This window comes from Bos javanicus, chromosome 6, assembly GCF_032452875.1.
Source record: "Bos javanicus breed banteng chromosome 6, ARS-OSU_banteng_1.0, whole genome shotgun sequence".
Taxonomy (NCBI): domain Eukaryota; kingdom Metazoa; phylum Chordata; class Mammalia; order Artiodactyla; family Bovidae; genus Bos; species Bos javanicus.
In genome coordinates, this window is record NC_083873.1 from 111,696,001 (window position 1) to 111,840,179 (window position 144,179).

The 144,179-nt window shown below is 44.9% G+C and overlaps 1 protein-coding gene and 2 long non-coding RNA genes across 5 annotated transcripts; all 3 read right to left on the reverse strand.

The window, feature by feature from the left end:
* Positions 1-1,220: 1,220 nt before the first annotated feature.
* Positions 1,221-63,293, reverse strand: TAPT1 (transmembrane anterior posterior transformation 1). Of its 3 annotated transcripts, XM_061420894.1 has the most exons (15): positions 61,660-63,292; positions 48,449-48,579; positions 33,608-33,726; positions 22,989-23,151; positions 20,106-20,241; positions 18,210-18,307; positions 17,955-18,024; positions 14,241-14,321; positions 12,807-12,916; positions 11,343-11,402; positions 10,739-10,807; positions 7,663-7,739; positions 5,572-5,732; positions 5,281-5,359; positions 4,936-5,184 (listed from the first exon to the last, which is right to left on the reverse strand). In XM_061420894.1, exons 1-14 carry the CDS (start codon positions 62,459-62,461, stop codon positions 5,316-5,318), a joined length of 2,121 nt encoding a protein of 706 aa, XP_061276878.1. In that variant the 5' UTR covers positions 62,462-63,292; the 3' UTR covers positions 4,936-5,184; positions 5,281-5,315. The 3 variants fall into 3 exon arrangements, with proteins under 3 accessions (XP_061276877.1, XP_061276880.1, XP_061276878.1); XM_061420893.1 differs by lacking the exons at positions 4,936-5,184; positions 5,281-5,359 and adding an exon at positions 1,221-3,422 and having other exon boundaries at positions 61,660-63,286; XM_061420896.1 differs by lacking the exons at positions 4,936-5,184; positions 5,281-5,359; positions 5,572-5,732 and adding an exon at positions 3,274-3,422 and having other exon boundaries at positions 61,660-63,293.
* Positions 63,294-107,759: 44,466 nt separating this feature from the next.
* LOC133249889 (uncharacterized) lies at positions 107,760-130,481 on the reverse strand. The gene is made up of 3 exons (XR_009737157.1): positions 130,080-130,481; positions 108,110-108,209; positions 107,760-107,925 (listed from the first exon to the last, which is right to left on the reverse strand). It is a non-coding gene; the product is annotated as an uncharacterized LOC133249889 (long non-coding RNA).
* Positions 126,823-128,151, reverse strand: LOC133249888 (uncharacterized). Its single transcript, XR_009737156.1, has 2 exons — positions 127,500-128,151; positions 126,823-127,389 (listed from the first exon to the last, which is right to left on the reverse strand). It is a non-coding gene; the product is annotated as an uncharacterized LOC133249888 (long non-coding RNA).
* Positions 130,482-144,179: the final 13,698 nt, after the last annotated feature.

Consider the following 144,179-nt stretch of genomic DNA (forward strand, 5'->3'; position numbering starts at 1 on the left):
TCTCACCCAGAATGAGATGAGCTGGGAGTCTGACCTCTGAGTAAGTGGGGTGTAGTCGTTTTATCTTTTCCCTTTTCCCGACAATCAATAGCAAATACCCAGTGTACTTTCAGAAGCACGTGTTTGGGAAGTGAGGTCTAACATCCACTCCTTTGATGTGAGGATCTCTATCAATAGGCCCTTTCAGATTTCCATGTGAATGTGAGTTCTAATGGGCCACCCAGGTGATGCTAGTGGTAAAGAACCAGCCTGCCCACGCAGGACTTAGGAGAGGCAGGTTCGATCCCTGGGTGGGAAAGATCCCTGGAGGGCATGGCAACCCACTGCAGAATCCTTGCCTGGAGTATCCCATGGACAGAGGAGCCTGGAGGGCTACAGTCCATAGGGTCGCAGAGAGTTGGACACGACTGATGTGACTTCACACAGCACAGGGGGCTGCAACGCAGACCCTCCCAGTTCAGTGGCTCAGAACCGAAAGCATGTTCAGTCTGCGCTGATTGATCCAAGTTAACGGGCAACTCTGCTTCCCAGAGGTATTCAGAGACCTGGGTTTTTTCCCCACCCCAGGCTCTGCCATCCAGCGAGCCCTGTGCCTTCACCTGCCTGGCTAGGGCGAAGGTACACCTCCGGGTTCCAGCTGGTGGGAAGCGGAGAGCTGGAGGAGACCCATGATGACACATACCCTTCAGCTTCCAGCTCCTGGTGAGAATTTGTCATTTGACCCCATGTATTCATAACAGCAAGAAGGGCCCGGGAAAGCAGTCCCCCTTGAAGCAGGCAGGTGCCCAGCTACAACTCTGCTTAGCCACAGAAGATGCTGGTGGACAACGAGCACTATTGAGCAGGTTCGATCCCAGGGTGGGAAAGATCCCCTGGAGAAGGAAATGGCAACCCACTCCAGTATTGTTGCCTGGGAAATCCCATGGACAGAGGAGTCTGGTGGGCTACAGTCCATGGGGTCGCAAGGAGTCAGACATGACTTAGCAGCTGAGCACACAACGCTGTTGAGTGACCAGGGATGGTAGGAACATTTCTGACGGAACACTTTCTAATTCTCTCTCTCTCCAAAGGTAAGAAATCAAATATTTTTCTCCCATTAAAACCAAAAGAGTAATTCAAATTAGACAGTCCTGTCACTTGTGAATTGGAAGGAAATTCTTACAGAGTGGGAAATTCACTCCACCAAATATAGCAGTCAATATAATTAAATTCAGTGGCCGTTTTAAAAAAAGATTATAAAATTGAATTTATTGAGTTTCACACAAGATGCACTTATAAAATTAGTACTGAATGCCATTTTAACAGAGGAAATGAACATCAGTCCAAACTCCCAATATATTCTGCAAAAAAAAAAACTTCCCAAAATGACAGCATAGTTACAGAATCATTCAAGCTGAACTGAAAGATATACCCACATCATATTTTTGTTCTGATCAGGACTTTGTTTGGCAAAGGTTTCCCCAAGCTATTTCCATTCCTCGTGGACACTATTCCTTATGGTGGTGAAGAGAAGGTGGAAAAACAATAACACAATAATAATTCTAATATGGGCCTTCACTGAAACATACACAAAGCAATTTCAAGTCTTTCATTTTTAACTTAAAGTACTTCCTAGTTTCCCAAAAGCATTTCTGTATTATTCCCTGTTTCTTTCTTATGTGAACAATCATCTTCAGATTCCTTTAGCTTTAATGCAACATTAAAATTTGTTTTTATTTTTCAGAGGAACGAGTCAAAGCATTAAAGCCTACTTTACGTTTCACCCAGGAGATAAGACAAATGAGCTAAAATTTACCTTCTGCCGTACCACATGCGGGGAATATCAGCACAAGAGCTGAACTTCAAATGAAAACATCAAACGAAGTTAACAGTTAATGACAACATCTGGACATTCTGAAATTAGACCCTGGAAAATCTTTATAAAAATGCAGAAAGGCTCCTCAAGATAAAATGTGGTGGAAAAGAACTTGTCCTGTGATGTGGGCCATAGACTGGTAATTAAACAGAAATGGAATCTTGATCTCAAACAAAACCAAGAAGCACCGTTTGGCTGCTCCCCACACAAGCCCCTGTCCACACTGAGACGGCCACCCGCACACCCCAAACGCCTCCTTTCCTTTTCCCCACACAGCCTGCCCACCTCCAGAGCACAGATCCGGGCCAGGTGTGGGCACACAGACAGAGAGACAGACGGGCAGACCAGTTCTTTCTAGGAGCCTGAGCAAGATGATGCCCCACCCACACAAGGCTGACTTTAAAACTGGGACTTGAAAAACCCAGTTAAGTGGATACCTTTGAATTTTGTCCTCTGATGGTTCCTCAGCCTGTTTAACACCAAACCTTTTTAACGGTAACAACTTAAGAAGCAATCAATTTGAAAGGGAAACCAGTTAACTCTACCTGAAAATGAATACTGCTCTGCTTTTCTCAGTATAAAAGTGCCTTTCTGTCGGGGAATTCCTATTTTATCCACTGCAACTACACAATACACAGCTCATGTTTGGCTGTGAAGAGTAAAGCTGAAAAACTAGGAAACATTTTCTGTGATGCAAACCTTCATTCATTCATATTTTTTAAATAAACTGGCTTAAGGGTTTGTTTTTCTTTCCCTCTATAAAATGCTACTATCCATCATGTCTCATTTAAGGTAGCTTTTTATTCTGATTAATTCAGATACATCTTCGAAGAGTATTCTGGTGGTAAGAACATTTATCTTAAGTTTAATTATCGTTATCTTTTTTTTTTTAATGCTTTGGCAGATGAAGTTTGAAAACTGTGGGAACAGAATGAGGCTGGAAATGGAGCATCGTGTGAGAACTCCACCGTCTCCAGCGCATCCCGACGCCAAGGAAGACTCGAGGTGGAATCCCACCCTCTGGAAGCACAGAGTGACGGAGCGGAGGGGGTGGTGGGGTCGCTCCCGCGGGCCCCAAGGTGACTCTGCGGCTTCTCCAAGCAGGAGGGACCCTTCCTGAGCCATCCATCTGTCCAAGGGCTCGAGGCTGGAGGTCACTGCTGGCTGCCTTGTGTGACCTGACTTTCAGCCAGACCACGTGACCAGAAGAAGGACACTAAGATTTGCTTTCCGTCAATAAGTTAAGTTCTTAAATAAATATTTAAGTGCCGTCTTCAGCATCTGTCCGTCCAGGGGGCACCACCTCTGGGGCCCCGGGACTGCGTCTTTGGCACCCGGAGCTCCGGAATTCAGTCAATTCGATTTCCACAAATTGTGAACCTGTCTACCTCTAACAGATCTTTCTTTGAGGACCTGTGTTTTAGTTCCGAGTTCTCCTGTGTTATGTCCTTCTCGTCGCCATCCGGGGTGGTCAGAAGCTGATCAGAGCTGCTCGTCACAAGCAGCGGGATCGCATTTTCTTTCTGATGAGTGGGCTGGCTGGTGACTGAGGCAGACAGGGTTTCTTCTGCGGAAAAACAGATCCGTTCAATCAGAAAAGGGTGTCCCGCCAGCCTACCATAACCACAAGCTTTCCGATACAGTGGGACTGAAAAAAAGGGTCGACTGTCCGTGCTTTCGGATAAAGCAAATCATAGCCTAATATTAACAGCATGCTGTATAAACCCTATAGCTTACAGTGAAACTCAAGAGGCTATACTATTTCCGTTTTCTCATCCAAGATTGTATATGACAGTGTAATGTGGACTATGGCCCACAAATGGCACTGTTAGCGGATGTGGGGAAAATCTGGACTCCTGTGTCGCAGCGTCTTCCCACACAAGCAGGCCCTAAGAAGACTGCTGCGGACCTGAACACTGACTCCCACCCAGGACAGCAGGGCTGAGCAGACTCGAGACCACTCCGCCTCTCGTGTGTGGTCACGGTAGTTAGAGTCGGCATTTTACCTCCAGGAAGTTCAGATCGGAGATTAAAAACACACCAATGAACAAAACCCCAACGGCCATGGGGATCCAGAGTCTGGGGGCCTGGACCCACCCCTCTCTGAATCGTACATGCAGCCCTTACCTGAGCAGCGTCATCGGGCTAAGAGTGACACCCCACAAATGGTGCCTGGGTAAGACGGAGGACTGGACGGGCGCGGACACACACAGGGCCACGATGGAGAAGGGCACGGCGCCGCGCTTGGCACCCCTCCGCCCTGTCGCAGCCCCACCTGCGGGCTCACTCCTGCCCCTTCATGGGCACACGCCGCGCTCGGGCACTGACCCGTGTCTCTGCTCTGCCGCCTCACTGTGGGCCCCCGCAGGTCCCGTTCCTGACGAGCTCCACCCGCACACCAGGTCCTACTCCTTCTCGCACTTTGGGATTCAGTTCAGGCCTCACCAGCTCCAGGAAGGACCCCCTCCTCCCGTCCCCTCTATGACCCCACTGCTCTCCGATCTGGATCAGCCTCTCTTGCTGTCTCCTCTGTCAGTCTGTGAGGTCCCCAAGCTTGATTTATTTACCTCTGTAGCTCCAGTGTCTCATATACCGCCTGGCACAGGCACGGAAGAGTAAATCGTTTAAACTGAAAGTCATCTGAATAAATACTCATGTGGACGTGGAACTGCCGTCCACTGACAACAATTAAGCCCCAGTCATTCTTGCAAATCTTCCAGGCCAGAAATCCTGGGACCATCCTTAAGTGCTCTCTCCAGGGCATGACCTCGCCAGCAAGCCCTGTGCTCCTGGTGATGCACCTGGAATCTGTTCTCCCGCCGTTCCCACAGTGACCTGTGCGCCGAGCTGGGCGTTTCCCCGCTGGCCTCCACTCCTGGGCTCACCTTCCCGAGTCTATTTCCCACAGAGACTGAGAGTGACCCTGTATCCCGGCCCCCCTCTCTCCAACGGCCCCTTCCCACGCGGCAGAAGCCGAGGCGCTCACGAGAGCCACAGGACCCTGGGCAGCCTCTTGCCACCCCACTCCCCCACCCAGTCCCTCTCCCCCGGGGTTGGGGCCCTCGGCCCCCCCTCGTCCCTCTCCCCTGGGGTCGGGGCCCTCAGCACCCTCCACCCCCGGTCCCTCTCCCCTGGGGTCAGGGCTCTCAGACCCCCCAGTCCCTCTCCCCTGGGGTCGGGGCCCTCTGGCCTCCTTGGCTGTTGCTGCCCCTGCCTGAAGCCTCTGCATGTGCAGCCTGCACCCCAGCCCCTCACAGCTGGGAAGCCCCACCCAGCGTGTCCTCCCGCAAGCCTGCTTCTCTCTCCCCGACGACACGGTGCGTATCCACCTGCTCTCCCCCTGCTTCTCTGTCCCCGACGACACGGTGCGTATCCACCTGCTTTCCCCCTGCTTCCCTCTCCCCGACGACACGGTGCGTACCCACCTGCTCTCCCCCTGACCATCTTGTCTGCAGCCCAGTTATCCCTGGACCCGCAAGGTACCAGGTGCCCAACGACCACCTACTGAACAAGGGACAAACAGAAAAGGCTCGGAGCTCTTCCCCAGGGGCGCCTGCGATGAGATCTCAGCATAAACGCTAGAAATCCACAGCTGAGCAAAGCAAAATCTGGTCTTTAAAGTGCTGCTCAACGGTGATTTTTTATCATGGAGAGTTCAGACAACTGGTTCTTTAGGTAATGATTCACAGAAGGGATAAACAGAGAGCCAAACCCACCTTGGGAGGATTTACACTTGTTTTGTGATTTACTGGACGGTTTGCCGGGAGCGCTGGCCGGGGGAGGGTTAAACAACTTATCTTCCATTTTGGCCTCCTTCACGTACTGGCAGGATTTCCCCAGCAGGACAATGCTGTTCAGGACTTTCAGGGAGATCAACCTAAAACCAGGAAGAAACCACCACGTGCTGCTGGGGTCCGTCTCTGCACATGGGGCCCAGCCACCCCCAGCTCGGCTGCTGAGAAGGGGAGATGAAGGGATGGAGGACCACCCGGGGGCCACAGGACCAGTTCCTCATGCAAACCCTGAGTTTCTGGACGCTTCTTTACCCCAGGGAAGCATTTTTGAAAAAACTCCTTGGTTTCATTATAAGAACAAATTATACTTAGAAGTCTTACCTGGTGCTAAATTGTCTAACATGTACTGTCTTACCACAAAACAAAGACATTTAGCAGACGCAGATGGAAACCAACAACAAAACTTAGAGCACCCCGCTGCAGTGCAGACCACACGACATCTGGAGTACGAACCTGCGGTCATCTGTGCTCGGAACAGATATCTATTCGCACCTCTCACTCTCCAGAAACCGGGTGTCCTTAAGAAGGTGGTGGGGGATTGGCACTTACAGCCGGAGCAGAGACTCTGGGGGCTGAGCGTGTGGGTTCAAGTCCTGACTCCACTGCTCAGGACTGTGTGGATCTCAGTGAATTTCCTAACGAGTTAATCCATAAAGGGGTGATTTCGGTAAGACACTTGGAACGCTGCTGCTGCTGCTGAGTCGCTTCAGTCGTATCCGACTCTGCGACGCCACAGACAGCAGCCCACCAGGCTCCCCCGTCCCTGGGATTCTCCAGGCAAGAACACTGGAGTGGGGTGCCACTGCCTTCTCTGCAGAACAGTGCTGGGCACACAGAAATGCCAACCAGTTCTGCTGTATGACCACCACTGCTGTAAATGACAATACATCCGGAACATTCTCCCGACCCACCGGTGCTCCTCAGTGAGCTGACCGTGACGGGATCACAAAACTTCACTGTGCTGCCATCATATAACAGAGCCCCCCAAAGCCTTCAATTTTGGGTTACTTAGGTTACTTCTAACATTCTGCTTCTATTATTACAGAAGTGGGATTTCTGGGCCAAAAGGTACATAATATTTTTAGGCATTTGAAATAAATTTGGTAAAAATTCTGAAAAAACAAAAACAGAAAACTCTTCACATTGATATGTGTGTGTGTGTGTGTGTGTGTGTGTGTGTGTGTACGCGCGCGCACGTGTGCTCAGTGGTATCTGACTCTTCGTGATCCCATGGACTGTAGCTTCTCTGTCCATGGGATTTCCCAGGTGAGAATACTAGAGTGGGTTGCCATTTCCTTCTTCAGGGGATCTTCCCAACCCAGGGATTGAACCCATTATTATCTCATGTATTACAGGCAGATTCTTTACTGTCTGACAAGGCCTAGAGTGTGCTTAATAATTAGTGTGGCAAACATAGTCGAAAAAAACATTTTTTAAAACACAGAACATTTGATTATAATGGCAAATTTTATCATAAAAGAAAACATGGGTGAAACTTAAGCCTTAAATAAGGAGGACTATAAGTAAGTGATTTCATTAAAAGATTAAAATACAATCTAAAGTGCCATCAATACTTCTGCCAGATAGCATATTTAATTTAGCCAGAATTTAACTGAGTCACAAATACATCTGGGGACACATGCTGTCAAGGGAGATCCCAGGACAGCTGTGACCTGGTTGCTGTTAACTTCTACCACATTGTGCACTTGTGTGTGTGTGTGTGTGTGTGTGTGTGTGTGTGTGTGAAGTCACTTCAGTCGTGTCCGACTCTGTGCGACCCTAAGGACTGTGGCCTGCCAGGTTCCTCTGTCCATGGGACTCTCCAGGCAAGAGCACTGCAGTGGCCCATGCCCTCCTCCAGGGGAATCTTCCCGACTCAGGGATCAAACCCGCATCACTTTACGTCTCCTGCATTGGCAGGCAGGTTCTTTACCACCAGCGCCACCTGGGAAGCCCTTTGCAGTTACACTTTACTGTATAGCCAAAAACATATTAAAGAACAGTTCATCTTACCCCAAATAGAAGAGGATGACGCAGGCATAAGACAGGATTCCTTGCACCTTAACTGAACTTGTCACCACTCTGATGAGCTAGCCAGAAACAAACCGAAACAACGAATCACATAAACAAAACACAACAGAGTTATCGGATAATATTTAAAAGAAGGTTTCTCCACGCCGACTTTAACACTCTGGGCACCTTCCTGTGGCCTCTGTCTAAACCCAAGAAAGCAGTTCTAGGACGTGTTGATTCACATCAGAACCTGGCTGCTTGTGGAACCTTTTATGGTAGATTTAGATTCTTTGGGCATATCTAAAATGCCCGCTAATGCCAAATTCAATGGCTGACTCTAAAGTCAGACACTGCACCCAGCTCGTGACTATCATGTTTGCCTGTACTTAACAGAGATGCAAATTAGTTAAGTTTAAAAATAAAAACTGTTGTGGAACACATAGACGGACTCATCTTGGTGCACGCGCCCGCACGGGGCTGGAAGCGCTTGGCGGCATCTCCCTCTTCCCTGCTCTTCCCGTCCTTTGTTCTCTGACTCCCTAAGAGCCCCGAGGACTTGCTGAGCGAGAGAGAAAGGGGAACCCTCAGGAGGTGTGTACTGTTTAACAAAACTAAATACTATCACGAAACTAATTACTTAAAGGCCAGAAAATTTCTCTTTTGGAGAGTTACGGCTGCTAAGTTGCTTCAGTCGTGTCTGACTCTTTGCACGCTATGGACTGTTGCCTGCTGGGCTCCTCTGTCCATGGGATTCTCCAGGCAAGAATACTGGAGTGGGCTGCCATGCCCTCCTCCAGGGGATCTTATATTTTCTTACTTATCTCACAAAAACATAAGAGTAACAGCACTATCTCTGGACATTTGCTGAATAAATCTGATGGGATCTGTCACTGAAAAGCATTTACACGTTATAGGTTCAGCTTAATGTACCCATATATTAGGGTACGTGGGGACTGCTACGTGAAAACAGAAAATCAGGGAAAATAACCAACCTTATCCAGTAACGTCATCCTCAAATGGAAGAGTCTCCATTAAATAAATAACACAAGAACATTTCAAATGATATTTTTAAAATGCTTTTAATAAAAGAGCAACTGGGAGGAGCTAGACAGAATGAACTGTCACATATATTTAATAAAACGTCTGTCTCAGTCTCTAACGGGGAAATGACCTGCCATCAAACATTTGTGACAGAAAGTAATATGGTTCTAGAATTTTGTTCAGAAATATGAAAAGCAAATGGAGCTTTCAATGACTTCGTTTTTACCCAGTATATTATTAGGTAACTTTAAGATACGTATGTCCCAAGTCTAATTTCCCTGAGACCTTAATATGATCTACTTTTCTTGGATATGAACTCATTCTAGGACTCAAAGTAACATTTACAAGGAAACACTGCTACTCTTGGCCTTAATGCAGGAATTGGCTTGGTTACCGAGGCCTCAGTTTATTCCTCAGGGGCCCTAGATTTCTGCCAAAGCTCTGCTGTCACTCTGGTGCTCAGTGAGAAAAACACTGCAGAAGAAAATCTCCCGGGTCTGCACGTAGCTCCATAATCCCCTTTGAAACTACAGGAGATTTCCCAGAAGTGTTCTGCTAATCAAGTATTAACTAAACTTAAATCTTCTAATATAACAACCATAAAGACTCACTTAAAAAATAAAGATTGATGAAAAATCTAAAGATATTAATTTTAAAAATTCATACTAATTATGATCAGAACTTTTTGGTAAATAAGTTACTAGACAAATTACTATTTGGCAAAGCAGGGCCACATTTTAATCCAGCCACTTAACTAATCCTTAAAAAAAAAAAAGCAGCCTAGGTTTATTCTCACACTGTATGTATCCTTTTTCCAGTTGCAGAAAACATAGGAAAAATCTTAAATTCTATTTTATCAATCTCTTAAACCATTAACAAATAATTTCACTCTTCAGAATTTTCTGTTTTTCCAAAATTCTAGGTGTTCCTTTCACTAAGCAAAAGAAAGCCATATTTGTACATAATAAAAACAAGGTACTAACACAACTGAAAACATTTAGAAGTGTTTATCTGGGGAGTCCTGCTGAAGTTTAAATAACATTAAATCTATTAATCATTCATCCTCTAAAAAAAAGTTAGGCAAGCTGGTAAAAAATACAGTTAGTATGACCAAAACGTCTTTATACATCTCTTCATTTCCATGAGACTTTGCGTCTTTGGAAAACTTCAGATGTCCTTCAATGAAAAGACAGCTGCATTTGTTTTGATGTGAGAAGTTAGCCAAAAAGGAATGCAACAAAATATAAGTGCAGCCAGCAAAATCTTCATAATTAACATTATTAAAGCCTTAATTAAATATTACAGTAACTATTTGCAAGGCTGTTCTGAGCAATTCATTAAAATAACAGAAGTTGATGACTAATATTTTTAATCGAGTTTCAGTGCCATTATTTAAAAATATATATGATATTTCCTGTGTATAACAGCAGAAAATTCCCTTGTAAAAACTTTGGAAAAAAATTTAAGAAGTAGTACTTATAATGAATACAGAATACTTTTTCATTTGAGCATACTGTATTTATTTAATCTATTTCATCTGTTGCCAAATTTTTACTACTATAAATGCTACTGCAGTGCATAACCTTTCCTATAAATCACCATTTGACTTTCATGACTGTTTTCTTAGGAGAAATTCCTAGAACTGGAATTACTTCATCAAAGCATAATACTGGTCACAGGGCTCTTTAGAAATGTTGGATCAACTTATACTTCCACCAATATGTGTTACAGTGGCCACTCAATGCCTATCACTAGGTATTTCCATTCAAAAAGAAAAATCACTGCCAAATGAATAAGCAAAAATGAATATTCTCATTGTTAGGAAAGCTATCATGTAAAATATGCCTTAACATCTTTTATCCATTAAATGGCTCAAAATCCAAAAGGGAAATATTATAATTTAAAACAAAATTTCCTTCTAAGTCATGGACCTTTAATTTTACTATCAAGTCATTTTAGAACAAACTGATTGATAATCCATTTATTTATATTCTTTAATGACGGTCATCTCATCATAAAAAGCGTATGGACTTACTAAAACAGCCAGTGGGAGTGGAATGAACCCCATTCTCCGGGCCACGGAGTCACTATAGTCAGTATACGCCTGGACAGAGATAAGAGAAAGGGATTTATGGGATTTAATAAGTAGTTAAAAAGCAGAATTCATCAGAAAAATCAGGTACAGGAATGCTGTCTGTGCTCACATGTAATGTTTCTTATTGTTATCTTAATTAAAATAATAAATGTTTCAAACTTAAAAAAAAAAAGTACAATTCACTCATCACCAGCAAATATTCTCAACAGGTGAGACTGTGAGTAAGAAGAGCCCCTAGTACCTATACTGAAATTTAGTAAAACAATGAAGTGATCTAAATGTTCATAAGAAGTTTAAAATACAAAGTTGCATAACTGTTACAATGCTGTAGAAATCGTACCCTATGTAATAAGTATTAGCATTATTTTTATTATTTTGTAAACATTTAGTGTCAAGAACAGAAATAAGGTAGTTTACCTAGCTTTCCCGTAATTAATATCCCATGCTACATTAAACTATTGTTCAAAAAATTATTAATTAATTAAACCATTGTTCAGTTCACTTCAGATTATGCCTTTTATATATATATATATATAATGCTTACATTTTTCTGTCGACTGCTAACAAGGTCAAAAGCAAGGCTGGCTCTATATTCACTGTAAACCTAAAGACAAGAATGAGGTATTAAGTAATACAGTGCAAATACAGAACATGGAAAGATTTACTTTGTAGATAAAATGTTCAATATCTAGCCAGGAAGGAGGTGCTAATAACCAAGTGACCTCTGGGTAGTTTTTCCCTATTTGTTCACCTACAATAAGAGTGAAAAAGAGCCTCAATTCCCCTTGATAGGTTCAAGGCCTTTTAAAGGTTTCCTTTAAAGAAGGATAAATATTTAATGATTATGGTTGTTGAGAGTTTAGACTTTTAGTTAGAGTGGCTATTTTAAGTAGTGCAAGGCACAGAAAATAATTCTGAAAATTTAAATTAAATGAACAGTTTTAAAAATTATTACTGTACGTCTAATGATAATGATGTCTTCTTAGAAGAGTGAATGCTAAGTATGATATTAAGCTGAGTTGGAGAACACAGTAGTCCTGAAAGCACTTGTAAACTGTCATTTCCACTACAAAACACTAAATATTTGAATCAAGGCTATTAGTTTTGACTTGCGCTGCTGAGAAAATGTCCCATGAAAAGGAAGCCAAGAGAGTAAAGGGTGAAATTGTCGTATCCGGCCTTTGCCAGAAACTGCGTGATCATATTTTATTCAAGGATATTAAAACATTCAGAAATGCCATAATCCCATCATCGATTGTAGCAGCTGCACTGCATTGCATTTTAAGTCTTTGCCTTTTAAAATATGACAATAAGCATGCACAACCCAAACCAAATTGAGATATTGGTGAATTACCATTCATTTTGGGCCTGGGGGAGGAATGAGCATTGCTCTTGAAAACTCGACTGGTGGGATGGCTCAGCGAGTAGGCCTCATTTTGTTTACATCAAGCCTACAGCCACATTTCTATTTTTGGAAATGCTACAAAATGCCTGGCTGTAACAAAGCAAATTGCTCAAAGTTCCAACAAATGTTTTCAGTAGAAAAATATACGGTGTTTGTCTTCTAGGACTTACCAAAAACCTATTAATAATCACAAGAGAAAAGAAAATCAACTTTAAAATATAAAATACTAAACAATCTAGTCAAAGATAGAAGTTTTGGTATCTAATGTTTTAAATAGGAACAATGTGACTTTTAAAAGTTTAACAAGACAGGTTATGATGGTATTAACAGTTTATAATGGTTTTAGTGACACCCTGATTTCAACTACTGATCAGTCTATACCTCTATCCAAAAGTACAGAAGCAGAACTATTTAATATTGAAAAAATGTACTTTTGGCAGCAAAATCATTTTTAGAAATTTAAAATTATAATTCTAACTTTAAAAATGTAGTTCTTTTCTACTGTATTCATAAATTCAGTAAATTTAACTTGCTATCCTACAACCTTATGATACTTAATCAGAAGTCAACACCAAACATTGAATTGCCTATTAAAATACATACATCTGCCGTGATGTCATTGAACTTTGTGATAAAAGCATGTTTTACAATATCCACAGCAATTTCTGATGCGACCACCATACAGACATCTGGAAATAACACCCAGAGGTGATCTATAAAGTAGGGGAGAAGAGAGACGATTACATCTCGTAATATGAACAGAATCCTAACATCCTATCACAGGCTACCAGAAGAAAGTGCACTCTCCATGGGGCAAAACTAGAGCATTTCCAACAAGTGATAATGGAGAGAGAAGCGGCATAGAATTAATTATCAGGAAGAGTCCTATCTTTTCAGGATGAAGGCTAAGTCATTCAACAAGTGCTTACTCCGTGCTGGGTACAGAGGAAGCCTTGAGGCGGGTGCCGGGGTTAGCGGAGCCCGGCTTCTCCCTGAAGCCAGGAGAGGCACAGGACGATGTGGGATGGTGAGTGAGGAAGCTCTGTCTAAGCCTCTGGTGCTGCCTCGGTGTGACAGTGGGTAACCAGGAGGACAAGGTGCTAAAGTCAACTGAACTGTTTTTCTCTCTTTCATCACTAAGATTCAACGATACTGATCCATCCTTTATTTCACCGTCATACAGAGGTAACCTGCCAAATTTGCTCATCTTTACCATGTTTATTAAAACGTGAACTCAGTACCAAGTGCCTGATTAACAAATGCAGACATCAGGATAACCTGCTTAGGCCTTGAAGGAGGATATACGAGGGCACAGAGCAGGAAGATCAGAAATGCTGGCAGGGACCAGCGGCAATCCCGGCCTGGGGCAGCTGGCTGCGGGTGGAGGGCACAGGGCTGGGGCTCCGCCTGCTGACCGGGAAGGAGGTCTCCGCCTGTCTTACGTGGTGCTGAGCTTTAGCCAGGGCACCTCGACCTCTTTCGACACTTAGCTCCGCCACTGACTGGCTACCTGACGCTGGAAATGGTCCATTAACAAGTTCCAGTTTCCTCGTCTGCGAGAGAGAAAAATGTCTACGCTGCAATGCTCAGCAGGGCCACTGGGTGCGTGGCTCCAGCGATGCTGCGTGGCCTGTGGGAACTGTGCGCGCTTAGCTGTGTCTGACTCTGCGACCCCACGGACTGTGGCCCACCAGGCTCCTCTGTCCATGGGATTCTCCAGGCAAGAACAATGGAGTGGGCTGCCATTTCCTACTCCGGGGATCTTCCCCACCCAGGAATTGAACCTGTGTCTCCTGCATTGGCAGGCAGGTTCTTTATCACTGGTTCCATGCTGGGCCAAAGACTACTGCGGGGGGTCTAGCTCCTACCACCCCATAGAGAGCACAGTCAACCCATCCTACATGTGAAGAGTGGACCAGCTAAAGCCTTCTGGAGTTTCCTGCACTTTCCTGCGTACTCATTTTATTCCATGGAAGAGAATGATTTTTCACTCAAGAGTAAAATTGAAAGGCACCATAATTGTTAAGACTTCCTTACCTGGATTCCAAGAAAACTGCTCCATGTTTCTCAGACATACTATTAGCAAAAGCACATAATTTGTGAATCGTTCCTTAATATCTGAAAAAAAGTTTAACATAAAAATAGTAGAGTGTATATAAATAATAATATTATAGTATGTATCCAAAATAATTTTCTTTTGAGTCAGAGTATGATGAAATTATATTACAGTGTTAATGTCTGTGAAATAACTATTGTATTTATAGGGTGGTGCTATACTGGCAAGCCATTTACTTCTTTCACCAATATAACCCTACAGAAATGCCAGTTCTCTACAAACTTCAAAAAATGTTCAAACCATCAATCTGGTCAGATGTAGTCAAATTCCTCCAGTGGTCTTTGGGGACATAAGGAAACTGTTTTTATTTTACAAAAGAAGAAAAAAATAGAAACAGAGAGTAAAATACAAGACTTTGGGTAACATAAAACCCCTGCTTCCCAGACTGCTTCCGATCTGGTAAATATTTCAGGTCTGGAACACAAGAACCAACCAGATGACTCCTTTAGCTAGCTAACAAAGCCAACAGCATTACTAAAGGAACTTAGGGGAATAAGATAAGCCAAAAATTAGGTTTCATGATGATATTCACATTAATTACTAAGTATTCTGAGCTTAGTCTGAATGAATTTAATAAAAGCAAAGAACTAAATTCCTGCTAAGGGCTAGTTAATACAGTTCACTTTTTAAGCTGTTATCTTCTTATCAGCATCTAAGATACTATGTAATCAGGAAATGGAATGAAATAAATCTGTCTGACTTGGGGTGAACTCTTACGTTAATTAAAAAGTGAAACTTCTACCAAAATGGGAATGTTTTCTCTTAATCGTTATTAAGGAACTTAAAAACACTGGTGATGAATGCTTTAAAAGTATTTTTGATATTCAAATTATTAATCTTCTTTTTCTAAGTTACCACTAACAGGGATATGCTTTAATATATTTACAATCACATTTTAAATGTGAAGTACTATTTTATTTCCAACAGTTATTAAAATGAATGCAGGTACACAGGCTTACGTTAAGAGACTTAAACAGAATCACCCTGCGCTGGAACCTTACTTCACACCAATGTAATGCCTGCAGGATCTTTCTGAATGTACAGTTCACAATGTCAGTGGGTTAAAAACCATATAAAACTCTTCATTTTAAGAACCCAAGTCAGAAAGGCCTAGATTCCATACTCAGCTGGGGCTTACACTGACATGAAGTGGAAGAAAGGACCAAAAGTTAAAAAGTTGGGTTTTATTAACTAAACTCTATTTCATGTGTCCTCAGACAAGTCCCCGAAAGAAAAGTGCCGTCAGGCAAAAAAATGAAAGGGATAAAGTTGCTCTAGTTTCCAAACCAGGTTTTTAACATTAAACTTGCGCAAGGTACTGAATTTGATCCCACCTACGTGGCATCTCTCTAGGAGAGATTTTTCTTTTTCTTGTGTGGGAATGGGCTTTACGGCTACCTTAGGTAAAGTTACTTTCTTGTAAAACTTGAAGCGAGATAGAAGGCGGCACAAGGCAGACCACACTGCACTGTAACATGAGCTACTCCACCTCTAACGAAAGGCAGGGCTTCTCATGGTGATTACCAACCATTTTAAGCTATAATATACTCTTGAATTCCTTCTACACTCACATGCATTGCTTGATCAATATGCCATTGTTTTCAGAGCTTTCTTAAAACTGAAATACTAAATTCCTAATCTTTCTAAGCTAAGACGTTATAATTCTGGGGACTTGTTTCTAAAAGAAAGGAAAGGGGACATTAATTATCTCAACATATTGGAGAATCCCAGGGATGGCGGAGCCTGGTGGGCTGCCATCTACAGGGTCGCACAGAGTCGGACACGACTGAAGCGACTTTGCAGCAGCAGTAGCAGCAGCATTGGTGATAAGGTTGAAAACTGTTCACAATCTCCTCCACACAATAAAGATTAAAAACTGTTAAAATGTTAAAAAGACTTGCATGCCTAGTTTACAGCTCTACAAAGAGTGCCTATTCAAATCAGGCTATTAAGTAATAAGGCTAAAAACAGCATGATTTCTGCTACAAGTGAAAAGTCTTATAGTTGCCTCCATAGAAGAAGAAATCCTATCTCAGCTTCCCTCCTGTCTCTCCCCTTCCTCTTCCATTTCAAATTCACAGAGCTTGGCAGCACACGTTTGAAAGAGCATCACTGCACAGAAAGACACAAGCTCATACTGCCTCTCAAAGCTTTGAAGTCGAAGGTTTTATCCCTGCTCCACAGAACGGCCGAAAGTTTCTCGTGAGTTCTTTTTATTCCCTGCCTATCAAATCTCCTGTAATTCCAAACGTTCCTCTGCTTCAATATAATCACGTGCCATTACTTGCCTTGCCTAACACAGAGGCAAAATTACACACGTGCGAAGTTTTAAATGTAGAATTTGATGGGTTCTGATGAACGCATAAGCTCTGCCACCACTCCCGTAACTAAAACACGAACAGTTCCATCATTGCAGTAAGTTCCTGCACACCCCCTCCTAGCCAATCCCCACCCCCATAAGCAATCACTGTTTGATTTCCATTATCATAAATTAATTTATGATCACAAACCTCATAAATATGAAATCACACAGCATGTACTTATTTATGTCTGGCCTCTCTTCACTCGGCATAAAGCTTTTGCGACTCCTCTATACAGTCGAAAACACAGCGGTTCTACCTGCTGAGCAGTGTTCGCAGTGCAGATACACTGGCATTTACGTGTCTGCTTTCCTCTGAACAGGAGGGTCTGGGTTGTTTCTAAGTTGGGGCTGTGAATAAGGTTGCCATAACCATTCTCGCACAAGTCCTCTCGTGAAACCATGTTCCTGCTGCTGGGCGACAGGGCAGGTGACCGTGCGGGGCTGGAGGAAGCCCCCTAAGGGGTCCCGGAGAGGCTGCAGCCTCTCACGCTGGCCCTCAGTGCAGCCGCTGGACCGGACATTCCGGTGGGCCTGGTGGCCTCTCCTTGGCTTTTTCACCCCCATTTGCCACCACGGTGCAGATGGCAACATGGTGAACGAGATAAACGACATCTTCACGAGAACAGTCTTGACTTTGCAGACTCCTATCCAGGGATCCGTGGGCCACACCTTGAGAACCAAGACACTGCTGTTCTGATTGTGAAAACTAGGTTAAGACGATGTTTCTGGGATAAATTTTGTGCGCTCACACTCTGTAGAATTAGGAAGGAGGCAGTAAGTCTAACTGAGAAAGCTGAGACCTAAGAGCCCATCTGAGGCTTTTCATCATAATTCTTCTCTCAGTGGCTAAGTGGGTCACCTTGAGCGAGTCAGATCATTTTCTCTGTATTTCAGTTTACACATCTGTAAAATGGAGTAATACCAGCAGCTTCCAAGAAATTTCTGAGTTAGGAAGATAAGACACTAACTAACTACGGGCATCTGCATAGCACCTTGTGCTAGAGTATGGTAAAGTGTGGCACCATACGCCACCATCGTGTGAAAGTATGGTAAAGTACTATGCAAATGTCTGTAATTACTGATTATATTAAACATCCTCAAGATCACGACAACCAAAATACAGAAAACATGGTAAAGATGTTGAGAGAGTTAAGAGAAAACACAGCTTTAAGTCAAGAGGAACAGTGGCCTGTTGGAAACGTGACATTAAGAGTTTCAAAATGACTTACGCAGTAACTGCTTAAAGCTTCAAGCAGAAGCTGATTGTACATACCGCTATTTGACATTTGAAAAAGATTGTTCTTTTCGAACTTCTTGAAGACACTTCCTTTAATTTCGACAAACTGAAAGAGAAAACACAAAAGTCATCTTTATTATTACCACAGTTTAAAAAAGTGACATGCTATATATTAAACTTCCCAGAGAATAAATAACAATTAAGGAAAAAAAACCATTTTCTCCCATCTAGAATACTGCTGTTAAAGTACCCATACAACCTCAAAAATGTAAAGTAGAATCTCATACTTACGTTATTGGACATCATGATAGTCAGCAGGGACTTGTTGTGTGAGTTAAAAGCCACGTTGAGGGTGGTTGCTTGAACCATTATAAGGATGGCGTGCAAAACTGGCAGTTAAGTGATGTCAAGGGAAAAACTGAATTCTGGTTCCAGTTTATATTTACAGTAATGTTAGTAAAATCTCAGAAGTTTAAAATGGGGAAAGATACGACTATGCTTTCTAAATCATGCCCTACATAAGTAGTTATCTTTGCAATTTCCCTAGTTGATACAAAGTTGATGGGATAAGAAACCTATGAAACAAACTACAGAACAAACAAAAGCAGAAACGATCCAGCCACTGAGACGGCGAGTTCTGGAGGACAGCCGTCTTGTTCTTTCTGGAGCTCTGGCATTTGGCACGATGCCTGGGCAACGGGATCTCAGAAAAGTTTATTACATAATGGAATACATTATGGTAAATCCTGAAAGAAGAGACTTAGATATATACATTCTAAAACAGAAAAGAACATAAAGTGAGACTCAGTCTGGAACTGGTTTCCTCTCTGGTTTTCATCGGGGGATGGGGAATGCAGGAGTCAGAAATGTCTGGTAATTAAGATTCTTCTTCAGATGCCAGTTCTGAAGACATTCATGAGCTGCAGAATTACATCGCCTGTGGAAGAGTTTAAATTCCATGGAAGAGCTTAAATGAGAACAGTAACTTTTTACTCCACTGTGTCTGAAACAATCTTTCACTCACCACAGACATTCTCCCCATACAGTCCCTTAACTTTCTGGATGTTAACCCAGTTCTTTTAAGCCTTGCTCTTTCAAAGACAGGACAAAACAAAAACCAGGCGACACATTCCTTTGAACCCGTCCTGCTCCCATATGAAACGAGTGTGAGTGTGCACATGCATGTAAACACACAGGCATGCAGGGTACACACACGTGTGCACACTGTGTTACATAGTAAAACACTTATTCTCCAAAAGAAAAGCTTTTCGATGGAGGTGAGGGAGGGGGAAAGAAAACCTCTAGAATTCCTCCCCAGCTAATTTCAAATTTTACTTCTAGATGAACTGTATACATTTTATTTTTCATTTATTTTTTATTGAAGAACTGCATACATTCTCAGCTGAAGGTTATAACAAAGAATTCATAGGTTTAAAGGCAGCTTTATAAAATTCTAATGTAAGTATGAAAAAGCTATATAGATCTATATAAATTTGAAGTATGTATAAATATAACTACCCCTTTATTCTAAAATCCTTCCTTATAACCAGTTTCTAGCAGTTTCAAGAGGCATGCACACATGAGACTCTTTAATTTACAGTTAGAGTTGACCCCTGAGCAACATGGGTGTGAACTGCATGGGTCCACTTACACACATGTGATTTTCAATAGTAAAATACTACAGTGTTAAATGGTCTGTTGTTGGCCGAACCCTCGGATACAGAGACTGGTTATAACTGGTACCCGGACTGCTGCTGCTGCTATTTGGTTGCTAAGTTGTGTCTGACTCTTTGCAACCCTATGGACTGTAGCCCGCCAGGCTCCTCTGTCCGTGGGATTTCCCAGGTAAGAGTACTGGAGTGGGGTGCCATTTCTGTCTCCAGGGGATCTTCCTGACACAGGGATCAGACCTGCATTTTCTTTGTCTCCTGCGCTGGTGGGTGGATTCTTTACCATTGAGCACCCAGAGAAGCCCCATACTTGGATTAGTCCCTGTGTTGTTCAAGGACTAAGCAGACTATTATAATCAATTTCTCAAAAGAAAGTAGACATTTCACGTTAATCTTTAGGATACACACACACGCACATACACACACACACGCACACACACCCCTCTCTAAGTCTGAGAAACAGCTAAGTGAACAGGATGATGTTAAATGTGCGTCTCCGAGCAGCCTGAAAGGATACAGACATAGAGGACCGCCATGAAGAAGTGGGGGGCCACCCCGATGTGGGCCCTCCTCCGCTCCTTGGGCTCTGTCGCTGTCCAGTACAGAGCGTCTAATATATCTTGCCCAAATGAGGAAAACAGGCGGTCTGCTACCTAAAGAGAAAAAGTAAGGGAACGCGTTTCTTACTATGCCATTGGTACATCTTATTAAAATTCAGAGGCAACGCGAACACCGGAGGGGATGAGCTCCAGAAGAGACAGGATCTTTGTTTACTTAATCGTTCACATTTCCTTATTCTCTGACACAAGTGGAGCGCCCAAGGGCTGTACTAACTGAACTAGAATTTGTCTAACTAGCCATGTGTGTAACTAGGAAAATCTTAGTCATAAAAATAAAACGGAGAGGACACATCAAAATCATAGTTCTTCTGGTTTTAAGTCTTTGAATTTAAATTCAGGACTCAAACTTTTAAGGACAAATATATGATTTGACCCATTCTCCTCATACCTAATATTGGTAAGTAACAATAGCTGTGATTTGTTTGAAGTTTATCATATAAGAATACAATAAGCAAATTTATTCCTGGAAGACATTTTCAAGTACTGATCTCCATGAATATAGTACAATAAAGAGAAGCACATAAAAAAGAAAAAAAGGAGGGCTATCATTCAGGATTCAGTTGGAATGTCACATTCTGAGACAGGACGTTCCTGGCCTATCCAACCTTTGGCTCCTGCGGTCTCTAAAGCATCACCCTGTTCCTCTTCATCATGGTATTTATCACTGCCTCTCTCCCACCTATGGAATATTAGCCCGGGGACTAGGCTTGTCCACCTGGGGCTCTTTGGGATCTCAGCATCCAGGAAGTGTTGATTAAACATTTGCCAAATGAAGAAATGATAGCTACCATTGAGGGAGCTCCCACCAGACGCCTGGCTTGTGCTAAGCTCCTTCTATTTTCTGTCTCCTGGAAACCTTGTGATTCTTCTAATGTCTCCATCTCACAGATGACAAGCTAAAGAGCAGTCACTCAGCAGTTGGGCGCATGTGCAGATAACCAGGACTGGAGGGCATTATCTCTAGACTAGAGCTTGGACTCTGCTTCACTGCGCTTCAACTATATCATCAACTATAGTCTACAGAGTGAATGAGTATTTAAACCACCGGGATCAGCAATTCATGGATCCTCCCGCTTGGCTACTTCCTGATAACAGCAACAGCAGCAGCCTGTGGGAGGCGTTGTGCAACAGGAGGCACCTATCTTAAGTTTTGCGGGGAGGAAGAAGCCTGGTCAGCTGCAATCCCCCCAGGGAGGAGGCAGTGGGACCTGACAAGGAGACCTACCCACATGGCCAGAGGGGACAGGAGGCCTGGGCTTTTCTTTGATGGGAGGGAGGGGAGCACAGGACGGCTACTCTGCTTCACAAACCCAGGCGAGCCCACTGCCGGCATCTCACCTGACCCGGCAAAGCAGGTGTGCGGCAATGAGCCTGCACCAGGAAGCTGGGGTGTGGTTCCAACTCATCTCAGTCGATGAATTTAGGAGCAACCAGGATGGCTAGAGTGCATGGTTTTGTGAAGAGATGGGAAGTCCCCACCTATCACACCCAGGCAGTGGCAGAGCAGAGCGGCCAGCAGTCCCACATAGCCCCACGTGTCCACCACGCGTCAGGAAAACCCACTGCAGACATGACTTTGCCCACAAAGGTCCATCTAGTCAAAGCTATGGTTTTTCCAGTAGTCACATATAGATGTGAGTGTTGGACTACAAAGAAAGCTGGATGCCAAAGAATTGATGCTTTTGAACTGTGGTGTTGGAGAAGACTCCTGAGAGTCCCTTGGACTGCAAGGAGATTCAGCCAGTCCATCCTAAAGGAGATCAGTCCTGAATGTTCATTGGAAGGACTGATGCTGAGGCTGAAACTCCAATACTCGGGCCACCTGATGAGAAGAACTGACTCACTGGAAAAGACTCTGATGCTGGGAAAGATTGAAGGCAGGAGAAGGGGATGACAGAGGATGAGATGGTTGGATGGCATCACCAACTTGATGGACTTGAGTTTGAGTAGGTGCCAGGAGTTGGTGATGGACAGGGAGGCGGAGGCCTGACATGCTGCAGTCCATGGGGTTGCAAAGAGTTGGACATGACTGAGCGACTAAACTGAACTGAACTGAATCTAAGAGACAGGGAGACCTTACTGGTGTCCCCAAAAAGTAGTACAGAAAAGTGCAAACTGAGTCTTAAAGGTTAATGATATAACTCAGGTTAGTTTACTATTTAAAAAAAAAACTTAAGATTCTGCCTATAAAGCAAAGTGGCTTTTTATTTTGCACTTTGTATAACTGTTTATTTTTTACATAAATGCAGATTTTTCACAGGATGACTACTTTAAAGTGTAGTGTACTTTGAAGACATATTGTATTAAAAGCGTTAAATACTTAGAGAAACTGGGAAATCGTTTACTTGTTCTGTGTGAAAATTTAAAAGCAATTTAAAATATAAATCTACTATAGCCAATAAACACATAATCCTAAAAATTTCTTCATAAGATTTAAAGTTCTAACAAAAAACACACATGGGTTTCCAATGAATCGGGAAAATACTCCCCTGTCATCTGACAGTTTACACTCTCAAGGGGGCACTGACTCCAAAATGTCTAGGTGGCTGGTCGCCCTCGTCCCCACTGGAGGACACATGATGCCCTGTGGACTGGCTGCCCCAGCGTGTCCTGGGCGCACAGGCACCATCTTGTTAGAGGGATTCTAAATCAGAATATGCGTTCTCACAAGGCCACCCCTGACGGTACGAAGCCGAGGCTGGAGGTGCCACTGGCAGAGCTGGCGGGAGGGTGTCCTGCGCGGGACGCTGTGTGCCGTGGGCCGGGCCTGCTGGACTCACCTCGAGCATGTTGTAGATGATGTACAGCTTGATGACCGACTGCCCCCGGATCAGGTGGTACATCATGGAGTAGTCCACATAGTGCATCATGCAGTAGCAGATGACCAAGATGACCCCCTTCAGGACGTCACACACCTGGGCGGGCTGAAGCACACGTCTGTCCCTGAAACAGATGAGCAGTAATGAAGAAGGTGAGGCTCGCCTTCCGCGCTCTTGAATAAATCATCTTTATGGGATAGGCAGTGGCAAACAAAGGGAACCGCAAACAAAAACTTCACGTTAACGAGCAAAGTTATGCTGACTACTCAACAGTAGCCAAGTCTCCTGCCCAGGTAGCGAATATAAAGATACTAGACCAGAATTACAATGAGAGGAAGTGGGAACCTTAATGAGTGACCACAGAGGGCAGGTGGCTGCTGGCCGAGCGCCCGGAAGCAATGGGTTTCCACAATGAGGACACAGGCCTCCCAGCTCATCAGGATCCCGGGACCCCACGGGCGCGGCCCTTCTGACGCAGGGATAGCGTTTTACGCTATTTTCCTTCATCAGTTCTTATAGACAGCACGGTGTTCCACTGCGTGGACGCATCATAATTTAACATAAGACCGACATTTTCCAGCCCTTTGCAGCTATAAACCATGATGTAATACGTCATACCTCGTAAGTGAACAACGTCTATAGGATAAAGCCTCAAAACTGGAACCTCGCGTTATTTACGTTCACCTGTCCTTCTGGTGATACCTGTGCTGCCCTCTGCAGGCGCTGCACCAATTTACACGTGCACCAGACGCCTGGAAGCTCACGTGTATCCATTCAGGGACACTGGCTAATGCCACTGGTGAGAAATTCAACCCAGTAGTTTCACTGTTGATTTCTCTCACTAGAACACTGACATCTTCTTTATGTATTTATCTATACTTTCTGTGAATTCTCTCCTCGTATCTTCTTCTTACTAGTTTGTAGGACGGTTGTTATATTACAAACATTAGCCCTCTGGAACATGAGTTGGAAATACAGTTGCCCCTTGAATAACATGGTTTGAACTGTACGGGTCCACTTATACGTGGATTTTTTTCAATCAATACGTACTTCAGCACTATGTGACCTGCGGTTGGTTGAGACCTGTGGTTGGTTGAGGAACCACAGACAGAGAGGAGTCCTGGACACAGAGGGACCGTGGACATGGCAGGCTGGCCAGTGCATGTGGGGCTGGTACCCCAACCCTCAGGGGCTCAAGTGCTGATGATGGTTTTTTTCCCTAATTAATGAGCAGAATCATTCTGTACTTCCGAGGTCAGAGTACAAAGAACTAAACCTAAATTGTGAATGGAAATGTATTCCTAAGATACAGGGAAAAAATACATTACAAAAGAAGAAATTAACATGTCTATCATGGCACGTAAAGTTCCTGTGACTGGAATGGAAAGGTACTTTCTCCCAGTCTACTGCAGGCCGACTCCTCAAGATGGAAAACGCTCAGCCCCCTGCCTTGGCAGCTTTTACATTCTGTGCAATCAACAGAAAACCCGAAGATCTGCATCAGGAGACGCAGAACCTCTTCACTTCCACTGCTGTGATGGCACTTTGGCTCCTACTAAAGGGTGGGCTCACTTTCGAAGGGCCGCCAGCATCCTGAGCTTTCACTTACTGGCTGTTCCTTGGCTACCTACTCCCTAAACTCCTGCTGAGCCCTGACACATTCAGATCAGGGGTGCTTTTCTTGCAAAGATCCTTGCTGGGTTCAGAAGGACAGGTAACCGCTGCCCAGAGCGCCGTGCCCGACCAACGCCCCGAAGAGGCAGACTCTGTGAAGACTGCGGCCAGGGAGGGCCAGCAGCGGATGACCCTGGGCTGAACCAACGAGCTTAGATGCAGAGATGGGTCAGGACGGTCCAGGTCACACCCCGGGGCCTTGAGACAAGCGCAAGAGACTGAGGGGAGTTCTTCTCTGCAGTGAAAGTTCAAATCTTGGGGAAAACTGCCTCCAGGACAAGGCTGATATATCTCTACCATCACTTCTCTGTCCCTTTCTGTCTCCAATGCTCTTCTCTCTCCCCGCAGACGCGGCCCTGTTTTTCCCCATGAAATCTGAAGTGAGCTATGTCTTAGTTCGGACACTGAGCCCAGAGCACAGAACTCTGCCAAGGGCTGTGCAACTCTCAAGGGAATTCACTGGCCCCTCCCCCCACGCCGAGATAAGTATTTGTCAAGAGCTGGAGGTAAACATTTCTAATGCAAACCATGAGAAAAGGAGACACGCGGACACTCTTGGGCCCCTGGACTGTCTGTCCGAGCGGCTGGGGCACAAATGAAGCATCAGCCAGGAGCGCCTGCCCGCGTCCCCGCAGAAGTGTGGGCACAGATGGGCACACACTGAAACGCACACATCGCCCGCGGCCTTCTGTTTAAGCGCTGGAGGCTGTGCTTTATGAATGAAAGAACATGACAGGAATGAAACGCAGGATGGCATTAGTGAATCTGCATTAAGTACCAAAAGGTTTTAGGTAACTAGTTAAAGCAGAAATCTGTAGAGCTTTTAGGATAGAATGGCATAACTGGTCTCAGCCAAAGTTCTTTAAGAGATGAAGGGACTTTTAACACATATATGTTCAGTTGTGTCTCTTTATAAGCATTTGCAACAATGGAACAATGAGTTAGTATATTCTCTAAGAAGGAACGGGCTTCCCTGGTGGCTCAGCTGCAAAGAGTCTGCCTGCAATGCAGGAAACCTGGGTTCGATCCCTGGGTCAGGCAGATCCCCTGGAGGAGGGCATGGCAACCCACTCCAGTATTCTTGCCTGGAGAATTCCATGAATGGAGGAGCCTGGTGGGCTACAGTACATGGGGTTGCAAAGAGTTGGACATGACTGAGTGACTGAACTGAATCAAGCATTGAAAAGCTATAACCTCAAATAATATAATACTCCACTGCTTAAACCAAGACGATACTAAGTTCAAAATCTAGCATAAACAACTCTAACTTAGCTTTCTGTTGCCCAGGATTAAACCCGGTCGGGAAAATGCAGAAGCACTGTGGAAACACGCCACAATCCCCAGGCCCTGTGTGGCAGGCCCCTCTAGGCACTTTGTACGTTCTCTCCTTCAGCTTCCACAGAAACCCTATGAGACCCTAAGAGGAAGGGACCATCACCACCCTAATCTCCCGAAGGGCATCAGGAACGTGCCTGCAGCTGCAGTTGGGATTAACAAGTGGCAGAGCCAGGATCTGACTCTTGGCCTCTGGCTCCAGAGGGCAATTTCTCACTCCTGCCTACTATTCTAGACATTTCTTTAAAAGAACTTTTTAAACTCACAGGAATCAGCAACTCAGCATGTTTGATCTTTCAGCATAATTTAATACTGTATAATTTATCACTGTACTGTCATCTCATTTGGAAAAATGACTATGCTAAATACCAAATATAGCTACAATTTTTGCTCTTTGTTTCTAAAAAGAAAGAGGGGAAAAAAAGGACTGTTTCCACTGGATCCGCTGCTTTCTGTGCACTCTCTGCTTTGGTGGAAATGTTCCATTGCGTACATCATAACTGGTTGCTATGGAGATGACTGATTTTAAAAATTAAAGAGATTTATTCAAATAAAAAATAAAAGAAGCAAAACTGTTCAGAAACAAAGGATCCTGCTATCATATAAATGTCCCTGCAAGTGAAAAAGGAAAGCTGCAAAAACTGAAGAAAAATAATTCTAAGGTGGCATCACAGCCTCTCTGAAGTAAGATCGAACCCAGAGTGAGTTCACCTGGTGAAAACAACCTGGGCCAGCTCCGGTCTCTGTTTCCTTCTCTGCAGGACACTTGTGGATGACCGGGTGATATGCGTTTCCAACTCCAGAGGAAGCTTATCCACCAGCCCTGCCGATCAGCTTTGAACTGGTTCCTGAGTAATGCTTTCAGGGTGAACCTCTTCCTTATAAATGCCTATTAAACAGCAGCTACTCACAATTCATTTTGCAAATGCTGAAAATCCCACACAAACACATAAACAAATGGAGGAAGCTGCTGGACAAAGTGAAAAACCTGCTAATCTAATTTATAGCTTGGCTATCAGTTATCACAAGACAAGTACTATTAACCAAGAAATTCAACAGAACCTAAAATCATTTAAAACTTTCAGGTTAAGCCACGCTTGCGGAAATTAAACTTTCTGCATTTCTAAATTTTATCTTTTGGTCATTCAAATACTTTCCCTGGATTTGCACATTTACCCAGTAAAGGACCCCGTTGCTTCAAGGGCACTCTTGGGGAACAGAATGATGGAGCAGACGAAGATGGTCAGTGGCAGGGTTTTCCTCACCCTGTGCAGCTCACTAAGGTGCTCAGCTCTCTAAGACTGAAGCGTGAGCTGACAAGTGAACAGGAAGACCAGGAAAGAGGTGGCAGAGCCCGTGACCACGAGACCAGGGTAACCTGTGCCTACTTCATGTTCAAATCGCTGTTCGAACATGCCAAGGCACCAGCGCGAGGCACTTCATCACAAAATACACAGGCTGGAGCTATCTTTCTTTCCCTCCTAACGCTTCTAGCTGCTCATGGTATGACTGAAAGAATGAAGAAATACAAAGAACTATTGGAAAAATGTGAAAAGTCAAAAATGGTGTCCATTTTTGAAAGAGAAGTCATTTTCTAATTTTAAAGTAAACTGCAATAAACTATTGAGATTAAGAGGTTTTCCTTACTTAGAAGACTGAAAATTGAACACCTTAAGTTTTTGCAACAGACAGTAGAAAAATTAATTACAAATGCTTAAACTGAATGACTAAAGTGTTTCTTGGGCTTTAAAATGATTACAAACTATACTAGGAAAAAAAGCACTGGCTTGATGAAGCTATGTTTGGTGCTTGGATGATGCAAAATAAAAACCGCTCACATCGAAGGAACTTAAGCTCAGGTGAAGGAACTGATGTGGCGTGGGGAGTGAAGGACTTGATGTCAAACCTAGACAACACGTGCAACTGAAGTTCATTTTATCAAGTGTTCTTCCCAGGTGAGGGGAGATTCTGCTCAACTCCTGCACAAATGTGGACAAAGCTGTCACCACAGCAGGATGAGGAGGCTCGCTCCTTCCGAGGCGCCCATCTCCGAGCAGTCATGTCTGTCTCTCAGTATAATCAATATCTGTTTGTACTGATGTCAATTTGGCCAAGAGAATAGAAGGAAAATCAGGGTTTACTCACCACGAGGAGTCCCTGTGACACCACATTCCACTCTACAAAGGAAGTGAGAGTGCTCCTCCCTTCGGTCTGATTTACGAGAGAGAAAGAGAGAGAGAACGTTGTAATGTCGCTGCGCTACTGAGCGCGCCAAGGTGAGGAGGAGGAGGGGACGGCACCTGAGGTGGGAAGACCCTCTGACGAGACCCTGCTCTCTACGAGCGAGCACGGAGGCCCTGCCGGGGAGGGGCAATGACGGCCGGCCCTGATTCCCGGAGAAGTGATGCGAGCATGACAGGGGTAGCACAAATCACTCAGGTCGAAATTAAGGCTTCTGTCTAAAAAGAGGAAAAACCTCATATGTGTGCATGTTCGTGTGTGAAGTTCATTTCAGGGAGAACTACCTTGGAGGAGGTAAGGCAGGGGGAGGAAACCCAACGGGTTAAGAAACGCTCGAGCATCTGAAATTCCTAATTCTTCAGATGAGAGAGATTTCTGTGGGGTAAATTACCACTGCCTCAAAAACAGAAAGGTACCTGAAGCTTCCAGTAAGAGATATGCTTAAAGCCAGGGGGAGAATCAGTAAAATTTACTCGCACGCATTTTACTTGCTCTAATAGTTAAAAGAAAAATACTCCAGCATTTACCTTAAACCTCACCTACACTCACTGCTGTCTAAAATATCACAGCAAAGTTTTCAAAACCAGCAGTTCTTGGCACCAGATAGTATCGTTTTTCTCTACAACTTTGCTCACCTTCTAACGCAAGCAAGACTGAGGGTTCTAAAACACAAGATGAAGTCACAGCTTGGAGGGGTAAAAAGGATTCATAAAAATGCCAGGTAAATTAGAAATACACATACAACTGTTATTATTTATTTATTCTATAAGTTCGGAAAAATAACACTGGATACCTCTTTAGCATAAAGCACATTATGCTACATTTAGCATAATGTAGCTACTGTAGAACAGTCTACTTTTCTAAAAACAAAATACTTTCATTCTTTCAAGAAACAAAGACATCTCATATAATAAACCAAAACTTAATTCTCATTTTCATCTCATCATTTAAAAAATTATCCTAATTCAAGAATTTTCTCAAATGTTTTTCCAAAATTATACTACCCTACCTGAGAAAGAGGGAAGAAATACATAAATCAATAGGCTTTTAGAGAACCTGCATGCATTTATTTTAACCTACAAGAAGGTATGTAAGGGCAAAGATTTTTCAAGATTGTTAATTCGTTAGCAATAATTTTCACCTAAGTGTTCTTGAAATTGCTAAGGGTGGGTGTAAACGTTTTATGGAAGCAGTGCACCCTTTGCAGATAACGTGCATACAACTACAGAGTCAAGAAAAATTACCCTGCCAACATCTCAAAATAAAAAAATATTTTCACAGGGTCGGAGGCTGGCAAAGTGCCCGCCAGCGGAGCAGCCACAATACAGGCCAGCCTCCTTAAGGGCTGCGGAGTGGCCTCAGAATGAATGAAAAGCAGCGAGTCAGCTTTGTGTCAGGGCCGATAAAACCTCCAAGCCAAACCCTGTGGCCAGTTTATGGAAGATTCAGAAGTGGGTTCAAAGAGTCCATTCTAAAGCAGAAAACCTGGAAGACTGTCAGCTTCCACAGACCCCACAAATGTGACTGCCAGATGTGACTGCACGTACAGGAGGTGAGAGCACCGATCCCATTTCTGAAAGGAGGGCCGTGCCAGCCCTCGGCCACTGTCGGACGCCAACAACATAGCACCAGGGCCTGCGAACTGCTGCTGTGTTCATGCCAGCATCTTAACCACTTTGACAAATATCCTTTCTCCTCCCTCCCCAACTCTTTGGGTATAATTTCTAAGAACTAAGAGACTAGGAAGACAATAACTTTGTTTGTTTGTTTTGGGCTGCAGCTAGAGGCAGGTGAGTTTTAGTTCCCTGACCAGGGATCAAACCTGTGCCCCGGCACTGGAAGCGTGGGATCTTAACCACTGGACTACCAGGAAGTCCCTAACTTTTTCTTTTTTTTTAACAGAAAGGAAACTAAAACACAGGAGTGTGAGAAAAAGGAAATAGAAAAAAATACAATTGACCTCTTTGCTGATCTTTTTCATTTCTTAACTCTTTGAAAAAATTAAGTCAGACTGAAGGAAAGAGCACTTTTTGCTTGCTGAAAAAGATGGAACATGATACAGCCACAGGAAAGAAAAATCAAATAATCCTGAACAGAATAGAATGTTGGAAGAAAAAGAAGGCAAAACTTGTCTGATTAATAATTTTCTAAAAGAGAAAATGTATTCATATACTCTTAAAATATCTGAAAGGTTTTAGACTTAGTATTAACAATAGTTTTGGTAATACAATTTTTTACATTATATTTTAAGTTTCAAATATTTCAAGTTAGGTGCTTTAAGAAAATAATGCTCAGAAGACTTTGCTTTCTAAATTGCTCAAAGAAAATATGGACTGCAGCCCATGTTACTGTCAGCCAAGTACTCCATTCTGATAAAGCACACTTAAGGCGCTGAGACAGGGAGGCAGGGTCTTCATATTCTGTATGATCTGCCTATACTCATGGAGTGCTTAGAAATGCTGACGTTCTGTTATACCATTTTAACTGTGCTTCACAGTATATACATATATATAAGTGACGGCATAAAATGTAATTTTTCAGAGGATCCAAACTGCAGAAGCAGCAAGACCCCTCTGCCCAGGAAAACTGCACGGCGCCTTGCAGCAGGGTGACAGGCTGCCCTCTAGTGTCGGCCTGGCTGCAAGAGAGTGAAAACAGAACAGACGTGAATCCTGCTTCAAAATGTCACTCAGATTAATTTAGATTAAAAAGTATTTTAGAGTAATATATGAAAGCTATCATCTTTATTTTATAGGCTAAAAAAAAAAATCTGAAAAGGTCTAGAAAAGGTTGGCTCCAGGGACCATCGACCCACTGAAGCCACCAGGAGCAGAGGGCTAAAGGCGTCCTGGCTCTCTCCAACAGCTCTCCCCGATTCCAGAACAAACACCAAAGGGCTTCTCTAGGTGACCTTGGAGCCTTGCTCCCCCAGGGGACACAGACACAGTCTAGATGCCTCTGCCGCAGCGAGAACTCGGCTCTTCAAATAAGAGCCGAGAAACAGAGGCCCTTGGGAACACGGCAAGTCCCCTTCGTCACTCATCCCGTGAATATCCACTGAGGGCTTGAGAGACCCCAGGAGCCCCTCCAGAAGGAAGGGGTCTTTAGGTCACACAGCCTTTGGACCCTTTGCCTCATCACGCCAACAGCCACACAGAACACGCTTAAAGACAGCTAGAGCAGGAACGTGCCTCACACTGCCGAGCTGAGAATAACTTAGAGGCAACCTGGCTCATGGAGCAGACATCAAGATCTATATATGGCATGAGGCAGCCTCACCTGGCTTTACCCAGCTTTCCATGTGTTCATCCTTGTTACACAATCACACATGAAGACTTCTGTTTAGTAATGTCTTACTAGATTTTTGTTTTTTTCTGCTCTTCTGAAAAGGTAACTGAAATAACCATGACTTTATTGAGCTCCCAAAGGTGATAAAGAAATAGGGATGGTATAGAAGGTGAGGCTTTGTGAATGTTACAGATGTCTTCCAAAAAGGTTTCCTGGTATGAATAAGGCCTTCTTAAAAATTCTTCCAAAAGCATAAAGCAAGTACTTGAATCACTTAAAGTTGATGGTAAATTCCTAAAAAAGATTTTCCCATTTGATTAATTGTACTTAATAAAATATAAAACATAATTCTTTCATTCTCGAAGCAGAGTAAGACAAGAGTATAAAGTGTTACATGTAACAACAATGTGATCTTAATCCTTGTAATTGTTTTATTCCATGCAATCTTGCAAAGGAGTTTTTACTCTTATCATAATATCATGATAAATAAATTCTTCTAATTTATATCAGAGGGATTTCTTCCTTACTAAAATGATTAAGGCTCATTTTCAAAAAGGCTGAATGTCATTCGGTACTTACTAAATACCAAGTACACACTCATTTACTAAAAGAGAAACTTCCAGGACTTTAGTCTTTGAAAAGAAAACAACCTATAATTCTGGATATATTGTATATTAAACTCAGTTTCTGTGGTTATTGATAATAATGTTATTAATTATACATTTAATATACCCATGGAAGAGTCACCTACTTCACAGCTATGTTTCACATATTATTATCCATTTCAGTATTCTGAAACTTTTCGGAATGAAATGTATTTAAAAAAGTGACGCAATGTTAGAAATGCAACTTGGGCAACTGTGCTAAGAACTGTAAAAATGTTACACAGAGGGACTACACAGAGTAGAGGCATGGAGATACAAGTACGGAGGAAAAACTGTAAAATCCAATCTCTAACCTCAAGACCAATAAAGCATCAAGATTCATGTAAGCTTTACGTTTTCATCTTCCTGTTCCTAGTTTTGGAAGAGAAGGAAGGAAGGAAACTAGTATCTGTTCCTGTCACTACACTGGGTATTCTTTTTACATCTCTCAATCTTTGCAGTAAGATACTGGCACTAAATACCCGCTTTCTGAGGACGGGGATACAGGCTGAAAGAAGTCAGGCAGTGGCTCACGAGTCATCAGCTCATCACTGCTAGGCCAGGCTGTCTGGTTCTTCCCACCAGGACAATGCCTTTCAGGGTTTTCCCCTCTCACAAATCAGAGGGAGACCGGTCTCACCTGTAAGCAGGTAAGGCTTGCCAGACCACAAAGACGGTGGCTCTCCAATGAGGTGGAGGAGCAGCCCGCAGGGGGAGTTCCGTAAGGGCTACTGATGCCACCCGCCCCTCCACTTCCCAGCCTAGAACCTGCTCCTCACTTTATACAGACGATGCCCAAGAGGCTCGGGACATGAAGAAAATAAAAGTACAGGCTGAGCCTGCACAGTGGCCATGTGGTCGGTCCTGACCCTCCACACTGGGCCCTTTCTATACTTCCCTGGTGGCTCAGATGGTAAACAATCTGCCTGCAACGCAGGAGATCTGGGTTCGATTCCTGGTTAGGAAGATCCCCTGGAGAAGGGGAAGGCTACCCACTCCAGTATTCTTGCCTGGAGAATTCCATGGACTGAAGAGCCTGGTAGGCTACAGTTCATAGGATTGCAAAGAGTTGGACACGACTGAGCAACTAAACACACACACACACACACACACACACACACACACACAATCTCCTGCATTATTAACATTTGTCGCCTAGCCAAAACAAAGTTCTTGTTCAGAACTATTTGGAAAAAAAAAAAGTACACATAAAAAGTAGAAATATTAAATAAGCATATTATATAATATTCACTACAAAGATAAACAGCATTAAGGGCCAAAGTATTAAAGAAACTTAATGAGTTATTCCTATTCTAAAAAAATCTATCCAAGTGATTATTAAGCACAAGTAGCAAAAATAATTTAAACCTTTACAATAGTTCATCATCTTAAACTTACCTTAGGCCATAGCAAGGCAGGGTGAAGAGCCTGAATAGGGCCAGGAAGACTCTGACAGGAAGCAGGGTGAACACATAGAGAAACGCATCCAGGCACAGAAAGATTCCAAAAACCATGAGCTGGATTTTAAAAGGAGAGAAGAACGTGAAAGACAAAATGCAAAATAAATGTTCTTTAAAATATTGTAGATGAAAATTTCAAACAATCAAGGAATTTCTAAACTTGGTAGAAAATTCATTTCTCATAACTTAGCTACAGGAATAACAAGTTAACAGTTCTCCTTGTGTACATGAGCCATATTCTAATGAAAAATTCCTTTTCAAAATGCAAGCTTGTAGTTCTTCTTCCGGAGCCTTTGGTTTATCATCTACACAAGTCAATTATTCAAAAGACAAGTCACCCTCAACCACAAGTATGCCACATCTGACATAGTAGCTCTCTGGGTACTTCCTCAAGCTGCAGAGATGTTATAGAAAACCTTTCAGATAAAACTTAAACTCTAAATTTAATGTAAAGAGATTATTGATTTTAATACAATTTTAGGTACACTTGAACTTGCTGTGCAAAGAAGTCATTATTCCTAACTGGAGGAGTAGCTGTTAATGTCTTCATCTCTTCTGCTTTCTCGTGTACTTGCCACATCCTTCCTATTTCGGGTGACACTGTACACTTTTATCTGTTACATTTAGGACCATATTTCATGCTCTCATCACTTCATGGCAAATAGAAGAGAAAAAGTGGAAGCAGTGGCAGATTTTATTTTCTTGGGCTGAAAAATCACTGCAGATCCTGACTACAGCCATGAAATTAAAAGAGGTTTGCCCCTTGGAAGAAAAGCTATGACAAACCTAGACAGTATATTAAAAAGCAGCGACTCTGCTGATAAAGGTCCATATAGTCAAAGCTGTGGTTTTTCCAGTAGTTATGTATGGATGTGAGAGTTGAACCATAAAGAAGCCTGACTGTTAAAGAACTTATGCTTTCAAATTGTGGTGCTGGAGAAGACTCTTGAGAGTCCCTTGGACTGCAAGGAGACCAAACCAGTCAAACCTAAAGAAAATCAACCCTGAACATTCATTGGAAGGACTGAAGCTGAAGCTCCAATACTTTGGCCACCTGATGAGAAAAGTGGACTCAATGGAAAAGACCCTGATGCTGAGGCAAAAGGAGAAGGGGGTGGCAGAGGATGAGATGTTTAGACAGCATCGCCGACTCAATGGACATGAGTCTGAGCAAACTCCAGGAGACAGTGGAGAACAGAGAAGCCTGGAGTGTTGCAGTCCACTAGGTCGCAAAGAGTTGGACACAAGCTAGCGACTGAAGAACACTATTTCACAGATGGAGGGTAGAATCTTGTGATGCCTTAGCAAATAGCCACACCCAGGCTGCTAACCTGTACTATTTCAAGAGGAGTGACTTTCTGTACATTTGACACACAGACATGGTATGATGTACACACCCTCACACACAACACTCCATGTATTCTTGGTCAATAAACTGACCTACAGAAATGTACTAAGTAGCTAACACCCACTGGAAGTTACTGGAAGAGCTGCATACCCTCCCCGCAATTTATATGCTGAAGGCCTGACCACAGGCCTCCCTCCCCACACCTCAGAATGTGACTGTATTTGGAGTGGGGGCTCTTTCAAGAGGCAATCAAGTTAAACTGGGGTCGTAAGGATGGCCCTTGTCCAGCGTGACTGGTGTGTCCCTGTAGGAGCTGTTAGGGTGCAGACACACCCAGGGAAGATGATACGACACGGAGCAGACGGAGTGCGCAAGCAAGGGGAGAGGCCTCAGAAGACACCAACGTGATGCCCCTTCCATCTTGGGTCTTCTGACCAGGCTGAAATCGTCTCTTAAAGAATCGGACTTTCTGTTGGAGAACAGTCATCCTTCTTAGGCTTAGAGAAACTTGTTTTAGTATTGCTTCTCATCTATGGCAAGCACCAGTAACAAACATCTAAGGGCCTTCCCATCGCATTTTAAATCAGCCCAGGAAGCAAAAATCCCCTGACCCTTGCACGCTCAGCACCCAGGGACCACTGGAGCTGTCGTGACGACAGATCACAACGTGAAAATGGAAGGAAGCAAGCAGCTGTGACCAGACACTTCAACGGGGGCCAGGAAAGCACCGCTACGCCTTGCAGGCTCAGAAAGGCAAACAAGTGAGTCCACTCCTGCGCCTACTGCTCAGGTGCTACGTTTCTTCACAAAGCACAGCATTCTTTTAAATCCTTTGCAAACGATAATGAGAAAATGTCCTTAAAAGGCAATAAACAAGACGTGATCCTGAGAACAGTTACCCCTGAGGGAGGGAGATGAATCCTGGGCGCCCTAATGGGCGCTGCGCTCCAGGGCGTCTGGTTTAATCTACCTGGTGACCCAGGTCTGGGTGTCTGTGCTAAGTGGACTCCCGTGTCCTTGGGCCTCTGGGCATGTGGCATTGAGTGCTGACTGCTTCATCCCTGTCAGCCTGCTCCGCACACCAGGAAGCCACAGTTTTGGTGGCTGGACTCTGGACCAGGGCCAAGTGTCGGAGTGCAGGAGCTGGCCTGTGCACTGCGGCTGTCTACCCCCCGGCCCCGCAGGTTTGAAGCCGTGTGAGCGCAGCAAAAGATCTCACGCCCAGTTTTTGCTAGGTATAGGAGGCAGCGTGCTTTGGCATCTTGATAAAATGTTGTAGACTGCTGTGGTTGCTTAGTCGCAGTTGTATCTGACTCTTTGCGACCCTATGGGCGGTAGCCCGCCAGGCTCCTCTGTCCGTGGGATTTCATAGGCAACAGTACTGGAGTGGGTTGCCATTTCCTTCTCCAGTGGATCTCCCCGACCCAGGGACTGAACCTCAGTCTTCACTGTAGGCAGATTCTTTACACCTGAGTCACCATGGAAGCCCACCTTGATAAAACAGACAAGTATTATGATTTACTTTTCACTGGGATCAAATAACCACAAAGCAGTCATGCAGTCTTAAGCAATAGCTGATGAAATTGTCCCTAAAATGTACAAGGTGTAACTACAAAGCAGAGAGACTGGTGTCATATGCCACCCGCTGTTTCCCTTCTCAGAAACAAAAATCTCCTTTAAATGTCACTTGAAAGGTCAAAATGAATACAGTGGTGTGGCTAAAATCAGAGGAGCACGATGCTGCTAGGATGCGCCTCTTTAGACCGTGGGTGAACACCCGTCCAGGCAGACGGTGGTCCCGTCACCGTGCGCCCGGGTCCCTGTCTCTCACTCGCCCCGCCCCCGTTTCTCTCCTGCTCCAGCTCCCTGCACCCCCACTTCACCCACCGTGTAGAAGGTGGTAAACTACATTTAAGTACGTGTAAGTCATAACTGTCTCTTGCCTTAGCTGTGTCTGAGCTTTACGGGGTGGTGGAGGGGGAGCCTTACAAATACGTCATCTCTCTGAACCAGCAATTATATGAATGAAAAAAAAAAGTGAAGTTGCTCAGTCGTGTCTGACTCTTTGCGACCCCATGGACTTGTAGCCTACCGGGGTCCTCTGTCCATGGGATTCTCCAGGCAAGAGTACTGGAGTGGGTTGCCATTTTCTTCTCCAGGGGATCTTCCCAACCCAGGGATCGAACCCAGGTCTTCTGCACTGCAGGCAGATTCTCTACCAGCTGAGCCACCAGGGAAGCCCAATTATATGAAATATAACAAAATGCAAAGACACCAAAGCATAATGAACATGCTTCAAAAAGAAATCCTACACTGCAGTTGCAGGCTTTTATCTCTTTTCCAGCTGGTGGATTTTCCCGGGGATGGATGACAAAATGCTATACGAGGTTTTGTGTGAAAACTTCCCAGGGCTGACTCAGGCTTTGATTTCTTCCTTCTCTCTTTTAACTAAGCATTCATTGCTCGCTCTAAGAGTCCCCTGCCTTTCTGTCTCACGGGAGATCTTGTGTGGAAGGGTTTCAGAAGCCTTTCGCAGGTACTGGGCAATAGGGCAGGGCGCTGGCCTCCATCCAGCCTCATCTCCACCTGGACCTCATCACCATGCCCCCAACTCTGCAGCAAGGTTTGGGGGCTCACCTGGTACCTGAGCGGCAGAGGCAGGGCCAGCCCCCCGCAGGTCTGCAGGAGACGTGGCTTTGAGACTGAAGCACTATTTCTACTAATGACACCTGCCACTCAGCCTCAGTCTCGCCACTGGATTTGGGCTTGTATGTTAAAAAAAAAAAAAAAAAGGATTTACCATTAAGTTTTTAACATCTGAACTCCAATGTGAAAACCAACCATGATTCTGTAACACTGGTCAACATCACCTGCTAGTGAAAAGTTCCACAACCAGCTCTTACCACACTCATTTTGAACCTACTGCTATTGCTCTTGATCATCTGAAAGATTAGTAGCCTCAAAACAAATAAAAACAAATCAAATGCTGGCCCCTCTCCATGGAGAGCAGAGCAAGGTTTCTTCACCTTTTAAAAATGTTTCCTTTTTTGACCAAAACCTCCTGCCTTCCTTTTAATGCCACTTGGAATTTCAAAATAAATAAAATGTTATGGCTACAATTAAAAGCAGCACAAGGATTTGGAAGATGTCTCTTTGAGCTGCAGAAACCACCTCTGGCAATTCTGTATCCATTCCCCCACAGCCCCCAAGCAGCGCCTGGAGCAGAGGCCGCTGCTATGGGGTGGGAGCCAGGAGGCAGGGGTCAAGCAGGAGGAGGGCTTTCTTTCCGCCCCTGGTCTCAGTGTGTGAGGTTCTGGGTCCACTCCTGCATCTTGCTCAGTCCTATACATGGGATACGAGGTCACTGGGGAGGGACCCCTTCCCCAGCGAATTCAAAGCTAAAGAGGAGGACTGCACAGTAAGGGCTGGATGAAGGATGTACTCTGGGTGCGCTGGGGACAAGATAAGGGCTGTGTGCGAGCTGGGGTGGGGACAGGGGCTGGGGAGTGGTCAGCAAAGCTCCCCCATGAGAGAGATGGGCACGAGCTGCTGCCAGGCACAGAAAGAAGGAAGCACCTTGATGAGAGCGCCTGAGTGCTCTCCGCTAGCTTCACAATGCCATCTCAGGACTGTCTCACTGACACAAAAGCGAAACAGCAGCTGCAACTACCTCTTCTTAACATACCCTCAACACTACAAAGCAACAAAAAGGCTTTACATGGTATTTTCATTCAGTTCCTATTTTGAAAGAAGTTTTTGATTTATTTTTCCTAAATGTTTATCACTTGTCTGACTGTCAAAAGAGCAGAACTGAGTTCCTCCACTAGCGAGATCAAATCTCCCTTCTCTGACTCTCTCCCTTGCTGCCACATCCTCTCCTTGTGGGCAAACTCATTCACAGGGTCATGGACTACCGGCCTCCTGAGATGACCGAGTCCAACCTCCTAATCTCAAACAAAGACAGTCAAAGCCAAAGCAATGCCTTGATCGGTGGACCTGAGATGAGAAGGTGAGGCTGTTCATCTCCACCCCAAGATCCCCTGTGCGGCACTAACCTCTCCTTTGCAACAGTAACATAGTCTATGCCCCAAAGACAACATTCTGTACCTACCGTCATACTTATCTCTTCAACCTGATGTGACCTAAGTAGTTACTATTTAAGACTAAGCAGTTGAATTCAATTTTCTATAAATAACGTACAAAGCATGGTAACAATGAAAAAGACTGTCAAAATGCACAGAATTGTAAGGCAAAGAAAAGTCAAAATTATGATTTCACCTTAGTTCTACATCTTAGGATAGGCAAAGCTATATAAATGTATGTTACCATAGAAAAGTAATTTTGATAAAAGTCTTCATAATAATCACCCCTACATCTGACATGTGTTTAACTTGAGGGATAGATGTCTTAAAGAAGTAAATTAATCAACTGGTTTGAACCTGAAGAGCACACACCTGGAGTGGTCTTGACCTCTCCCTGCTTCTTTCATTTCCAGTCCACGCTGAACATCGCTATGCTTCAGAAGCAGAGCTCTGGAGGGGGCAGATGACCCCTCATCACCCTCAATCTCTTTCTCCCTTTGCTGGAAAAGCCTAATCTACCCCAGCCCAGGCCCCGTGCAGCGGGGTGGCTGTGTGGCTCAGCCTGGCCCACAAGGCATCGGCGGAAGAAGGCACACTGGGCACCACTGGGGAAGCTTTTATTATGAAAGGGTCGGTGGAGAAGGTGGCGCTGCCCATCTTGTCTCTGACTGTAATGCAGATATAAGGTCGGAGGTGCAGCTGACATCTTTCTAGTGAAAGGCAGTAAGGGGACCAAGAGCCAATCTGCCAGTGATGGTGAAAGAGAAAGAGAAAAAGGACTTGAGTCCATGCTGGCCGCATGAATCCGCTGGAAACAGATCTCCTTGCTCTAGGCTTGTTAGAAGTTGTAAAAACCTTTTTGTTTAAGTCACTGTTAGGTATTCATGCTCACTCACTCACTCGTGTCCGACTCTTTACAACCCCAATGGATTGTAGCGCACCAGGGATTTCCCAGGCAAGAATACTGGAGTGGGTTGCCATTTCCTTCTCCAGGGGATCTTCCTGACCCAGGGATAGAACCCAGGCCTCTTCTCTGTGTCTCCCACATCAGTAGGTGGGTTCTTTACCATTGTGCCACCGGGAAGCCCATTCCGTTATATAATACACACAGCTAAAAGTATTCTAGAGGAGAAAGTTTTCGTTTCCTCCCGATGCCAGTCTAAACCCCTCAGCCTAACCTTCCGTCACCTGGTTCCAGCCCGTCCTTTCAGTGCGCCTGTCCTCTGTGTTCCTGACAACCTCCCAGCTCTGGGTCTCCTTAGCATACCTCACCCCTCACCTCCACATGGACTTCCCTGTGGCTCAGATGGTAAAGAATCTGCCTGCACTATGGGAGACCCAGGTTCAATCCCTGGGTCGGGAAGATGCCCTGGAGAAGAGAATGGCAACTCACTCCAGTATTCTTGCCTGGAGAATCCCATGGACAGAGGAGCCTGGTGGGCTACAGTCCATGGGGTCACAAAGAGTCGGAAAATATGGAGCGACTAACGCTAACCAACACCTCCACGTATGCCCTAAACTGTACAGAAGTGACCTCTTTTTCCTCATCACCTTGCCATTCCCTTCATTAGTCCCATGTTTATCTCTGTACTTCCCCACGGTAAAAGTGCCTGGAACCTAGCACTCAAATCAAAAACTGAGAAGATAACTGCATGAGGGCGGGTGGTTGGTTGTTCAGTCACTAAGTTGTGTCTGACTCTTTCTGACCCTGTGGACTGCAGCACACCAGGCCTCCCTGTCCATCACCAACACCCGGAGCTTGCTCAAACTCATGTCCATTGAGTCAGTGATGCCATCCAACCATCTCATCCTCTGTGGCCCCCTTCTCCTCCTGTCTTCAATCTTTCCCAGCGTCAGGGTCTTTTCCAATGAGCCAGCTCTTCAAATGAGGTGGCCAAAGTATTGGAGCTTCAGCATCAGTCCTTCCAATGAAGGGTTGATTTCCTTTAGGATGGACTGGTTTGATCCTGCTGTTCAAGGGACTCTTAAGAGTTTTCTCTAGCACTACAGTTCAAAAGAATCACTTCTTCGACGCTCAGTCTTCTTAATGGTTCAGTGCTTACATACATATATGGCTACTGGAAAATCAATAGCTTTGACTATATGGACCTTTGTCCACAAAGTGATGTCTTTGCTTTTAAATACACTGTCTAGGTTTGTCATAGCTTTTCTTCCAAAGAGCAAGCATTATCTCTGTGGCCATCAGCTAAACCCCCATGAAAGATATAAGCTTCACTTTCAGATAGCTTGACTGCAAGGAGAAAGGGAAGAAAACATTTTTCCTAAAGGTTCTTTCCGCCTGAAATCAGCAATCCAAGAGGCCAGGGGTCAGAAATCATGACCCTTCAGGGTTAGAAGAGCCCTTTATTAGCAAGTGAAGCAGTCTGGTTAGAAGTAGAGCTGGAGATCAAAGAGGGACACAGAGAACCTTGAAAACCAGTCCCCTCCCACCCACTCCCCGCTGGACTCAGCCCAGGTGACTGCCATCCCCACTGCAAACGAAACAGTCACTGCAGTGCAACCAGGGGACAAGAAATCTTTCAAACTTTTTCCTGTTCTCCCAGGCAGGGCATTCCAATTTGCTAAGTGAGACTTGTAAAGATTTTAAAACACTTACAGAAGGCTTTTGCGCTTGTTTAGTTGCTAAGTCATGTCCGACTCCTGTGAACCCATGGACTGTAGCCTGCCAGGCTCCTCTGTCTATGGGATTATCCAAGCAGGAGTACTGGGTGGGTTGCCATTTCCTTCTCCAGGGGATCTTCCCCGCCCAGGGATCCAACCTGGATTCTTTACCATTGAGCCATCTAGGAAGCCCACAGAAGGCTTACCATGTAATTGACATTCAGATGAGAACACTGAGGCATACAGAAACAGAAGTGAATTGGTCACGGCCTCATACTTGATAAACTGTGGAGCCAAGATTCAAATTCAGGCAGGCTGGCCTTCGAGTTCATGCCCTTCAACCACTTTGCTATCCTGGCTCTCAGTTCAGGATGCAGAGATACTGCAGTTTAGCTTCCTCCTTGTGTGGAAGAAAAAAATAGAGCTCCCCAGGTGGAGCATATGTGCAGTTAGTAGCAGATCCAGACAAGAACCCCTGGCGCATGTGGGAGCGTGGAGAAAGGACTGCAGAGGAAAAGAAAAAGTGTTGCCTCCGGTCAACAAATGCTCCAGAATTTTATATCCTTACGTCACATTGAGAAGTTCAGGCATAAAAATGTGCTAATAACTAGAAAAACTACTTTAAATATATAAGTAATTCATCTTTATTAAATGTCAAGTATAACATGTTAATCTACTGACAACATTACACAAAAAACCTGTCTTTTTTTTTTCTTTTTAACAACCACTAAACAGGTTCAGTTGGAGATGCTGAGTTGACCTTTCTCTTGACTTTAAAAGAATAAGCATTAATTACATGCTTTATAGTATCTGCAACCCCTGAAAACACAAAATGCTCTTTAATTATCAAGTTTCTCTTTCTGCAAAGGTTAGGTGGAAATACAGTAACAAGAACATTTTTTTAAAAATTAGTATGGCATTATATATTAAATAAACACAAAGGTAACCAATAAAAATAAGTTATATTACCACAAACGTCTTGACTGCCTCTCAACTCTCACGATAAATGCCTGAAGTGGGACCCCGTCCCCACATCAAATAAAGGCCTTAGGGACAGCAGAGTGAATTCACGCTGTTATGAGAGATATTTAAGCATGGAATTAAACTGAAATCTAAGTCTGCTTTCCTCTATGCTCCACTTAGTCTTAAGTTGATACAAAAGAAACTGTGGTTTTGGACTGTGAATTTTAGATTATGACTACGCTCAAACACATCTTTATTAATCAAAATAGGAACCATTACAATCCACACATTTTTGCCAACAAAAATGTTTGTTTATTCCCGTAGAATAAACATTCATGCTTCAGGATTCAACGGACTCTTGGAAGCCATCTTCTGCCTCCTGCTGGCTATGGCCGTGTTCTCCCTACAAAAAGCTGTCAGAATGCTCGAGGAAGTGGTAGTCGGCTGGCGAGAGATCAGGTGACTATGGCGAACGAGGCAGAACTCTGCAGCCCAATTCGTTCAACTTCGGAAGCCTTGGTTTTGCAACGTGTGCTTGGGCACTGTCGTGCAGAAGAACTGGGCCCGCTGTGCTGACCAGTGCTGACTGCGGGCATGGCAGTTTTCAGCGCATCTCATTCATTTGCTGAGCACACTTCTCAGATATAGTGGTTTTGCCAGGATTCAGGAAGCTGGAGTGGATCAGACTGGCAGGAGACCACCAGTGTCCAAGACCATTTGTTTTTTGATGCAAGTTTGGTTTGGGGAAGTGCTTTGGAGCTTCTTCTTGGTCTAGCCACTGAGCTGGTCATCACTGGTTGTATAAAATCCACTTTTCGTCACACATCACAATCCGATCGAGAAACGGTTCGTTGTTGTTGAAGAGAATGAGAGAAGACGACACTTCAAAACGATTTTATTTTGATTTTTCAGTCAGCTCATGAAGCAGCCACTTACCGAGCTTTTTCACCTTTCCAATTTGCTTCAAATGCTGAATGAATGTAGAATGGTTGACAATGAGTTCTTTGGCAACTTCTTATGTAGCTGTAAGAAAATCTGCCTTGATAATTGCTCTCAATTGGTTGTTGCTAACTTCCAACGGGCAGCCACTAAGCCCGTCATCTTCAAGGTTCTCACCTCCTTTCTAAAACTTCTTGAATTACCACTGCATTATATGTTCATTAGCAGTTCCTTGGCCAAATGCACTGCTGATGTTGTGAACTGTCTCTGCTGCTTTACGACCCACTTTGAATTTGAATAAAAATATTGCTCAAATTTGCTTTTTCTCTAATATCATTTTTATAGTCTTAAAATAAACGTAAAACAAACAGCAAGTAGTAAGTCATTAGGAAAAAAAAATAAATTGAGAAATGAGCCTTAAAATGGGGTATAACATAACCACATTTATATAAGAATGTACTCCAATATCAAAGAGCCAAAGCACAATTACTTTTGCACCAACCTAATAGAAGAAGAAACTTCTCTAAACTGAAAAAGATGATATTCTTTTGTATATTTTAAGCAGTAAAACACCTGAAGTATTGTTCTCAGAGACTAAATCGACATGTCCTAAATAGGCCTAAAACCAAAGCCTTTCTCGTGGGCAACAGGATTAGAACATAATGGCAACTGTGTGTGAGCGGTGTCCACCAAACTTTTCTCACGCTAATAACGTTTCAAACACGTACAAGTGAAACCGAAGTTTCCAAAAAAAAAACAACAAAACAAAACACTTACCCTGAGTACAAGCAATGAATGCAATGTGATACTTTTTCTATTCTTCAATTAAACAGAATAAATCCTCATTGATTACAACTTAGTGCATGGGTTATCCCACCTACTAGTGGCCCTACAACAGACCACAGGTTGAAAAACACTGGTTTATACTGAAGCCCCATCAAGACCTGCAGAGATTTTCCCAGAAGACAACTTAGAACTCACAATGACAAATATGAAATGCTTACAAGTTTCTGTGAGAAATCCACCCAGAAACTTGCTTGTGATTTCAATGCTGCATGGATCATAAGAAACTGTGGAAAATTCTGAAAGAGATGGGAATCCCAGATCACTTGACCTGCCTCTTGAGAAATTTGTATGCAGGTCAGGAAGCAACAGCTAGAACAGGACATGGAACAACAGACTGGTTCCAAATAGGAAAAGGAGTACATCAAGGCTGTATATTGTCACCCTGCTTATTTAACTTATATACAGAGTACATCATGAGAAATGCTGGACTGGAAGAAGCACAAGCTGGAATCAAGATTGCCGGGAGAAATATCAATTACCTCAGATATGCAGATGACACCACCCTTATGGCAGAAAGTGAAGAGGAACTCAAAAGCCTCTTGATGAAAGTGAAAGAATAGAGTGAAAAAGTTGGCTTAAAGCTCAACATTCAGAAAACGAAGATTATGGCATCTGGTTCCATCACTTCACGGGAAATAGATGGGGAAACAGTGGAAACAGTATCAGACTTTATTTTTCTGGGCTCCAAAATCACTGCAGATGGTGACTGCAGCCATGAAATTAAAAGACGCTTACTCCTTGGAAGGAAAGTTATGACCAACCTAGATAGCATATTCAAAAGCAGAAACATTACTTTGCCAACAAAGGTTCGTCTAGTTAAGGGTATGGTTTTTTCTGTGGTCATGTATGGATGTGAGAGTTGGACTGTGAAGAAGGCTGAGTGCCGAAGAATTGATGCTTTTGAACTGTGGTGTTGGAGCAGACTCTTGAGAGTCCCTTGGACTGCAAGGAGATCCAACCAGTCCATTCTAAAGGAGATCAGTCCTGAGTGTTCTTTGGAAGGACTGATGCTAAAGCTGAAACTCCAGTACTTTGGCCACCTCATGCAAAGAACTGACTCACTGGAAAAGACTCTGACGCTGGGAGGGATTGGGGGCACGAGGAGAAGGGGACGACAGAGGATGAGATGGCTGGATGGCATCACTGACTCAATGGACGTGAGTCTGAGTGAACTCCGGGAGATGGTGATGGACAGGGAGGCCTGGCGTGCTGCGATTCACGGGGTCGCAAAGAGTCGGACACGACTGGCGACTGAACTGAACTGAACTGAATGAAGAAAAGAACTGTGGTGCTGGAGAAGACTCTCGAGAGTCCCTTACTATAAGGAGATCAAACCAGTCAATCCTAACAGAAATTATCCTTGAATATTCACTGGAAGGACTGATGCTAAAGTTGAAGTTCCAAAACTTTGGCCACTAATATGAAGAGACAACTCATTGGAAAAGACCCTGATGCTGGGAAAGACTGAAGGCAAAAGAAGGGGGTGGCAGAAGATGAGACAGTTGGATGGCATCACCGACACAATGACCACGAATTTGAGCAAACTCTGGGAGAGAGGAGGACAGAGGAGCCTGGCGTGTTGCAGTCCATGGGGTCGCAGAAAGTTGGACACAACTTAGTGACTGAAAGACAACAGATGAGGAAAGAGCAGGATGGGGGTACTGAGCCTGCCTCTGATGAGGTGACAGTTATGGGGGGTTGCTGTCACTGTGAGTTATTTCTACCGCAGGTGGAGTGGTACAAGGGCTCAGAAGGACACCTCCTTAGTTGAAGTCCATAAAGTCTGCCTGTGGACAGTGGACACGACCCTCTGGGCTCGCCCAGAGCAAAGAGGGAGGCCAGCAGCTCAGACAGGCGGTGGACGAGCATCCAGGCTGCAGAGAGAAGGCAGGCCCCCGGCAGGGTTAGCTGCAGCAGCTTTCCACTTCTAGCCCATGGCTGATCACGGCAGAAAAAAGCGAGCTTTGAAAAGCAGGTTCAGGTGTTTTAAGAAAGACACAAGAATTACTGTAAATAAAAAGCAGAAGAAATGTCACCCGCCAGGTTCCTCCTTAAAGCTACTCTAATACACAAAACAAGGGAGCTGCTGCCCTCGGGAGGAGGGCTGCACCGCTGCCCCCCGCTCCGCACCACAAACACCTCCCTTACCTCCAGGCCTTGGCTCCAGCACAGAGCCCTAGAGAAAAGCAGTGACACGGGAACAGCCACGCGTGTTTGAGGACCCTGGCCAAAGGCACCAAACGCCTGCTGGTTCCTCCACTGTCTAACCTCACCCCAATACAGAACCCCCCAAAGCTCTCGCATGCAATCTGCCACCAAAAACCCAAGAAAACAAGGTCTGTCAACCCACCTCTTCACAAGCGACCCTCCTCCTTCTACCATACGGATGGATGGTTAGAAATAAACAAACCTCGGCCAAACTGCCCGTGCCCTCCCTTCTCACTGTCTACCGCTCCTCCTGTTGTTACAGCCCACGGAGAAAGCACACCAACTAAACCCTTCCATACCAACTCTAAGAGAAACTGTGATTCCAGGGAAGTGACTCGAACATCAAAAGTTCCGTTTCTAAAAATGTATGAAAACATGTTTTAGCATAGATAAAGCTGAATTATTGCTTAACTCTTTCCTTCTTATAAGAAACTTCCATGGATGTACAAGTTGGACCATAAAGAAAGCAGAGCGCTGAAGAACTGGTATTTTTGAACTGTAGTGTTGGAGAAGACTTGAGAGTCCCTTGGACTTCAAGGAGATCAAACCAGGCAATCCTAAAGGAAATCAGCACTGAATATTCACTGGAAGGACTGATGCTGAAGCTCCAATACTTTGGCCACCTGATGCGAACAACTCCTTAGAAAAGGCCCTGATACTGGGAAAGACTGAAGGCAGGAGGAGAAGGGGATGACAGAGGATGAGATGGTGGGTGGCATCACCGACTCGACGGACATGAGTTTGAGCAAGCTCTGGGAATTGGTGATGGACAGGGAAGCCTAGCAGCTGCAGCCCCTGGGGTTGCAAAGAATCAGACACAACTGAGCGACTGAACTGAACTGAAAGCTGAATTATCGCTTAACTCTTTCCTTCTTATAAGAAATTTCCAGATGGTTCAGACTCATCAACTCTGTGAATGCAGAGGAAAAGGGCAGCCTTGGCTTTGTATCTGATCAGACCTGGTGGCCTAGAACACATCAAGGGAGCACGAAGACATCAAGGGATCACCACACGGAAGGATCGGTGCTGTTGTTATGTGTTTATTCCCCACTGAAATGCTTTCTGTGTTGAAGGTGAAAGAGACTATCTAATTTTCTTTGAAGAAACTGTCCTTTACATTTTTAAAAATGAGGGCTTTCTGAGAAACTGACACCTTAACAAAGGGGGAAATTAAATAATTTATATCGTGCTGAATGGGAAAAAAAAAAACTGATTCTAGGAAAAACAAACTGAAGAGAACTAGAAGGATAAGAAAAGAGTAATTCCTTGAAGAAAGTTATCTGGATGGGACAGAAATGGGAACTATTGCTTGTACTGTTTAGTCGCCAGGAGTGTCCAGCTTGTCTGTGGTCCCATGGACGGGGAGCCTGGTGGGCAAGGGCTCCTCACTCTGCAGGATTCTCCAGCCAAGAAGACTCGGAGTGAGTACCTATTTCCTCCTCCAGGGGATCTTCCTGACCCAGGAATAAAACCCATGACTCCTGCATTGGAGGCAGATTCTTTACCACTGAGCCACCAGGGAGGACTCAAATGGGAATTCAGCAAGTTTAATAAATAGCGAAGTTACAGATCACTGGATCTGACACTGAAAAATGCACTTTTTAAAGACTCTCCCTATCTGGGAATTCCTATTCCACCTAATTATTCATGATCACATTATTCCCAATATTTAAAAAATTCCACTCAAGCGGTTCAAATTGTTTTTAATAGAATTAACATGTTGACATAATTTTCAAAATGATGGCAAGTAATTAAAAAAAAATAACAGTACCTTTTCCAATTCCCTTGGTATTCGCATACACGTGTACACTCTTTCTCTTCTTTCTGTATACTTGGCCTCATTATGTTCAAGGAAGTACCCTCTGGTTAGTTCAGCGCTGAGGAACCTGAATAGTGAAAGCTCTACAAGAAAAAAAAAGACAAAACAAAAAGAACAGCATTTATCAAGCGACTTCCAAGGCTAGCTGGCGCCCCAGGTAACACAGACGTAAAACAAGGTTATAAAACAAAGTATCTACGTTTCGGTGCCCAGAACTGAACTACACATAAGCCATCAGCGGAGAGTGAGAAAACTGCTGTTTTTGTGTGATATAAACCGAAAATGTCAGGGGAATATACCAGGGGCCATTGCTATAAGCCAGAATATAAGTCAGAAGTTCTCTGAGAGTCTAGTGAGGGGTCTTAGGTGATAGAGGGCCTGGGCTGACGCAGAGTAGAAGGCAGGGGAAAAGATACTAACAGAGACACACGCACACACACACACAGAGTGGGTACCAAGTGCACACAAAACGGAGACACACACACGCACACACACAAGCTGAGTCACCCGAGAGGCACTCCTCCAGTCCAGGAGTGAGCTGGGCGGAAGAACACACTCGACACTGGAACAAATCCTTCCTTCTTCTTTAGCCTCAGAGATGCTGCCAGTGTCTAAATAACACCATTTCCCCAGGTGAAGCCTTCCCAACACGATGGTAACTGTGAGTCACACAAGACAGAACCTCAACCCCATCTGAAGACCGCACTCCCCGTGGACCTGTCCACCTGTTTTCCGTTCCTCTGATGCAAATTCACCCTCCGTTGTCTCATCTCAGCTGAGCAAAGAAAGGCTGGAGGAGGCTGAACGCTTTCCACTGGGATGTATCTGGCAGACCTGGGATGGCAAGTAAGGTTGTTACCTGCTCCCGATGTTTCCACCGTGTGGGCCACGCTTCCCGGCAGCCCACCACCTGGTCGACCTCTTGGCCCCCGGCCTCAGATCCTCCCTTCCTCCTTCACTCTCTAGGAGGCCGTCCTCTCTTCCCGGACTCAGGACACCAAGGGTTGCAAAGCGTCCTCTCTGCTCTGAGCTGGCCTCTTGCTCCTTCCCAAACCCCATGTTGGTGTTCCCTCCCACAGATGACAAAGCAGGAAGGTCGATTTCACTCACAAGCGTCCTCCTGCGGAGTTCTGTCTTATGTGACGCTAGGATTTAAAGGCTGCGGGGGTGGGGAAGTGTACAGTCCTAAACACTCTGGAAGAGTCTCTAGGAAGACTCAGAAGTGGACTTACTACCTCCCAGTGGGCCTAAAACAGCTGACTTCCTCCAGCACTGGGACAGACAGCGAGTTCCTTGAACATCAGGTGAAGTGGCTTGCTTATGTGCAGAAGTCAGAGTCCCACCCACCCCCAAATTACAGATTTCTTTAAATACAAGATTCATAATCGACTTGGAGAGTCAGTGGTACCATGAAAGCCACCTGGAAACTGAAAGAGGTGGAGAACCCGACCAGGGCCTACTGCAGCTGGGCAGAGAGGCAGGTCAGGCTGCACAGTGACCACGGGCATGGTGCTCTCAGGACACCTCGGCTGAAGCCACGGACACAAGGTGTGGGCTCCGCCGTGTGCGCCTCAAGGCAACCGCATCCGGACGGAGTGACACTTCTGGCTCGGAACTTTCTAACACGTTGGTGGCTGGCTAGATCCAGCACAAGATCTACGGCCTGAAGGAGAGGGGAAAAAAGAGTGTTTTGTGCTGTAAACAAGGACAGCTAAAACCGAAGAGAAAGACCAAACAGTTAAGACTTGAACACAGTTCGGTTTTCCAACTGGACAGAAGAGAGACGCTTTCATTAGTGAATATCTATAAATATCAATTCTTTCAAGTGAATGAATGCTGGGAAGCAACGGGACATTCAGGAAGCAGAAGAAACTGTGCTGGCACAAACTGGCACTGACGCCAGCGAGCAGGGTCACGAGCCCCGAAGGGCGCATCACCAGACTCCCTGGTCTTCCTCCACCTGATCCTGAAGGGCTTGCGGGTTTGGTTGGGTGCTCTTGCTTCTTATGATAGGCTTTCCAGGTGGCAAGGGGTCAGGAATCTGCCTGTTAATGCAGGTAGACGCCAGAGACAAGGGTTCGATCCCTGGGTGGGGAAGATCCCCTGGAGGAGGGCATGGCAACCCGCTCCTGTCCTCTTGCCTGGAGAATCCCATGGACAGACGAGCCCGGCGGGCCACAGCCCGTGGGGCCGCAAAGAGTCGAATATGACTGAGGACTTCACACACACGCACACACATGCAACACAGCAGGGCCACAGTAAAATTCCGGCCACCCTGTAAGGCCATATTGTTTCATGTGTCACCAGGTGTCTTTTCTTCATTCTTCTTATCTTTCTTCCCTACACATTCTCTGCTGGGGCGGTCTAAGGTCAAAACCATCACCTCAATCCTGACGCTGCCACAGCTTCCGCTTTTGACTCCTGAGCCTGGACTACTTCCCACTGCCTGTGGGCAATTCCACCTAGAATTTCCAAAGGCACCTTTAGCCGGCAAACTGCAATCCACCCTTCCCCCATTAATCCCCACTACTGCAGCCCCATCGTTAGTTCCGGGCTCACCAGTGACAAGGCTCCAGGCCGGCAGCTGGGGGCCGATTCTGACCATCCCCCCCCCCCCCCGCCCCCACCCCGTCCCCTTTCCAAGCCCTGATGACTCCTCCTCAAAACGTTTATAAACTTGCCCTCTTGTTCCGAACTCCGTCTGCAGGTGGTCCTCCCGGCTCTCTCCAGGTTACTGTGGAGGCTGACCAGCGCCCGCCTTCCGCTCCTCGCTCCCCTAGGCCCCACCTGGCCTGGCCCGGGTCGGCACACACACAGGCTGGCGGCAGAAACCCTCCGGGGCTCGTGGCACCTCCAAGCGAGGTCAACACCCTGGCAGAGGGGACAGCAGAGCCCTGCCAACTCAGCCCAGTTTATCTTTCTTTCCCGCCGCGCAGCATGCCTGCCTCCCCTGAACGTCAAGGTCGCTGTTCTCTAGTTACAACACGTCTCACCGCGGGCAAACGCTGTGTGTAGGCTCCCTCTGTCCACTCATGTGAGCACACAGGTGAGCCTCTATGGGCGAGGGACGCGCGGAGTCACCTGCTCCAGGAAGACTCCCCGGGTTTTCCCCTGGAGCCCGGGTACACACACACTCCTCCGGTGTTCTTTCCCTCTGCATCCTCGGGACACAGCGCTAAAGAGGGCTCAGCCGATGCTCCCTGAACGAATGAGTGGCTCAGAGGAGAGGAAGGCAGTCACAGAGGAGGGTGTGGTGGAGAGCAAGAATCGGAAATAAGAGGCGGCGGAAGCAGAGCGCGGCAGCTTCTCGAGCACAGTGCCCGGGACTGGGGCAGGTGTGTTCTGAGATGCGGGCGCTCTCAGCAGGGAAGAGCTCTGGAGCATCTGGTCAGTGAGCATCCAAAGGACGGTCCCCGACAGGCACCTGCACTCCGCCCCAGGGGCACAGCCAGTAAGGGCCCGGCACATCGTCCACACACAGTAAGGGCAGGGAAGGGAGCTGGGGGGCGTGAGCTAGTATCTCGGTGTGTGAAGGATTAGATAAACAGGCTGTCACACGAGTGTATCTTTTGAAAAGCAAATTAAACCGAAAGGCTGGGATGAGCTGTCCGTGTGGTCAGGCCGCTCAAGACGGCTGTCCTCTTGCTCTCTGTCCATCGGCTGACCGACCAGGGCCTGCTTCACTGTGTCCCTGGCGCAGGGCTGAACTTCCGGCAGAGCTGCCCCCGGCCCTAGTCTGTACTGGTCAAACGGCGGGGAGGGGCGTGGCCCTCGGCTGGTTTCCCTGGTAACCAAAGAGCTCCCCCCCCCACCTTCTCCCTGGCAGCCCCCCTCTCCCACCCTCATCCCTTTCAAACCACAGAGGTCTCTCTGTTGCCGAGTCCCGGCTCTTCCTTCGGTCCTGAACCTGGGCTAGCTCAGGCCAGGTGGGCCCGCGGGCTGCAGCCCGACCCTGTACCTTGCTTATTTAGAAAGTCATCCTCCGGGCCGGTGTCCTCCCTGGGCCCACAGAAGACGGAGCCTCCTCCACAGCGAGGGTTTTGCCCTGGTCCAGAGGAGGGCACAGGGAGAGCCGTCAGATGAGGGCGGATCCGCGCCGGTTCTGTCCCCACTGGTCCTGGGACCCCGCTCCACCCACAGATCTCAACGTCACAGAAGAGGGAAACCGAGGCTTGGAGCGGTTTTACAACACCTGTCACCTGCTTGTCATTCACAAAGGATGTTCCAGCGACTGTGTATGAAAGGGTGTGAAGACCGCAAATCATGACACGCTGTCTGGAACTACTTACTGGTAACTTCACATGGTCACAGCACTAGCCAATCCGCGTTTGGTGGTCACCTAACCTTTACTGCTACGGCTGCAACCCTGTTTCCAAGGATAAAAGGGAACATGTCTAACAAGCACATTTAACGAACTACATAACCTAAGGAACTTTCCTTAAACGAGTTTTAAAAAATTATAAAATATAAACCTATGAGGGTGTTTTAACTCTATTATAAATGTGAAGAAGTACTGTATCAGGATTCTACCTCTAGAAATGCAAGGATTTCAGTTGTAAATACCAATTTTGATTCTCCAATGGAAATTTTAACAGTAAACACAAGCATTAAAGGATAAAACATGTTTTGAGTACACAGTTCTCATAACCACGAGACAGGCTTTATCATCATGCCCATTTTATAGATGAAGAAACTGAGGCACAGAGAAGTGAAGGAGGCCTCCAAGGTCACAGAAGAAGCGTACAGTACAGCCAGCATTTAAATCAAGCAGTCCATCCCTAAAGCCTGTACCTTCTGGCACTAGATCATTCTATCATTGTCTTTAGTGCTTTTGTAAACAGGCCACTGTGTTCTGGAAAACTGGGAACCACCCCCCGACACCATCTCTGTGCTCCCAGCACCCTGGGTTTACTTCTGTGATGTTACACTGTTTACTAAGCAGCTCCCCTGCCAGCCCTTAAACTTTCTGAAACAAAGCACCATGTATCCGGATCTTCCCCAAGTCCAGCCCCCAATGAGTTGAGTCTAAGGGTAAGGTTTACCTATCATTAACACCATACTAGTGGGTTGGAGCAAAAAAGGCAATGGCAACCCACTCCAGTGTTCTTGCCTGGAGAATCCCAGGGACGGGGGAGCCTGGTGGGCTGCTGTCTGTGGAGTCGCACAGAGTCCGACATGACTGAAGTGACAGCAGCAGCAGCAGCAATGGGTTGGAGAACAGTTTTAAAAGAAACATTAAAGCAATACTAAGCAAAACCAAGCTTCATGGGTGAGACAGATGGAAAGCTTTCCTACCTCCTCCTCCCCACACTCCTCCCTGTCCACCACACCCCTCCACCCCGCCACACTCCTCAAGGACTGGCCCTGCTTAAGGAATTAGGGTCCTCTGCTTCTCTGGTGGCTCAGACCTGCCTGCAATGCAGGAGACCTGGGTTCAATCCCTGGAGTGGGACGATCCCCTGGAGAAAGCAATGGCCACACACTCCAGCATTCTTGCCTGGAGAATTCCATGGACAGGGGAGCCTGGCACAGAGTCAGACACGACTGAGTGACTAACACAAATGTAACACCTGACTGAGGTGGCTTACAAAGGTGCTGCACACAGTACTTCATCAAACCCTCACCACAACTCTGAGAGCTAAAGGCACAGTTGACAGTGTTCACGTTTTTCAAATCAAGAATCTGAGGCTCATAGAGCTTCAGAGACTTGTCCAAAGTCACTGAAAAGCTAAGAGGCAAGTTGGGAATAGAACCCAGCACCAAAGAATTGATGCTTGCAAACTGCGGTGCTGGAGAAGACTCTACATAGAGTTCTTTGGACTGCAAGGAGATCAAACTAGTCAATCCTAAAGGAAATCCACCCTGAATATTCATTGGAAGGACTGATGCTGAAGCTCCAATACTTTGGCCAACTGATTCGACAAGCTGATTCATTGGCAAAGACCCTGATGCTGGAAAGACTGAAGGCAAAAGGAGAAGCAGACAGCAGAGGATGAGACAGTTAAGATAGTATCACCGACTCGATGGACATGAATGTGAGCAAACTCCAGGAGATGGTGAAGGACAGGGAACCATGGCGTGCTGCAGTCCCTGGAGCTGCAAACAGCTGGACACGGCTGAGCGACTGCACACACACACTCTCCCCCTGGATCGTAATTACCGTCCATCTCTCTGACGATCCTTCTAGAGAAGACGACCGAGCCCTGGCCTGGCTTCCATCTCCCAGGAGGAGCCTCTGATCCGCACTGCAGAAGGGGCTTCTGCTGCCCTGTGGCCCGAGCTCCTCAGGTACAATGCGGCAGTCCCGCTGCCGTCTGGTCCCCACCCCGCCGGCCCCCCAACCTTTTCCTGGTCACGGATACATTCTTGAATATACCTTCTACTTCTGTTCTGGAACCTTCCGCTCTGGAGCATAGCTGTGTTTCAGTGTTTCTGTTTGTTACTGCTATTGTTTTAAACACTGTTTTCTCCATTATACGGATGTACCTGAACTCACTTGTCCTGCAATTCTGGCAGGCTGCCTGGCTAATTATTCAGGAAGATGACTACTGCTCTTTGACTTCTGGCCGCCACTCTTCAAGAACTCAGCTGGTTCAGTGGACCAGAGCTCGCATGGACAGAGGAGCTGGCGGGCGGCAGTCCACAGGGGCGCAAAGAGCCGGACACGACTCGGGAACTGAGCACACACACAACGGGACCTGCGCTTTCTCCTGCGGCGGGGCTTCACGCCTTCTTAGCAAGAGTGACTTTCATTTGTTATGTCAAACATCTGTCTTTATAGTGTAAGTGCAAATTATTTTCCAAAATAAAATAACCCAATTGTTTTCTCAATACCGTTTGAGCTTTTCAGATGTCAACCAATTTTAGCTCATTTATCCAGTTCTCACCAACAAGAAATATTATTCAGTAAAATAGAAGTATTTCACTATTTAATAGAAATAGGAGCTTCTACACTCGAATAAGTGAGCCTTGCCAGTCATGAACATTTAACACTGGGAAAATAATATCAACCATAAACCTGAATCAGTTAGCCCAGATTGTTTTAATGAGCACGCGTCTACTGCAGAGTTGCTTGTGACCCACTACCCTAAACTGACAAAGACCGCAGGATGAACGGCTGCTTCCTCATGCCTGAGCAAAGACATGTTATGATTAATTATCTTCTGAGAGACAAATAAGAGCGCAGGGTAAAAAGTATTAATTTGAAGTAATGAGTAATCATAAATATATTTACATGTTCAGTAATATGTCCAAATATATCTTTCTTAAAATAGCATGGACCATTAAAAAATTGGAAAGTAATATTGGTTAACTGCTAGGACAATACTATGAAACATGCAAATCTCCATGATCTTAAATAATGTGATCCTTAATAGGCTTTACTAAAGTTACACTAAGATATTAGTTACAAGTTTATTACACAAATACAAAGGCATACCCTTGTACAAGGCCAACTAGGAATCAATGATAGCAATCTTGCTTTCCTAACTCAAATATGGTCAGGAAGCAACAGTTAGAACTGGACATGGAACAACAGACTGGTTCCAAATAGGAAAAGGAGTTCGTCAAGGCTGTATATTGTCATCCTGTTTATTTAACTTATATGCAGAGTACATCATGAGAAACGCTGGACTGGAAGAAACACAAGCTGGAATCAAGATTGCCGGGAGAAATATCAATTACCTCAGATACGCAGATGACACCACCCTTATGGCAGAAAGTGAAAAGGAACTCAAAAGCTTCTTGATGAAAGTGAAAGTGGAGAGTGACAAAGTGGGCTTAAAGCTCAACATTCAGAAAACGAAGATCATGGCATCCGGTCCCACCACTTCATGGGAAACAGATGGGGAAACAGTGGAAACAGTATCAGACTTTATTTTTCTGGGCTCCAAAATCACTGCAGATGGTGACTGCAGCCATGAAATTAAAAGACGCTTACTCCTTGGAAGGAAAGTTATGACCAACCTACATAGCATGTTCAAAAGCAGAGACATTACTTTGCCAACAAAGGTTCGTCTAGTCAAGGCTATGGTTTTTCCTGTGGTCATGTATGAATGTGACAGTTGGACTGTGAAGAAGGCTGAGCGCCGAAGAATTGATGCTTTTGAACTGTGGTGTTGGAGAAGACTCTTGAGAGTCCCTTGGACTGCAAGGAGATCCAACCAGTCCATTCTGAAGGAGATCAGCCCTGGGATTTCTCTGGAAGGAATGATGCTAAAGCTGAAACTCCAGTACTTTGGCCACCTCATGGGAAGAGTTAACTCATTGGAAAAGACTCTGATGCTGGGAGGGATTGGGGGCAGGAGGAGAAGGGGACGACAGAGGATGAGATGGCTGGATGGCATCACTGACTCGATGGACGTGAGTCTGAGTGAACTCCAGGAGTTGGTGATGGACAGGGAGGCCTGGCGTGCTGCGGTTCATGGGGTTGCAGAGTCGGACACGACTGAGCGACCGATCTGATCTGATCTGAAGCTGTCAAAGCTCTCAATCTACTTATAAATAACCTCTTTTGGGAAGTAAACAACAGAAAAGATATTCATAAATTTATAGATGGAAAAACAGATACAAAAAGAGTGGTGACTTTTTCCAAGGTTACAAGGTTACAAAGAACTAAAAATGGGAACAGAGTATCATTAACTTGACAGTCAATGATATAGTCTTTTCAAAGACCTCTTTCACGCAAACATTCCCCAAGATGGGCTGCAAATGAGCTTCTAGGACTGAATTTCGGAGGGCAAACCAGATGGAAGCTTAACATCTTTAAAAAGGTCAAGATATTGACCTGGGCAAAGATCATATCATTGCTTTTTAGTTTGCAAGTACTAGTTAAATAAAGCAGGTGAGAATTTTAAAAGAAAAGCAATCATTTGTCAGAAGAAAAGAAGCTAATTTTACATTATCTGTATCAGAGTTGTGGTCACTCCAGGTAATTTCTTAGGCAGTTTTACAACTGCCTAAGGATCAGTTCAGGGATCAAACCCCCGCCTTTGGCAGTGAAGGCGTAGAGTCCTAAAACCACTGGATCACTTTGTAGATGAGAAATTGATTTACTTTAGGGCATAATTTTCCAAATCACAGGCTTTAATCATCCATCAGGATAACTCTCGGGCCACAAGGATAACTATGCAACATATTTTATAGAGGATCAGTTCAGTTCAGTCGCTCAGTCGTGTCCGACTCAGGACTGGTTAAATGAAAATGTATTTTAACATATTAAATTTTCAGTTACACAACAGGACAGACATGGTGAATCTGAACCTTAGTCCCAGACGAAATCTTTTGTGGGAGCTGCTAAAAAGGCGTCAGTTGGTTTTTCTGGGCTTTAGTTTTCCTTGCTCTGTCCACTCTCTCATGGAGGTAAGCAAGAGGTCTAAAATGCAAAGAAAGTGAAGAGGAGCAAACGTGGTGGTAACAAGTTTAAGTTCCAGAAGTGAAGAGTCGCCATGGGAAAGGAACGAAATGGGCCCCATGGCACCGGGGCCATTTACAGTCAGAAACCTGGCTGTTCACCCATACCCTACTCCAAGTTCTTTTGTTTTATAAGCAACACCTGCTCCTACACATATTCCAATACCTGCATTACATAGTCACTGCTTCATCTTCACCAGTAGCTGCTGTGTTTATTCTACACCAGGTCTTCTATTGTTAAGTCTCCAGTTATTAGAGCCAACTTAAATACTTCGGATACTAAACCACTGCGTGGTGGAGTTATGAAACAGAGCCAAGTAGATTAGGCAAGCACAGAGTCTACAAAGCAATTCCACCACCGAAATAAGCCAAGAATGGATTGCCCAACGCTTAGTCCAAAGTTGACTCGCTAGACCTAGATTCCTAAACGGGAACATGGTTATACAGAAACTCTACCACTTAGAACTTCTGCAGAGCAGTGAGGTGGGGAACAAGCAGGGACACATAGCAACATGTGCTTTTTTTTGGCAGGGTGGAGGGGTGGGGGAGTGCTGGTGAGGCGGGTGGGAACCTCCTGACTGGCAGGATCTTAGTTCAGGGATCAAACCCACGCCTTTGGCAGTGAAGGCGTAGAGTCCTGAAACCACTGGATCACTAGGAAGTATCAGCAATATGTACTTATTATCTGGTCTTATAGCAAAAAGGACAATAGAAGTTGGTCATATTTTGTTTTAATTTTTAAATTTATTTTTATTGCAGTAAAATATACATAAATGTTACCATTTTAACTATTCTTAAGTGTACACATTAATACATATTTTTTAAGAAGAAGAAAAAAAGAAGAGATGAATCTGCAGTTTGTGATGACGAATACATCCAGAGTTCAAGACAGGGGACCATGTGAGTCAAGGCGGGTTAAATACACAGTGACCATCATGAGAGAGAACGAAACTGGGAGTGAGGCGTGAACTAGGCATTTCTAACCATGGTAGAGTTTAAGTACCAGACCTGAGAAAAGTCTCAGCCCACCACCAGGCTACTCACGACTCAGAGGGAATTCAGTGAATGAAATGATTACAAGAGTTTGAGGGAGAAAAACAAAGCTGACCCTTGATGTAGCTGTATATATACCAGCTAACGTACTTATACATTCTACAAACACATACATAAACACGGACAAGTACAAAATAAAACTAGGAACCTCAAACACTATGTTCTGAATTATTTTCCTTGGACTGATAGGGTGTGGCTAATTACCTAATCTGTATATTCATTTACAGGATCTTGGATGGTTAGGACAGGCCAACAAACATCTAATTTATACAAGTCCTACATTCCTTGGGAGAAATGATAAAGGAGACTTTGGAACTAACTGATGCTTTAGGCCACCAAGACACTAAAATTCTGACTTTCAAAAGGCAAGACAAAGGTTGCCCTGAATTGGCAGGAAAGGAGGGAAGACCAGAGTATCAGAGGCAGCGCCGGAATACAAAAAATGGACAAAGCAACACCTTTAGTGCAAGCATCCAGTCTTGGGAGACATCTGACTCAGGAAGAAATGCTGCTCACAGGACCCTAGGTGGTGCCACTCCAAGGCCCTCTGGCCCAGGGCAGCCCCTAGGGAAGAATTTTCTAAATTCTGGACGGGAGAGGAAGGAAAGGATGCTGAGCAGCGGAAGGGAGCGATGCTGGAGGGTCAGGGTGAATGCACTGGGCACTCGAGCAGGCCACGGCCTTTCAGAATGACTGCAAGGCTTCGAATCTCCAGTGAGAAGAGTCTGACCAGAACAGCATCAGTGTTAGGGAGTGGGTTCCGGCAGTGGCGAGAGCTGTGTGCCTACTAGAGAGGGACAGACACCTGGGAGAGAGGACAAGGGGCCCACGTGGAGGCCAAGACAGAACAACGCTGGCTGGTGACTCCAGCTGAGATCTCCTGGGACCCTCACCTAAGTCCTGATCCTCAAGGGCTGCCACACACATCTCACCTCCACTGAACGGATGGAACTGGGGAAACACTTAACTACCCCAACAACCAGAGCCGGAAGTGTGTCCCTGATAACGACTTGCCGCAACTCTGGGTTGAAAGTCCAGCTTCAAACATGTTAAGTAAACCACCCTCAGCAACCCATGATGAGGAAGAATGCATGGGCGGCATGAAGTCTGTAGAAGTCCACGGTCACAGGTATCCAGAGGGATGTTGGGCAGGGCTACGGAAATGGTGCTAAGGGTCCCAGCAACTGTGCTCATCAAAAGGCTCCTGACAACTTCATTTTTTGTGCGTGCAAGCAACATTTATAATGTTGGATTTCCTGAAACTCATAAATATTTCAAAAAATTACAATGAAACCTGGCCACATTGCTCTCTATTTGCACCAGAGTGCTTTTAATTTTCAAGTCCAAGTAAGTATACAGACAGCTGAGAGATTTAATCCTTTGTCTTACTCAGATCTGACCAATTACAGAAAGTAAACACTCTCCCAAGCAAAAGTTTAAAGTGACAACTTAACCAAACAGAGTTGAGAATTTTTAAGTGGTCCCATTGAGAAAGACAAAACAAGGCACAGTCTGTACTTAATTTTTCAAAGATAAAGATCTCTACAAAAGCTAACCTATGTCTAGCTCTGATAATTAGCAAATCAATCACCATCTCACTTGATCAGACCAAGTTAGCACTAAAGGACTTTCAAGTCTTCCATACACAAGTACAGCCAATGATGCAGTAAGCCTTAGGACTTAAACATTTATTAGCACGAACTGCAGGAATAACGGCTAATGCAGCTCCTACTGTGGAGCTGAAACAATTTGTAGTTGGAAGAAATTCAAAGGGAGTTATGGCTCCACTGATTTTCAAAACTCAGAATTACGCAGGAATTAAAATGCTACGATCACTCTACATTCACTGAAACATACACCTCAATGTCTTCCCTTCTTTCGAGCCTCATAACAGAACTGCAGTATGAATACAAAGGCAACTTTTAAAAACTTTCTGAACACAAGAATAAAATCCTACAGCTGAAAGAAACAATACTAAAACAACAGGCTTAAAAACCGGTCATTGAAAGGAGGATTCGCAAGTGCTGCCTTTTCTTTTCTTTTTTTTTAAAGTGGCTGAAGTTTCGGTTTAGGAAAAGTTCACAGGTAACATGTGCAGGAGCGCTAAATATTTATACCCTGGGCAGAAGAGCTGAAACTTCGCTGTCATTACCACCGCGTTATCTGCGGCAGAAGAACACATTATTTAGAGAGCAAGTTAACAGGTTCGGATGACTCAAGTTCGCTGAAAACAGAAGTCACCTTGGCACACAGATAATGAAATCCAGCCTCGCGCTGCTCAGTTTTGAGCTCCTCGAGCCGGGGGTGGGGGGTGAGATGCTCGCCAACGTTATCGAGGCGGGAGGACACCCCAGGCGCTCTGTTTCGTTTGTTTGTTTTAAAGAAAGACCTTCCAGAAGCAGCAGGAAAAGGGAGCGGGGACGAACGCCCCCGGCCGCTGCCCCCCTCTGTCCGTCTCTCGGACGCACCTGGCCGGGCGGGCGTTTTATCGCCCGGGGGCCTCGGCGCTGCCGGCGGCCCCGCCCGAGGAGCCTGTCAGCGGCCGCGGCGCCTCGGGAGCCGCGCCGGCTCCGCGCGCGCCCAGCCAAGCCCCGGCCGCCCCCGGACTCGCGGCCGGAGTCCCGCGCGGCGCCTCTCGCCGCCCTTCGCCGCCGCGGCCGCGGCCTAGCGCCGCCCGCCTCCCCGCCCGCCCTCCTCACCTGCGCGGCTGCGGCGCCGCTCCCGCCGCCGGTCGCTCTCGTAGAAGCCCAGCGTCTCCGTGTGCTGAGGCGCCGGCGGGGGCCCGTGACCGCCGCCGCCCAGCTGCTCCGCCTCAGCGCGGCCATCCCGCTCGGCGCCGTCCGCGCCGCCTTCTCTCGGGGCGGCCGCGTCGCCGACGCCCGCCATGTTCCGAGCACAGCAAACCGTCCCCACCGCCTCCCTCCAGGCGCCGGCCCGGCCTCCGCCTCCGGCCGGCCCCCTTCCCGCCTCGCCCCGCCCCTCAGCGGAGCCCGGGCCGCCGCCGCCGCCGCCGCCGCCGCCATCCGCGGCCCGCCGGCCGGCGCGCGCCATTGGCGTCAGCGGCGCGTGAGAGGAGGCGGCCGCCGCTGCCGCCGCCGCCACGGCCGCCGCCATCTTCTTCCTGCCGTCCCCGTGCCGCGCGCTGCTTTCCCGCGCCGCGCCGGGCTCCATGCCGCCGGGCCGCGCGGCCGGGGAGAGCGAGCGCCACCGGGGCTCGGGTCGGGGCCCCGGCGGGAGCAAGCCGAGCGCGGCGGCGGCGGCCGGAGGGTCGGCCGAGGAGCCCCGGGGCGGCGGCCGCTGCTGCTGCGCCCGCTGCCCGCCGTCTGCGAGGTGGCCGGCTGCTCGCCCGGGGCCCCTTTTGCAGGCTCGGTGCCCGGAGTGCGCCGGCGCCGCCGCCCGCCCGGTCTTGGCACCGCTGGCACGGCCGCGGCGCTGCGGCCCGGCCTCCAGATGATCCCCGACCCCCGCGGGTCGGCTCCTCTGGCTCCCGCTCTTCTGCATTGTTAGGCTCGCCCGTCAGCATCCCGGGCCTCTGGGGTTTTGTTGTTGTTGTTGTTGACAGTTTCCAAAGCACTTGGGCCAGAAGGTGCCCTGGAGATGCTGCCCAACAGGTGGGGGTGCGGAGCGGGGAGGGCACGGGCCCAGGGACTCCGCCCGAGGAGCCGGGTGCTGTCTACGTTTTTGCGTTTGTTTTTTCCGCGCCCGCGGACCTCCTAAGGCCGCCTCTCGGCGTTAGGGTTAGGATGCGGCTCTCGGCCGCCCTCGCTCATCCACCGGGGCGCCCCCTCTTTACTTGGGGTGACCGCCATAGGCAGCTCGGGCGTGTGTGACTCCGCAGCGAGCGGGGTGTCCAGCCGCCGCCGCTGGGAGTCAGGATGCTCCAGACTCCGGGAAGGGGCCGGCCGCTCCGTTTATGGGGGTGGGGGGTTTTGTGGCCGGTCAGTTTCTTGTCTGCCAACTAAAACCTGTGCCCCTGGGGGTTCCCTTTTGATGAAGGAAAACTGGAATTCTTCGCTTAAGGTTAAGTTGTCTGGAAGTTCCCTAGACCTCAACTGGAGAGCTAGATAGATAAATAGAAAAGTGAAGTCACTTAAGCCGTGTCCGACTCTTTGTGACCCCACGGACTACTGTAGGCCGCCGGGCTCCTCTGTCCATGGGATTCTCCAGGCAAGAATACTGGAGTGGGTTGCCATGCTCTTCTCCAGGGAATCTTCCCCACCCAGGGATGGAACCCGGGTCTCCTGCATTGCAGCCAGACGCTTTACCGTCTGAACCACCAGGGAAGCTCTGATAGATACAAGCGGGTTGTGAACAGAGCAAAAATCGACCTCGTGGTGGTTCATCAGAGACCTTGAGGGTTCTGTTGTCGCCAGAGGGTACCCACCTGGTTGCAGACTCAGTGGGCTGTTCTGGGCTCCATGCACAGAGGACAGCTGCCTCACAGATTTAAGAGCAGGTCGAGGGGTAGGGGGTGAGGGACCCAGCTGGACCAGGAAGGCCGGGTAGATGGGAACTGGCCCTCGGGCGCCAGTGAAAGGAGGAACTGATGTCTTTGGAACATCCTTATCCTTCAGAAAACGGAACTGTTGGGAGAATTACATTTCTAAACATCCCTGTGACCACGAAATTCTCTTGTTTTGGTTACATCTGTCAAAACTGAGTTAAATCAGTCAAAAACAAGTGCTCTGGTCAAATCTTCAGATTTATTTTGAAAATCAAAAGGTACTGAAAACTGTGTGGCCTCTGAGATTCCTTAAGACTCCAATTCTGTTATTCTCTGATTTTTGATAGAGTAAAACCATCCTGTTCTATTATTTACCGATTGTCCAGGAGGAAGGAAGCTTTTACTGCTTGTTGCTGTCAGTTCCCAATTCCTGTCTCACCAGGTTTACTGACTGATGGGCCCTGCTTTTAACTCCACAGGAACTGGAAGGGAAAGGATTGTAAAGTCTGTTTCCTAAGGCAGCCAGTTGTAGGAATGGATTTCTCTCTTGTTCTGTAAGGGCCTGAAGAAGACCAGGTGTTCTAAAGGCCGTCTTTGTCCTTTAAACTAGTCAGCAAAGGGAGGGAGTCCTGTGTCCAGGTCAGGTGTGAAGGTGTTTCAGCAGATGAACTAACCAGAAGCAGGAAAGCTGAAACTCTGATAACTTTTCACCAAGTGGATCTTTTTACTGGCGCTACATTATTTTCTCTGATGTTTTATGAAATTGCACCGTTTCAAACAAACCCATCTTGAAGTGGAACATGATAAAAAGCATTTTTGAGGGACTTCTGTGGTGGTTGTGCTTCCAATGCAAGGGGCTTGCATTCAATCCCTGATCTGGGAAATAAGATCCCACATGCTACTCAGCATGGCCAAAAAGGAAATACAAAGCATTTTTGAAATGAACATTAACTTTTTCAGTTAACACTATTCTTTCCTTGTCTAGGTATTGATAATTAGTCAAATATCTTATTGTACGTGAGAAGTTTATTTGTGTTCATTCAACCCATTGTCAGAATTTCAGAATCCAGGAAAAGGGTATTGTCAAATATGTATTGTGTATTATCAAAAAGGCAAGTTACACATAATCTTAAATAGTTATAGAGCATAGAAAACCAACAGTTCTCTGAGAACAATAAATAGAACTTAAAATACAATGTTTTCTTTATCAGTTGCAGAACAAAAGGTATACGCTTAGATTTATAATGCTACTGTTAGGAAATAATAGGAGTAGTTCAAAAAGATATGATAAACCCTCACCATTTAAGACACATCAAGAAGCATTTTGAGTTAAGGTATAAGTTAAAAGCAGGATTTGGTTGACAATAAGCTACAGGAATTGAATTTAAAACATTAATTCAACAATTAGATGGTATGCTGTTAACATGTCACTGTATTAACTGCTAGTGAAAGAAATAATTCATTGCTGGGTAATAGTTTCAATAGAGGAAAGTGATGGGCAAGAATGAGAAGCTGAGAATAGTCTTTACATATAAACAATATAGAAAGAAAACGATTCAAGGAGTGGAGAAACTTAAGGGATTTATACATTCAAATTATATTTTAATATGTACACATAAGTGATTATGTAAATTCAATCAAGAGCTTGTAAAGTGCTACACATATTCTTAATTAACTGTGTAGCCTTTACCTAATGGTGGTAATAGCTACCATGTAGCTGCTGTATTTTCAAAAGAGCAAAACACAAAATGTTTTTAAAAAGAATGAAAAGTGGGTGAGTAGTGTATACAGTTTAAAAAATAAATCACAACTTCATTTTTAATAAATGTTTAATAACTGATTTTATGACTATAGAAAATACATTGAACACATTGTATATGAACCATGGATTCAAGCTCCAGAAAATTTTCTTTTGAGTCTATAAACTCTGGTTCTTAGTATCTTTCACTAGTAAATGGGGCAATACCTACATAATAGTAGGAGTTAAAAGAACAAAACAAAAAAAGATTTTCCTTTTTATTCCTCCTTAGTGCTAACTTTGAATGCTTCCTTTTGTTTAAACTGAGTAGGAAGCAACTTACCTCTTGATAATATTTCTGGTATATTGCCCCTAAAATATGTTTGAAATTAGCTCCATATACTTTTCCCGAGTAACAAAAACATCACGTGTTTTGCTGACTTGAGAGGACCCTGAATCTGGAGAAGCCGGGACTTTAGCTCTCCCATCAGTCTTTTGACCTAAGGTGACACGTGACATCTCTGTGTTTCATTTTCTCCCTGTAGAGCATTACACCTGATTATCCTGGTGTCCTTTTGTAGAATTTTGTGATAAATCCTTCCTAACCCTTTGCAGATTCTTGGACCCCTGGATTGTAAAAAGCTAGATATTTGCCTACACTCTCAAGATTTGTAGAAAAGTATGAAATCCTTAGTTATAGAATTACTTTGTAATCAGGTCTAAAAGTTGAATGCAGGGATTTCAAATGCAGTAACTTTATTGATAGAGGCTTCCCTGGTGGCTCAGTGGGTAAAGAACCCACCTGCCAATGCAGGAGATGTGGGTTCCATCCCTGGGTCGGGAAAGATCCCCTGGAGAAGGAAATGGCTACCCACTCCAGTATTCTTGTCTGGAAAATCCCATGGACAGGGGAGTGTGGCAGGCCAAAGTTCATGGGGTCACAGAGTCGGACACGACTTAGAGATTGAGCATGCAGGCACACAACTTTGTTGATAGCACATCAAAGGTGTGTTATCTTTAATGTCCCTTCATGATGTAAGCATCAGTTCTTCATCCCTGTGTGTGAGAACTGATGGTTCCCACTGACCTGTCCAGTCCTAACCCCAGGACTTTTGTAAATTTCCTATACTGGACCTGTGCATACGTAAGTCTAAGAATACCGCTTGAAGGTGGCATTGAACAGCAACTGAAGAGGTACTGGGTTGGCCAAAAAGTTCGTTTGGGTTATAAACATCTTACGAAAAACCCAAACAAACTTTTTGGCCCAACCCAGTATTTGAGATGATTACTGCTGTAACATTCATTTTGGTAGTATAGATTCAACCACCAAATAGAGCACTGCTGCTAAGTCACTTCAGTCGTGTCCGACTCTGTGCGACCCCATAGACGGCAGCCCACAGGCTCCCCCGTCCATGGGATTCTCCAGGCAAGAACACTGGAGTGGGTTGCCATTTCCTTCTCCAATGCATAGAGTACAGTTGAAAAGAATTCTGCATTTCCCAATTGAAAATTGATTTCGGCAATACATGACTTCTGTTCTCTAAACCATAAATACCATGGATCTAATTCACAAAATGTAGTGCTGAAGTTAATTCATCTGCCATTTTCTTTCTGAGAAAAATGTATGAATTGATGTTTTTAAAAAATCCGAGCAGCTTTGCAACTGATGTTCTAAAGAAATAAAATATACTATGGGCCCCAGAGCAAGCCTTTGCAGTAAATTCATGTGAGTTTATTGAATCTCTGAGTTTCAGTAATAATATTTCCCTTCTTCAGTAATCATTTTTGGACTGACGCTTATGTTTTATCCTGTCTGGGCTTTACTCCATGAATTTCTAAAGAACTTCAACTCAGCTTGTTTCTGGAAGATGTAACACAAATTGAATGCTGTGCCTTTGATTCTAATGTACCTGGTACAACTTAACTAAAATGGTCATGAGCAAAATCTTATTTCTAAAAGCTTTTCTCTGGCACAAGAATATAGGACTCACACCATTTTAAACAGGACCTACTGAAAAATGTATTTTGTTACAAGAGATGCTTCATAAAAGATACTCTGTTCTGAAGACCTAAAAGTAGGTTCTGTTTATGTAATAAAAGTGTATGAGCATAAACCCATATTTTATTGGCTAATGAGACCTTTTATTCATGATCAGTTATAAGGTTTGTTTCATATGAAATTTTAAATTTCTGGAAAATTCTGAAATACTGATGGGAGAGACTATAGTGATGGCTTAGCAAACTGTGCAGTCCAGAGTTCTCTCTTTGAGGAGAAAAACATTGTTCATTTTTCATTATCCCGATTAAAAAAACAGATGTGTCGTGTTTAGAGTGGTTTTAATCATTTAGTCAGTTAATTAACAAGAATCCATTTGCAGACTGAACCGTTGATAACTGTCAAAATCCTTCATTAGGATTCTAGCTACCAAAGGTTTTAATTTTAGGAATCATGCAGCAGAGAAGATTTGATTTATCTCTTAGTTCATGTTGGTAGCCCTTTTGGATTTTGCCTTTCAGAATGTTTTTGTTTTTATTGTCCTGTTTCCATTATTCCCTGGTGGTGAGTTATTTATTGCTTCTTCTGGCCAGTTACCGAGTCGTAGTTGGTAGTCAGAAGACCTCCCATGCTCTTCAGGTCAATGTTTCTTTTAGTGTCTCTAGTTGAGCCCTCTTGGATCAGAGTAACTGAGCGCAGTTTCTCTTGACTTCATGCCCTTTTAAGTTCCCTTCGGCTGTGATCATGCAATCCTGCCCTTGTAATTAGTTTCCCTTCTGCTCATGAATCAGTATTTCCACTCTAATATTTTTTTCCATTTCTCCTCTTTGTTTCTGATATAGTTAGAAGTGAATGTACCCCTTGTTTCTTATTAACATCGATTATTTAAATTTTGCCTCTTCTTGTGCAAACCCAAGTATTTATCTCTTTTTGGTCTTTGATACCAAAATAATAGAGTTTCAAAATAATCCTTTTTTAAAAGGGTTTTTGCTATCCAGGCTTTAGAAATTTGTATGAGTTTAAGGCCTTGAATTTTCAAATTGCTTTTTTATAAGCATCTGTCGTAATCTCCTTTTCAATATTCTAAATTTACGTTTATATGTAAAATCCTTTTTTGGTTTCCGATATTTTTCTAATTTAGTATCAATTTCAAATACTGCACAACTTTTACCTCCTTATCTTCCATATGAACGCTTAATAAGTACCTTAGCTTAGGTGTACAGTTTCATGGAGAAAAACATTATTATAGCTAGTTCTTAAAAACAGCAATAAAAAGAAAACGTGTCTTGTGGCTTTACTTTCTTGGGCATTGAGCATTACTTTCTTGGGACAGTTTTATCCTCTTAATTATGCTTTGCCTAAGGTGATACTAATATTAATTCACATTGCCTTGTGCCTGTGCCCACCAGTGACAGATATATGCTGGGGTTACAAACGTGGCAGGGGTAATTCACACATAAATATCTGATTGCTAAGGAAACAAGCTAAATCAGATGTTGATCATTATTTATCATCTCTTGACTTTAACTCTGACCTTTTCTTAGCTCTGTAGTAACACAATATACAAATAAAAATTCATTTCTAGTCCTGCAAGCTATTTTTATTATTTTATTCAGTTTTAATATGTATCATTCTGGAGTTTATGATCTGACATGGTTAGCTAGATATGCTTTTTCTAGATATTGTTCAGTTTCATGCAATCTGAGTTTATTTTTACAAGCTTATTATTCTCTTTCATAGTTTCCAGTTTATCTTAGTGCAGACAATAAAATCATTCTTGTACTAAGTAATTACAGGTTCAAAAATAAGTTGATTCTGGTGAGTTTGGGCAACTTAATATTCACTCTAAATCTTCGGCCGTTTATTTCCTTCTTACATTGTAATAATGTTCCATAGAGAAAGCCTAATTGGTACGATATGGTCTCTTCACTGGTATTTTATAGACAATGTTCTGTTTTATAGAGAGTAGTATAATTGGCTTCTCCCTTGAAAGCAAATCATTTTCTTTGTATTTGTGGGGATTGTTAAGTTGTATTTTTAAAAACAATATATTAGGAGTGGTTTTCTTTTTTTCAGAATCTGTAATTTTTAAACTAAACTTTCAGATAGGCAGTGTCCGTTGATTCTTAAGGGACTTACGTAAACACACAGGTGGATTCATCCATGCAAGCATTTATTGCTAGCTAGCTGATGGTTTTCTCAAAACAATCTGTTTTGCTTCTGTACCAGAGTGGGTGGCATCTTTATTTGGAAGTAGACCTTACAAAGGCTTTCCTGATGGTTCAGATGGTAAAGAATCCGCCTGCAATGTGGGAGACCTGGGTTCAATCCCTGGATTGGGAAGATCCCTTGGAGGAGTGCATGGCAACCACTCTAGTATTCTCGCCTAGAGAATCCCCATGGACAGAGGAGCCTGGTAGGCTACAGTCCATGGGCTCACAAAGAGTTAGACATGACTGAATGACTAAGCACAGCACAGACTTTACAATCTGGCTTCCCCATTGGCTTCCCAGGTAAACAACCTGCCTGCAAATGCAGGAGACGTAAGAGACACAGGTTCGATCCCTGGGTTGGGACAATTCTCTGGAGGAGGGCTTAGCAACCCACTCCGGTATTCTTTTCTGGAGAATCCTATGGACAGAGGAGCCTGGCAGGCTGCAGTCCATAGCGTTGCAAAGGGTCAGACATGACTGAAGCGACTTAGTACAAGGATGGGACAAGATTCTACAATCTAACATCAAGTGATGGCAGTAGGCTGGAAAAGCTTCACTGAGTCTGAAGACATTACTAGTCCTTGGGATGAGCTCTGGGTCTTAACCTGATAGCAGAGGATGGGCTATATTTTCTTGAAGTTTCCTTTCAGTTTTAGACTTAGGAGGTTTTAAGTATGAATACTCTTGGGGGTATTTTAGGTTGAAGTTAAATGTCGACTTAGCATAAAGCTTGTAATGTTATTTTTCTTCTGATGAAGTCAAGTTCCCTATTCTAAATTATAATGCTTATCTTAAGTTGCTTACCTTTAATCCACAGACTTCAGCATTTCCTATCCAGCAAACATTCGTTGAGTGTGTTTGATGTCGGTTACTATACAGAACCCAAGAGTAACAAAGACAAATGACATGTATTTCCTGTCTGCAAGTAATTATATTGCAGTATGATAAGTATCAGGGCTTCCCTGATGGCTGAGCCACAGTGGCTCAGTAAGTAAAGAATCCTCTGCAATGCAGGGAACACTGGTTTGATCCCTGGGTCGGGAAGATCCCTTAGAGGAGGGTATGGCAACCCCCTCCAGTATTCTTGCCTGGAGAATCCCATGGACAGAGGAGCCTGTTGAGCTACAGACCATAGTGTTGCAAAGAGAAAAAAGGCTGAAGCAACTAAGCACACACACACACGTGGTAAGTATCACTGTAGAGGGATGACTGAAGTGCTGTGGTAGTTCAGAAGGGAGATGGAATAATTCCGCTGGGCGGGGGCGGGGGGTGGGTGGGGGTGGGGGTGGGCGGGGCAGGCAGGACAGTTTAGAAGCAAGTGGCTTTTGAACAGGTCTTGGAAGATGCCCTGGTGGCTCAGCTGGTAAAGAGTCTGCCTGCAATGCTGGAGACCCTAGTTCAACCTCTGGGTCAGGAAGATCTCCTGGAGAAGGAAACAGCAACCCACTCCAGTATTCTTGCCTGGCAAATCCCATGGATGGAGGAAACTGGTGGGCTACAGTCCAAAGGGTCGCAAAGAGTCGGACACGTTTGAGCGACTTCACTGGCAAGATGTGTCTGTCAGGTGGAAAACGGGGCAGAGGGAGGTGGCTAAAAAGGCCTTAACAGGGAGATGGAACAGTGTGGGCAGAGGGAGCAAGGCAGGAAGATGCAGGGTTTGAGTAGAGGTTCAAGACTGAGTTTGTTTCCAGAGCTAAACCAGGCTCCTCTGTCCATGGGATTCTCTAGGCAAGAGTAATGGAGTGGGTTGCCATTTCCTCTTTCAGGGGGTCCTCCCGACTCAGGGATCGAACCCGAGTCTCCTATATTGCAGGTGGATTCTTTACCACTGACCCATCGGGGCAGCCCCCCTTTACTATGTATTAAGTTTTATTCCGGGAAATAGTGGAGGACAGAGGAGCCTGGTGTGCTACAGTCCGTGGGATCGCAAACAGTGGGACTTGATTTAGCCCCTGAACAACAACAACAAGTCTTACTCTCAAAGTCCAAGTCTCATACCTGGTTAACTTTTCAGTTCAGTTCAGTCGCTCAGTCATGTCCAACTCTTTGCGACCCCATGAATTGCAACACACCAGGCCTCCCTGTCCATCACCAACTCCTGAAGTTCACTCAGACTCACGTCCATTGAGTCAGTGATGCCATCCAGCCATCTCATCTTCTGTCGTCCCCTTCTCCTCCTGCCCCCAATCCCTCCCAGCATCAGAGTCTTTTCCAATGAGTCAACTCTTCGAATGAGGTGGCCAAAGTACTGGAGTTTCAGCTTTAGCATCATTCCTTCCAAAGAAATCCCAGGGCTGATCTCCTTCAGAATGAACTGGTTGGATCTCCTTGCAGTCCAAGGGACTCTCAAGAGTCTTCTCCAACACCACAGTTCAAAAGCATCAATTCTTCGGCACTCAGCTTTCTTCACAGTCCATCTCTCATATCCATACATGAGCACAGGAAAAACCATAGCCTTGACTAGACGGACCTTTGTTAGCAAAGTAATGTCCCTGCTTTTCAATATGCTATCTAGGTTGGTCATAACTTTCCTTCCAAGGAGTAAGCGTCTTTTAATTTCCTGGCTGCAGTCACCATCTGTAGTGATTTTGGAGCCCCAAAAAATAAAGTCTGACACTGTTTCCACTGTTTCCCCATCTATTTCCCATGAACTGTTGGGACCAGATGCCATGATCTTTGTTTTCTGAATATTGAGTTTTACGCCAACTTTTTCACTCTTCTCTCTCACCTTCATCAAGAGGCTTTTTAGTTCCTCTTCACTTTCTGCCATAAGGGTGGTGTCATCTGCATATCTGAGATTATTGATATTTCTCCCGGCAATCTTAATTCCAGCTTGTGCTTCTTCTAGCCCAGCATTTCTCATGATGTACTCTGCATGTAAGTTAAATAAGCAGGGTGACAATATACAACCTCGATGTACTCCTTTTCCTATTTGGAACCAGTCTGTTCCATGTCCAGTTCTAACTGTTGCTTCCTGACCTGCATACAAATTTCTCAAGAGGCAGGTCAAGTGGTCTGGGATTCCCATCTCTTTCAGAATTTTCCACAGTTTATTGTGATCCACACAGTCAAAGGCTTTGGCATAGTCAATAAAGCAGAAATAGATATTTTTCTGGAACTCTCTTGCTTTTTCCATGATCCATCGGATGTTGGGAATTTGGTCTCTGGTTCCTCTGCATTTTCTAAAACCAGGTTGAACATCTGGAAGTTCACGGTTCATGTATTGCTGAAGCCTGAAGAATTTTGAGCATTACTTTACTAGCATGTGAAATGAGTGCAATTGTGTGGTATTTTGAGCATTTTTACTCTTGCCTGGAAAATCCCATGGATGGAGGAGCCTAGTGGGCTGTAGTCCATGGGGTCGCTAAGAGTCGGACACGACTGAGTGACTTCACTTTCACTTTTCACTTTCATGCATTGGAGAAGGAAATGGCAGCCCACTCCAGTATTCTTGCCTGGCGAATCCCAGGGACGGGGAGCCTGTTGGGCTGCCGTCTGTGGGGTCGCACAGAGTCGGACACGACTAAAGTGACTTAGCAGTTAGCAGTTTAGCATTTTTTGGCATTGCCTTTCTTTGGGATTGGAATGAAAACTGACCTTTTCCAGTCCTGTGGCCACTGCTGAGTTTTCCAAATTTGCTGGCATATTGAGTGCAGCACTTTCACAGCATCATCTTTCAGGATTTGAAATAGCTCCATTGGAATTCCATCACCTCCACTAGCTTTGTTCGTACTGAACAAATTCTTCACATTCCAGGATGTCTGGCTCTAGGTCAGTGATCACACCATCGTGATTATCTGGGTCGTGAAGATCTTTTTTGTACAGTTCTTCTGTGTGTTCTTGCCACCTCTTCTTAATATCTTCTGCTTCTGTTAGGCCCATACCATTTCTGTCTTTATCGAGCCCATCTTTGCATGAAATGTTCCTTTGGGATCTCTAATCTTCTTGAAGAGATCTCTGACATCTTTTTTTCTGAGGATTTATCTCAGTATGTTTACAGAACAAACATTTCTTAAAGATGTGTTTTGTTTTTTTTGGCTAGAAGGCAAAGGATTAGGTATTTGTCAGAGAATCACAGGGGCAATTTAATGATAAGCAATGTATTCTTTACATAGAGAATATTACATTTCACCTCCAAGCCCCAAATCTTTCAGTCTATTGAAAGAATAAAATGGGATGACAGCTTGGAGGTTGCTCTTTGGAACATTAAAGCTCTAGATTATTTTGAATAATTATAAATATCAGAAAGAACACTAGTAAATGTTATGTCTGAGTCTTACCCCTCTCCCCCCAACAGTTCTGGGGTGGGGTAAGAACCGTACGTCAACTTGGAATCAGGCTGTTTGGAGCCATTTAATTTAGACTCTTATTGTTTTAATATAAGCACTTTTCCTTTGGCAGGCAGTGTACAATTTTAATTAGCACTTAGAACACAGCAGAATAGGTTGACGAAGTACACGACACGAAGAAATGTGTTCATAACAGCCTGCCCGAGGACCCTGGCAGTGTCCAGGAAAGCGGCTTCCAGCATTGTGCCCGACACTTCTGAGAAATCACCTTCGCTGGCACTTACTCTTACACATTTAATCACTTCAGTATTTTGAAATGTCAAAATGCTGGCATTCAGTGCTTTGTCATCTAAACAACACTCGGAGGGCATATTAATTTCTTAAGCTTATTATGATGCAGCAACTGGTATATGAGAAAACTCATTTTCTACATCTGCCTAAGGATTTGCTTCCCAGCTTTGCCAGTCAAGCTCTTAGTCATCCTTTAAACCCTAGTTGGCATATCCCTCCTCCCAGTCTTTCCTAACCTCCCCTTTCCCCGTGGCCAGTCTGTTTCCTGTATGTACCCATTATCCACGCGCCTGCAACTGCATTGTTATTTATTTTTAATAATTTCACTTGCTTACTTGGCTGCGCTGGGTCCTTGTTGCTGCGCGGCCTGTCTCAAGTTTCGAGAGCTGGGGCTCAGTGATGGCTCTCTGCAGTTGTTGCTCGTGGGCTTCGCATGGCAGTGGCTTCTCTTGTGGAGCACGGGCTCTAAAGCACAGGCTCAGTAGTTGTGGCACACGGGTTCTGTGGTATGTGGAATCTTCCCGGACCAGGGATCGAACTCGTGTCTCCAACACTGGCAAGTGGATTCTTTACCACTGGGCCACCAGGGAAGCCCTACACTGTCATTTTTCAATGCATTGCTCTCCTGTTGACTCTCAACACCATATCTGTAGAAATTGTCTCCGTATCTATATTTTGTTTGCATCTAATTCAAAGACACTCAGTCAGTTCAGTCACTCAGTCGTGTCTGAATCTTTGTGACCCCTTGACTGCAGCACTCCAGGCTTCCCTGTCCATCACCAACTCCCGGAGCTTTCTCAAATTCACGTCCATCATGTCAGTGATGCCATCCAACCATCTCATACTCTGTCGTCCCCTTCTCCTCCAGCCTTCAATCTTTCCCAGCATCAGGATCTTTTCCAATGAGTCAGTTCTTTGCATCAGGTGGCCAAAGTATTGGAGCTTCAGCTTCAGCATCAGTCCTTCACATGTATAGTCAGGACTGATTTCCTTTAGGATGGACTGGTTGGATCTCCTTGCAGTCAAGGGACTGTCAAGAGTCTTCTGCAATACCACAGTTCAAAAGCATCAATTCTTTGGTGCTCAGCTTTCTTCAGAGTCCAACTCTAACATCCATACGTGACTACTAGAAAAACTGTAGCTTTGACTTAGACCTTTGTCGGCAAAGTAATGTCTCTGTTTTTTAATATGCTGTTTAGGTTGGTCATAGCTTTTCTTCCAATGAGCATGCATCTTTTGATTTCATGGCTGCAGTCACCATCTGTAGTGATTTTGGAGCCGAAGAAAAAGTCTCTCACTGTTTCCATTGTTTCTCCATCTATTTGCCATATGGGAAATAGTGATGGGACCATATGCCATGATCTTAGTTTTCTGAATGTTGAATTTTAAGCCAGCTTTTTCACTCCCCTCTTTCACTTTCAGAAAGTTCTTCTTCACTTTCTGCCATAAAGGTGGTGTCATCTGCATATCTGAGGTTATTGATATTTCTCCTGGCAATCTTGATTCCAGCTTGTGCTTCATCCAGCCCAGCATTTCTCATGATGTACTCTGCATATAAGTTAAATAAGCAGGGTGACAATATACAGCCTTGACGTACTCCTTTTCCTATTTGGAACCAGACCCAATTTGTAACAGAGACAGTACATGATAGAATAAAAAGAATGTACACTTTATGGTTAAACTGTTATAGGTTTAACCTTAACTGCTGTTTACTTTCCGTGGAAACTTGGACAAGTTGCCTGACTTCTTTGTGCTTCCTTCAATAAAGGTAGTAATGCCTGCTGTGCAGGATTGTTGTGAAGATTAAATATGATCCATCCTTCTGTTTGACAAACACATAGAGAGGGCTCCTATTACACATAGGCCACTGTACTCTGTACTAAGAATACAGTGGTGAATGAGGCATGATTCTCCCCCGAGAACTTTATGATTTATTGGACAAGAAAACAAGCAACTGGAATGTCATTCTTGAAGGACATGTAGGAATTCACAAGCACAGCGATTCTTGGGTTTGGATGAGGGCAGCTGGATTTGAGGTCTACGGGAATAACGTGAACTGCTCTTGCATCAGAGAGAAGATGGCAGGTCAGGACACAGAGACAGCCGTCATTGACCAGTGGATGCGGGGTTGAGGATGGAGATGTAGAAACCCATGAGGGCCCCTGCGTGCCAGGCACAAGGCAGAGGGAACCTGTGACGAATGTGTGATCAGATGAGAGATTCAGAAAGCTCTCCCTCTGTCCAGTGAGTGGGAGTGGTTTACCATAGTCTCAGAAACCAGGAGGACCAGTTAAGAGGCTGCCGCGCTCAAGTGCTGTGGCTTCCATAGCAGGAATCATAGTGGGGATCAGTGATGGGAACCCATTGAGGGACATTTAGGAGCAAGAAAGCTTTCCTGGCGGCTCAGATGGCAAAGCATCCGCCTGCAATTCGGGAGACCCAGGTTTGTTCCCTGGGTTAGGAAGATGCCCTGGAGAAGGAAATGGCAACCTGTTCCAGTACTCTTGCCTGGAGAATCTCGTGGACCGAGGAGCCTGGTTGGCTATAGTCCTTGGGGTTGCAAAGAGTCAGACACGACTGAGCAACTTCATTTTCCTTTCCTTTTCCTTTAGGAGCCAGAAAAAGCAGGATGTGATCAGATACGGTGAGAGGGCGGGGAGTGGAGTGAGGGAGAAGAAATGATGTGGGATGTAAGTGGGGGAGGAAAAGAGAGTCCTGTTTGGAAACTGTGGGGTTTGAAGTGCCCATGAGGGAGTGTGGGACATTTTTGACTTCATCGTTTTCAGCTCTTGTATATTTAGACCCTGCTGGGTTTTGTTCTGGAATGTAAACACCTCTGTTAGGATGATGTCAACACTGATGAATTCTGTGAATGCCATGGAGGCAATTTAATTCCTTGATCCACTTTCTCTGCAGCATATTACAACTGTTTCCACTGGTTTCTACTTTCATTTTCATCTTACCAATATTTCCATCAGGATAAAATCTTTCTCATGTCCCTTTCATAAGGAAGACATGACTTTTCAACCTCTTTTTCTTCATCACTGTCAAATTTTTATAGATCATAGTTTTTTCTATGGCAAGTTTCCTTTTAGGTCCACTTTTTTTTTTTTTTTTTTTTTACCATGCCAAATTTTTATATACATAAACTTTAATCAAATCTTTTTGATTTTTCATTAATCTATAAACTATATATATATATATTTTACCATTTGCTGATTTAGCTATTGCCCACAGTGCTTTGCTTTTTTTTTTTTTTTAACCTAACCCAATGTTTTCTGAAAAAAAAAAATTGTGGTTTTTAAATTTAGCAATGATATATGATCCTCAAGTCAGCTTTTCATCTGTCATAAATTTTTTTGCATCCCATTTTCCGTGCTCAGTCAGTCAGTCGTGTCTGACTCTTCACTCAGTCATGTCTGACTCTTCATGACCCCTCCATGGATTGTAGCCCACCAGGCTCCTCTGTCCATGAAATCTTCCAGGAAAGAATACTGGAGTGGGTTGTCATGTCACGCATCCCTGGGACCTTCCTGACCCAGATATCAAACTCAAGTTTCCTGTGTGTCCTGCATCAGAGGCAGATTCTTTACCATTGAGCTTCCTGGGAAATCTGTTTCATTTTGGCCCTTGTCAGCTTCATTTTGGTCCTTCAAATCAAACTGCCTTCTAATGATAGAATAAAAGTGGCCTATTTCAGCCCACTAATAGCCAAGGAGGGGTGTTCAGGAAATAGCATATGTATTTAGGTATGGCGATTTGGATAGAAATTGGGGTCAAATGTAGATTTGGGTGTCATTTGCGTTGGGTGTTGAGGACAAGGGGATGGGTGACATCTCCCAAGGAGGGTAGGCAGTATGATTGGAGAGCACCCAGGAAAAGTAGGAAGAGCACCAGCATTCCAGAAAGTTGGAGGAGCCGGAGGAGAGGTCCATGGAGGAGAGGCAGGAGGAAACCCAGCAGACGGCGTCACCACGGAAGGCTCGTCGAGGAAGAGCAGTGGTCAGTGACCAGGGCACCACAGAGGGCGTGCAGCAGGCACGTGAACCTGTCCTTTAGCGTGAGCAGCAGTGACACCTTCATTGTCACGAGCAGGAAACACAGCGGGGGGTGGGGGAGAGGGTGGGGGGGGAGAGTGGAGGGGGAGGGGGGTGGGGGGGGGGGGGGTGGGGGGTGGGGGGGGTGGGGACTCACAAGAGGAGTGAGAGTGAGAGTGGATTAAGTCCTCCAGCCAACCTAGCCTGCAAGAAGGCAAGCTTGTTTGCTTATGTGTTGATTGGTTTATTTATTTCCTTTTAACAAAAGAGAGATGGGTTTCCCCTGTGGCTCAGTGGTAAAGAATCTGTCTGCCAACCAGGAGACTTGAGTTCGATCAGTGGGTTGGGGAGATCCCCTGGAGAAGGAAATGGCACTCACTCCAGTATTCTTGCCTGGGAAAGCCCTTGAAGTCACAAAGGAGTCAGACATGACTTAGCGACTAAGCCAACAACAAACAGAAAAGAGGTTTGAGCATGGTTAACGGCCTGTGGGTTGGAGCAAGAGAATGAACATGCAGGAGAATTGGAAGAGGATCTCCAAGGACAGTTAAGGCCCCAGTCCTTTCCAGAGGGTGTGATCTGACATCAGTCTCGCTGCCTAAAGTTCTGTATCCAGTGAGTCAGCCACCCAGTGCCCCCAGAGATGTAACCATCATAAATCAATTGGCCTGTCTAGTTTGGTGTCCCAGTTAATATTGCAATGCCTTACTGGGCCTGGAGCTCTGCCTTCAACTGTCGCTGTTTGATTCACACTTAAAATCCTTAGCCAAGAGGGTTTTACCTCTTGTCTCTAAACCCACAGTGCTGTCATCTGCCTTGACCTGCTGTAGTGAATGTCCAGCTGCCACCTGGCTTTCCAGGTGATTCTAGTGGTAAAGACCCTACCTACCCAGGCAGGAGAAGTAAAAGACGCGGGTTTGATCCCTGAATCAGGACGATCCCCTGGGGGAGGAAATGGCAACCCACTCCAGTATTCTTGTCTGGAGAATCCCATGGACAGAGGAGCCTGGCGGGCTACAGTCCCATAGGGTCGCAAAGATTCGGACACGACTGAAGCAACTTAGCATGCACACACACATGTTTTGACACCCTTGCTTTCTAGTTCGAGAGCTGGCGTTTAGCACATCGACCTAGAACCGCTGCTCACGGGCATGGTGCTATGACCCTGCCCATCCCTGCTTCTCCCATTTGTTCTCAGACTGCACAATACTTGGGTTGCCTCACAAAAAAGGAGGCAGGAAGCAACACATATCTGCTGTGCATCCTCCAAGATCCCCCCAGCCCCCCCAGCCATCTCTTTGCTTCCTGCTTAGTAGGTGCTTACTTGCACCGAGCACTGTGGTGAACAGTGTGGTTAAAATATGAAAACACAGTGTTCTAGCCCTCTCAGAGCTCACGGTCCAGCAGGTGAGTTAGTTTGCAATAATGAGTGAGTGAGTCGCAATAATGTGTGAAAGTGGACGGGGTAAAAAGCCAGCAGAGACGTGTACACACATTCATGCTCAGTCGCTGAGTCTCGTCTGACTCTTCACCACTCTATGGGCTGTAGCCCACAAGGCTCCTCTGTCCATGGGGTTCTCCAGGCAAGAATAATGGAGTGGGTTGCCATTTCCTTCTCCTGGGAATCTTCCCGACGCAGGGATCAAACCCTCACCTCCTGCATTGGTAGACGGATTCTTTATCACTGAGCCACCTGGGAAGCATACACCAGTACATGGCCTTAATTATTATTATTTTTGTAGAATCTGTATCAATCTTGGGCTTTCCTGGTGGCTCAGTGATAAAGAATCCTCCTGCCAGTACAGGAGATGTGGATTCAATCCCTGGGTCAGGAAGATGCCCTGGAGAAGGAAATGGCAACCCACCCCAGTATTCTTGCCTGGAGAATCCCCTGGGCAGAGGAGCCTGGTGGGCTACAGTCCATGGGGTCACAAAAGAGTCAGACTAAGACTGAGCAACTAACAATAATAACAAATAGCAATCTTAGGAGAGCAGTTGAACATATGAAATTCACTCTTTTTTTTTTTTTTTTCAAACTTTAAACTTTTAATTTTGTATTGGGGTATAGCTCATTAACAATGTTTTGATAGTTTCAAGTAAACAGCAAAGGGATTCAGCCTTTCATATACGTGTATTCATTCTCCCCCCGCCCCCAACCTCCCTCCCATCCAGGCTGCCGCATGACATTGAATAGAGTTCCACATGCTATACAATAGGTCCTTGTTGGTTATCCATTTTAAATATAGCCGTGTGTACATGACCTTCCCAAACTCCTTAACTGTCCCTTCCCCCACCCAGCCCTGCAACCTAAGCTCCTTTTCTAAGTCTGTGAGCCTCTTTCTGTTTTGTGAGTTCACTTGTTTCACCGTTGATACACATGAAATGCACTCTTTCCCTCATGGTGTCATTTCACCTGCCAGTTCACACAGACCCAAAGGTTAACTTGGTATCAGGAAGTCGAACAGGTTTCAGGACTGTGATTACCTTCACGAAAGCTTGTCTCCTGTAGCAGCTGACACAGCTACCACCTTCAGGACTTCGAAGAACCCTCATTGTCTTTGCTTCCTTTGTATTTATAGCTAGCATCCCTCCCACCCTGTCCCCGTTCTGACCTTTCTTTGGTTTGTTTTTCTGCTGTTGTTTTGCCTTTAGGACAAAGTACAGGGCACTTCTGTTGGCTGTTCTTGAGTCAACTGTGTTTGTGTGACCTCCTTGGAATTTCGTTCTGAATTCAAGAAAGGTGGACCGAGCGATCATGAGTCCTCCCTGACAAGTTCTCTCAGCTTCTGCCTTTGCTTTGTGTTGCCCTCCCAACCCCACACAGATGCCGCTGCCTCTGGGTCTTAGCACAGACACCCGGTGTGGGGTGACCCCCTGGTGGGTCAGGACGGGGCTGGGTAAGCTCAAAGAAAATCAGAGACACCCTACTTTTGTTTCCCCGCACCAAGCCAGAGTTCCGCTTGTAGCGTGCATGTGTCTAATGAGGTTGGAAAGAATCAGAGGTACTGGGCGTATCTTTCATCCCCTAAATCAAAGTGTGCGATCAATCCTGCATGCAAGTGATCTGTGGGTTCTGGGTGAAGTCGCTCAGTCGTGTCTGACTCTTTACGACCCTGTGGACTGTAGCCCACCAGGCTCCTCCGTCCATGGGATTCTCCAGGCAAGAATACTGGAGTGGGTTGCCATTTCCTTCTCCAGGGGAACTTCCTGACCCAGGGATCGAACCCAGGTCTCCCGAAGTGCGGGCAGATGCTTTAACCTCTAAGCCACAATACTAACTCCAGACCCATGGGCTTTCATGGTGGCTCAGAAGGTAAAGCAATCTGTCTGTAGTGCGGGAGACCGGGGTTCAATCCCTGGGTCGGGAAGATGCCCTGGAGAAGGAAATGGCAACCCACTCCAGTACTCTTGCCTGGAAAATTCCATGGACAGAGGACCCTGGTAGGCTACAGTCCATGCGGTTGCAAAGAGTTGGACACAACTGAGCAACTTCACTTGCACTTCCAGACCCACGGTAGGTTGCTGGGAAGAGGAAACCCTAACCCCATCTCAGAGTGGTCTCTCTTCCTGACGTGTGTCTGAGTTCCTGACCTCCTTCCCTGCCAGAGAATGGGTGGGGCTGGGGCTGGGCAGTGTTCACCGCCTGTCTTTATAGTTGGGGCTCTGCACAGCCTTTTCACATGGCATGGGTCTCCCCACAAGGCCCCCCCTGCCTTCCCCTCCTCCTTCGCCACCCGCCCCCCTCCCCGCCGCTCCCCACCCGCCCCCACCCCCTGCCACTGTCTCCCTGCCTTGCTTGGAGCACAGGTTTCGGGCTGGGCTTTGCCTGGAGAGTCCTGGCCTCATGTTCAGTCCATTCCTGGCATATTAGCAGGATCCCCTCATTCTCAGGACCCTAGACATCATTTTCTCGCTCGTCTTCCCTCTTTCCTGGTGCAGTGGGTGGAGCAGTGAGTGCTGGACAGACAAGCATTTGAGGTCTACCCTCCCCATCTGCTCCCCAAGGCAGTGAAACCTACGGGCACCTCCCTGCTCTGATGGGGACATGGGAGCAGAGACCAAGGGTGGGACACACGTGGAGAAACAAAGACACAGTGCACTGTCTTCAGTTAAGGTCCTGTCCCACAAGCCCCAAATGCTGATAGCAGAGAGGGTCTCTTCTAAATATTTAGAAAAAAATGTTTCCGATTTAAAAACAATCTGGGGGAACAACAGAGTCCTGGCACTACGGAGGGGGAAGTCCCTGCGAGCCGGCGGAGGGGTGGGGTGGGGAGTGCTGTCGCGCTCCTGCCGCTCTGCCCTTCCGGCTCTCCTGCCACTTCCTCTGGGCCCCCTCCTCCTGAGCCCCGTGGCCCCCTGCTCCATGCAGCCCCGCCTGTCCCCGCCTGTGTCCTCCTCCCATCCTATAGACATCCTTGGAAAGCCCTTTGGAGAGGACCGGCGGGCCCCAGTCGGACCCCCACTTTGGGGGTTTTGTCCAGGGGGCCATACACCACGTTTTGACTTCTCCCTAGGGTTTACTTTCGTAAAATATCTCCTTTTAATTTCTGCAGGAGATTTTTTTTTTTACATTAAGTTTTACTCTTGGAACACAAGATTTGTGTGATTCCAAAGTCAAGAGGGGAGAGTCATCCTCAGGGCCCCATTGCCTTCCTCCTGTGCTCCGCACCCCTGTTGCCTCTGCAGTCTGCAGGTAACTCAGGCTGTGGCTGCAAGTAGCCTTCTACTATTTCTTTCTGCGAATATAAGAATATATATAGGAAACATGGCATATGACTTGCTGGGTTGCACCTTGCTTTTTTGCACATCATTTATCTCAGCTTCCATATTGGTACATATGCCATTGATCTCGTTTTTCTTCAAGGCTGAATACACAGGATTATGAGAATGTATCATAGTTTATGGGCTTCCCAGGTGGCTCAGTGGTAAAGAGAGGGCTCCTGCAATGCAGGAGACAGAGGATATGTGAGTTCCGTCCCTGGGATGGGAAGATCCCCTGGAGGAGGAAATGGCAACCCACTCCAGTACTCTTGCCTGGGAAATCTCATGGACAGAGGAGCCTGGCAGGCTATAGTCTTTAGAGTCGCAAAGAGTCGGACACAACTGAGCGACTGAACAGCAGCAGCAGTAACAACATCGCAGTTTATAAGTCCTCTATGGATGGAGGTTTGCATTGTGTCCCGTGCCCTGCTAGTATAAGTTATGACACAGTGAATAAATAGCCTTCGCCCTTTGTCAGTGAATTCCTTTAGGTAAAACCACTAGGAGTTAGTAGGCAGGAGGGAGGAATAGATGGAGAGGTAGAGAGAGAGATGCTTGATTGTTTTAAAAGATAGTGCTTGGGACTAGAACATCTTTGCAGAAGCTGACTTTCCAAAGCATTTTCTCTTCCCAGTGGCTTTTGTGTCTTGTGAGAGAACCCTGAGAACTACCCCAGTCCGTCCACAGGCACCGAATTAATGGGGGACCCTGATTTGTTTCCCCGTCATGGATCACAGCCTTCTTGTGGTCAGAGGGCTTGTGTAACTCAGTGAAGCTAGGAGCCATTCCGTGCAGGGCCACCCACGACGGAAGGGTCACGGTGGAGAGTTCTGACGAAACGTGGTCCACGGAAGGAGGGAACGGCAAACCACTCCAGGATTCTTGCCGTGAGAACCCCATGAACAGTATGAAAAGGCAAAAAGATAAGACTCTGGAAGATGAGCCCCCAGGTCGGAAGGGGTCCAATATGTTCCTTGGACAGCAAGGAAATCCAACCAGTCCATCCTAAAGGAAATCAACCCTGAATATTCATTGGAAGGACTGATGCTGAAGCTGAAGCTCCAGTACTTTGGTCACCTGATGCCAAGAACTGACTCATTGGAAAAGACCCTGATGCTGGGAAGGATTGAGGGCAGGGAGAGAAGAGGGCAACAGAAGGTGACATGGGTGGATGGCATCACCAACTCAGGGGACATGAATTTGAGCAAGCTCTAGGAGATAGTGAAGGACAGAGGGGCCTGGAGTGCGGCAGGCCATGGGGCGGCCAAGAGCCAGCTTCGACTTAGTCACTGAACAACAGCAACAACAACAACTGCTCTGTTTGAAGTTTGAATTTGTCCTTGAGGGTGGGACTGACGGTCATCTACTTAAGCAGGTCAGGGTTTCCGTGGTGCCGGGAAGCCTCCTCTCCAGCACATTCCCTGATTTTTCCTGACTCCTTCTACAGGAATAAGCCCGACATTTACGATCAGAGCTGTCCAGCCAGAGAGCACTTACTGGCCTCAGTGTGTTGATGGCATCTGTCCCAGTGTCCCAGGCACTTCCTTGAGAAGACGTTTCAGTAGAGCAAAGGTCAGAGCGAGTGTGACTGTGCCAGGTGGGAAGATGGGAGGTGGGGAGAGGAGTAAGACCCACAGTCCCTGCAACCTTCACATCTCAGGACCCACAATCCCTGCAGCCTTCACATCTCACTCACAGGTAGACTTTAACCCCTGATGCTGCTGTTCCCCATCTTATTAATTTGAATATCCTTGCCTTGGTTCACTGGAAACCTCAGTAATCTGTGCTGATCTCTGTCTCACTTCTTCACCCTGCAAATGTCATTTGTTTTGTCCCTTCTCTGTTCCCTGGTGGCTCAGATGGTAAAGAATCTGCCTGCAGTACAGGAGACCTGGGTTTGATGCTTGAATCGGGAAGATCCCCTGCAGAAGGGAATAGCAACCCTCTCCAGTATTCTTGCCTGGAGAATCCCATAGAGAGAGGAACCTGGCGGGCTACAGTTCATGGGGTTGCAAAGAGTTGGACCCAACTGAGCAACTAACACGTCCACACTTTTCTCTTCCAGTTCTTATTGCCCTAGACAGAACCTCAAACATTTCTCCCCTGGAGTCGAGCAGAAAAGCCTGCCGACTCTGGACCCAGAATCCCAGGTTTTTTGTTTGCTTTTGGCTCTGCAGAGCATCGTGTGGGATTTTAGTTCCCTAAGCAGGGATCGAACCCATGCCCCCTGCATGGGAAACTTGGAGTCTTAACCACTGGACACCAAGGAGGTCCTGACTCCCAGGTTGACATCACTGCTCCGTGCTTAGCAGCCTTGGCTCCCTGGACCGCTCACTTAGGCATCCGGGTCTCAGTTTCCTCCTGCCGTTTGAGATGCATGACAGGGTTTGTCACATTTAACCCCTGTGAGGATTAAGTGAAATAAAGTGTGGAAGATGCTCGGCACAGCACCTGGGATGTCCTAAGTACACGGTGAGCACTGGCGATCACTTCTAGAGCCTCCTGACAGACTTCGCTGCCTTCTCTGTTTCTCTCTAATCCGTTCCCCCCAGGCTGGGCAGACCACTTCCTGTGGCAACTGCTTGCACAATCCTGTGGACCTTCTCAAGCGGCTTCCAAGCCCTCTTCCTGGTCTCATCTCCTGCCACAGCCCTGCAGGACTCTCTGGAACTTCCCCTGCCACCTGCGGTCACCTCTCTGCCCCCCGGGACTCTCAGCTGGGCTTGCCTTCTTTCACCTTGCCTCCCTTGGCTAATCTCTGTGTCTCAGCCTTCAGGCACAGATCAGATGTCCTGAGCTCAGTGAACCCTTTGCCGACTTTCCCCTCCTCATCACTGTGTCATGTGGGCTGCTGTCTTTCCTGCAGTCTCCTGGCAACTTGTCAGTCCCTCTGATGTGGCTGCGGCAGGGAGAACACGTGTGCATCCCAGGCTACCCGGCCCCATGGAGGGGAAAACCGTGCCCTTCCTGTGCATTGCGGTGCCCACAGGATTTCCTGGGATCAGACCACCTTCCACCTTCGCTCACGCCATTCTGCATCCCTCTTCCCAGCAGTAGTCTCAGTCCCTACCGGAATGGAGGCAAGTATGCTTTATTCTGTGCGAAAAAGTGGTTGCCAAAGACAACAAGAAGAATGAGTCTGGTGAAGGGCAGATTTATAGGAGCTAAATAATCTGACCGCCACACCATCTTTATGCTTCTCTAGAACTTTTCTTTTTCAAGGACCTATTTATCTGTTCGTTAATTTGGCTGTGCTGGGTCTTGGTTGCTGCACACTGGATCTTCGATCTTTGTTGCAACACGCGGGATCTTTAGTTGTGGCAATATGGGGTCTGATTCCCTGACTAGGGGTCGAACCCGGGCCCCCTGCATTTGGAGTGCAGAATCTTACACATCACTGGACCACCAGAGAGGTCCTAGAAACTCCTTGATACAAGTGTCAAACTCTGGGAGGTTCCTATACCGAGGATTTGCTGGCCTCTCCTTCCTGAGCTCATCCGCTTCCTTGGAGGCAGTTAAGAGAAAACAAAATAAAAATCTCTGAAGCCATGAAAGTAGTTATGGTTTTGTCTCATCATCCTGCAGAAAGAAGAAGTTTCTCTACTCTGCACGGCTTCTTTCTGGGGATCCTTGGTTTAGCAACACAGCAAGGAACACACAGACCTGAGTCCTTGCGGGTCTGTGTTGGGTTCTCAGTCCCCTTCTGGAAAACGTTTGCTAAACCCAGCTGGGTTTGGCTGGGCCCTTAGAAGCACAGCCTGAGGCAGGGGGTGCTGTGACTGTGATATTTTGAGGGAGTGCTCCCCGCAGAAGGAGCGTAAGAAGACAAGAGTGGGGAAGGAGGAGGGGACCCCGCATGGACGTGGCCTGGGGGCTGACTTGGACCTGACCCTGTGGGGAGCTTCAGAGCATGCGCTGCATCACAGAGCTGGTCCCCTCTTCAGGCAAAGGGGCGGTGTTTCAGACCCTTGTGTTGGTCCGTCATTGTCCCTGTCTTCTCTGAAGAAGGGATGGTGGAAGCTGAACCTCCTGGATGATGTAGCTCTTTTTGGTTGGATGCCCACAGATTTTGCCCACGATCCTGGAGCAACAAAGTGGAAGGAGGAAGCTAAGAGGGCATACTGATGACTAGAAATATAACCTCACAGGCGCCTTGGAGACACTGACATGGGAGGTGCTAAGTGGGTGCAGATGGCACCTCCATGTGTATGCCTGTGCCAGGGTTTCCCAAGGCACCTGGTGTGTTTGTTGTTGTTCAGTCACTAAACGTGTCCAACACTTTGTGACCTCCTGGACTGCAACACACCAGGCTCCCCTGTCCTTCACCATCCCCCAGAGGTTGCTCTGACTCACGTCCATTGAGTTGGTAATGCTATCTAACCATCTCATCCTCTGCCACACCCTTCTCCTCCTGCCCTCAATCTTTCCCAACATCAGGGTCTTTCCCAATGGGTCAACTCTTCACATCAGGTGGCCAAAGTATTGCAGACTCATTGCAGCATCAGTCTTTCCAATGAATATTCAGGACTGATTTCCTTTAGGATGGACTAATTTGATTTCCTTGCTGTCCAAGGGACTCTCCAGTCTTCTCCAGCAACCACAATTTGAAAGCATCAATTCGTGTTTTGGGGCCCAGACAGTTCCATTAGGATACTGATAGGATGATGATCTTAGAAGATAGAGAACTTAGCAAAAGGGAAATATCAGCCATTCATTTTTTGATAATCCAGCGTCTGTTTAAAAGACCAGAGCTGTGCCATGCCTGTGTCTAGGTCTAAAAGCAATCGACTATGGCAGTGTGTTATGCTTTCTACTTAGTTTACCTAATTTATTTAGAAATTTTACCTGACTTTGTTGACTTTAACTCATATAAATGAGGCTGCTCCAAAAGACAAGTTCAGTTCAGTTCAGTCACTCAGTAGTGTCCGAGTCTTTGCAACCCCATGGACTGCAGCACACCAGGCCTCCCTGTCCAGCACCAACTCCCAGAGTTTACTCAAAATCATGTCCATTGAGTCCGTGAAGCCATCCAACCACCTCATCCTCTGTCGTCCCCTTCTCCTCCTTTCTTCAATCTTTCCCAGCATCAGGGTCTTTTCCAATGAGTCAGTTCTTCACATCAGGTGGCCAAAGTATTGGAGCCTCAGCTTCAACATCAGTCCTTCCAATGAATATTCAGGACTGGTTTTCTTTAGGATGGACTGGTTTGCTCTCCGTGCAGTCCAAGGGACTCTCAAGAGTCTTCTCCAACACCACAGTTCAAAAGCATCAGTTCTTCGGTGCTCAGCTTTCTTTATGGTCAGACTCTCATATCATACATGACTACTGGAAAAACCATAGCTTTGACTAGATGGACCTTTGTCGGCAAAGTGATGTCTCTGCTTTTTAATATGCTGTCTAGGTTGGTCACAGCTTTTCTTCCAAGGAGCAATCATCTTTTAATTTCATGGCTGCAGTCACCATCTGCAGCCCAAGAAAATAATCTGTCACTTTTTCCATTGTTTCTCCATTTATTTGCCATGAAGTGATGGAACCAGATGCCATGATCTTCCTTTTTTGACTGTTGGGTTTTAAGCCAGCTTTTTCACTCTCCTCTTTCACTTTCATCATGAGGCTCTTAAGTTCCTCTTTACTTTCTGCCATTAGGGTGGAGTCATGTGCATATCTGAGGTTATTGATATTTCTCCTGACAATCACTGCCCAAACCTTTTAAATTGACCTCTGAGACTTAAGACAAAAATGGGATAAGAGTCTATTATTTGGAGTAAAAGGAAACTATAATATGAAGAAAGACACAAAGCTTTATTAACCTCTCTCAATAATCTCAAACTGAATGGATGGAACGTGTGCCTGACTTTGGCAGCCTTGTTCCTGGTTAGATACCTCAGATGGCTCCAAACATGACTCCCAGAGATTGTAGCACTCCCGGTGTCCTGAAATAACTTCCTTGTCTGCTTCAACTTGTCCTTGTAAGAATAAATGAACTCAGAAAGCTGGTGGACTTGAAGACATAATTGTGTCCAACTCTGTATTTTTGTGTATCGAAGGGTCTTTAAAACGAACACAGCTTGCTAGTTGACTGTATGTCTGTGGGTCCTGCTGAAAGTTTTACTGATATCAGATGGTCCAGCATCATATCTCTAAAGTTTTTCCCATTAGGTTTTCAGTGGACAGTCCTGTCTCTGCAGTCACCATTTTCTAGACACCTGAGTAATGTCTTCTAAGAGGCAAGGTTATTCTTGGTGAAAGAGCTTGAACAGTTTGAAAACTGAGTTTGAAAATTTTGCCTTCCGAAGACTTACCTGATCCTAAGAACCGTGGCTATTGCCCTTTTCTGTGTGTGTGTGATTGAGAGCTATAGAGGCAGATGCTGTTGCAACAGCGCCTATTAATGGTCTGAGAAATCTGTAATTGCTAGCTTCTTTCCTTCTTTCTTTTAGAAGTCTTGGGCAGAATAAGTAATTAACAGTTGATTGAGACAGTCCATTCATTTTGTTTCTGGTTAATGTCAAGAAGGCTCTAATCTTAGTGCTATTGACTCCAGGAAATGATGTGTCAGACTACCTACAAAACTGCAATGATATTATTAAAAGATGCTTGCAGAAAAGTCACTTTCTAAGCAGAGATAATAAGACTTAAGATGTACGTGTCTGCTTATATCTATAATGAGTACCTGGTGTGCTGAAATTTTTTAGTTAAAGGTGAACACAGAAATTCACATAGGAGTTGCATCCTTTATATAAATGTAACAATTGAGGTATACCTTGACTTTGGGAAATGGCATACTAAGTAGCTTTAAAAAAAATCCTGTGATTTAGCCAAACTTTCCCTCATTTTTCAGACGTTTGGGGACGAAGTAGATGTATTTGCCTAAAGACCCCAAAAGACTTGTGAAAAGAGAAGAGGTGAGGTACCAAACCACTTCCACCAAAACTGGTTTTTTTGTTTTTTGTTTTTTTTTTGCTGGGCCAGGCCTTAGTTGTGGCATGCAGTATCTTTGATCCTCATTTCAGCATGAGGGATCTTCAGTTGCAGCAGGTGGGATCTAGTTCCCTGACCAGGGATCAAACCCAGGCTTCCAGCACTGGGAGTGTGGAGCCTTAGCCACTGGGCTACCATGTTGCTGTTCAGTTTCTAAGTCATGACCGACTCTTTGTGACCCCATGGACTGCAACACGCCAGGCTTCCCTGTCCATCACCATCTCCCGGAATTTGCTCAAATTCATGTCCATTGAGTCAGTGATGCCATCCAACCATCTCATCCTCTGTTGTCTCCTTCTCCTTTTACCTTCCATCTTTCTCAGCACCAGGGTCTTCTCCAGTGAGTCAACTCTTCACATCAGGTGGCCAAAGTGTTGGAGCTTCAGCTTCAGCATCAGTCCTGAACAGCATGAATATTCAGGGTTGATTTCCTTTAGGATTGACTGGCTTGATCTCCTTGCAGTCCAAGGGACTCTCAAGAGTCTTCTCCAACACCACAGTTTGAAAGCATCAGTTCTTCAGTGCTCAGCCTTTTTTAAGGTCCAACTCTCACATCCATTCATGCCTACTGGAAGCACCATAGCTTTGACTATATGGACTTTCGTCAGCAAAGTCCCCTAAATTTTAAAATTAGGGAAACCTGCTACAGTGGATGGTGGTGGTCCTGACCAAGGTGCTGAGACAGAAGAGGACACCTGAATTCCCCGAAGGGACGTTCCCCATGAGACAGAGCAGAGTCTGGCAGTGATTCGGGTGCCACAGGATAGTCCCAAGTCCAGGTGGGCAGCTTCTGCTGATCCACCACGAGCCTGAGTCCAGAAGATCCACAGGTGGGAGCCAGGAGACCAGCCATCTTGAATGGCTGATAAAGAGCTTAATTCTGGGTTAAAGAGTTCTAATCAAGGCGGTGGCCTGGTTTTGGTATTAAGGACTTCATTCCAGTGGCCGGTGTAGAGACTATACCTAAGAGGAACAAGAGTGGCATCTGGGAGGAGGTTGTTGTGGTCCAGGGAGAGGGAAGGGGCCAGAGACAGAAGGGAGAAATTCAAGTAGTAAGTGGTAAAGTGGTCATGTTGGTAACTGATGAATTCAACGGGAGCAGTTCTTAATTTGTTTGCTATTTGTGCCGTTCATTATTATTATAAATGGTGGGCATTTGGAATAAGTGGCCAATTATTCTTTTCCTGATTCCACTTGTTTCAGCTGTTGGTCGCTAAAAAGAAAATGATGACAATGGGCTTTGATTAGCGTCACTCATTTTCATAATGACCATGGTTATCATTCCCAGTTTCTTGAGCAGAGTCATCATTTTAATTTGCATAAGTGGCTTTTGGATATGCAAAGCCAATTAATTAAATGCTAGATATCAGTTGATACAGGAGAACAATTATCTTGATATGGCCATGATGTTAAAGAGAACAAATGTCTGACTGGAGGGTTTGCCAACATTTCCATTGAGTTAATTCTAGCTGCCAAAGATTGATGAGAGGAGAACACAAAGAGAAGAAGAAATGTAGATGGTCTTGGCCAAATGGTGTCTCTGCAGCTTAGAAGCATGGCGGGGGGGGGGTGATGTCATTTGTTTTTCTTTTTTTACCAAAAGTGTTTAAAATGACAAAACTAACACATTTTTGTTGTAAAACAATGACAACAACGACAATAACCTAAAATGATAAAATGGGGTATACAGTAGAAATGAGAAAACGTCCCCACCCCCCACAATGTCCTACTTTCTGGACCCGGTTAGTAACCACTCTTCATAGATTCTTGTCGACTTTTCCAGGTCGAAGGTGTCCTCAAAGAGATCCTAATCATTTTTCAGAATCGAGGACAGCACACGTGTCATCGAGGTAATCCTTGACCTATTCTGTTATCGGATGAAGTCCACTTGATGATTCAGTTCATAGCCTGCTGATTGGCTGAACGCTGGGATTGTTGTTGGCAGGAGATGCTGTGCTGTTGGGACAGCAGACAGCAGACAGAGAGACAGGACAGGAAGCCAGGGAAAAAGGGTCAATGAAGGTTGAATACAGATGGCCGCTGCCAGGCAGGAAACTAGGCCGAGCTCAGGATCAGAGGCTTGGAAGTCTCCCTTCTCCACCTTCACTTTCTCTCCCCAATCCTAGTCCCTCTAATGCCTGGCTGCTCTACATTATTCTCCCAAAGGTCACAGAGGGACATTTGGTCAGCACACTGAATGACATTCCCTCAAATGTCACCTTCCTTAACCTTGCTCAGTATATGGCATTTCCAACCACTGTCCCCTTCACGCATCTTCCCCTGTCCTTGTGAAAAGTTGTTGCTGAATGGAAAGATGCCGGGATTCTTGGCCTCCGGAGGAGAATAATTCAATCTGGGGCCAGAGATGAGGCTTGATCGCTCAGAGCTTTTGTGTAATAAAGTTTTATTAAAGCATAAAGGAGATAGAGAAAGCTTCTGACATAGGCATCAGAAGGGGGCAGAAAGAGTACCCCCCTGCTAGTCTTCAGCTGGATGTTATATAGTCACTGCTGCTGCTGCTGCTAAGTCACTTCAGTCGTGTCCAACTCTGTGTGACCCCATAGACGGCAGCCCACCAGGCTCCGCCGGCCCTGGGATTCTCCAGGCAAGAACACTGGAGCGGGTTGCCATTTCCTTCTCCAATGCATGAAAGTGAAAAGTGAAAGAGAAGTCGCTCAGTCATGTCCGACTCCTAGCAACCCCATGGACTGCAGCCTACCAGGCTCCTCCGTCCATGGGATTTTCCAGGCAAAAGTACTAGCAGTCTGTTAATGAAAGAAAGGAATGTCTTAAAACTCAGAATGGCACCAGGGCCCTCACCAATAAGATGTATTTTGGGATAATCTTGGCACTAAAAGGTTCATCCTGGGCCATAAAATGATTAACTTGAATCTTGAAGAAGGGCAGACCACCATACAAATAGTTTCATTTACATGGATTAGGGGAACAATATCTGAATATAACATACTGGTTTGTCAAGTAGGTTCTGAGCCAAGAGGCGGAACCGACTTGAAAACAGAGTCTGGGGTAAATGCATAGCACATTAGCATAGCTTAAGACAGACATTCCCATAAGGAAAAGGCATTGGTTATCTCTAGGTTTGAGAATAGTTAACTTCAGATGAAACCAGGTGTCATTATGGCAACATAGTATTTTAAGAGAAACCTCCTTTTAAATTTGTATAGAGAAGGAAAAAGTATCGCTAGTTTGTTTCCTCCTGCCGCTTAAGAGAGATAAAAATGTCTGACACTTGCAGGCTATTTCCTCCATTTGGAGACCCCTGGCCTTCCTGCCTGTTACCCTCTCACTTGGCTCCACTGATGATGTACCCTTTCAGTTCTTGACCATCCCTGACCTTTCTGGCCCCGATTTCCATCCTGACTCTGTTCCTCTCCCAGTCCTCAAGCTGTGGGCATTGCCTACAAACCATCCCTTTCCTGCTCCTCTTTTCTCTGCATTCCCTGTTTCTTGGACATTTAGTTCACATCTATGTCTTAAAGAGCCTCTTGATGAAGGTGAAAGAGGAGAGTGAAAAACTGGCTTAAAACTCAACATTCAGAAAACGAAGATCAAGGCATCTGGTCCCATCACTTCATGGCGAATAGATGGGGAAAAGATGGAAACAGTGACAGGCTTTATTTTCTTGGGCTCCAAAATCACTGCAGACAGTGGTTGCAGCCATGAAATTAAAAGATGCTTGCTCTGTGAAAGAAAGGTTATGACCAACTTAGACAGCATGTTAAAAATCAGAGACATTACTTTGCTGACAAAGGTCCATATAATCAAAGCTGTTGTTTTTCCAGCAGTCATGTATGGATGTGACAGTTGGACCCTAAAGAAGGTTGAACTTCTTTAGCTTGACCAAAGAACTGATGCTTTTGAACTGTGGTGTTGGAGAAGACTCTTGAGAGTCCCTTGGACACCAAGGAGGTCCAACCAGTCAGTCCTAAAAGAAATCAGTCCTGAATACTCATTGGAAGGACTGATGCTGAAGCTGAAGCTCCAATACTTTGACCACTTGATTCAAAGAGCCAACTCATTGGAAAAGACCCTGATTCTGGGTCTTGAGGGCGGGAGGAGAAGGGGACAATAGAGGATGAGATGGTTAGATGGCATCACTGACTCAATGGACTCATCTGCAAGCTCTGGGAGATGGTGAAGGACAGGGAAGCCTGGTGTGCTGCAGTCCGTGAGGTCACAAAGAGTTGGACAAGACTTAGTGACTGAACAACAAAAACAACAATAATGTCTTCAACAATGATCTCTGTGAGGGAGAGGCTGAAATATTACAGACATAGCTAGAAATGAAAGTAAGAGTCTGGCCCCAAACTTCTCTGGGGTCTGAGCTTCCATTTTCTGTTGCCCTCTAGACACGTCCTGTGTATATCTCAGACTCAGCACTTCTAAGACTAGGGTTGTCCTCTTCTCCACCTGGCAGACTCCTCAGCATGACCTAGAGGGGTCTTCATGATCTGTCCTCACCCACCTCTGTCCAATCTCTTCTCTTGCTGCCCTCACAGAAACACCCGGTTTCCCAGTCGTGTATAATAACCACAGATGCATGACCATGCCATGCAATCTTGTGCTTCAACACTCTTAACAATGTTCCCTCCACCTGAATAACCCTTCTTTCTATGCCTGGATTTCTCTTCTCCCAGACAACCCTTCTTCAACCTTCAGAACTTCCCTTGAGCATCACCTTTTCGAGGAAGGCTTCCTTGAATTCCTGGGTCCACTGCCCCTCTGTGGTTTCCTGTATCACCCCTGTTATGAAGTAGGAAACTCCTGTTATGAAACTTATCACATTACAGCCTGATTGGCTGTTTCCTCATTTGTGTTCCTGACAAGATGTGCGCCCTTTGAAGGGAAGGAAAATGTCTTTGATCTCTGCACCCCCAAGGCCTAGAGAAGTATTTAACATACAGTAAGTAGTTAATAAATGCTGGATGAGTACAAGAATCAGCGTCTCCCTCCTGGGTGATGGAAAAGCCATCTGATATTTAGATCTCTAACCCTGACATCTCCCTCAAGTCCAGAATCATGTCCTTCCTTTGCAACTTGTCCACTTGAATTTTCAGCAAGTTGATCAAAGAGAACAGGTTCAAAGCAAAGCCCTTGATTCCTTGGCCCACTAGTCTCCATCTGAGAAGGGAACAACTATTTACCCAACCACTCAGAGTGGAAAATTCAGAAGCATCCTAATTTCTCTCCTTTTCTTCCATACTACATCACATTGAATAAAACAGATCCTGGAAACCTTATCTAAACATATATTGGGGGAATCTGGCTGGTCCTTTGTCTTCTCTAAAAACATCACTTTAGGTCAAGCCATCATCATCTCTTGCCTGGACCCGTGTATTGTACCTTCTTGCTTGTCTTTGTATTTCTATTTTTGTTCCTCTACGAATCATTCTTTTGCCCAATGACCAGAAGTCCTTAGCCTGGACTTTGGCTCCCCTTTTAGCCTCCAGATCTCTGTCACTTCCACAGAAAGGACTCTGATCACACATCTTAAAAAGTACCTCCCTGATGCTCTCGCCCTCTGTACTCTCACCCTGACTTTTGTCTCTTTAATCCCATGACATTTTATATTTCTTTGTACATCTTCTGATGTAATCTTATCCCTGGTACAGATGCTCCCTAAGGGTAAGGTTCACCAAATTCTTCATTGCAGCCCAGAATCTGGAACAATTCCTGGCATTATAGTAAGAGCTAAATAAATATTTGACAGATGAATGACTTATTCTAGCTTGAAGGCTGTGAATCATTTTTGCCTCTTCACTCGCCTTCCTTCCTGTGTCAAGTCACCAAGTCCTTTAGCGTTTTCCTGGTGTTAATCCAATTAAGATTAACTGATGCAAATTGATTGACTTGCAGTGTGTCTACCATTGAGTGATTTACTTCCCACAATTGCTGTATCAACAGTAATAAATGATGGGGTAAGAACTTTGTAAACTCTAAAGCACCGCACACACATATCTTGTGCCTTCCATCACCCCCACCCACCTCAAGATGACACTAATTAACATTGCTTCCACTTGAGCCTCTCAGTTATCCTACTGCTTCCAAACTCTCCCCAGATAATATATTCCAAACTCTGCGGCTGACTTAATTTTCTTAAAGCATTGCTATAATTATGTTCCTCTCCTACTCAAAAACTTTGCCTGTCTTCCAATTTCTGACCAAAGAATATATACAAATCCTTGGCTTGTAACCAAGATTTTCCCCAACCCAAGTTCAGATGGCCCTTCCAGGGTCTCCCTCTGTTACCCACTGAAGCTCTTGATGTTCAAGTCCATCTAGACCACGCAGTTGTCCCTGAGGACAGCTGCCTTTCCCCCTCCCCTTCACTCATGGTCTCTCTCTGGCAGAAAAGCTTCCTGCACCCCTTCCCCTGAAAAATTCACACCTAGTAGGTTCAGAGCAAATGACCTCACGACAGTGCTATCCTCCCAGGGTTTTTCCACTTCCAAGTGAATGTTAATGGCATTTAGTTCTTCTTTTTGAGGGAGCACTCATCTCTCATCCAGCCTTTCCTTAAAGGAGGAAGGAAGGAAAAGGAGGCAAGGAATAATTTTAGTATCTCTCTCTTCTCTCTCCATCTTGATTGGGGAGGTAGAGAAAGTTGGACGTCTGTTTGTCCAAGCTTATCTGATTGCTTCCCCCAATCTTCCAAATGGGCCATATGACTGTCTCTCTGGGATCTGCCTTTCAACAACCAGCTTGCATTCGTGGCTCCTGCCTCTGTATGATAGACTTCGAAGATGGGTTTTCATCTTGCTGGATGTAGTGGCCTGCTCTTCTGAGGAGGAGGAGCCTACATTTGCTACAGGATGAGCTCCATGCTCCAACATAGCCTTCCTGAATTGTAAATTTAATGCTTTGGCCTCCATGCATTGGACCCTATTTCTTAATTGTTTCTGGACTCTGAGGAGGAAGAGCAATTAATTATCACCCTCCCTTAAACTCAAACATCAACCAGATGATCTTTTTTAATGTACTCTCCTATAGTACAGAATGTATAATATCTTATTCAGGATTTGTAACCTAAGATCAGAGGCATATAGAAAAGAGAGGCAATATTCTATACTGTTATTCTTCCTGAATCTCTTTAGACTTCAGGTTCATGGGCCAGGATTTATTGGCATGGAGGTTGTGATAGGCAAATAAAGCTGACACTAAGAAACAAAATTACAAATAAAATATGTATGATGAGAAATGGGAAGTGTCCTGTAGAAATTCTGGCTAAAATTCAAAGCTAGTTAAGATGTATGACAAATTCCCTGTGTTATAAAGATCAATGCTAGACACATTTCTGCAGGATTTACTGAGAGGTGAAGAAACCGATTCTTTGTCAGCTCCATCAACTCCATCAACCACCTTCAACTATTTAAGATAAAGCTAGACGATGCTTTAAGTGGGATTCTTAGGTATAAGAGCATTACAGTATTTTTCTGGTCTTCTCTCTGGGGTGAGAAAGGAGGGTTGTCCCTTTAAGCCAAATTAGAGTGGTCCTCAAGCAAAGCTAGAAAGGAGAAAAGTCTGCCAGGAGAGGACATTAACATCCCCCAACCATGAGACCGGGGTCTTCCCCTTGCCTGGGGGTCCTGAGGGTGGGAGGCTGATCAGAGCTGTCTGAGAGGGCAACTGAGCACTGAGGGCAGGAACGGCCATCCAGGACTTTAAGTGTGTGATAGAGACGCATGTCTGAGTGACCACAAAGAGGGCATTCAGTTGACAAGGTATGGATTATTTTATTAATCCTCAATGCAAACCTAAGCAGTGGTACTTTTATTCCCATTTTATAGATGAGAAAATAGAGACACGAAGAAGTTATTTACTCAGGATCATAGAATTAGCCTGGTGCTGACCAGTGTTGAAGAGCAGATCCTTGGCTTGATTTTGATACCTTCTATCTGTTCTTGGAGTTCCCTCATAGCTCAGTTGGTAAAGAATCTGCCTGCAATGCAGGAGACCTGGGTTCAATTCTTGGGTCAGGAAGATCCCCTGGAGAAGGAAATGGCAACCCACTCCAGTATTCTTGCCTGGAGAATCCCATGGACAGAGGAACCTGGCGGGCTACAGCCCATGGAGTCACAAGAGTTGGACACGACTTAGTGGCTAAATGGCCACCTCCATCTGTTCTTGATACTTGAAATCAATTTGAATTGAATACTCCCAGCTCCTCTCTCTCTCCTGCACTTTTCTCTCTCCCTGAACTCAAGGCTTGTATATCCACCTGCTTACGTGATAGCCCCATTTGGGTATTCAATAGGTAATGGAAAAATAGTATATACGAAATGAAAACTCTTGATGGAAACCCTGTTCCGATCTCACTTTTCCCCATCTCAGGTGCTTAAGCCAGTTCCTTTCTGTCCCCCTCTCTTGTCAAATATACTTTGTTCATGTAGAACTCAAATCCATCCATTTCTTTCCCTGTCTACCGTCCCCTTCTTAGTCCAAGCCCCATCACCTCCTGTCTTTATTCTTTCCTCTTCAGACTGCAGAAGACACTCCCTTCATTGATCTTGCATTTCTCTCCAAATAAAAGCCCCACTGTGTGCTCTGGAGCCCTGGGAGGCCTGGCTTCTCCTGCTCTTACCCTTGCCCCATTTCCCACTGGACTTCAGCAGCACCCCCTCTGCTCTGTTCCCCAGGAGCCTGGGCACTTGCCCGTGTTTTCTCTCTGCCTGGGAGGCTCTCGTCCCATCATTTTGCATGGGTAGGTCATCTCCGGTGGACGTGAGTTTGAGCAAGCTCCAGGGGATGGTGAAGGACAAGGAAGCCTGGCGTGCTGCAGTCCAGGGGGTGGCAAAGAGTTGAACACAACTGAGCGACTAAACAACAACAACATCCTTTTCATCTTTAGGTCATTTCAACTCACAGGTCACCTTCTCATTGCTATTTCTGGTGTCTCCATCTCTCTTTCCTGTTTATTTTTTTTATAGCCCTTCATACAATTGATAATTATCCTCTGCCTTCTTTTTTTTGCATTAGTTTTTGGAAGTATTCATTTCAGTCTCCTGCCCTCAACAAGCATGTGAGCCCCCTGAAGACAGGGCCTTGCTTACCTTCTTCTTCATCACTGTATTCCCAGAATCTAGCGTATCACCTTGTGTGGGACATGTGTGCACAAACACCGGTAAAGTAAATGAACGGAAATTTCACTAAACGTTTGTTGTATAAAGAGCACCATATGGGCTTCCCTGGTGGTCCAGTGGTTGAGAATTCACCTTGCAATGCAAGGGACACTGGTTCCATTCTGGGTCTGGGAAGATCCCACAGGCCTCGGGTCAGCTGAGCCTGTGAGCCATAACTCATGAGCCCGCCCTCTGAATCCCTCCAGCCACAACTGCTGGGCCCACACATATAACTACTGAAGCACAAGTGCCCTAGAGACTGCACTCCACAAGAGAGGCCGCCGCACGAGCAGCCTGCACACTGCAGCTAGAGAAAGCCCACCCAGAGCAACAAAGACCCAGCACAGCCAAGAGTATCTTTTTCATTTTTAAGAGAGAGCACCATGTACCAGAGGCCATATACTGGACATGGTCAAGTTTTGACCTGATGGGAGTGGAGGTTTGCTGGGGGTCCAAAAGCACATGGTCATCATGATGAGGACAATTGTCTCTTCTGGGGACACTGAAAAAGCACCACCACTCACTCATACTTACTCCTGCGTTCAAACAGTACTTATCATGTTCTCATGTCCGAAGCCCTGGGTTAGTGGCCAAGGATAAAACGACAGCACAGTCCCTGCCCCCTTCTGGTGTAGCATCCTCCACCAGGAAAGAGCAGGGGAGAGTGGGGAGGGGGCAGTAATGGAGCAAGTCTCTATAATGTCTGCAGGAAGTTGCACTCTCAGTATTTTAAACTTGTGTTAATTGCTCAGTCAGGTCTGACTCTTTGCGACCCCATGGACTGTAGCCTGCCAGGGTCCTCTGTCCATGGGATTCTCCAGGCAGGAATACTGGTGTGGATTGCCTTGCCTTGTCCAGGGAATCTTCCAGACCCAGGGATCAAACCCTTGTCTCCTGCATTGTGGGTGGATTCTTTACGCCCTGAGCTGCCAGGGAATCTTAAATACAGTGTAAAAGAAAAACACAGAAACAGTCTCCACTGGACAGCAAAATGCTCACTCTTTAAAGACAAGAACCATTGAGTAGCTGAAGCAGGACTTCATCTAGAGATCAGTGAGATTAGTTGATGTGAACATGGCCCTTCTCTAATGCGAAAACTGTAAGTTGGCAATCCGAAAGCTGAAACCTAGAGCTCAAGATACTTTGAGCCATTTAGAAATTACACCAGCCCTGTTATTCAAGACTTCTGCCAATATCCACTCCTAATGCAAGGAGACAGGGAACAATGGAGAAGGCAATGGAAACGTTGAGATTGAAAAACTGGATGAGAGTGCCTGCTTTGTTGCTGCCGCTCACGCACCTTAAGAATTTGCCTAATCTTTTCTGGTCCCAGACGACTCATCTATGTATTGGGGATGAGAAAAAGCACATATCTCATGATATCATTGTAGATTCAATGAGCAAATGCATGCACAGTGCTTAGCATAGAGCTAGTCACCTAGCACAGGGGAAAATGTGAGGTGATATTAACATGATTTTGGGGGGAAGTTATTAAAGCAGCACCCAAGTCACAGGGTTGTCGTGAGGAGTAAATGATGTGTGTATGTGTCTGTGTGTGTGCGCGCACCTGTGTTTAATACCTATTACAGGGCAGAACACGGTAAGACAATAAATAATGGTTGAATAAGCTAATGTATTGGAAAATCTACAAGGTGTAGATTGTTATAAAAATGCTTCTGCTTTTTATTATTTATTGTCTCAATAAAAATAGGTCAAGGAATCAAAAGCCTTTGTGTGACAAAAAAATAAATAAAAGAGAGAGAGAGAAAGATGCTCAAAACTTTCCCAACCAACCAGGAATGATATTTAGAATACTTAGCAATTGGTAAAGCGTGTGTGTAGATCAGTCAGAATGGCTGCCAGCAGTAGCTACAGAGAGTAGGGTTCCAAGACCTCCCACGCTTCCCAGCATTATCCCTTTAGCTAAAGATTGTGAGAAAGCCTTGGAGGAGCCCTAAGGAGGAACCAGAGAAAAAGAATAGAGGTCTGGGGTAGAGACATTCGTGTAGCATAGAAGTCATTTTCTAACAAATACAAACCAATTTTGCTATGGACCTAGAGGGCATTATGCTTAGTGAAATAAGTTGGACAGAGAAATGCAAACACTGTATTTATCACTTATATGTGGAATCCAAGAAGTAAGACAAACAGAAACAGACTCACAGGTATCGAGAACCAACTCCTGGATACCACTGGGGAGGAGGGAAGGAGGCAGGGCAAGGTAGGAGTAGGGGATTAAGAGGCACAAATTGCTGTGTATAAAATAGATAAGCAACAAGGATATATTGTACAGCATAGGGTACAGCCATTGTTTTGTATTAACTTTAAAGGAAGCACGATCTATAAAAATATTGAATCACTATGCTGCACACTGGAAAACAGTATTGTAAACAAATTGTCTTTCACTATAGGAAACCATTTCACTGATTTAATATCTGGGTCAGCTGTGTTGGTGCCTGTGTTCTGCGTGTGTGCATGCTCAGTCGTTTAGTCGCGTCCAACTCTGCAATCCTATGAGCTGTAGCCTTCCAGGCTCTTCTGTCCATGGGATTCTCCAGGCAAGAAGACTGGAGTGGGTTGCCATGCCCTTCTCCAGGGGATCTTCCCAACCCTGGGACTGAACCTGAGTCTCTTACATCTCCTACATCAGCAGGCAATTTCTTTACCACTGGGACCACCCGGAAAGCCTGCCTATGTTCTGATGCAGCTCTAAACTATACCCTCTGGGAACTGGAGTTGAAAGGAGAGAGAATATATCCCATTTATACTGTTCTCCCATTCACTTTCCATCCTAAACTAGGGTTTGTTTGCTTCTAAGTAATGTTCCAGAGAAGGCAATGGCACCCCACTCCAGTACTCTTGCCTGGAAAATCCCATGGATGGAGGAGCCTGGAAGGCTGCAGTCCATGGGGTCGCTGAGGTTGGACACGACTGAGCGACTTCACTTTCACTTTTCACTTTCATGCATTGGAGAAGGAAATGGCCACCCACTCCAGTGTTCTTGCCTGGAGAATCCCAGGGATGGGGGAGCCTGGTGGGCTGCCATCTATGGGGTTGCACAGAGTCGGACACGACTGAAGCAACTTAGCAGTAGCAAGTAATGTTCTGTCAAAGAACTAGGTCAAAGAAAAGACCCCCAAGAACTCAGCATCAGGAGAGGCGTGTGAGTGTTCCTTTAGGAATCGGTGAAATGCAGTCTGGTTTTGGGAATATGTGGGCGAGTTGCCAATTGCATCATCCATAGCTGTTCTCTGCTCCTGATAATCCATTATTAGTCATTTTTATTCTGACAAGTTCCTCATCATGAACTATAGATTTGATGCAGAATTTCAAATCCACTTGAGTAACAATATGTATAACTGGAATGTTAGAAATCCTGCGTTATTTGAAAAACACCACTTTATTTGATGATCAGAGGGAAAGTTGGTGAATAAACAAACTTCTAGTCACTATATTATAAAAATGCTATTAAGGAATTGATATTTAATATTCCTCTGTAACTCATTTAAGATCTATATTGATAAACTAGATATCCTGAGAAGTCAGTGGCGTCTGTGGGGTTTGAAGTCTGGAAATTATAGTTAGGAGAGTTGGAAGTGAGATCAAAAATCTTTATGTTCTTTTCCAAGTGAAAGATGTTTGAAAAGGCTATGTAAGCTGATTAGCACAAATGACTTCCATAATTCACTTACCTTATGTGAAAGTACTTTTTGTAAAGTGTATTAGCCAGGATTCTCCAGAGAAATAGAACCAAAGATTTGTCTCTACCTCTATTTCAATCTCTATTTCTAATCTTTGTATCTATTTTTCCATCTATTGATCTGTGAGATTTATTTTAAAGGATTGGATGTATGTCTAATCTTTATATTTATTTTTCTTTCTTTCTCTTTCTATCTATCCATCAGTCTATGAGACTTATTTTAAGGAATTGGCTTATGCAGTTGTGGAGGCTTGGTGAGTCCAAATTCTGATGGAACAGGCCAGTAGGCTGGAGACCCTGGGAAGAGTCGTAGTTTGAATCCAAAGGCAGTCTGCTGGTAGCATTCCTTCTTTCATGGGTGAGGTCAGTCTTTTCTATTAGGGCCTTCGACTGATTGGATGAGGCCCACCCACACTGTGGAGGGCAATCTGCTTGACCCCCAACTCCACCAGTTTAAGTGTTACTGTCCTCCAAAAAAATACCTTTGGAGAAACATCAAAAGCAATGCTTGACCAACTGTCTGGGAATTATGGCCCAGCCAAGCTGACAAATAAAATTAGCCACCACATACTGTGAAGTATGACCAATATTTTTATTGTTATTTATCTATCTGTAAGAGAGAGCTGCCAAAATGGCCAAACAGCAGCTCTTTGAGGAACAGCTGCAGGTTGAGATATTAAACTGGAAATAAGACAACTTAGGGGCTTATCATAAGACAAAGATAGGAACGCTTTGCTGTTCTCACAACCCAGATAGACATGTCACACACACTGCATAGCTCTAGGCTGTGAGAAACATCAGGGTGTCACTATCTTGTATCTCTCTGTATCTTATACTATCTTATATATATATGTATATCTTGAATATATATATATTTTTTTATGTATCTATCTTACATTTCTTCTGCATTTACAAAATGCACAAATGCCTGCATATGAAAGGCAAGGAGGAGAACCAGCACTTTCAGAGGAGATGGATTTTGACTCAAGACGAGTTGGAACCATCAATCAGTGATGACTTCGGCCACAGCTGATCCCACGCAGCATCACCCCTGCCCTTCTGCGGTGCCTTCATCGCCCACGGCTCGCAGAGACTGACACAAAGTTTCCCCTTTTCCCTCAAGCTCCTCCCCTCCCATTCACTTTATTTCCCTCAACGCAGAGGCAAAAGGCCACCCATTCTGTAGCATCCTTCCTAAACACCTCTATTTTAAGACCTTCTTTCTTTCTATCTCAGTGGATAGATTTCCTAGATTTTTCCCAAGACCAGTTTACTTGCTTCTCTGCTTGCCTCACTCTTTTCCACCTTCTCCAGGTGCTTGCTCATTTGGTGAACATACAATTTTTTAGAAATAAATATGAGATGTTCTTTGCACTTAATATTTTGTAGCAGTTAGCTTTTTCATCTCATTGTCTGCTATGCTAAGCTTATGGCTGACAGGATTTATATGTAAACCAGATGAGTAACATATTTATCTATCTATCCATCTCTCACCTATCTAGCTTCTATCTATCTGGGTGTGTTTGGACTAGTGTGGGGGTAAGTGAAGTGAAGTGAAGTTGCTCAGTCATGTCCAACTCTTTGCAACCCCATGGACTGTAGCCTGCCAGGCTCCTCCATCCATGGGATTTTCCAGGCAAAAATACTGAAGTGGGTTGCCATTTCCTTCTCTAGGGGATCTTCCCAACCCAGGGATTGAACCTGGGTCTCCTGCACTGCAGGCAGACTTTACCTTCTGAGCCACCAGGAAAGCCAGGGAAGTGTGGGAGTAAAGATAACAAAAAGAAACACAGACATACAAAAACAGAGAACCATAAAGCGTGAGGTATTTTTGGGCAGAGAGACTGAGAATTCTCTGCTATTTGTACTGAGCTTTAATACATGCTAGCAGAGAAAGCGTGGGCATGGTGACCAGAACCACCCACTTACTATGCATGAAAGACAAGTTGCAGACAATAGCGACATGGTTGTGGTGACTAGGCTTCCTCCCTTCCGTATTTCCCTATCCCCACTGCTGGACCCACTATCTTGTTTATCCTAGTATATAATTGACATAAAATAATTCCCCCATTTACATGCACAGTTCGATGAGTTTTGAAAGATGTATACGGTTATGGAATCACCAGCACACTCAAGATGTAGTTTCAATCCTGTCATTCCCCCAAAGTCCCCTCATGTCCCTTTGCATTCAAATGTCCCCCACTCACAATTTTAGGAAACCACAGATCTGGTTTCTCTTGGTGTCCTGAACTGCATGTTTGTATCTCCCCAAGATGGATGTGTTGGAAGTCTAACCCCCAATAGGTGGGGCCTCTGGGAGATAATTAGGTCGTGAATAATTAGGCCCGCATCATGGGGTTGCTGCTGCTGCTAAGTCACTTCAGTCGTGTCCAACTCTGCGACCCCATAGACGGCAGCCCACTAGGCTCCCCCGTCCCTGGGATTCTCCAGGCAAGAATACTGGAGTGGGTTGCCATTGCCTTCTCCAATGCATGAAAGTGAAAAGTGAAAGTGAAGTCGCTCAGTCGTCTCCGACTCTTAGCGACCCCGTGGACTACAGCCTACCAGGCTCCTCCGTCCATGGGGTTAGTGCCCTTATTATCGAGCTGTCTGCTGTCTCTACCATGTAAAGATACAAGGAGAAGATCTGCTTCTGTAAACCAGCAAGAAGGCTCTCACCAGACACCAGATCTGTCTTCACCTTGATCCTGGATTATCTGACCTCAAGAACTATGAGAAATGTTTGTTGTTTAAGCCACCTAGTTTATGGTATTTTTGTTATAGCAACTTGAGCTGACCAAGACACTTAGTATTGACTAGTGCTGCCTTTTCTAGAGTGGAATTACATATTAGTTTTGACTATGTAAATAAATGGTGGCAGACAGTATAACTTGTTTATGCTTGATTTCTTTTCCTCAGCATCATATGTTTGAGATTCATCTATGTTATTATATGTATCAATAGTTTGTTCCTTTTTATTCCTCAGTGCTATTTTATTGTCTATGGTGGTGGTGGTTTAGTCACTAAGTCGTATCCAACTTTTTGCAACCCCATGGACTGTAGCCCGCCAAACTTCTCTGTCCATGGGATTCTCCAAGCAAGAATACTGGAGTGGGTTGTCATTTCCTTCTCCAGGTGATCTTCTTGACCCAGGGATTGAACCCAGCTCTTCTGCATTGCAGGTGGATTCTTCACCACTGAGCCACAAGGGAAGCACTGTATTATTGTACAAATATACCACAATCTGTTTATTCAATAAACACGTTTGAGTTGTTTCCTATGTTTGGCTCTTATGAATAAAACTACTGTGAACATTCATGTGTGTGGACATAAATTTGAATATTTGGTAGGGGGTACATGCCCAGGAGTAAGAAAGTAAGTGTGTTGTTTGGCTTTATAGGAAAATGCCAAACTGTTTTCTACCAGCAATATTGCTTCATTTCTTCCTGGCAATATTTTAAAATTTATCCATTCTAATAGATGGATAGCTGTATTTTGTTTTTGGCTTTTAATTTTCTGCATTACCTAATGACTAATGATGTTGTTTGTCTTTTGGGTATTCATATATCATCTTCTTCTGTGAAGTGTCTGTTTAAGCCTTTGCATATTTTTATTGAATGTTTATCCTTCTATTATTCAATTGTAAGAATTCTTGGTATATTCTGAATTCAAGTACTTTGTCAGATACATTCATTGCAAATATTTTCTCCCCATCTGTGGCTTGTTCTTACATTTTCTTAATAGCATCTTTTGAAGAAAAGGTTTTAATTTTATAAAACTCAAATTTATTATTTTTCTTTTATAACGCAAGCTTCTATATTCTACCTGAGAAGCCCCCAATGTTGGGAAGATTTTCATGTTTGTTTTTTTTTTATAGAAGTTTAGTAGTTTGCCCTTTTATGTCTGCCTCTTGCCTATTTTGAACTGGTTTCTATGCATGCAGTGAGCTAAGAGTTGAGGTTAATTTTTTGTGAATGGATATTCAGTTGTTCAACATCATTTATGGAAAAGACTATTGCTATTGATTTATCTTGGCGTTTTCAGCAAAAATCAATGGGCCGTGTCTGTTGGCATCTGTTTCTGAACTCTCTCTTCTGATCCATTTATTTACGTGTCTATCTTTGTATGAGTCTCACATTGTCTTGGTTTCTGATGCTTTGCAGTAAGTTTTGAAACTAGGCGATGTAAGTTCTCCAACTTTACTCTTCTGTTTCAAAATCGTTTTGGCAGTTTTAAGTCATTTAGATTTACAAAAAAACTGTAGAATGTAAGTCTTCTAAAAAAACTGCCTGCTGCTTTTCTGATTGTGTAGAATTGACATCTTAACAATATCGAGTATTCTAATCTGTGAATTTTGTTGTTGTTTTTCAGTTGCTCAGTCGTGTCCGACACTTTGTGACCCCATGGACTGCAGCACGCCAGCTTCCCTGTCCTTCTCTACCTCCTGGAGTTTGCTCAGACTCATGTCCCTTGAGTCCATATGGCTCTCCATTAATTTAGCTCTCCTTTACTTTCTCCCATCAGTATTTTGTATTTTTCAAGGTACAGAGCCTATATATACATATATTTCCATTTGCTATTAACTGGTTTGTGTTTTTTGATGCTATTAAAAATGGCTTATTTTGGGAATTTAGGTGTTCATGTCTGTTGCTGATATGTAGAAATATAATTGGTTGCTGACCTTGTATCTAAAACCTTGACAGCTCCATTTAATTAGTTCTACCAGTTTTGTTATGTTTTTTTAGATTCCTCAGGGTTCTCTATGTAGGTATTGCCTTTAAAATCAGCTCCATATCCCTGAATGTTTTCCTTGGAGAGCTGGACTACAATCATTTCTTCAAATCTGTGGTTTCTCTCCATCCTCTGTGTCTGGACTTTCATTCTTTTTGTTTTAGACTCTGACCTCACCACAACTCCGATCTTAGAGCCTGTTGTTGTCTTGGTGGGAATGCCTTACTCTACCTCCAGCTCTAGCACTAACCTCAAGAACCCTAAGTTCCTTCCTAGATGTGTCTGGAATGGAAGGCCATTCCACATTTCTTAGGATCATGACCTGTAAAAACATGGGATAAAGTTTTAGGGTGATACAGAGTTGGAAAAATTAAAGAAAAAAGCAATCACTTTAGAGAGACATGCACTGTTCACCAAGCACAGTTTACAAGGAATTTTACCAGCATAGCATTGACTGAAAAGAAAAATGCACAACATCAAAGTTGTGAGTTGTGTTTTATTTGGCAGGTTTCCTGAGAACTTCAAGCCCAGGAGATAGGACTCTCAGATGGCTCTGAGAGAACCGCTCAGAAGAGATAAAGGAGGAGCCAGGATATATAGGAGTTTTGTAACAAGAACCAGGTGGTAGGAACATCAAAAGATGACTGTTAATTAAAGAAAATGAGATATCTCAAGTTAATGAATTTAGTGCTTTTCTATACATGGGAAGATGCAAAAGTCTGGACTCACTGAAATTATTCCTTGTGGACCTCAGCTCTCTGGGGCCAGTATCCTGTGTTTTCACATTCCTGAGTTTCCAAGGGAGCACCCTTGGGGGAGGGTACGTACCTGCAGTGGTTGTGGGCTTGATGGCGGGCACCGTGTTTCCATCCTGAGATGGCTTGATGGCTGCAACATCCTTTGTTCCCTGATGCGGCAGATGTCATTCCTGGTCCACCGTGCAATGAAGAAGAATTGAAATGTAGTGCTGATAGAGTTATATATGGTCCAATTTTATACTATGTAACAAGAAATTATGAAACCATAGTGCAGTCTACACTAAGAATATGTTTTCCACGTGTCTAAGGTGAACTGGCAGACCTCAGCTGGCCATGCTGGTGCAGCTGGTGGGGTGACGTTCACTCCGCGTGCTTCTCATCTTCCAACTGGCCAGCCAGGGCACACACTCGTGATGACAGCGGCACAAGAGAGAGTAAGCCCAGTGTGCACCCTATCTCAAGCCTCCGCTTGTGTCACAACTGCTAACCTCTGCTGGTGAAGTGACATGATTAAGCCCAAGGTCAAGGGGTGCAACAGAGCACCCCGCTCACTTCGGAGTCACATGGCAAAGAGTGTGCGTGCAGGAAGGTGTTAATAATGGGACCAAAGGACTCTACTACACTGCCAGAAATTCACTAGGTATTGGGTTTCCTAGAGGGCTCAATGGTAAAGAACCCTCCTGCCAGCACAAGAGATGCAGGAGACTCGGGTGTAGTCCCTTTGTTGGGAAGATTCCCTGGAGGAGGAAATGGCAACCCACTCCAGTATATTTGCCTGGGAGAGTCCACGGACAGAGGAGCCTGGTGAGCTGCAGTCCATGTGATTGCAGAGAGCCGGCATGACTGAACGACTGAACACTCGCCCACTGGGTGTTATCTGTAGATGTATTTGAATGTGCTCAAACTTGTGGTTAAATAAACCACATGCAATTGCAATTGGTGGTGCACGTTCCGCTATCTTCCCCAAATCAGGAGCAAATAATGTTTGTTTAATGAAGTTCTGATTCAGCCCCTTCAGATGTTGGTTTAGTTATCTGAAATTGGAAAGCACTCATTGGCTGTTACTCATCATTTTGGTACTCAGAACAAAAAAAAAAAAATGGCTATCATTCACAGACACTGGAGTAGTTAAATAAATCCACATGTGAAGTACATAAGACACTGTTTGGTCTTTTGGTCAATAAGTGTTGGTTATTTGTATTCTTATTTTCTGAAACTTAAATCTTATCATCACACTCCTCGGCTAATCCCCTCTATGGCTCCCCATCTTGCCTGAAACTCTGATTCTCAAACTTGAGTCTGCCTCAGGATCACCCGGGAATCTTGATGAGCATGCACAGTTCTGTATTCCGTTCCATACGTTCTGACTCAGTAGTCTGGGATGGGGCTCAGACATCTTTATTTCTACAACTACACAGGTCATCCAGATGCTAGTGGTGCTTGCATCACACTTGGAGGCACATAGACCACAGGGAAAAACTCCAGGCTCTTAAGCATTGCACCCAAGTCCCTCTTCTGAGGCCTTATCTCCAACCACATAAAATTTTGATATTTACTAAACAAATGAAAGGTAAGAATGACATGGCTATTCTTTGTTTTCTGAAGAGGCTGTCTTTCAAGTTATCTTAAGCCAAGGAGTGTTTTCTGAATTTTAACCTTCCCTAGGATGGGACACATTGTCCTTTTTTTTTTCTTTTCTTGTTTAGGTACATAATGTCAACAGTCCCATTGCCCTTCACTCCTCCAGACTGTTTTGCATCAGAGAAAATTACATTTCCCAGGCCCCTTTGCCTTCTGGTTTCCTGAAGTTTTGGCCAATGAGAAACATGGGTGGAAAGGGGGGAACGGGCAGGTATTTCTCTCCCTTGTCTTTGGCTCCGCCCACCAATCATGGCAGCTCTGCCACCTGTGATGTGTCTTCTGTGTCCCAGCTCTTACCAGGCAGCTCCCACCATGCTTCCGCAGCATCTGGACTCTAGGATAGCACAGCATCCCACTGTGCCCCCAGCTCTAGTGCGGTATGGATTCTTGCCATCAGTAGTGTGATGGTCGGTCTTCTGTATCAACTAAGGTATACTACCCAGTTATTCATCAAACTCTGATCTAGGTGTTGCTGGGAAGGTATTTTATAGATGTGGTTAACAGCTACAATCAGTTGATTTTCAGGAGATGATGATCAATAATGTGGGTACATCTGATTCAAGGTCCTTCCGTTGAAAGGCCTTAAGAGCAGAACTGAGGTTTCCTTGAGAAAGAAGACATTTTACTTGCGGCCCTGTGGATTGCAGCATCACCCAAGCATCCCCAGGGAACACTTTTTGACAGTCTAGCTGATGGCTTCAGCCTAGCTGATGCCTAGCCAGCAATGACCTGAGCTAATTTCTCACGATGTGTAATGTATGTAATATCTATCTATCCACCTATCTTTCTGTCTGTCTGTCTGTCTAATATGCTGGCTCTGTTTCTCTGTCAGAGCCCTGAGTGATGCAGGTCCTCTCTGGGTTATCTCTCTACTCTGCTGACCCTCACTGACACAGCATATTTTAAAGAAACTTTTCAAAGGACATTGTTTACAGACTATGCCAACGTTACTTTAAAAATTCATGTGTGTCATAGATCAATGGAACAGCATAGAGAGCCCAGAAATAAACCCACATAACTGTGATCAATTAATCAATGACAAAGGAGGCATGCACACACGATGGAGAAAAGACAGCCTCTTCAGTAAGTGGTGCTGGGAGAACTGGACAGCTACATGTAAAAGAATGGAAATGGAACGTTTTATCACACCCTACACAGAAAGCAATTCACTAAAGATCTAAATGTAAGACCAGAAACCATATAACTCCTGAAAGGAAATATAGGTAGAGCACTCTCCAATGTAAATTGTAGCATTATTTTTGGGATCTTGTCTCTTAAAGCAAGATAAATAAAAGGAAAAATAAACAAATGGTGCCTAATTAGGCTTAAAAGCTTTTGCACAGCAAAGGAAACCATCTACAAGACAGACAGCCTTCTGAATAGGAGAAAATATTTGCTAATGATTTGACTGATAAGGGGTTAATTTACAAAATATATGAAGAGCTCATGCAACTCAATATCAGTAAAACAAACAACTCAATGTAAGAATGGGAAGAAGACCTGAATAGACACTTTCCCAAAGAAGACATACAGAGGGCCAACAGGTGCAGGATAAGTTGCTCAGCATCATTACATCAGCAAAATGCAAATTAAAGCCACAATAATACATCACCTCACACCTGTCGGAATGGCTATCCTCCAAAAGAACACACATAACAAATGGTGGCAAGAATGTAGAGAAAAGGGAACCCCTGTGCATTGCTGGTGGCGTGTAAATTAGTGCAGCCACTGTGGAAAAATAGTATGGTGGTTTCTCAAAAAAAAAAAAAAAAAAAAATAGAATTACCATATGACCAATAATTCCACTCCTGGGTATAAATCTGAAAAAAACCCAGAAAATGCTAATTCAAATTATAGCCAATATTTTATAATAACTGTAAATGGAGTATAACCTTTGAAAATTGAGAATCACTACTAGTACACCTGTAACAATATTACACAGCTCAGTGGGTAAAGAATCTACCACCAATACACAAGACATAGGAGATGGGGGTTTGATTCCTGGGTCAGGAAGATCCTTTGAAGAAGGAAATGGCAATCCACTCCAGTCTTCCTGCCTGGAAAGTCTCATGGACAGAGAAGCCTAGTGTGCTACTATCCAAAGGGCTTCAAAGAGTCAGACACAACTAAGCCTGAGCATGGATACCTTGGTTTACAAACTGAGGGTGTGTGTAATTAATGCTTAGGAAAAGTTTATCATTTAGAGATCAAATTGCCAACATCTGCTGGATCATGGAAAAAGCAAGAGAGTTCCAGAAAAACATCTATTTCTGCTTTATTGACTATGCCAAAACCTTTGACTGTGTGGATCACAATAAACTGTGGAAAATTCTGAAAGAGATGGGAATACCAGACCACCTGACCTGCCTCTTGAGAAATCTGTATGCAGGTCAGGAAGCAACAGTTAGAACTGGATATGGAACAACAGACTGGTTCCAAATAGGAAAAGAAGTACGTCAAGGCTGTATATTGTCACCCTGCTTATTTAACTTATATGCAGAATACATCATGAAAAACGCTGGACTGGAAGAAGCACAAGCTGGAATCAAGATTGCCAGGAGAAATATCAATAACCTCAGATATGCAGATGACACCACCCTTATGGCAGAAAGTGAAGAGGAACTCAAAAGCCTGTTGATGAAAGTGAAAGTGGAGAGTGAAAAAGTGGGCTTAAAGCTCAACATTCAGAAAACAAAGATCATGGCATCCAGTCCCATCAGTTCATGGGAAATAGATGGGGAAACAGTGGAAACAGTGTCAGACTTTATTTTTTTGGGGCTCCAAAATGACTGCAGATGGTGACTGCAGCCATGAAATTAAAAGATGCTTACTCCTTGGAAGGAAAGTTATGACCAACCTAGATAGCATATTCAAAAGCAGAGACATTACTTTGCCAACAAAGGTCCATCTAGTCAAGGTTATGGTTTTTCCTGTGGTCATGTATGGATGTGAGAGTTGGACTGTGAAGAAAGCTGAGAGCTGAAGAATTGATGCTTTTGAACTATGGTGTTGGAGAAGACTCTTGAGAGTCCCTTGGACTGCAAGGAGATCCAACCAGTCCATTGTGAAGGAGATCAGCCCTGGGATTTCTTTGGAAGGAATGATGCTGAAGCTGAAACTCCAGTTCTTTGGCCACCTCATGGGAAGAGTTGACTCATTGGAAAAGACTCTGATGCTGGGAGGGATTGGGGGCAGGAGGGGAAGGGGAAGACAGAGGATGAGATGGCTGGATGACATCACTGACTCGATGGACGTGAGTCTGAGTGAACTCCGGGAGCTGGTGATGGACAGGGAGGCCTGGTGTGCTGCGATTCATGGGGTGGCAAAGAGTCAGACATGACTGAGCGACTGAACTGAAGTGAACACAAATTACATCATGTAACCCTCTCTCTCCCTTTGTCCCAGTGAGAAGCATATTACAAAGCTGAAATTTAATGAAGACAATGAGTCTCAGACAGGCTAAATAATTTAACCCGTGTCATGTACCTGGGAGCTGGAGGGGCTGTGGTTTGAGCCCTGGTCTCTGACACAAAATCACATTCAATCCCCAGCTCTCCTTGTGGCCACATGAATATCAGTCCCATGAATGACCACTGAGTGTGGTGTGAGTCCGTGAGAACACGGACTATCTGTGTGTAAGGGGGCAACTTATTTACAGGATCTGGGGCTGGTTTTCATACCTCTGAAATAATAGTAGAATCTATTTCACAGGTAGATTTTGAGGACTAGAGGAGATAATTTACGTAAAGAACTAGGAAAATGCTGAGTCAGCCAAAAAGTTCGTTTGGGTTTTCCGTAACATTGCAGAAAAACCTGAATGAATTTTTTGACCAACTCAATACTTGGCATAATAATTCCACCAGAAAATATAGCTATCACAACTGTTGCACTATATGTAATTTGATGCTACTGGTACTACTAAGTTGCTTCAGTCATGTCTGACTCTGTGCGACCCCATGGACTGCAGCCTACCAGGCTCCTCTGCCCATGGGATTTTCCGGGCAACAGTACTAGAGTGGGGTGCCATTGCCTTCTCCAATTTGATGCTAGGTATATGTAATTCCATTTACACTGAAAACATGCTTAATGAATGGTCATTATTAGCTTCTTGTGCTAACAACGGTGGTAGCTCTCCGTGAGTAGTCTGCTAACAGTCTCTTACAAGGTAAAATTTGGAAACTTTTATAGCAATTTTTTTTTTTTTTTTTGCTTTCTTGATGGCACAGATGGTAAAGAATCTGCCTGCAATGCAGGAGACCCAGGTTTGATCCCCGGGTTGGCAAGATCCCTTGGAGAAGGGAATGTCTACCCACTCCAGTGTTCTTGCCTGAAGCATTCCACGGACAGATGAGCCTGGCAGGCTACAATACATGGGGTCACAAAGAGTCAGATGCGACTGAGCAGCTAACTTTCACTTTCACACTTTTTCACAGCAACTTTTTACATTGCTCCAATATCTGAGATCATCAGTGAACTCATTTTATTTCTATAGTATTTTTTTAAAAATGTCAGTCTGTGGTGGGTTGTTGTTGTTATTTTGCAGTTGCTAAGTAGTCGTGTCCAACTTCTTTCGACCACACGGACTGCAGCACACCAGGCTTCTTTATCTTTCACTATCCCCTGGAGTTTGCTAACTCATGTTCATTGAGTCATGAGCTATGCGTGATGGGTTGGGGAAGGAAGTTTCTTCATCACAGAGAATTTGAGAAGCACTAGGAAAAAAAAGCACAGTCTCTTATCTCGGGGAACCCTGAAGATTGAAGCTCCTAAACTCAAGAGCAGAGGGGCAGTGGAATCGGGGAGCCAGATGTCACATGAGAGGCATTGGAGAGGTTCTTCAAATGTCTTCAGTGGAGACAGATGTTGAGTACGGTTTAAGCCAGAGGCCACAGACTGAAACTCCCAGGTGGGCAGCAAAGATGAATCATGGGGCCCAAGTCTAAAAAAAGTCCATGTTATTTTGATATGAAACATGTATGAACATTTATCTTGTTCTCAAACTATATGGACTTCACATTTTCATCGTCTCAATTTTTGCTGGAAACCTGTCATGGAAATAGCTCCATGTGAACACGATTCTAAGAAACAAACAACAAAAACGCCAGTGCGAGTTTGATAATGAACGATACACTGATTTAGCCAAGTGTGGCAGACAGGATTCTAAGAGTCCTGCCTCGTGTTCGTGTGCATGGCCTGCAGAAGCCCTGGGACTGTCACTGTGGTGTGGTGTCACCCCCATGAGTAGCTTGTGTCACACAGGGACTTGGCTTCAAGGATAGGAGAAGAACTTGGGTGGGCCAGCCCTAGTCAGGTGAGGCCTCAAAGGGGACTGGGCTCCTCCTGGAGGGAGAGCTGGGGCATGGGTGGGGTGCTCCCTTGCTGCCTTTGAATATGGACGAGGCCACGTGGTAAGGAATGCTGGCGGCCAGCAGGACTTGAGACTGTTCCTGCTCAGAACCAAGAGACAAGTGGGAAGTGTAGGCATACAACCACACAGGACTGAGTCCCTGCTCCCACCACGTGGTCTGGAAGGGGATGAGAAAGCAGGCTGGCTGGCACACAGATGGTAGCTTTGTAAGACTGTGAGCAGGAAATGCAGTCATGCTGTTCCCGGGCTTCTGACCACAGGGCTTCTGACCACAGAGATGTCAGCTGCCCTATGGGTGCTGTTTTAAGCCTCTAAGTTTGTGTGGTCATTGTTACAAAACAATAGAAAACTAACATAGCTAGGAAACAGACACCAGGGTCAGAGCAGATGGAAGACTCTGAAGGGCTCCTAGTTGGTTAAAGGGGGCGGCTGCCACTTGATGCCAGCCTTCTGCTGCATGTGAAAATATGGAGAGCATATAAGTATACCCCACTCCAGTACTCTTGCCTGGAAAATCCCATGGGCAGAGGAGCCTGGTAGGCTGCAGTCCATGGGGTCATGAAGAGCCGGACACGACTGAGCGACTTCACTTTCACTTTTCACCTTCATGCACTGGAGAAGGAAATGGCAACCCACTCCAGTGTTCTTGCCTAGAGAATCCCAGGGACGGGGAGCCTGATGGGTTGCCGTCTATGGGGTCGCACAGAATCGGACACAACTGAAGCGACTGAGCAGCAGTAGCAGCATAGCTGATTCACATTGTGGTATAAACAAAGAGATTATACTGCAATTAAAAAATAAATTAAAAAAGAGAAAATATGGATTCAATGTTTGCAGATCTGTGGGCTCTAGAGAAGTCAAGAATCTGGATTTTTGTATGAAAGAGCTTGAATTTTAATATGGAAATTCTACACACACACACAGATACGTATACATATGAAGTCAAGAAAGCACCTTCATGCCCTGACTCTGTAGAATGCCAGTTTTCTACCAACAGTCTTAGATTTCTGATTTGTGCTGGTATGTTTTCTTAGAGTTAAAATTTCAATTTTCATTTGTAGATCATTCATTTCCAAGTAAAATCCAAGATCTGACTTTGAGAAAAGTTTCGTTATAACTGGTGTTGGTATCTATCAACAGCTCTCTTTGCTTAGAAAGTGAAAGTGAAAGTCACTCAGTTGTGTCCGACTCTTTGTGACCCTGTGGACTGTATAGTCCATGAAATTCTCTAGGCCAGAATACTGGAGTCGGTAGCCTTTCACTTCTCCAGGGGATCTTCCCAACCCAGGGATCGAACCCAGGTCTCCTGTATTGCAGGCGGATTCTTTGCTTAGAGGTGAATTGTTATTTCCTTTGGTTAAATATTAATGAAGAAAACATACCTCGTAGAATCCACCCTTTTCCTCCATCATACTTCAGTCTCAAGAATTTTTACCTGAAATAGAATGTGTGAATGTGTGGACTACAATAATGCCTCTAATAAATACAATTTCAAGTTAAGCTAAAAAAGCACTGAAGTTCTTTCTGTTGTTTTAGAAATCCTTTCGAAGCTGACATTTGTTATTAAAGTAACTTCAGTTTTATTGCTACTGTGTGATATTATTTGTTATTCCTTGCTGCCACCTAGTGAAATAGCAGAAGGGCTGTGCCGGCGAGTTCAAATTTTGTGCTTTTTGTATCTGAATTTTGGTGAGTATTGTGATTCTCCCAAATTATATAGTGGCGCTTGTGGTAAAGAACCTGCCTAGCAATGCAGGAGACATAAAAGACGTTGGTTTGATCCCTAGGTTGGGAAGATCTCCTGGAGGAGGGCATGGCAACCCACTCCAGTATTCTTGGAGACCTGGGTTCAATCCCTGAGATAGGAAGGTCCCTTGGAGAAGGGAATGTCTATCCGTTCCAATATTCTTGCCTGGAGAATCCCATGGACAGAGGAGTCTGGCAGGCTACAGTCCATGGGGTCGCAGTGTTGGATTCGACTGAGAGACTTTCACTTCCACACTTGGAGTGAAAGTATTGACATAGGCTAGATTCCCTAGAAAATGAAGGGTCTATATAATAGGAATGCTCTTAGTTTTTTTAAAAAGCATTGTTACTTTGTTAGATTCTTGGAGGTCTAAAATAAAATTCCAAAAGCAGGTTATTTGCAGCAACATGGATGGATGTAGAGTATCATACTGAGTGAAGTAAGTCAGAGTAGGAAAAATACCATATGACATCCCTCATAGGTGGAATCTAAATGGAATTTAAGGTGGAATCTAAGTGGAATAGGTGGAATGATACAAATGAACTTACTTACAAAACAGAAAGAGACTCACAGACTTAGAGAATGAACTTACTGTTTCCAGGGGGAGGGGATAGTTAGGGAGGTTGGGAAGGTCATGTACCCATTGCTATATTTAAAATGGGTAATGAACAAGGACCTATTGTGTAGCACAGGGAACTCTGCTCAATGTATGTGGCAGCCTGGATGGGAGGGGAGTTTGGGGGAGAATGGATACATGTGTATGTATGGCTGAGTCCCTTGGCTGTTTACCTGACACTACCTCATTGTTAATCAGCTATACCCCAATACAAAAAAAAGCAAAATCTTGAAAAAATTCAAAGGCATGTTATATCTTTGCAATCTTTTAGCCTTACATATAGCTTGCTTTGTTTTCAAAATTGTCATGTTTCATTTTTTAGAGATGTGGAGGTTCACAAAAACAGGGATATTTCCTGGGAAAACAAGTCATCATTCTTTTGAGTGTTTCTTTAAAGCAAAGTGTTCCTGCTGCACCAGCCTGCACCCTAGTAAGTAAATTCTTATGTTCCTACTTCCCCCCATCATTCCCAGTCTCCCCACCATTTTGTCCCCAGTTCTAGGGCTTTAATTTCTCAGCAAAGTACTTTATATTTGAAGTTTCCAATATGTGACAAGCAGGTCACCTATTGCAATCATTCATAGATTCATAGCATCTCCTCTGCTAGAAATGACCTCAGACTTTAAAAACATGTACTTTTCTCTTTTTAGAGAAGAAGCATCACTTAGATGGGCCCTGTGGCTTTCTCTGGCCCCAGAGCGTCTTCACAGCAGTGCTGGGATGAGGCTGAAGTGTCTTGATGGCCATCAGGACACCAGGACTTGATAAGAGAGCTTGCTGGGGCTGAGCTGGGCTGGAGAGGAGATGTCGCTCCATCAGAGGGGCAGGAGGACCCTGGTCAGAAGGAACCTCAGCTCTGGAGCAGTGGGGTGGTCTGCAGCCAAGGAAGAAGTGTTTATCAGCAAACTCTTCTTCACCCGGCCTGTGGGGACTCACCCTGCATCTGTTCAGGTCATGCAAGGCAAGGAAAAGGTGTGCGTCTGCCCTTCCTTGGAGAAGGAAATGACAACCCACTCTAGTATTCTTGCCTAGAGAATCTTGTGGACAGGGGAGTCTGGTGGGCTGCTGTCCATAGGGTCGCATAGAGTCGTACACAACTGAAGTGACTTAGCATGCATGCGTGCGTTGGAGAAGGAAATGGCAACCCACTCCAGTATTCTTGCCTGGAGAATCCCAGGGACAGAGGAGCCTGGTGGGCTGCTGTCTATGGGGTCGCACAGAGTCGGACACGACTGAAGCGCCTTAGCAGCAGCAGCAGCAGCAGCTACCCTTCCTATTCAGAGATGCTGTCCGGAGCTGAGAGATGCTGAGCTACAGTTGGCATCTGGCTTGATGGGGTTGAGCCTGCACCATCCTCTTTGACTCCCCAAACACCTTTTTCTATATAAGCCAAGAAAAAGAAAAACTACTATATCCATAGTCTTATACTATTACTAACCATTAATGATCAGTTATTAATTTCATACAATTAATTATTAAAATTATATAACTACTTATTGTTACTAGTAATTGTTAATTGCCTATATTAGTTTAATTCCATGTTAATATTTAGTATACTAGTATACTATGGTTTTTCCAATAGTCACATACAGATTTGAGAGTTGGACCATAAAAAGGGCTGAGCACCGAAGAATTGATGCTTTCAAACTGTGATGTGGAAGAAGGCTCTTGAGAGTCCCTTGGACTGCAAGGAGATCAAGCTAGTCAATCCTGAAAGAGATCAACACTGAGCATTCCCTGGAAGGACTGATGCTGAAGCTGAACCTCCAATCCTTTGGCCACCTGAGGCAAAGAGCCAACTCATTGGAAAAGATCCTGATGCTGGGCAAGATTGAAGGCAGGAGGAGAAGGTGATGGCAGAGGATGAGGTGGTTGGATGGCATCACCGACTCAATGAACGTGAATCTGAGCAAACTCTGGGAGATGGTGGAAGACAGAGGAGCCTGGCATGCTGCAGTCCATGGGGTCACAAACAGTCGGACATGGCTGAATGACTGAACAACAACAATCTAATTATTACTGGCTGTGTTAATAATTAGTACTAGCTTTTTCATAGCAATAAAATCAATGGTAGAGATAAAGACGATCATAACCATAAACAACTCCCCAGGAAACTCGAACAGTTCTGAACTCATCTGCACCTAACAGCATGGTTTTCAAAATACATTCTAAAACACTGAAAGAATTTTAAGGAGAAATGGGTATATTTCTGCTAATGGTGAGAAAGCTTCAGTTCAGTTCAGTTCAGTTGCTCAGTCATGTCCGACACTGCACAGGCTCTAAGCTCTTGAGCTCTGCTAGTTGCTCTGTGACATGTGGGCTCCTCCCAGACCAGGGATCAAACCTGTATCCCCCGCATTGGGGATTTGGTGATTCAGATAGGGACAGATTTTACTCTGGGGATAAGCAGACATGTGGAAAATCTTGGAATGAGTCTTGTTGGACATGGGTATTTTTAGATTAGATACACAGAGTAGATAACAGATCACCGTGGCTACATGTTCCTGCTTAATTCTGAACTTGACAAGGTTTGTTTTGAGTGGAGGTCACTAACCATCTAATCCTTTTCTATTTTGGTTCATTTTTAACTATACATATTATCTCTGTGAATAGATTAGAAAAAAATTACGGAAGGAAAATCAGAGGGAAGGAGGATCATGACTGTGGCTGTGTTCCAACTTAAAAGCAGACAGTGTGACTGAAGGAAAAACGTCTGTCTCCTATAGTCTCCCACTGAAGACATTTTTAGAGCTCTTCCTGAACAAGTATTTATCCAGCTCCTATTGGATGAGTCCCTTTGTCGGCAAGGGCACCCATCCAGTCCATCCTAAAGGAAATCAGCCCTGAATGTTCATCAGAAGGACTGATGCTGAAGCTGAAGCTCCAACACTTTGGCCACTTGATGCTAAGAACTGACTCACTGGAAAAGACCCTGATGCTGGGAAAGACTGAAGGCAGGAGGAGAAGGGGAAGACAGAGGATGAGATGGTTGGATGGCATCACCGACTCAATGGACATGAATTTGAGCAAGCTCTGGGAGACAGTGAAGGACAGAGGACACTGGCATGCTGCAGTCCCTGGGGTCACGAAGAGCTGGACAAGACAGGGACTGAAGAGCAACCACATTAGATGAGGGCCAAAATGTCCTGGGTACTAGAGCCAGAGTGGTGAGTTGGAGACTTTGTCCCTGTCTTCAGGAGGAGGGAGGCCAGGCTGGTATCTTATAATGTCTCAATTTCCTCCTACTCAAGCCCTAAATTAATCTCTTTTGTTGTTGTTGTTTAGTCGCTAAGTCGTGCCCAACTCTTTGTGACCCTATGCACTAAAGCCTGCCAGGTTCCTCTGTCCATGGAGCTCTCCAGGCAAGAATACTGCAGTGAGTTACCATTTCCTTCTTCATGGGTGCTTCCTGACCCAGGGATCAAACTTAAATCTCCTGCTTTGGCAGGCGGACTCTTGACCACTGAGCCATTAGGAAAACAGTTAAAATTTAACCTCTGCCCCATCCCTATTGGCATGTGGCTTGGGATGGTGGTTTCATTCTGTTGAAATAACCCTGCTCAGTAAGCATTTTAAGGAGAGAGGTCATTATCCCGTTACCCGACAGTACTCAGAACTCAGAATGTTGACTACTTGGCACCTTTTGCTGGCAAGGTATGAGGTGCTCTGTGCCATAATCATGTAGGAAGATCCATGCCAACCTGTAGCCATGGAAACCCATTGGGCACAGCCTAGGAAGTGCTGCCAAGCCTCTCCAGAGCCTTGTGATGGGGGGCCTGTAATCCAGAACCTCCTTGTCAGAGGGCCTCCTCCATGCATGTCTGCCTTGATTTCAGTGACTGCTCCCATGCACCAGAGATTTCTCCCCTGAAGCTTGTCATGAGTCCTATGGTAGCCCTGTTTCTAAGCATCCCTGGCTACACTGAGGGGGTCACTATCTCTTATTCCCAAGCCTCTCATTATTTTAGTTAGTTAGTTCAGTCACTCAGTCGTGTCTGACTCTTTGGGACCCCATGGACTGCAGCATGCCAGGCCTCCCTGTCCATCACCAACTCCCAGAGCTTACTCAAACTCATGTCCATCGAGTTGGTGATGCTATCCAACCATCTCATCCTCTGTCGTCCCCTTTTCCTCCTGCCTTTAATCTTTCCCAGCATCAGGGTCTTTTCCAGTGAGTCAGTTCTTTGCATCAGGTGGCCAAAGTATTGGAGTTTCAGCCTCAGCATCAGTCCTTCTAATGAATATTCAGGATTGATTCCTTTTAGAATTGACTAGTTTGATCTCCTTGCAGCCCAAGGGACTCTCAAGAGTCTTCTCCAACACCACAGTTCAAAAGCATCAATTCTTCAGCACTCAGCTTTCTTTATAGTTGAACTCTCACATCCATACATGACTACTGGAAAAACCATAGCCTTGACTTGTCACTTAGGGTGCTGTAATTGGAACCCATGGCACTGGCTGGCATTAGAGACAGTAATTACCTCTAAAGCTCTACGGAATCAAATGAACTTTTATCTAAGAACCTGACAAGTTGGGTGAAAAAGTCTTTAAGGCCTGCATTGCTGGTGAGCCAGCAGCCCACCTGAGAGTAGGGACTTCCGGGGAAGGACAGCACCACTGTGTCCACGACAGGACCTGGTAACCTGACCACCTTTGGGGATCAGAAGGCGAGCGGGCAAGTGCAGCCTCAGCTCACTGGCCACTGTTTCTCTCAGTGTGTGTGTGTGTGTGTGTGCATTCAGTCGTGTCTGACTCTGGGACCCCATGGACTGTAGCCCACCAGGTTCCTCTGTCCCTGGAATTTTCCAGGCAAGAATACTGGAGTGGGGTGTCAGTTCCTACTCCAGGGGATCTTCCCAACCCAGGGATCAAACCTGAGTCTCTTGCATCTCTTGCACTGGCAGGCAGATTCTTTACCACTAGGGCTGCCTGGCAAGCCCTCGTGTCTGACTCAGATCTGCCTTGAAATATGCCTGTGCCTTGAATCTATCCACCACCACCTCAGCTCAAGCAAGACATCCTGAGCAGGAAGATGGATGCAAAACACGTGTACGATGGAGTCTGGGACTGAGGTCCATAGACTTTTTGATGTCCTGCTCTTATTGCTGTTCAGTGACTATGTTGTGTCTGATCCTGTGACCCCCTGGACTGCAGCACACAAGGCTTCCCTGTCCTTCACTGTTTCCTGGAGTTTGCTCAAACTCATGTCCATTGAGTCAGTGATGCTATTCAACCATCTCACCCTCTGTGGTCTCCTTCTCCTCCTGCCTTCAGTCTTTCCCAGCATCAGGGTCTTTTCCAATGACTTACAGGCAGCTGTAAACTCAAGTATCTCGTTCAGAGTACAGGGTGTCCCACTGCCTTCAATTCCAGAAATGTATAGAGGGTTGGACTTAGTAAGGCCCTGGTGGACTCTCAAATGCTCGGTGGCTCTGGCTCCTGGGAACTCGTTCAAGTGAAGGTGCATCAGATTAGCTCCCTTTGGAAAGCCTGAGAGCGCTTTGGACAGGGCTGGAGAGTAATCCCACCCCAGCCTGGGGGAAGGACCGGGAGGTAAAGCAGAGGACACAGGTGCTGATCAAGGGCTTCTGGGAGAAGTGAAACAATGGGGAGGGGCAGGGACATCTCCTGGGACCCAGGTGCCTTAGAAACTATCTAAGAAGGCCATCAGGGACCGAGGAGTTTGGGGATCATGGACTGGATACTTTGCTGTCAGGCAAGCACCTGCTTGTTTCCCAGGACTCACTTTCGTGAACCAGAGGGGTCTGTGAGAACAAAGACTCGTAATTCCTCACTTCTGTAATTTACATTTTTGGCAGGGCATGAGTGACCACTGGGGAGAACGGTCAGGCATAGGCTGGATATTCTCACGGTTACTATCTTGGTATTTAGTAACGGAATCCCTTTCTAAGTGGCACAAAGGCAACCAAACCTATCTACGCATGCTGTCATTGTTCAGCCGCTAAGTTGCGTCTGATTTTGCAACCCCATGGACTGCAGCACACCAGTCTTTCCCCTGTCTTTCGCTCTCTCCTGGAGTTTGGTCAGATTAATGTCCACTGTATTGGTGATGCTATCTAACCATCTCATCTCTTGCCACCCCCTTTATCCTTTCGCCTTCAATCTTTCCCAGCATCAGAGTCTTTTCCAAAGAGTTGGCTCTTCTTATCAGGTGCCCAAATATTGGAGCTTCAGCATCAGTTCTTCCAGTGAATACTCAGGGTTGATTTCCTTTAGGATTGACTGGTCTGATCTCCTTGCAGTCCAAGGCTTCTATGTTTGGCAGGCTTTAAAGGAGAAATTCTGAAGGGAAAAATCCCAGGCTTGAATCATGGCAATACCATGGGAATATTTGTAGCCCCAGGGGGATGACTTTGGATGCTACCTAACTCTCTGTACACAGATGTCAAGTCAGTGTATTGAATCTTATTTTTCAAAGCTGTTTTTCAGAAACCTTAATAATAACATTTTACATGCTTACCATGCTTGCTGGCATCAGACTCTGCTCTATGCATTCCACACATATAACTCATCCATTTTCCTAACAATCCTGGGAGGAATGGATTCCTGCACCCTGCCTTTTACTTGTAAGCAACTTGCCCAAGGTCATGCAGCTCTGAAGTGGAGGAAGTGAGGTTCAAACCAACTGGGTCTGAGTTTGGAGGTTGGTTCCTAACCACGACCTCCACTGCTTCTGATGATGTCATCTGCTTACAGGATATTTCTGAATTTAAGCTGACCACAAGCAACCTTAAGAAACAGCCCTAATTTACTGTCTAATCATTGCCTTCTTCCTGCCCCGGAGCCCCACTGGATGCTCTGATGATCTGACTTAAATTTCTTAGGATAAGTGTATCTGTTAGGATTCTTTTTTTGGCTAAGATCATATAAAAAGGAGAATTTGTTAGAGGGATGTTGTGTGGATCAGGGAGAGGGAGGGAGGCTGGAGGATCTGCCTTAAAAACAGAATGAGAGGGGCCACAAACAGAAACCTTGTGTGTGGTGGAGTGCAAGCAACAGGGGCCTGGAGCTGGAAGGATGGGCTCCATTGCTATGAGCTCCAACGGGAAAAGGAGCCCATTGTCCAAGCTCAGGTTCCGTGTCCCAGTGGGCGTACAGGATGGGGAGAGAAAGGTTGTGATGGAGGGAGCCTTTGGATACCTCCTCCCAAGGTAGAAAATGTGGGGCTTTAGCTGTGGGGGAAAAGGAACTTCTGCCCTTCCAGAGCATGGGATGGGCAAGACTAAGTGAGAACGGGCAGAGGAAGAGACAGATCTGAAAACGATTATCATAGAACAAGTAAGTGGTGATGTAAGACTTAAACTTGGGTAACAGGAGAGAGACTGAGGAGAAACTACAAGATCTAAGAGGATGACTTAGCAGCAGTGTTCTTCCTCTTTGCCCTTTTTTCTTCACGTTCTGAGACATTTTCTCTGACCCCAAGTATATATAAGCAACTCTGAGAGTTAAAGCTTGTATATTTCCACATCTGGGGCCTCCCTGGTGGCTCAGTGGTAAAGAATCCTCTTGCAATGCAGGAGACGGGGGTTCTGCCCCAATGTTGGGAAGATTCCCTGGGGGAGGAAATGACAACCCACTCCAGCATTCTTGCCTGGGAAATCCCATCGACAGAGGAACCTGGTAGGGGTCGCAAAGGAACTTAGTGACCAAACAACAATAACACTTCCATGTCTGTCTTCTGGCCTGAAAATTTTCAGCTGAGGACCATTTTTCTCAAGTCCTAAATCTCATCTTCATATGATTTTGTTCCCCAGTATTTTCAATCCCAACTCATTGTACTTTTACTAGAGATTGCAGCAAGTATAGTTTATCTTCTGAATAGAAATGTAATTTCGGAAGCAGGCCATTCTCCTTGATTATAAGCAAAATCAAACTTAATATTAGTTTGGATTTATTTGACTGTTAATATTATTTACTTTCAGAAAACAGACTAACCCCAATTAGCATTGTGAATTGTCTGCCCTGTAATGACCAGAGATTCCTTTCTATTACATTTACTGAAATCATTTGCATAGTAATTACAGTTTAGCTATATTGGTGAGTGAGATTGTTTCCCTTCTGGTAATGTTGTATGATGGTCTCTCATTAATCACATGGAAAACCTTACCAGATGGCAGAATTAAGCAAGTATAGTAATATACTCCCACTAAACTCATGGTCATTTGAGGTTCGAAACCAATGTTTCAGTCTGCTCCCCCGTCTTCCTTCAAATGTGTTTTACTTTCTAAACCACTCAAGCAACAGAAAAACAACTTAAGTTGCAAATGTGATTGGTCTGGGGAGCTTTTATTTAAAAATTCAGTAGTGCAGTTTGGTGTTCTGTGATTACCTGGAAGGGTGGGGTGGGGGAGGGGAGGGGAGGAAGGGAGGCTAGGAAAGGGATGTGTGTATAATAATGGCTGATTTGCATTGCTTTACGGGAGAAACCAAAACAACATTGTATAAACTAAAAAAAATTTTTTAATTAAAAAAAATAGAGTGAAAAAAATAGAAAAATTCAGTAGTGCAAATTATGCATCTTGTCTTCTCCACTGTCTCTCCCTCCTCCATTATTATCAACAGAGCCTGCAAGCAAATATGACGGGCTATCAAGACAATTGAGGCTTACGTATCTGGGTGTGTGTGCATGTGTCTGGGTGTGTGTTTGTGTGTGTACTTTGCCCTAACCAAATGTAGCATAGGAGAATCTGAGTTTGCTTAATAAAACCAAACAAAACTGGGACTTAGACTTCACCTTACAAAAGTATTGTATTTAAAAATGTCTTTGAACCACACAGTGTCCTGGGTGCAATCAAAATATTATTTAGGGACTTCCCTGGAGGTCCCTAACAATTAGCTTCCCTAGTGGCTCAGAGGGTAAAGCATCTGCCTGCAATGCAGGAGACCTGAGTGCGATCCCTGGGTCGGGAAGATCCCCTGGAGAAGGAAATGGCAAACCACTCTGATACTCTTGCCTGGAAAATCCCGTGGATGGAGAAGCCTGGTAAGCTGCAGTCTATGGGGTCTCAAAGAGTCGGGATACAGTTGAGGGATTTCACTCATTCACTCATTCTGGAGGTCCACGGGTAAAGAGTCTGCCTTGTAATGCAGAGGACATGGGTTCAATTCCTATTCAGAGAACTAACAGTCCACACTCGGTGGAGAAACCAAGCCACCACATCACAACTCCTGAGTCTTTGTGCTGCAACTGGTGTCTCACACGCCACAACTAGTGAGTCCAGGTGCTGCACTGAGAGACCCCTCACAGTGCGACTAAAGACCTGATGCAGCCACATAAATATTATTTAATGTCTAGAGCTTTACAGTTTTTAGAAATTAGTTCAACAAAAAGTCTAAATTGATGCACACACACACAACACTCATGCGAACACAAGCACAGTCGCAGACGCGTGCACATCACCTAAAGTTTATCTGGGACAGGATGGTACAGGGGAAAGAAAGCAGGTGAGGAGCCAGGCAGCTCTGGTCCACCCTTGGCTGTGATTGCATGGAAGTCATTCTGCTTGAGCAGTGGTTTCCTCATCTGTGAAAGAGCTCTAACAGTAACCTATTGGTATTAGCTGGGATACAGGGTGAACACCTTGGGTTTCCCAGGTGGCCCAGGGGTTAAGAATCTGCCAGCCAATGCAGGAGACCCAAGAGTCCCAGGTTCGATCCCTGGGTCAGGAAGATGCCCTGGAAGAGGAAATGGCAACTCACTGCATTATTCTTGCCTGGAAAATTCCATGGACAGAGGAGCCTGGAGGGCTGCAGTCCATGGGGTCGCACAGAGTTGGACACGACTGACCATGCACACTGACAACCTTCGCAGAAACTCCAAAGACTGTGCCTTACATAGGACAGGGGGCTATGCCTTCCACAGGACAGCCAAAGTCAGTGACTGAGGCTCCCTGCTGCTCCCCATTCCTGTGTGTCCACAAGATCCAGGGCAGCTCACCACCACATCTGCATTCCAGCCTGTAGGAGAAGGAAAAAGGGAAGGTGAGGGTGGGCCCCTAGCTTTTAACAGCCTATCTGGAAGCTGCACAATCACCTCTGTTCACACTTATTGGAGAGAACTTAGTTACCTAAGCAGCCCCATCTGGCTGCAAGGGGAGTGGGACATTTTCATCTTCACTTTGGTTGTCCACGCGCTCACTTGAAACTAGAGAGGGTTCTGCTACTAAGGAAGGAGCAAGACTGGATACTGGGGCATGATGAGCAGTTTGCCACCCCACCTCACATGGCAACCAGGAAAATTAAATGAGATCACAATACCGAAACAGTCCACATTCACAAATCATAAAGCCCCTTGCACACCCATATTTCTAACAGCCCCATCATAATAGCCAGAATGTGGAAGTAACCCCAGTGTCCACAGACAAGTGAATGGATAAACAAAACATAGTGAATACACACAGTGGATATTATTCACCTTTGAAAAGGTAGGTCATTCTGACCTACTTAACCTGTAGGTAGGTCTACAGAATTGAGAAACGTTGAGGACATTATGCTAAATGAATTATCAGTCACAAAAAGAAAAAAAGTACTGTATGACTCCACTTACATGAGTTACTTCAGTTCAGTTCAGTCGCTCAGTCGTAGGACAGTCAAAATCATAGAAATAGAAAATAGAATGGAGGTTGCTGGGAGCTGGAAGGAAGGGAAATGGGGCATTTTTAACAGGAAGAGAATTTTGGTTTTATAAGATGAGTCCAGTGGGAAAATTAGCAGCCCCCACTACACGTCAAGAAGGGTTCCTTCCCTAAGCACTCAAGAGTCAAGGCATTGCTTGTATTCATTATTCCTAATGCTGTTTCTTGTTTGTTTTTTCAGGGAGCTCATAAAATAACACAACAATAATAATCCAACTCCTTATCTATGTATAGCACCTAACAGTTTACAAAACACTTCTGGATATAGTGTGTCAGTCAAGAGAGGTGATTCCTACAAGAAAAAATGGCTGTGTCTCATAAACACAATGATCCATCTAGTCAAAGCTATGGTTTTCCCATTAGTCATGTATGGATGTGAGAATTGGACCATAAAGAAAGCTGAGTGCCAAGGAATTGATGCTTTTGAGCTGTGGTGTTGGAGAAGACTCTTGAGAGTCCCTTGGTCTGCAAGGAGATCAAACCAGTCCATTCTAAAGGAGAACAGTCCTGAATATTCATTGGAAGGACTGATGCTGAAACTCCAATATTTTGGTCACCTGAGATACAAAGAACTGACTCACTAGAAAAGACCCTGATGCTGGGAAAGACTGAGGGCAGGAGGAAAAGAGGACAACAGAGAGTGAAATGGCTGAGAGCAGGAGGAGAAGAGGACAACAGAGAGTGAAATGGTTGGATGGCATCTCTGATTCAATGGACATGAGTCTGAGCAAGTTCTGGGAGATGGTGAACGATGGGGAAGCCTGGCGTGCTGCAGTCCATGGGGTTGCAAAGAGTTGGACACAGCTGGTCAACTGATCAACTGACCAAAACATAAACACAAAGGGGATAAGTATTAAGAAGAACTTGCTGAAATCTGTGAAATGGAGTCATAGAATGGAGACATGGTAAGATCCTTGGTCCTCGATGGCATCACTGAGTCACTGAATGTGCTCCTGCCTGAATCTTTGCCTGTCCATGGGCCTCTATGTATCTTTCCTTCTTACCTAAAGCAGTTGAGTTTGATTCTCAGATATTTACAGTTAAACCCTTCCTAAGTGATGCAACTCTTCCATCACAGAGATTTTATCTGGGGAAATCCTTACCTGGATGATTTACTAGAAGTAAGGAATGGCTGTGGGGCAGGTGAAAAGCCAGACTATCTTTATAACAAAGTTAGCAGGTGGTAGAAATGGCATTGCAATTATTTCTGACCCTTACTTGGAGTTCTTTCCACTACCACAGGAGTGGGCAAGCGTTCATATAAAGTTCTAAATAGTAAGTACTTCAGATTTGTAAGCCTTAGGTTTCTGCTGCCACTACTCAACTCTGCTGTTGCAGTGACAGCAGCCAAAACAGTATGCAGATAATGGATGCGCTATAATCCATAGATATGGTGAAGATGAATTCAGAATTCCATTTCCAACTCTCCTTGATTTCTTTGACCTATTATTCAACAATAATTTTGAAAATGATATTTCTATATATTCCATTAGACTGGAAGTTAGGTATGGATGTGAGAGTTGGACCATAAAGAAAACTGAGCACCAAAGAATTGATGCTTTTGAACTGTGGTGTTGGAGAAGACTCTTGAGAGTCCCTTGGACTGCAAGGAGATCCAACCAGTCATTCCTAAAGGAGATCAGTCCTGGGTGTTCATTGGAAGGACTGATGCTGAGGCTGAAACTCCAATACTCGGGCCACCTGATGAGAAGAACTGACTCACTGGAAAAGACCCTGATGCTGGGAAAGATTGAAGGAAGGAGAAGGGGATGACAGAGGATTAGATGGTTGGATGGCATCACAGACTCGATGGACATGAATTTGAGCAAGTTCCAGGAATTGGCGATGGACAGTGAAGTCTGGCATGCTGCAGTCCATGGGGTCACAAAGAGTTGGACATGACTGAGCAACTGAACTGGACCAGGAATCTTGGCTTACTGTGCTGGAATTCTGACAACTTGCCTTGTGATCTTGGACAAGTCTTTTAGCTTCCCAAGACCTCAGTTTCTTTACCTGCAGATTGAATGAGCTTCATACGAAGCCCTCAGAGGTCCTTTCCAATACTCAATACCCATTTGTTTCTCTTCTTCATTAGAGAGTCAGTTCATGGGAAACAGAGACACCCTGTGCCTTGTTCACCGTTTCATCCCAACAATGCGCACACGTGGCATAGAGCTCGGTAGGCGCCGGCTAAATCCTGTGGAACGCATATGAACAACTCCAGTCTGTTTGCTGCTGCTTTTTTCTCTATCAGCTAATCTCTACATTCCCTTCGTTCTTTGGTTTCCATGGTATTCCTACAGAATAACACTGGAGTGAGTTCTAGAATTGCTCTCAGAATTGGCTCTTCTCTGTTTGTGTCTTGGATAACTTCTCTGAGCCTCAGGTTCCTTATCTCCAAATTAATAAAATGATTCCCACTTCACAGAGCTATAAGATTGAGTAGACTTGATCATGAATGTGAAAATGCTTTAGTAAACTTAAAAAATATATGCATGTATGAGTTATGATGATAACATTGATTATTGTAAAGTTCTTGGCATGAACAGTGAGTGCTAAGTTTAATTTAATTTTATGTCTATTAATAATAAGCATCTTGAAGTATTACAGAGGGGTAATGATGACAACAATCTTCCCTAAACAAAAAAAAAAAGACTGCCTCTTCAGCCAAAATGTGATCATTGGAGACTATAAATAAATTATTCCTTTATATTCTCATGAAATATTCAAGAGAACCACTAATATTATTTTTAATTCAGAACAATTGAAAGACAATGAAAAATACTAGGCTAGATTCTGGAAAGTTAAAGAGAAAGAAAAATCAGTTATGTTAGAGCAAGAGAAGTAATAGTAGAAAATCAGATATTAGGAAAAACTATATTTAAAAAGCCATTGGCAGTAATTCAATTCAATTGATGAATAATAAAGTTGGTGACAGGTCATATCACCCTTCATATATTGTCTTGCTAATGTTTCAGATATAAAAATATCTACTCTGCTAAGTCACTTCAGTCGTGTCCGACTCTGTGTGACTCCACAGATGGAAGCCCACCAGGCTCCCCCGTCCCTGGGATTCTCCAGGCAAGAGTACTGGAGTGGGGTGCCATTGCCTTCTCCTCGAAGGATCTAAAAAAGGATATGTATATATTGGGCTTCCCTGGTGGCCCAGCTGATAAAGAATCCAGCTGAAATGTAGGAGACCTGGGTTTGATCCCTGAGTTGGGAAGATCCCCTGGAGAAGGGAACTGGCTACCCTCCCCAATATTCTGGCCTGGAGAAACAAATAAAAAGAAGAAATAAGCAATGAATCTAAAAAATCTTTCAGGTAAGATTGTGTGTGCTGTGCTCAGTCACTCACCCGTGTCTGACTCTTTGCGACCCCATGGATTGAGAACTTCACAAAATACAGCAAGTGATGTCATTAGATGGTAAAAAGAAAAGTTTTTGAATACAGGTATAAAAATTTGGGGGCGATCACAGAGATATTCATTTAAGCCAAAGGAGGGGGAAAGTGTAGCTTGACTTATTAAGACAATTTTACCATCAGGATGCTTTTATTGCAAGGAAGAAATAATATACATGCATTGCATTTACAGTGGGCTTCCCTGGTGACTCAGTTGGTAAAGAATCCACCTGCAATGCAGAGAGCCGGGTTTGATCCCTGGGTCAGGAGGATACCCTGGAGAAGAGAATGGCTACTCACTCCAGTATTCTTGTCTAGAGAATTCCATGGAGAGAGGAACCTGGAAGGCTGCATAGTCCATGGGGTCTCAAAGAGTCAGACACGACTGAGTAACTAACACACTTTCCATTGTTTTTCATTTGCATATAATTTCCAAATGGAGGGGGCATCAAGATTGAGTATATCCAGATTAATGAACTAGGTTATCTCAGAAAGGCCCATAAGACGAAATTTCTTACACTGAATCTCATTTTCAGTGCTCTCCATTATGTAATTGGAGACTCATTTTGATTAAAGGCCAGTAATTCATTCAACAAATATGTATTCATTTCCCACAGTTTGCTGGGAACAAGCAACGTGGAGATACAACAGCAAACATGATTCGGGAGCAGGGGGACTTACTTTCCCAATACATCGTGTCTCATTTATTCACTCATGGGGCTATTTATTCACTTTGGATGGCTAGTCTTCCCCAGGATCAGAAGTTCAGAGGAGAAAAAGCCAGCCACAGTCCCAGCCTTCTTGGCACTTACAGACTAGTGAGAATAAGCAACCATCAACTATCCTTACGACTTACCATGTGCAAGGTACTACATGAACAAATTATGTTCATAATATTTCTTACCACACTGTGATGACAATACTATCTGACAGAGGAGGAAATCAAGGCTCAAAAGTGGCAAAAAAAAAAAAAAACCCTGCCCAAGGTCATAGAGCTCACAAGTGGCAGACCTGGGTTTTGAACCCAAAGACTACACTCTTGCCTACTCTGCAACACCACTTCCTGTTGCTGGAACAATTTCTGGGAAAGAACAAGACTGAAGAACCTTGGTGGCTGAAGTAATTGCTGTCTTGGAAGCAACTGATGGGGAAGAAGTGAGAGGGAAGGCAAAGAGTTCATCTCCAGTGTTTAACATTTGTTGAACATCATGGGCTTCCCTTCTGGCTCAGCTGGTATAGAATCCACCTGCAATGCAGGAGTCCTGGGTTCAATCCCTGGGTTGGGGGGATCCCCTGAAGAGGGGAATGGCTACTCATCCAGTATTCTGGCCTGGAGAATTCCATGGCTAGAGGAGTCTGGTGGGCCACAGTCCATGGGATCGCAGAGAGTCTTCTTACATGACTGAGCATGCAAGCACAGAGCTATTTACTAGCCAAAGCCCACATGGGATAGTGGCAGAGGGTCTGAGAAACTGGACTTGTCAGGGAGACTATCTCCTCCAGGAAGTCTGGAACTTCCTTCCACAGTAGACAAATGCTGTCACATCCCAATAGTAAGACTTTATATTGTCTTTTAATTAATTAAATTTGTTTAATTCTCAAGGCAAGGCTAGAAGTAGGTCTGGCAGGAGTTATGATCGTCTGAGTAAAATTAAGTCAGTTTTACAGCATCACACAGGCAGCTAGGGGGAGGAAGGAATGCCCTGTGATTCTAGGGCAGGCACACTTTGCACTCAGTAGAACAGCCCGAGACTCTAAAGACTAAGTGCAAACACACACAGGGAGAATCATTACAGACAAATGAAAGTGATCCATATTGAAGCCAGAGTGAGGGAGAGACCGGACACCCAGTCTAAGGAAGAGGAGGGGATGAGGCCGCAGAAGCAGGGAGACTGGAGAGACCAAAGACAGACTTTCTCAGTTTCTAATTTGGCTGGAAAAAGTATCAACAGTTGCCTAGATCAGGGCTGGTACATGTGTCCACCACTTTCCCCCTTAGGTAGGCACAGCAGACATAATCTATCGATTGTCCTGGGATCACAGCACTGACCTTGATATGGCGCTCCAGGCAAAAACTACCACCTAAATGTTGTTCTGTGAAACCACACCCAGATGCCATCCCTACATTGGAGTCAAAAGCTAAAACCTGCACTTTCTCAGTCAAGAAACATACAGAGAGAAATCTTGGATACTAATCAGATATATCCTGAGAGTTCTTGGTCATTTTACTAAAGTATCTGAGCCTCAATTTCCTCATTTACAAAACAAGGACAATAATACTTACTTCACAGGGCTGTTAAAGGGTTTTAAACCATAATCCCTACCCAGTATTTAGTGGGTGCCTGTTTTTTTATCTTTATTATCAGCGCTAGATGAGAGGTGACTAATGCCTCCTTACAAAATCCATTAAGTACCAATGTAAGGAAAAGACAGAATCCAGTCTCTAATTTGGTTCCCAACATAGAGTCAAATTGATTGATTGATTGACTGATTTATTGATTCATTCAGTTCAGTTCAGTTCAGTCACTCAGTCATGTCCAATTCTTTGTGACCCCATGGAGTGCAGCACACCAGGCCTCCCTGTCCATCACCAATTCCTGGAGTTTACTCAAATTCATGTCCATTGAGTCGGTGATGCCATCCAACCATCTCATCCTCTGTCATCTTCTTCTGCAGCCTTCAATCTTTCCCAGCATCAGGGTCTTTTCTAATGACTCAGCTCTTCATATCAGGTGGCTAAAGTATTGGAGTTTCAGCTTTAGCATCAGTCCTTCCAGTGAATATTCAGGACTGATTTCTTTTAGGATGGACTGGTTGGATCTCCCTGCTGTCCAAGGGACTCTCAAAAGTCTTCTCCTACACTACAGTTCAAAAGCATCAATACTTCAGTGCTCAGCTTTCTTTATAGTTTAACTCTCACATCCATACATGACTACTGGAAATACCATAGCTTTGACTAGATGGACCTTTGTTGGCAAAGTAATGTCTCTGCTTTTTAATAACTGTCTAGGTTGGTCAAAGCTTTTCTTCCAAACAGCAGGCGTCTTTTAATTTCATGGCTTCAGTCATCATTTACAGTGATTTTGGAGCCCCCCAAAATAAAGTCTGTCACTGTTTCCATTGATTCATTCATTCAAGAGCTACTGAGTGCCTGCAATGTCACTCTAGAGCAGACTCATTGGAAAAGACCCTGATGCTAGGAAAGATTGAGGGGAGGAGGAGAAGGAGGCAACAGAGGATGAGATGGTTGGATGGCTTCACTGACTCAATGGACATGAGTTTGAGCAAACTCTGGGAGATAGGTAAGGACAGGGAGGCCTGATGTGCTGCAGTCTTTGTGGTCACAAAGAGCTGGACACTACTGAGCAACTGAACAGAACAGCAACAGAAGCTGCAACATCACAGTCAGTCATCCTATTAAACATGGGAAATGCAACTGTGGGATTTGACCACAGGGTTTGACATCTTTCCTATAGTCAACCTCTTGGGGATGTGATTGTGTAACAGAGAACTTACTGGGACTTTACTCTCTATGGTCAGTGATTTGGATCCAAGACTGAAGACAAAGAGGCACACAGTATGTGTGGTGTGCGTGCTCAGTCGTGTCCGACTCTTTGTGACCCCGTGGACTGCAGCCCACCAGGCTCCTCTGTCCATGGGGTTCTCCAGGCAAGAAGACTGGAGTGGATTCCCATGTCCTCCTCTATGGGATCTTCCTGACCCAGGGATCGAACCTGTGTCTCTAAAGTCTCCTGCATTGGCAAGCAGGTGCTTTACTGCTAGCGCCACCTGGAAAGCCCCAGGTGTTCATCTTTAGATTTCTACAAATCGGGGCTGCCTCTTTTGGTGAAGCTATAATGATGGTGTTTTGGATAATAACACAAGAAAATGTGAGACTTCAGAGACTGAGCTCAGCCAAGGAGTTCTGTCATTGTTTTAGTCCTTGTTAAATAAACCTAGAATCTGTACTGTCTTTTCCTTCTCCTAGATGATGGTGTGAGCCAGTAGAGAAAATACTTTTATGTTTTTACTAGTTAGGGCTTTCTGAGCAAAGAAATGTAGGACTTGGATTGAAGGACCAATTTGAGGAGTTAAAGACTGATTGAAGAACCTTAGGAGGCTTATCTCTCCATGTATGTACTCGTCAAAGGGGGAGAAGACTTTTAGTTATAACTTCAGTTTGTCTTCTCTATACCCTAGAGATAGTTATTTAAATTCCAAAGTGTAAAAATTCTGGAATTTTCTCCTTGTTTCCCCTAAAGGAAAGCATATACCTTAAAGAAATGAGGTTTTTCTCCCTCTCTCTGGAGCACAGGGAACAATATGCGTATGCACTCCCAGATATATATTTTCAGCGTCCCGCCCCTGTGGTTGGGCACCTCCCTTTGTGCCTGTGAGGCTCACTTTGCACCACCCCAGAAGGGGGAAGAACGGGGGCATGAGGAATGGTAGTTATTGTTGTAGGTAAAGAATAAGGATTGCTTTGACTGGAAACTTCATGTGTGCATTCAGGACAGTATATAAAAATACAAGTATTAAAAACTTCCCAGCTGGGAGCCTTAAGAGTGGTGTATTTCATGCATTGATGGAGGCAAACAGTGGATGGGTCACCTAGATGTACAGCTGGGCCTTTCTATACACGATGGGCTAGTGTCTGATGCAGGAGGGGGATGGCAGAATGAGGACATCTTCCGACTCCACTTTCTGTTTCAATCAGCAAAGAAATAAAGGGCCCGTAATAATATCTGATCACACAGATGATAAAGGAGGGTGCTGGTGTTTAACAACCAGTTCTAGGGGTGGGGTGGGGTCTTGATTTGTAGTGTTGGCCAATGTCTGTGGTGTAAATACCCCCAGCACACTGACTGCAGACTGGTATGTCAACCAGCTTGCGCAAGTCCTGAAAACGTGACAATAAGGCCCTCCCACGTTGGTGTGAGTTGGCTGTCCCACATGACTGGCACACAGCAAGGACAGACGAACTACACGCCAGAAGGGAACATACCCATCGAAAGAGCAGGCGATAAAGGAGAGTTCCAAATAATATGAGTAGATGGTCCCCCTTTCGAGAGTTAAGGTTTAATTGCCAAACACTCCTCTCCCACCTCCCCCACCACTGACAGTGGGTTACACTCAGTGACTCTTTGCAAAGAATAGCACAGGGCAAGGGAATAAGAGCACCTTTACCGTGGAGAAACCTGGAAATAAACCAAAGTTACATCATGTGATACGATGCCACCTGGGTGTCCTGCACCCCTTAATTGGATGTAATGAGAAGATTAATTCATACCCGTATGTTTGTTCAAAAACCTCACAGCCTCAGGCTAATAATGAAAAAAACAAAAAACAAAAAACAAATGAACGAACAAACAGGCAAACCCAGGTTATGTGATATTCTATAGGGTATTTGATCAACATTTTTACGACTCTCAAGGTCACAGCTACCAAGTCCCAGACCAGAGGAGACCAGGAAGACATGACAACTAAATGCAATGTGGCATCTGAGCCGGATCTGGGACTATAAAGGATAGTAGCAGAAACTAATGATGAAATCAAATAAAGTCTGGAGCTTGGTTAAATGTCAGGGTCTTGGTTTTGACAAGCGTAAAATGTAAGACGTTTCCAGTGAGTGACACTGGCTGAGGGTGTACAGGAGCTCTGTGTAACATCTTTGCAACTTGTCTGAAACTCTAAAACTATTGCAAAATAAGAATGTTGATTGATATTTCAAAGATACAAGCATTAGAAGGGGAGGGGTGACGGACAGGAGGAGCACAGAGGATTTTTAGAGCCGTGAAACTACCCTGTATAATACTACATGCACGCTTGGTCACTTCAGTCGTGTCTGCCTCTTTGTGACCCCATGGACTGTAGCCCGCCAGCCTCTCCTGTCGATGAGATTCTCCAAGCAAGAGTACTGGAGTAGCCATGCCCTCCTCCAGGGGCTCTTCCCAACCCAGGGATCGAACTAGATCTCCTGCGTTTTCTGCATTGCAGGTGGATTCTTTACCTCTGAGCCACTGGAGAAGACTGTATGATGTTATAATGATGGATACATGTCATTATGCATGCATGCTAAGTTGCTTCAGTTGTGTATGACTCTTTGTGACCCCATGGACTATAGCCTGCCGGGCTCTTCTCCCCATGGGATTCTCCAGGCAAGAATACTGGAGGGGGTTGCCATTCCCTCCTCCAGGGGATCTTCCTGACCCAGGGATCGAACCAGAGTCTCTTAAGTCTCCTGCATTGGCAGGCTGGTTCTTAACCACTAGCGCTACCTCGGAAGCCCACGTGTGTCTAAATCCACAGAATGTGCAACACCTAGAGTGAACTTTGATTTCAGTTATGAACTTTGGGTGATAATGATGAGTTCATGAAGGTTCATGGATTTTCACAAACGTGCCCCTTTGTGGAGGATGTTAAGAATTGGGGAGGCTGTGGGCATATGGAAGCTCTCTACTTTTTGCTCAGTTTTTCTGTGAACCTAAAACTTTTCTTAAAAATAAAGTCCATTAGAAACAACAACAGCATCCAGGCAGGCATAAGTCCCAATCTAAAAGGACTGTTAATAGCATTATACGCATACTTTCCTCATTGGAGGTGGATGATCTGTCTTCGGAAGGGACTGGGGTTCTTAGTGTCTGTTTTCTGAGACATGGCATTTTTCCATGAAAAGAGAACACAGTGCTTCTCTGAGCCCTTGGGGGATAGATAGAACCCATTTTGAAGATTTTATAATGCCTTCATTTTTTTCAATTATAGTTGATGTGCAACATTAGATAAGTTGCAGCTCTACAATATAGTGATTCACAATTTTTAAAGTTTAGACCCCACTTAGTTACTAGAAAATACTGGCTGTATTCCCTGTGTTGTACAACATATCCTTCCTTATAGCTTATCTTATACATAGTAGCTTGCACCTCTTAATTCCTACCCTATTTTCTGCCCCCCCCACCTCCCTCTCCCCACTGGTAGCCACTAGTTTCTTCTCTTTATTTGTGAGTCTGTAACCCCTTCATTTTGGAAGTCAATTCCTTAAATCAAAAGAGTGCTTGTTTTTTCTTGCATTCTTTCAGATGTTTTCAGAACACGTTCGTTCTTTGTCCAAGTAGAAATGTACAGTGCTAGTTGCTCAGTCACATCTGACTCTGTGACCCCATGGGCTGTGGCAGTCACAGGGCTCCTCTATCCAAGGAATTCTCCAGGAAAGAACACTGGAGTGGGTAACCGTTCCCTTCTCCAAGGGATCTTCCCGACCCAGGGATCGAACCCAGGTCTCCTGCATTGCAGGCAGATTCTTTACCGTTTGAGCCACCAGGGAAGCCCTGATGTTAGAGTCAAATGGTGTCCTTATTAATCTCATGTTGTTGTTGCTCAGTGGCCGAGTTGTGTCTGACTCTTTGCAACTCCGTGGACCGCGGCACGCCAATCTCATGTTACCATCGGCTATATAAAACCAATCTGATTTCAGATCATTTTAAATAGGTCTGTGTAGCTCTCTGCGAGCTACAGAAAGGTGAGAGAAACTTGAAGCAAAATTTCTTGGAGCTTTAGCTTTTTTAAGCTCTCAGAGAAACTAACAAAAACACAATGCATTCTCATCTTTACTCCGTAACAAACACACACTATTTCATGTTCAATTTGGTGAGAACTTTGATAATCTGACCCGTTGCTGGATGAGGACCCTCTCAAGGCGACTCAGTGACAAAGGTGAAGCTCTGAGCATCTTACCTCCCATCCCAGGGCCCCTGTCGTTCCAGCAACTGTGGACAGCATGAGAACAGGAGGAGGAACCAGAGTATCCACTGAATAAGGGCTGAAAGAAAAACCAACGTATTGATGGCCTTTTACCCAGCATCCTTTTGTTTGCAGCAATAACCCTGCCTGGAAAACTATCATTTATCAATGTCCTAACTTTTCTATAGATGCTTAGTCTTTCTTGAGCAAAAATCTTTAAGATGTGGTTTAAAACTTTGCTTTAGCTTTAATTACCTATCCATGTGCTTCTATTGTGGGAATTGTGAAAGCTCCATTTTTTTTTTTTTTCCTTTCCTAAATCGGAAATCACTGGTGAACGAACAGCTGGGCTGGGCTGTCTACTCAGGTCTTGAGAGAACAGCTCCAGGTAAAGAATGGTTCTGACTCAGTTCAGTTCAGTTCAGTCGCTCAGTCATGTCTGACTCTTTGCAACCCCATGAACCGCAGCACGCCAGGCCTCCCTGTCCATCACCAACTCCCGGAGTCCACCCAAACCCATGGCCATCAAGTTGGTGATGCCATCCAACCATCTCATCCTCTGTCATCCCCTTCTCCTCCCGCCTTCAATCTTTCCCAGCATCAGGGTCTTTTCAGATGAGTCAGCTCTTCGCATCAGGTGGCCAAAGTATTGGAGTTTCAGCTTCAACATCAATCCTTCCAATGAACCCAGGACTGATCTCCTTTAGGACGGACTGGTTGGATGTCCTTGCAGTCCAAGGGACTCTCAAGAGTCTTCTCCAACACCACAGTTCAAAAGCATCAATTCTTCAGCGCTCAGCCTTCTTCACAGTCCAACTCTCACATCCATACATGACCACTGGAAAAACCATAGCCTTGACTAGACAGACCTTTGTTGGCAAAGTAATGTCTCTGCTTTTGAATATGCTGTCTAGGTTGGTCTTAACTTTCCTTCCAAGGAGTAAGCGTCTTTTAATTTCATGGCTGCAATCACCATCTGCAGTGATTTTGGAGCCCAGAAAAAAATGGTTCTGACTAGATGGCAAATTAACATAGACTGTGTCTCCCTGCCTTGAAAGCGGTCTTTGACAAGGATGAAGCAAGCAAGAGGGTGGTGGACCTGAGAATGTGAACGAAACTGATCAGCTCCCGCAGACAAAACAGTGACTGGGCCACGTTGTGGAAGAAAACCGACAGCTCAGAATGGGGAGGGGGCCCTTTAGATGGAGGATCCTCTCTTTCTGTCTCTCTCTTTCATTTATTTATTTTTGGCTGTGCTGGCTCTTCACTGTTGCCCACAGGCTTTCTCTAGTTGTGGTGAGTAGGGGCCACCCTCTGGCTATGGTGCACAGGCTTCTCACTGCAGTGGGATCTCCCGTTGTGCAGCAAATGCTCTAGGGCTCCAGGGCTCAGTAGTTGTGGCTCATGGGTTTGGTTGCCCCGAGGCATGTGGAATCTTCCCAGACCAGGGATAGACCCCACGTCCCCTGCATTGGCAGGCGGATTCTTAACCAGTGAGCCACCAGGGAAGCCCTAAGGATACTCTCTTGTGTATCTTTTTCTCTTCTCTGCTTTATGCCAGTGGGAACCAGAAACACAGCAGCAAAAGCACAGCCCTGGCTGGAGACAACTAAGAATGTCACCCACACATAGCTGGAGTGGGGAGAAAATGAGAGGTGGGGGCGAACCTTCCTTCCTCTCTGCATACCAAGGAGGAGATGAGCTCAGGGCTCAGGAAGGTTCTTGAAGGCTGACGTGTTCCATCCCTGCTTGGGGAACTAAGATCCCACATGCTGTGTGGCATGGTCCGAGAAACAACTTGATTAATTTTTTAAAGGGACTTGCCTACTCATGGACTTTTAATAACAGCCTCAAATTTGAGAATCAGCTGACTTTGTAAAAAGGTTGAATTTCTTAAAATTCATATGTTGAAGTCCTCATCCCTAGTACCTCAGGGTGTGACCTTATTTGAAAATAAGGTCATTGAAGATGCAATTAGTCAAGATGGATGGAGCAAGTGAGCCCTAATCCAATATGGCGACCGTCCACACAAAGAGGGGACGCTGGGGACAGGCACACACACAAAGAGAAAGCCACGTGAAGGTGAAGGCGGAGATGCGGGTGAGGCTTCTGCAAGCCGAGACCCATCAAAGATGGCCAGCTAGCCCCCAGGAGCTCAGGGAGAGGCACAGGACAGATTCTCCCTCACAGGTCTTTGAGGGAATCCACCATGTTGATAGTTTGATCCCAGACTTCAAGCCTCCAGATTTCTGAGACAATAAGTTTCTGTTGCTTAGTCCACCCCACTGTGGTCCTTTGTTGAGGCAACCCCAAGAGAGTTTTAGTAATGCCGAGGCCAGCATTGCCTGGTGGGGAGGCTGATGGGGGAGACTAAGAAGACCGTGTAACACCAGAGGCTCAGCATCCTGAGGCATCATCCCCTCTCCTCCTTCACCTCACTAGGAGGCATAGGAGGCAACCTGAGTCTGGACTGCAGCCTGTCCTCCTGTACAGATGGCGTGGGGAGGATGGGGTGAGCATCCACATAGCACCTCAGAGTCACCAACCACTAGAACTAATGAGAGTGGGAATGTTAGCAGAGACTATTCAAATTTCGGTGTCCCTCTATACCAGGAATAAAAGCCAGAAAACATAGTGGAAAATACTACAATTTTCACAACAGTGATAAATCTGTAACATCTCTAAGAATTTATTAGAGAATGCACAAAACACTACAGAGAGTAATTTAAAGCTTTTATTAAAACATAGCTAAACACCTGAAAACATGACTGGACCTTATGTTCACAAGTGGGATGCCTTGAAATTATAACGGAGTCAAAACTCCTAAAATCAGTCTATGAATTAAACACAATTAAAATTTCAGCATTATTATTTTTTTTTTGATCAAGTTAGCAGTCTCTCAAACTTGAGGGTGTTATTAAAAGTCTATGAGTAGCCAAGTCCATTTAAAAAATTAATTAACTGGATTTTTGGCCATGCCACATAGCATGTGGGATCTTAGGTCCCTAACCAGGAATCGAACATTTTCCCTCTGCATTGGAAGTGTGGAATCTTCACCACCAGACTGCCAGGGAAGTCAAGTTTTTAAAAGAAGAGCAAATAAGGGGGAATTCTTTGGCAAATATGAAGACATACGGCCATGATATGGTAACAAAAAGAGTTGGTGCAGGAATAACCAACTTCAACAATGGACTTCACTTTCACTTTTCACTTTCATGCACTGGAGAAGGAAATGGCCACCCACTCCAGTGTTATTGCCTGGAGAATCCCAGGGATGGGGGAGCCTCGTGGGCTTCCATCTATGGGGTCACACAGAGTCAGACACAACCGAAGCAATTTAGCAGCAGCAGCAGCAGCAGCATATATATCTAGGAATTTGATGTATGAAAGAAATGACAGACATATCAAAGGGAAAGGGCCAGTTCTTAAGATGGTGATACTGGGAAATGGATTAATACTAGAGAGAAAAGTAGAGTGGGATCTCTGCCTCACACCATATACAAAGGGAGAACTTTTAGACAGTTTGAGACTGAAATGTAGAAACATAGACGTGCAAGGTAATGAAACAATAGGAGAATTTTTGAATGGAATTAGTATCGAGTATACACAAAGTGCTCTGGCAAATCAAGAACAACAAAAAGACACAAATACTAACGCAGTGGTCAAAGAGTAGGGATTCAGAACAGACACCTCGAGTGGCTCACAAGTATGGAAAAGAGTTCAGACTCACTCTTCATCATAGACACGCCCAATTTAAACAGCAGTGAGACATGGAAACAAGCTAAATGTCCGTCGGTAGAGGAATGGATAAAGAAGATGTGGTACATATACAATGGATACTACTCAGCCATAAAAAAGAGCAAAACAATGCCATTTGCAGCAACATGGATGCAACTAGAGATGATCATACTAAGTGAAGTCAATCAGACAGAAAGAAAATTACCGTATGGCATCACTCACATGCGAAATATGACACAGATGAACAAAAACAAAACAAACAAGATATAGGGATTAGATTTGCGGTTGCCAAGGGGAAAAGGGTTGGAGGAGGGGTGGAGCGGGAGCTTGGGGTTAGCAAGTATAAGCTTTTATATGTAGAATGGATAAACAACAAGAAATGGCAACCCACTGCAGTATTCTTGCCTGGAGAATCCCATGGATGGAGGAGCCTGGGCTACAGTCTATGGGGTCACAAAGAGTCAGACACGACTTCACTTTCACTTTCTTACTGTATAGCACAAAGAACTATATTTAATATCCTATGATAAACCATAATGGGAAAGAATGTAAAAAATAAATGTATATATAGGCATATATATGTATGTGTGTATAACTGAATCAGTTTGTTGAACAGCAGTAATGAACACAACATTGAAAATCAACAATACTTCAATAAAAAATAAGCGGTAATGAGATGCCACAATGCACCTGTTGGGTGGATTAGAATCAGATTGTTACAGAATATGAAGTCTGACAAGTATGGCAAGGGTGTGGAGAAACAGGTGGGAGTGGATCAACATTCTGGGAAGCGATCTGGCAGGAAAGATGGCAGAACTCAGGAAGATATTATTTTTTAGGCTGTAAACAGACTTTTAATTAGAAACATGAACTTCTAAATAGATTTCCAGGTGGCACAGTGGCAAAGAATCTGCCTGCCAATGCAGGAGGTGCAAGAGACGCGGCTTCTATCCCTGGGTCGGGAAGATCCTTTAGGAGAGGAAATGGCAACCCACTCCAGCACTCTTGCCTGGGGAATTCTGTGGACAGAGGAGCCTGGTGGGCTACAGTCCAGGGGGGTGCAAAGAGTCAGACATGACTGAGTGACTGTGCACACACATACTGAAGGATATCAACAGCTGAGGTGCCTTGAGGAATACAGAAGGTGGGTTCATTGTTCTCTGGGCAATGTGGTCTGGAGGAGAAGGACATGCCTTGTGGCGTTAGACCCACCACCTCCAACTTGAGTGCTCTTT

Bases quoted from the DNA above. Each gene is read 5' to 3' on its own strand.
- TAPT1 (XM_061420893.1), bottom strand. From the start codon at position 62,461: ATGCAGAAGAGCGGGAGCCAGAGGAGCCGACCCGCGGGGGTCGGGGAT. The intron at 11,403-12,806 runs GTATGTATTTTA...TCTTGTCTTTAG, and splicing joins TCAATGACATCACGGCAGAT to GTTTACAGTGAATATAGAGC. The intron at 7,740-10,738 runs GTAAGTCCATAC...GTTTCTGGCTAG, and splicing joins CACTCCCACTGGCTGTTTTA to CTCATCAGAGTGGTGACAAG.